Source organism: Peromyscus eremicus, chromosome 8a, assembly GCF_949786415.1.
Source record: "Peromyscus eremicus chromosome 8a, PerEre_H2_v1, whole genome shotgun sequence".
Lineage (NCBI taxonomy): Eukaryota > Metazoa > Chordata > Mammalia > Rodentia > Cricetidae > Peromyscus > Peromyscus eremicus.
This window is the reverse complement of record NC_081423.1, coordinates 18,556,387-18,687,699: the sequence shown is the minus strand read 5'-3', so window position 1 is coordinate 18,687,699 and position 131,313 is coordinate 18,556,387. Positions and strand designations below refer to the sequence as shown.

The 131,313-nt window shown below is 48.0% G+C and overlaps 10 protein-coding genes across 25 annotated transcripts in view; 6 read left to right on the top strand and 4 right to left on the bottom strand.

Annotated features, from left to right (window-relative positions):
- Window positions 1-29,022, top strand: part of LOC131916802 (meiosis-specific with OB domain-containing protein-like) — a 41,828-nt gene extending 12,806 nt beyond the window's left edge. For all 4 annotated transcript variants that reach the window (XM_059270347.1, XM_059270345.1, XM_059270344.1 and 1 more), the window contains 12 exons: window positions 2,556-2,613; window positions 4,231-4,362; window positions 5,794-5,866; window positions 8,989-9,184; window positions 11,013-11,113; window positions 12,301-12,353; window positions 12,443-12,538; window positions 15,584-15,682; window positions 17,473-17,626; window positions 23,524-23,707; window positions 25,859-25,945; window positions 28,691-29,022. In XM_059270347.1, the coding sequence (XP_059126330.1) occupies window positions 2,556-2,613; window positions 4,231-4,362; window positions 5,794-5,866; window positions 8,989-9,184; window positions 11,013-11,113; window positions 12,301-12,353; window positions 12,443-12,538; window positions 15,584-15,682; window positions 17,473-17,626; window positions 23,524-23,707; window positions 25,859-25,945; window positions 28,691-28,801 (1,344 nt within the window). In that variant the 3' untranslated portion in view covers window positions 28,802-29,022. The remainder of the gene's footprint in view (window positions 1-2,555; window positions 2,614-4,230; window positions 4,363-5,793; window positions 5,867-8,988; window positions 9,185-11,012; window positions 11,114-12,300; window positions 12,354-12,442; window positions 12,539-15,583; window positions 15,683-17,472; window positions 17,627-23,523; window positions 23,708-25,858; window positions 25,946-28,690) is intronic.
- A 10,399-nt stretch (window positions 29,023-39,421) lies between these two features.
- Window positions 39,422-40,898, bottom strand: Fahd1 (fumarylacetoacetate hydrolase domain containing 1). The gene has a single exon (XM_059270343.1). The coding sequence runs from the start codon at window positions 40,649-40,651 to the stop codon at window positions 39,986-39,988; it is 666 nt and encodes a 221-aa protein (XP_059126326.1). The 5' UTR covers window positions 40,652-40,898; the 3' UTR covers window positions 39,422-39,985.
- Window positions 40,761-55,110, top strand: Hagh (hydroxyacylglutathione hydrolase). 5 transcript variants are annotated; one of them, XM_059270341.1, is made up of 10 exons: window positions 41,364-41,824; window positions 42,019-42,279; window positions 43,744-43,919; window positions 44,416-44,480; window positions 46,757-46,874; window positions 47,831-47,939; window positions 51,197-51,300; window positions 51,643-51,744; window positions 54,356-54,435; window positions 54,853-55,110. In XM_059270341.1, exons 3-10 carry the CDS (start codon window positions 43,812-43,814, stop codon window positions 54,950-54,952), a joined length of 786 nt encoding a protein of 261 aa, XP_059126324.1. In that variant the 5' UTR covers window positions 41,364-41,824; window positions 42,019-42,279; window positions 43,744-43,811; the 3' UTR covers window positions 54,953-55,110. The 5 variants fall into 5 exon arrangements, with proteins under 5 accessions (XP_059126325.1, XP_059126321.1, XP_059126322.1 ...); XM_059270342.1 differs by lacking the exons at window positions 41,364-41,824; window positions 42,019-42,279 and adding an exon at window positions 40,761-40,888; XM_059270338.1 differs by lacking the exons at window positions 41,364-41,824; window positions 42,019-42,279 and adding an exon at window positions 41,049-41,219.
- An 11,710-nt stretch (window positions 55,111-66,820) lies between these two features.
- On the top strand, window positions 66,821-71,197 carry Igfals (insulin like growth factor binding protein acid labile subunit). Its single transcript, XM_059269893.1, is given in 4 exon segments — window positions 66,821-66,913; window positions 66,915-67,034; window positions 67,037-67,100; window positions 69,270-71,197. Coding segments are annotated over 4 exon segments (2,073 nt in total). The 3' UTR covers window positions 71,066-71,197.
- Window positions 71,198-72,478: 1,281 nt separating this feature from the next.
- Nubp2 (NUBP iron-sulfur cluster assembly factor 2, cytosolic) lies at window positions 72,479-76,207 on the bottom strand. Of its 3 annotated transcripts, none has more exons than XM_059270331.1 (7): window positions 75,800-76,207; window positions 75,249-75,367; window positions 74,947-75,145; window positions 73,934-74,088; window positions 73,451-73,561; window positions 73,159-73,228; window positions 72,479-72,661 (listed from the first exon to the last, which is right to left on the bottom strand). In XM_059270331.1, the coding sequence occupies exons 1-7, from the start codon at window positions 75,813-75,815 to the stop codon at window positions 72,516-72,518; spliced, it is 816 nt and encodes a 271-aa protein (XP_059126314.1). In that variant the 5' UTR covers window positions 75,816-76,207; the 3' UTR covers window positions 72,479-72,515. The 3 variants fall into 3 exon arrangements, with proteins under 3 accessions (XP_059126314.1, XP_059126315.1, XP_059126316.1); XM_059270332.1 differs by having other exon boundaries at window positions 76,007-76,205; XM_059270333.1 differs by lacking the exon at window positions 75,800-76,207 and adding an exon at window positions 75,452-75,558.
- Spsb3 (splA/ryanodine receptor domain and SOCS box containing 3) lies at window positions 76,167-82,139 on the top strand. Its single transcript, XM_059270330.1, is given in 8 exon segments — window positions 76,167-76,282; window positions 76,284-76,599; window positions 77,285-77,422; window positions 80,300-80,477; window positions 80,586-80,773; window positions 80,852-80,954; window positions 81,029-81,154; window positions 81,350-82,139. Coding segments are annotated over 8 exon segments (1,494 nt in total). The 5' UTR covers window positions 76,167-76,181; the 3' UTR covers window positions 81,694-82,139.
- Eme2 (essential meiotic structure-specific endonuclease subunit 2) lies at window positions 78,283-85,343 on the bottom strand. The gene is made up of 9 exons (XM_059270337.1): window positions 85,030-85,343; window positions 84,785-84,921; window positions 84,328-84,420; window positions 83,613-83,704; window positions 83,364-83,457; window positions 83,097-83,212; window positions 82,807-82,996; window positions 81,013-82,733; window positions 78,283-80,247 (listed from the first exon to the last, which is right to left on the bottom strand). The coding sequence occupies exons 1-8, from the start codon at window positions 85,274-85,276 to the stop codon at window positions 82,563-82,565; spliced, it is 1,140 nt and encodes a 379-aa protein (XP_059126320.1). The 5' UTR covers window positions 85,277-85,343; the 3' UTR covers window positions 78,283-80,247; window positions 81,013-82,562.
- A 20-nt stretch (window positions 85,344-85,363) lies between these two features.
- Mrps34 (mitochondrial ribosomal protein S34) lies at window positions 85,364-86,508 on the top strand. Its single transcript, XM_059270334.1, has 3 exons — window positions 85,364-85,714; window positions 85,890-85,932; window positions 86,015-86,508. Exons 1-3 carry the CDS (start codon window positions 85,394-85,396, stop codon window positions 86,305-86,307), a joined length of 657 nt encoding a protein of 218 aa, XP_059126317.1. The 5' UTR covers window positions 85,364-85,393; the 3' UTR covers window positions 86,308-86,508.
- A 100-nt stretch (window positions 86,509-86,608) lies between these two features.
- Nme3 (NME/NM23 nucleoside diphosphate kinase 3) lies at window positions 86,609-87,721 on the top strand. Its single transcript, XM_059270336.1, has 5 exons — window positions 86,609-86,768; window positions 86,844-86,974; window positions 87,067-87,168; window positions 87,243-87,355; window positions 87,425-87,721. The coding sequence occupies exons 1-5, from the start codon at window positions 86,723-86,725 to the stop codon at window positions 87,540-87,542; spliced, it is 510 nt and encodes a 169-aa protein (XP_059126319.1). The 5' UTR covers window positions 86,609-86,722; the 3' UTR covers window positions 87,543-87,721.
- Window positions 87,722-87,748: 27 nt separating this feature from the next.
- On the bottom strand, window positions 87,749-130,551 carry Mapk8ip3 (mitogen-activated protein kinase 8 interacting protein 3). 7 transcript variants are annotated; one of them, XM_059270322.1, is made up of 31 exons: window positions 130,084-130,551; window positions 120,009-120,129; window positions 116,385-116,455; window positions 116,059-116,150; window positions 111,866-111,889; window positions 108,503-108,647; window positions 104,878-105,124; window positions 103,840-103,942; window positions 103,181-103,299; window positions 97,899-97,956; window positions 97,356-97,508; window positions 96,698-96,779; window positions 95,697-95,827; window positions 95,436-95,492; window positions 95,178-95,348; window positions 94,399-94,525; window positions 93,719-93,814; window positions 93,427-93,585; window positions 92,730-92,895; window positions 91,956-92,138; window positions 91,689-91,878; window positions 91,463-91,582; window positions 91,289-91,369; window positions 91,139-91,206; window positions 90,801-90,949; window positions 90,463-90,634; window positions 90,114-90,227; window positions 89,948-89,986; window positions 89,648-89,827; window positions 89,397-89,546; window positions 87,749-89,324 (listed from the first exon to the last, which is right to left on the bottom strand). In XM_059270322.1, the coding sequence occupies exons 1-31, from the start codon at window positions 130,399-130,401 to the stop codon at window positions 89,203-89,205; spliced, it is 4,008 nt and encodes a 1,335-aa protein (XP_059126305.1). In that variant the 5' UTR covers window positions 130,402-130,551; the 3' UTR covers window positions 87,749-89,202. The 7 variants fall into 7 exon arrangements, with proteins under 7 accessions (XP_059126305.1, XP_059126307.1, XP_059126308.1 ...); XM_059270324.1 differs by having other exon boundaries at window positions 96,725-96,779; XM_059270325.1 differs by having other exon boundaries at window positions 108,596-108,647.
- Between the last annotated feature and the right edge of the window lie 762 nt (window positions 130,552-131,313).

The following is a 131,313-nucleotide window of genomic DNA, read 5'->3' as shown; positions in this document are numbered from 1 at the left end:
TAGCTAGCCTGGAACTCACTATGTACACCAGACTAGACTTACAGAGATCTGTTTGCCTCTGCTTCCAGAGTGCTGGGACTAAAGGTATGCACCACCACACCCAGCTGTTTTTATGACTTTTGATGTGGAATTTTGGAGTAAAGATTCCTAGCATACTGAGGCTTATTTAAATAAAATCTGGATTGATAAAATGAAGCATTATTATAAAATAAGTACAAAATTACCATATTCTTTGTCCCTGAGCAGTTGTGTGTGTGTGTGTGTTTCTGTCTCTGTCTCTGTCTCTCTCTCTCTCCTCTGTCTCTGTCTCTGTCTCTGTCTCTCTCTCTCTCTCTCTCTCTCTCTCTCTCTCTCTCTCTGTAGACCACCAGACTGACCTTAAAAAAAAAACTTTCCATTGTTCTTCCTGCCTCAACCTCTGTGAATGCTGGGATTACAGATGTGAACCATCAGGTCTGACCTCCAAGCAGTATGCTGTTCATCTGGCTTTTGCAAATCAGATTTCTTAAAATTAATAAACTTATATGTAACATTAACACTTTGCAATGCAAAGTTTATTGATGTAAAAAAAACCTTATAGTTTTCCTTGAAACAATTTGCTAATTGTTTTTTCAAAAAGTTAGAAAGTTTTTTAAACTTTTATTTATTTTTATGTGTACGGATATTTTGCCTGCATGTATGTCCGTGGACCACATGAGTTCCTGGTGCCTACAGATGCCAAAAGAGAACATTGGATATTTTGTAACTGGAATTACATACAAATGGTTGTAAAACACCATATGGGTGTTGGGAATTGAACTCAGGTCCTCTGGAAATATAGCCAATGCTCTTACCCACTGAGCCAACTCTCCAGCCCCAATTAGAAAGTTTTATTCAAGTTTTCTATTAGTGTGTTTCTCCAACAAAATTCAGTAAGATGTGCATGTATCTGGAATTTAAGAAATAATATCAATGTGTATAAATATGATAAGATGGCCAACTGTTCAGCTGGAATGTGATAATCTTTTTTTTTTTTTTTTTTTTTTTTTTTTTTTTTGGTTTTTCGAGACAGGGTTTCTCTGTGTAGCTTTGCGCCTTTCCTGGATCTCACTCTGTAGACCAGGCTGGCCTCGAACTCACAAAGATCCGCCTGCCTCTGCCTCCCGAGTGCTGGGATTAAAGGCATGCGCCACCACTGCCCGGCCAAGGAATGTGATAATCTTAAAGTCTGAGTGTATTTGACTTATTTTTATTTTATGCCTATGGGTGTTTTTGCTTGAATGTATGCCTGTGTACCACATGTATGCAGTGCCTGTGGAGGTCAGAAGAGGGGATCAGATCCTCTGGAACTGGAGTCACAGACAGTTGTTAGCCACCATGTGGGTGCTGTGAACGGAACATATCTTCTTCAAGAGCAGCATGTGCTCTTCATGGATGATTCTCTCTCCAGTCCCCCTGACTGTATTTTAAATATCACAAATTATTGCAACGTTGAAAACAGTTGCTAGGATTCTTCATTAAAGTTTAATTTTTTTCCCTTTCAGAAAGATACTTTTATTTATTTTTTGTTTTTCTAGGCTACTTTATTTCTTAAAGCATGTTTTTTAATATTTAATTTTTCTTTTCTTTTTTTTGTTTTGTTTTGTTTTTCAAGGCAAGGTTTGTTTGTGTAGACCAGGCTGGCCTCCAAGGCAGATTCACCTGCCTCTGTCTCCCAAGTGCTGAGATTAAAGGCATGCACCACTGCCACCCGGCAATATTTAATTTTTCTTTGGCATTCACTGAAGAGAACGTTGAAACTTTTGAGGAGACATTAGTATCTCCAAGATTTAAGGTCTAGAACTTTAAGATTTAAGTTAGTGGCAATATCTAAGTTTGTTACAGTCTATATTATTGCCCAACATATTTGGAATAAGAAGCTAAGCAGGCAGGTAGTGGTGGCCAATGCCTTTAATCCCAGCACTCAGGAGGCAGAGGAACGCAGATCTCTGTGAGTTTGAAGCCAGCCTGGTCTACATAGTGAGTTCCAGGACAGCCAGGGCTACACAGAAAAACTCTGTCTTGAAAAGAAAAACAAAAAGAAAAGAAAGGAAGGAAGGAAGGAAGGAAGGAAGGAAGGAAGGAAGGAAAGAAAGAAAGAAAGAAAGAAAGAAAGAAAGAAAGAAAGAAAGAAAGAAAGAAAAGAGAAGAAGCAGCAGCTAAGCAGTTTTATGTTAGAAAGCCCTATGCAAAGGAAAGCTTTAAAGACTATGGCAAATTAAATTGCATTATACATGTGTTTGGATGAATTCAGTAAAGATTGATAGCTCCCTCTAGTGATTGAAAATAAAGTAGAAACATATTAAGTAAATGATTATATTTGTAATAGCAGCTAACTGTCTCATTACTTTGTACTATTCCTTGGAGAATTGAATGTTTATGAAGATTGTTAGATGTTTGTCTGGGATAAATGCATTTAAATATTTCCTAGTCAAAAATGTTTGTTAGAGCTGGTAAAATATAACAAGTCCATGAAATTAAATTTACCATCTACATCTGTGTTTAATATTGGTCTTCTCTACTCTTTTGTTTTTCAGAAAATAATTGGTATAGTTATTGGGAAAACAGATGTCAAAGGCTTTCCAGACAGAAAAAGCTGAGTTCTATTTAACTCTTTCTTAATTTTTCATTAAGTACGGCTTACGACTGCTACAAAGTATGTTTAGCTGGCTATATTTTCTAGTGTGTTTAATACCTTAAGAACAATGGCCAGGCCTTCTACATGTATGGTCATACCAATTCAAGGCTGTGTATGTATAAAGACAGATAATATTTTCAATGATTTAATGTGATATTTTCCAACTATATTTTAAAGGCTTTAGAAATATAGTTAATTAAATTTACCAATTCATTAATTTATAGTTTCATATTACCAGATACAATGGTGTCTAAGAGTATGAACTTGGAACTAGATTTACTGGTCTTAGTCACTAAGTGATCTAAGATCTTTCCTACATTCACCCATGAAGAAGGAATCCAGCAGACACAAAAGTTAAATGATTCTTTTTTTATTCTGAGACACGGTCTCACATAGGTAGCCCTGGCTGTCCTGGAACTCACTCTGTAGACCAGGCTGGTCTCAAACTCATAGAGATCCTCCTGCCTCTGCCTTCCGGGTGCTGGGATTAAAGAAGTGTGCCACTACGCACCACCAATTCAGATGCTTTTAATGACACTGTGTACAGTGGACCTGTGGGTCATCTCCACATTGGGTAGAGATGGCAGAGGGACAAGGCTGAGAGGACAATGGTCACATGGAACAACAACAGGAGCACAAAAAACTTGGTCTTAGTGCCGAATGTCTGTAATCCCGGCACTTGGAAGGCAGCGGCAGATTTAGGTTTTATTTTGTTTTTAAATTTTTATTTGTTTTATGTGTTTGAGTGTTCTGTCTGCATGTGCCTGGTACCTGCAGAACCAGAAGAGGATGCCCAATGCCCTGGGACTGTAGTTACAGATGGTTATAAGTCCCAATGTAGGTCCTGGAAATTAAACCCAGGTGTCGGATCCCCTGGAGACTGAATTACAGGTAGTTGTGAGCTGCTAGATGTGGGTGTGGAGAACTGAGCCCTTAACTGCTGAGCCATCTCTCTAATCCCTCTTATATTACTTTTTAAATTACCAAAAGCAACAGAAAAAAATACCACTCTGTAAAAAAATGTACTTGCTGCCCTCTAGTGGTACTTTAGTTGCACACAAAATGTTTTGAAACAACTGTTTAGGTATGACTTATGACTTTGGTTAAAGCTTTTCCTAATCTTGTTGGGCCTCCCCTGTGAAATAATACTCAATTAGGGTTTTGTGACTATAATAGTTGAAAAACAGGAAATCTAAGCTAACATCTGGACCGTTCAGGTCTGCATGTCACTTTCTTTTGAATACACAGGTATGGGAAGAAAAAGGGCCATAGTGAGATCTAACTACCATGGCTGCTTATTACACTGTACTTGGAAATGCATGAAAGCATAGTGTAGTATAGAATGTACATTAGGGGATGATTAAGTAATTAAGAAGATCACCAAAAGTCCAAGACCAGTCTGCTCTACCCTGTCTCACAAACAAAAACTAAACTAAATAAAGCAGGGACTATATCTAGGAAATAACATTTTCTACCATTTTAAATATTTTATTACCATCATCATTATTTTGTTGGGTAATCATTTGTTCAAAGTCACATTTACCTGGAATATTAAAGCATTGGTTTTTCCTCAGATATTGGATTGGAAAGATACACTTTCAGTTTCACCATCCGTGACTCCCCAGACCATTTTGTGAATGTATCCTCCTGGGGCAGTGAAGATTATATCAGGCCACTGTCTGAGAGCTTTAAGGTTGGTGAGTGTGGTAAGTAGGCATTAGTTTTTGTTTGGTTGGGTTTTAAGAGAAAGTTTTTCTGTGCATGGTGGTACACATTTTAAATCTCAGCACTTGGGAGACAGAGGCAGGTGGATCTCTATGAGTTTGAGGCCAGCCTGGTCTACATAACAAGGTTCAAGCCAGCCACTGTTACACAATGAGACCCTCTCTCAAAAAACCAGCAGGGGTGGGAGAGGGGAGAGGAGGGGAGAGAGAGAGAGAATGAAGCTCCCTCGGTCACTTACTTTGAACAAGAGGCAGTTCTCTTGCCTCAGCCTCCCAGTGCTGAGATCACAGGCCTCTGCTACCATGCCCAGCAGCACTTTAAAAATATTCCTCTTACAGTATTATTCTTGCGGTAAGTTTGTGGCTGAGTGGAGTCACAGAAAAGTAAAATTCAGTTATTCTGATCCTTATCAGAAAAAGCCAGTGTTAGAAGGCATGCTTTCTGAATGTTTCCTGGTACATGGTAAGTGATACTTTTACTAGATGATATTTTGCCATCTTTTGATTATTTCACGTTCCAACTTGCCTCAACCCCGTAATTATTATTATAGTCACATATCTTTCTATAGACATATCCTGGGCCAATAGTTAGCTATACTGTAGCTTTGGGAACAAGATTTCGTTGGGTCTCACCCATGGAATAACACCCATTAGTTTGTTGGGAATGTTAAGGAAGGGGATGAGTATAAACTTCACCACTTGACAGATGACAACTCCAGCCCAGACGAGAAATAAGAAAGCCTGTGCTCCAGTCCTCCTGTTTGTCAGGAAAAGAGGAGGGAAGAGTGACACAGTAATCAAACCATCTTTTCCAGTGCTGCAGGACCAGACACACATTACACACATCAGTTAAGGGGTGCTGGACTCTATGCACTTAACCATGTGTGTTCCAGGGATATGGACAGTCTCTCCTGAGTTGAATAATGTTGTCGAATGTGTGAACTATGAAGACAGAAAACTTTGAAAACTTCATGGGCCTAGTTCAGTTATAATTCCTTGAATGAATAACACCCATGTCTAGAGAGAGGAATTTCCCTATTAAATGTTACAGGTTGACAGTTGTGAGGATAAATAAAATAAAGGATTGTTTGTGACGTTAGATGTGGAGTAAAGGTCAAGTAAACATTTGTTTTCTTGAAGGGCATGTTGTAACCAAATCAAATGTTGGATACAAGAAAATCAATAAAGTAATATTAGTATGGGTCATCTGTTGGGACTTAAGACACAAAGCCCTGGAAATGTTATGTGGGGCTGAATTGATGACTACATTCCAGGAACCCTTTTCTCCTAGTGACATGAGAAGATGCCTGTGGAGGATGGAACCACGGTGTGAGGGTCACTGTTGTGCCCACTTAGTTCTCATTAATCTTCTGATGATTTTGTGATGGTACCATACTTTGCCCTCTGTTTTAGTGATAATTGAAAATCCTCTGATCCAAAGAAAGGAGACAGAAAAAGAAGAAAAGTTCAGCCCTGCAACTCCTAGGTAATATCTTTCCAGTCCAGAGAGCAACAATCTTTGTGCTAGAATGATAATATTAATAATTTTGTGGAAAATTTACTTTTTCAGTTATTTAATATTAGTAATTTTGTAGAGAAGCAGAAATCTTCAGAAGTTACTCTATTTCAATTTGAAAAATGAGTTGAATTCTCACTTAGAATATTTATCCTTAAGATAAATGACATAATTTATAATTTTTATAATCACAAAAATTAATTTTATCTTGATCAAATCAAAAGTTCCTGAGGCTACCAAAATCCATGGGTGCTCAAGTCCCTTGCACACAGCTTAAATATATCCTCCTCTATAGCTGAAATCATCTCTACCTATAACACCTAATGTCCTTTAAGGGCTATGTGAGTAGTTGTACTGTATTTTTATTAGTTATAGTATTTTATTTTTCTGAAATATTTGATACATGATTGTGTGGGTCTGTGAATGCAGAATTTTCAGATATGGAGTATCGTGCTTAGATTTGTAAACACAAGACCCCAGTTACAATTTAAACTAAACAATTGGAGGGGCTCAGCACTTAAGAGCACTTGCTGCTCTTGCAGAGGACCTGCGTTCACATTAGGCAGCTCACAGCAGCCTGTACTTCTAGCTCTGGGGAAGCTGATGCCCTCTTCTGGCCTCTGTGGACACTACAAACACATAAATATACTCCCACAGACAAAAGCACATACATACAAATAAAAATAAATCTTTAAAAAAATCACTAAACAGGAGATGATAAATGCTGGAATATATATAATATCGTATCAGGTTCCCATTCTACTCACACGCCCTCCTTTATCTTAGGCCAGGTTTCCTGGAAGGAGAACTTGAGAGGAAGATTCTTTACAAGTGGCCTATTGAATCACGTGCAAATGACTGTTCTGAGGGTGGGGATGGGGTAAAGGGGAGTAGCAATTCAGTTCAAGTCCAGCTTCTGTGAGTGGGACTCACACAACTCCAGCCTTTGCCCCCAACTCCCAACTTTTAAACCAATAATTCAGCAATGTTAGTAAATTCATAAAGTATTTAACCATTAAAAAAACAAAAAAAACCCAAAACAACAACAAAACAAGTGGCCTATTGAGGGAGAACCCTGCAAGAATGGGGCTGGGTGGGGAGCTGCAGCTGGAACTCAGGAGAAAGCTCAGGAGTGTGCCTGTCCCCTCGGAGCAGGACCCTGAATTATCCATTACCTACAGTCCATCCCTCATCAGCCCTTCCAAATAATGCTGGGGTAGAGAGTCAGGAGGAGGCCTCACTCCAAGGTGATCCTGTGCCAGCTAACTCCATGCTGCTCTATAAATGGCTCTGGCTGAGTATGGCAGGCTATGGCACAGACACCTGCTCTTCTGACCTCCACTCACGCTTGTCTCTGCAGACACTGAGGATTTTCCTTTCCATGAACACCTGGACTCACTGCACCAAGATCTGCTCAGCTTTCTTGTCCCTCTGCAGAGAACATTCTCCTATCTACTTGAATATTTGCTTCTTTGGGTTACCAGTGTCTCAGCTGGAATGTTACCTCATTTGACCCTCTCATGCATAGAAGCCCTTTCAGTAACTCGCCAAGACTTTCCTCCCCACTCTTAGCATTGTAATCCAGATCACACTCTGAGATGGTTTGATTTGTTGTTCTTATGATCCCTGCTCACATATATGAGCTTCATGAGATTAAGTGAATCTTGTATACTGTTCTCCCCAGTCCTAGATTAGAGAAAGGCACATAATCGATTCTTAGTAAATATGTATGGGAGGTTGGAGGGACATGCTTGGCAGACCCAACAAATGTGAAACCTCCTGGCATTTTCCAGAATATCCAGAATAATTAACTTTTAGGTTGGGCAATAGGAAACTGCTGGCATTCAACACATTTTCACCTAAAATAGAAGTTTCATAGCTAATAATCTGGCATAGGTGGAATACAGAGTGGGTGAGGAAAGGGAGAAGCAGATATACTTCTCAGATGAAATTCACTTCTTAGGGATGAGCAGGAACAGAAAGTCTTTTATCTGGGGAATAATGTCCTATTCTGTAGTTTAGGAAGATCAATTTGACTGTAATGTGGAGGGTGAGTCACAGAGGAGATGAGTCAGGAGACAAGGGCAATGATTTGGAGAAGTGATAGTGTGAATGACTAAGGCAAAGTAGGAAGGAGGGACTGGACCAGAGTTCTGTGGAGGAGGGTTTGTCAAGACTTGTGAAAGGAACTTGATACAAGGAAATGGAAACCCCAGGTCCACTACACTGTGAGAGTTCTAAATCTACTTCACATATAGCACTACAGAAGTAAGCAAAACGGAATTCTTGACCCCAGGTAAAACAATTAGGTAAAACAATCAGAGTCATAAAAGAAATAATGATGGCTGGCCAGTTAGTTCAGTTGGTTAGAGCATGGCGTTAATTATACCCAGGTCGAGGTAGCTTCAAGTGTTGGGCAAGGTCCTACAACTAGTATGATTAGAACTCACAGAAAAAATTAATTCTTAATATATGTTCTTAATTAAAAGAACATTATTTCACTGAAGAAATATTTAAAGACTGATATAAAAATGCATTATACAGAAAAATATTTTATAGTATTATTTGATGTTTTTAAGAGTAAAAATCTAGGGGCTGGAGAGATGGCTCAGCTCTTTCTGAGGCTTCGAGTTCAATTCCCAGCACCCACATGGTGACTCACACCATCTGTAACTCCAGTCCCAAAGGATCTGACCTCTCTTCTGGACTCTACAGGCAATGCATGAACATAGTTCACAGACACAGATTTAGGTAAAACATTCTTACACATAAAATAAAAACCTCACAAAAATTTAATGGTAAAAATACAACTTTCTTAGAGCACTCTAAATTCTAACAGAAGTAACTGAATGTAGTTTTTGTTTTATTTTTTTAAAACAGGGTCTGCTTTTACAATTCAGGCTGGCCTGGAATTCCCTACCTATACCTTGGTGGCCTTGAACATGTGTTAGTCCTTCTGCAAATTAGACCTGCTTCCCAAGTGCTGGGATTACAAATGTGGGCTCCCACACCTAGCTATATAATTTAATGTGAACCAAAGTATTGTTTTAATTAACAATAATGTGCTGGCTTTTTGTGTTTTCCTCATTTAGCAACTGGAAACTATTGCTCAGTGAGAATCACTCAATGGTGAAAGTTTGTTCCCCTTATGAAGTGGATACCAAGTTACTTTCTTTGATACACTTGCCTGTTAAAGAATCTCGAGATTATTACTCCTTGGCTGACATTATTGCAAATGGACACAGTCTTGATGGGAGGATTATTAATATGCTTGCAGCTGTGAGATTGGTAAGTCAGAAAATCAGTAAGTTAAAACCTTAGCAAAGCTCCCTGCATTTTGGCAGGGCACTCTGTCACCTGATTTATGTTTAGAATTCGGTAAGCACCAGATGGGACAATTTTTTCTCTTTACCTTGGTAGTAAGTTGAATTAAGAAAATAACATTTCTCATTATAAGGAAATTAGCATTTTATCTGTGGATCACTAAAAAAATAAAATCATACTTGATTGCTAATTGCAACATGCACTATTATATTTATAAGTGATCCATTAGATATATGAAAGTTTTGTATACTGGGTTAAACAAAGACATAAATAAATAAAAAGGATAAACTTATTGACATGAACAGCCATAATGTTCTTCAAACAAGTCAAGGAATCACCTGTGTATGTGTGTTCTCAGAGTGGCTCAGCTGGAGGAGGGTGGGAGAAGACCTAGTAGACTGCAGTGGGAGCTGCTGTGGTAAGGTGCTGGTGAGAAGCAGAGCACAGTGCCCACACAAGTCAGGAGTTATCACAACTTCTGTCACGTCAGCATCTGTCTCAGTAACTGTGACAAGCTCTGAGTTTAGAGTTGAACAGACAGAGGCACTATAGAAAATTTAAAGGTGGACCTCAAAAGTATACTTTGAAGGGCTGGGAGTATGGCTCCGTGTACCCCCAATCCCCACCCCCCAAAAGTAAACCTTCACAAAAATATAGCACATGCAGAAAATTGTTGTTTAGGATAGAGAATCTGATACTCTATAGGACAATCTTGAAATTTAGGCAAAATCACTCTCTGGGCCATTTCAGACAACCATTAGTTGTTTCCTCGAAGTCCTTTAATAATGTTATCATTTGCATGTAAAACCTCGAAACAGCTCCCCTCACCCCCATGAGCATGGCACCCTCTTTTGTATGTCATATCACCCCTTTTATGCCTTTTAGTTCCCCATTTGACTTGTAAACCCCAACGTCAGTATTTTACTTACTCCCTTGTTATGGCTGACCTCTCCTATCCTCTGGCCTTATGTTTCTTCTGACCTTCTTTTGAAGATCCTGTTTCATGGAGCCTTTGCATTTTTCTTCAGATATTTCCCACAGTGCTCAGTCTAGCCCATAAGGGCAGCAGTGATAGTAGCTTAGAAGTGGGTCAAATGACTATTTTTGGGGCCTTCCCATGAGACCACCAGAGATACCTTCTCTCTCTCTCTCTCTCTCTCTCTCTCTCTCTCTCTCTCTCTCTCTCATTTATTCATTCATTTAGTTAGCTAGTTAGTTAGGGTTTTTTGTTTGTTTCTTTGTTTGGGTTTTTTTTGTTTTGTTTTGTTTTGTTTTTTTTAGACAGATTCTCTCTGTGTAGCCCTGGCTGTCCTGGAACTTGCTATGTAGATCAGGCTGGCCTTGAACTCACCGAGATCCACCTGTTTCTGTCTCTCCAGTGCAGGGAGTAAAGGTTTGCACTACTACACCCGGCTTTATGTGTTAGAATCAGTACCTTGCTATGTAGCTCAGGCTGGCCTTGAACTGAATGACAATCCTGCCTCAGTCTTCCAAGTGCTGGAATGATAGTTGTCCACCAATGCACCTGGCTCTCCTGGTATCTTGACCAATCATTTTATTCATCTACCTTTAAGCACAGACCTCTGTAGTCTCTCTTCAAAGTGTCCAAATTTACAAGGCTAGCTAAGTACACCTAGTTTAGGAAGAAAGTACATTCAGATAATCAGATATTTATTAATGATTCTTTCCTTGTTAATATTTAGAATTTCATGGTCAAAGAGAAACTATTTGATTATATTTAAGTACCTTCACATCTGTAGGAGAGGAACAATAATTTCCTTCAATTTCTAAGGTTGGAGAGCCAAAATACTTTACAACTTCAGACCGAAGAAAAGGCCAGAGGTGTGAAGTTAAACTCTTCGATGAAACAGAGCCTTCTTTCACAATGACATGGTAATCTCCCACATCTGTCACTAACTGCAACACCCTGTTCTTATCACTGAGACAGAAAACTTTCATTTTATAAAAAAAAGTTGTATCAAGAGGTATAATAATAAGAGATGAGCAACACTTTAAAAATCGAACTTCTTTCTTGAAGGCTGAGGTTTTTCTGTATGCAACTTTAGATGGCATAGATTCACTTAGAGGTACTCTACTGTGACAAGTTTTATTATTCTGATTCATAACAAATAGTGTTTTTTTATTGGGGTCTACTGATGAGGAGCAAGTCAAATTTTTTGAGATTCACTGGTACCCTGGAGAATAGGCTATACTCTATAAAGTCTTGAAGATTATGACTCCTGATGCCTCTGCCTGCAAGTGCCATTACCTATCAAGTCCTCTGAGCTATGTATCCATTTGGGAGACACAGCTATAATGGTTAGAAGACTTGACTTTGAAGATTTTTTTTTTTGTTTTTCGAGACAGGGTTTCTCTGTGTAGCTTTGCGCCTTTCCTGGAACTCACTTGGTAGCCCAGGCTGGCCTTGAACTCACAGAGATCCACCTGGCTCTGCCTCCCGAGTGCTGGGATTAAAGGCGTGCGCCGCCGCCGCCGCCGCCGCCGCCGCCGCCGCCGCCGCCGCCGCCGCCGCCACCACCACCACCACCACCACCACCCCGCGATTTTAAGCCTTGAATCATTCAATTCTAAGTAACCAAGTGCTGGGCAAATAAAGGACTTGTGGAGTAGATGTTAGAGATTAGTACATGCTGAAAACCACCTTCTTGCATAAGTGTTAAGTATGATGTCTTGGGCCTCGGGGATGACTTGGCCAGTAAAGACACTTTCCAAGCAAACCTGGCAACCCAAGTTTGATCCCCAGAATCCACATAAAGGTAGAAGGAGAAAACTGACTCCATGAAGCTGTCCTCTGACCTCCATGAATATGTTGTGGCTTGAGTGGGAAGATGTGAGCATGTGTGTGCACACATGTACACACAGTAGTAATAAATTAGAAAATTTAAAGTATGAAGTCTTAACCTCTTTGATTACCTGGAAATTGTTAACCCCAGTCACTAAGGCAGGTTTGTTTTGTTTTTTTCTGTTTTGGGGGTTCTTTTGAGGGGAGGTGTAAATACGTCACAGCCAGATTTTTCTAATGCATTCACTTTGTTTCACTTCTTTTTAAACAAATGCAGTTGGGATAATGAATCCATTCTACTTGCACAGAGCTGGATGCCAAGAGAAACAGGTCTTATAATTTTTATGATTGTGTTGAAAATATCTATCATTTATCATCCCTCATATATTAACTTTAAAAATGGCTTCTCCCCCAAACAGTAATATTTGCCTCAGATGTAAGGATAAATTTTAACAAATTTCAGAACTGCATGGCAGCAACAGTAATCTCAAAAACCATTATTACAACTAATCCAGGTAAAATGCTTTCTGTTTTTCATTCTTTTGGAAGTGGTCATGAACATAGCCAATATTTGTACAATGTATTTAAAAACCAAACTGCAGTTTACATTTTAAAAAGCTTTTCACTTAATGGTAGCTGAGGAGGGTTGAGGTAAGTGGGAAACTCATCCCTAATGATTTCCTCTAACCAGGCCCCGCCTCCTGATAGCCATTTAGCTAGGAGTCCATCAATAGATGCATGCATTTATGAGGTCAGGGCTCTTATGAACTAATCACCTCTCAATAATGTCGCCAGCCTGGGACTAATCATACAACAAATGAGGCTTTGGGGCCATTTTATATCCAAACCACGACGCAATATTCACCTTTGTGTGGTGAAATACAAAATACATTCTTAGTGCTCTTTAGGAATGCAGCCTGAGGCTCAGCAGTGAAGAGAATGTGCTGCTGAGTTTAGTTCCCAGCACCCACATTAGGCAGCTCACAACCACCTGCAACTTCCAGGGGATGTGATATTCTCTTCTGACCTCTGTGGGCACCTACACACATATGCTATACCCTGCACAGACACATATATGTGCATATAATTAAAAATCTTATTTTTTTGAGACAAGGTCTTCCTGTGTAGCACTCAATGGCCCGGAACTCACAAAGGTCTGCTGCCTCTGCCTCCCAAGTGCTGGCATTGAAGATGTGCACAAAGAAATCTTTCTTAAGAATTGAATGTAGCCTACTGTCCTATTATGTGATATTATTAGCTATAGACACTATGTTGTACAACACAGTTCTTGAATTTACATTGTCAAGGATGTAAATTTAGCAGGCTATTTATAAAGGTGTTTAAACTTGGCTGGTTGTTTTAAATCAGACATATTTTAATTTCCTGGGCCACACCTACTTACCTTGTAGAAATGGCTTAGGTATTTATCACAGATAACATGTTACCTTTTTCCTTGTGGTTTCCCTGCCTTGAGAGTATTCATTAGAGTGGGAGGGAATTCTGTCTTCCCTATGGACAGTCTGAGCCATGCTCTTTAAGGTGTCCATTGATTTGACTGCTGCAGCTCTCTTGGCAATTGCTCCCCTTCAATGTCTAGCAGTTCTAGTAGGACTTTAAAACATTCATTCATTTACCCATTAATTCACAAATACTCAAAGAATGCTTTTTATGCACCAACTATGTATATAACTTCAGTCTTTTTTAGAACAAGACAGGAGGCAGTGGAAGGTCAGATGGGTGTAAGGATAGTCATGGTGTTGGACATTGGTATACATGATGAAAGAGCACAACCCTTGTTCATGAGAAATATACCCTCAGTTTGAGAAAGAATAGTGGTAGGACATATGTAATGGGGCAGGAGGAAAAAAACTCCTACATCTGCCCGAGGGAGTTAGAGGAGTCTAGGCACTATCAGCACAATAGTGGAATGTTCAAGTGGGATTCTGCAACTAAAGAGTTGTGTTGGAGGCTGTGGTCTTGGGACTGATGGGCATTAGAATCCTGTGAAGACCTTTTCAAAGTGATTTTCTTGCCTTATGGCAGGCCACCTAACTACTCCTGAGAAAACTCATATTCTAATTTGAGGAACAAAGCTTTAAAATAACATTAAAGACATTTTTAAAGCTAGCCATGGAGCCAGGCCTGATGCTTCACACCTTTAATTCCAGCACTTGAGAGGCAGAGGCAGGCAGTTGTCTGAATTTGAAGCCACAAGTGAGACCCTGTCTTGAAAAAACAAAACAAAAAACACAAAACCAACAACAACAAAAATAAGCTAGCCATTATTGTGTGTGTCTATAATCCCAACACTTGGAAGTCTGACACATGAAGATTCTGAGTTTGGATCAGCCTGAGCTACCTGTATCTTTCCTCAACACAAACAAACAAATACATTTGTGGGTGGTTAAAACAGGGTTTCTTTGTGTAACCTTGACTGTCCTGGAACTCACTCTGTAGACCAGGCTGGCCTCAAACTCATAGAGCTCCACCTGCCTCTGCCTCCTGAGTGCTGGGATTAAAGATGTGCGTACCCACTGCCTGGCTAACAAATACAACTTTTAAAAGTAAATAAAAAAGAGAAAAGAAATGAATATAATATTCAGAAAATCTTGCTGGTCATGTCTGGTAGCCTGAGTTTATTCTTTGGAACCTGTGTAAAGTAGGAGAGGACTGACTCAGGAAAATTGTCCTCTAACTTCTACATGAACATAGTGGCATATGTGTCCCCCATCATGTCACACACACACACACACACACACACACACACACACACACACACACAAAATGATACCAACAAATTAATAAAATTATTTTTTAGATTTATTATTATTTTATATGTGAGTGCTTTGTCTGCATGTATGTATGTGTACCACATGTGCGTCTGTTGCCCTCAGATGCCAGATGATGGCATTGGATCCCCTGAGACTGGAGTTACAGGTAGTGTGAGCCACCACATGGGTTCCAGGAACCAAACCTGGGTCTCTGCAAGAGTAGTAAGTGCTCTTAACCACTGAGCCATCTATTGGGACCTTATAATTATTTTTTAATCAGGAAATGAATAAAATAATGAAAATGAAAAAGGAACATACAAATGACCTATAATTGTATCACCTAGAAATAATTTTGCATGTCTATTCCTCCAGATACTTTTATATATTCACATTTTTCAGTTTAAAAGAGTCTGGATGGTAGTGGTGGCACACATCTTTAATCCCAGCACTCAAAAGGCAGAGGCAGGCAGATCTCTGCGAGTTCAAAGCAGCCTGGTCTTCAGAGTGAGTGCCAGGACAGCCAGGGCTACACAGAGAAACCCTGTCTTGAAAAACCAAACAAAACAGAAAAGAGTCTTATAGCACATTTTCACTAGCAACAGCTGCAACATCTTTCCATATTGATTCACTTTGCCTCACAGTGTTAATGGCTTAATAATAAGTCTGTTGGATTATGATCTTATGTGGTATCGTGTTTTACACTTAAGATAATTTTAGATGCTAAATTTAAATTTGTAGTAATTTAAAAGATAATTATTTGGCTTTTTCCTTATGCATTTTCAATTTAAGATACACCAGAAGCCAATATCCTGCTGAATTATATAAGAGAAAATAAAGAAACAGATGTGGCTGATGAAACTGACAGTTACTTGAGAGAATCCATAAACTGTAAGTGACCTTCTAGATGAGAAAGAGAGATTGAGAGAGAGAGATTAGTTTTCATTGTTGGGGGTCAAACCAGGACCTCATGCATTCTAAGCAAATGTTGTTTCATTGCGTTGTATTCCTAGCTCCTCTTTTGATTTCTTTTGTTTTAATTTTTTTTCTGAGACAGGGTCTCTCTATGTAACCTTGGCTGGCCTGTAACTCACTACATATACCAGGTTGATAACTGTCTGCCTCTGCCTCCCTAGTGCTGGGATTAAAAGTGTGAGCCACCACACCTGGCTTTAAATTTTTTATTTATTTTATATGCGTAGCAATTTTATCTGCATGTATGTCTGTGTACCATGTATAGCCTCAGAAGCCACAAGAGGCTATTGAATCCTGGAGTTACAGATGGTTGTGAGCAACCATGTGGATAACCAAGAATTGAACCTAGGTCTTCTACAAAAGCAGGTAACACTCTTAACCACTGAATCATCTCTCTAGCCCTTAATTTTTTTAATGGAGGAGCTTATATTAATACTAGCCAATCTTGGGGCTGAAAAGATGGCTTAGTGGTTGAGAGAACTGATTGTTCTTCCAGAGGACCCGGGTTCAGTTCCCAGCACCCACATGGCAGCTGACAACTGTCTGTAACTCCAAGATCTGACCCCTCATACGGGCATACATGCAGGCAGAACACCAATGCAAATAAAATTTAAAAAATTAGCCAATCTGAGAGACCTAATGATTCTTTTCCTCAGGCAAGTACAATGCTCACAGAGTTTGGCAAATTGTATTCATGAGACCCTGAGTTCAAACCATATATGTATATATGTATATACATAATCCAGATGTTCTGGATGAGTCTCCATGCCCTACTCTTCTTAGCATTTTTTTTTTGAGACAGGACTCCTCTGTGTAACAGCCCTGGCTGTCCTGGAACTCACTTTGTAGACCAGGCTGGCCTCGAACTCACAGAGATACGCCTGCCTCTGCCTCCCCAGTGCTAGAATTAAAGGTGTGCACCACCACCGCCTGGCTTAGCTTTTTAAATTTTTTTCTGTCCCCCCCACCTTTCCTTCCCCCCAGATCGACTTCTCCTATGTTTTCTTTCAGAAAAGAGCAGGCTTCCCAGTGATATCAACTGAAAATGGCGTAACATGATGCAATAAGGCTAGGCACAAACCTTCATGTCATATCAAGGCTGGATGAGGCAATCTAGTAGGAGGAAAAGAGTCCCAAGAGAGGGCAAAAGAGTCAGACACTCCCACTCTCAGACTTAGGACTCCCACAAACACCCCAAGCAAAACAACCACAGCATGTATGCAAAGAACCTAGTACAGACCCATGCAGGCTTCAGTCTCTGTGAGCTCCTATGAGCCCTGCTTAGTTTATTCTGTGGGCCATGTTCTCCTGGTCTCCTCAACCCCTCTGGCTCCTACAGTCCTTGTTTCCTCTTCTGCAGGGCTCCCAGAGCTCTGCCTATGGTTTGGGTGGGGATACTGCATCTGCTCCCATCAGATGATGATTGGGCGAAACCACTAATCTAGAGTTCTCTTCTTATCTTTTTAATGCTATCACTTGATAATTAGAAACTCTTCATTCAATGAAGCCTTAATTTCTCATTCTTTTTCTTATTTTTTGATGTTCATATCTGCTATATAATCACATTTAAATAGCTAATAGAGTGTCATTCTGTTGTCTTAGCTACTTAAATGTCTTCCATTATTTCATTGTTTTCCTATTGGGACATAAGCCTTTGCCCTATCTGAGAACATATATAGACTTGTAATACTTGTTTTTATTTTTAGTAAACTCAGTAGTTGATATCTATACAGTGGAACAGTTGAAAGTAAAAGCTCTGAGAAACGAAGGAAAAGCTGATCCTTTCTATGGCATCCTCTATGCTTACATTTCTACATTGAACATTGATGATGAAACTACCAAAGTAGTTAGAAATAGATGGTAAGTAGACATTATTTTTTTAACAAATTCACATTTGTAAAAAATAACTATTGTTAACAAAGTTAAACTCTACAGTAGTTAAAGCTATTCTGTGCCTTAACGGTGGTTGTATGAAAGAAGTTTTTATATAAATAAAACACAATTAAAAGTTCCCATGACAAAATATATTCTACGTTGGATAGTTTTATGTCAGCTTGACACAACTGGAGTTATCTGAAAGAAGAGAGCCTCAGTTGAGAAAATGTCTTCATAAGACCAGGCTCACTTGTTCTCTCTCTCTCTCTCTCTCTCTCTCTCTCTCTCTCTCTCTCTCTCTCTCTCTTTGGAGACAGGGTCTCAATATGTAGCTCTAGCTGTCCTGGAACTCACTCTGTAGACCAGGCTGGCCTCAAACTCAAAGAGATCCACCTCAGGCATTTTCTTAATTAGTGATTAATGGGGCAGTGGGGGGAGCAGCCCATTGTGGATGATACCATCCCTGAGCTGGTGGTCCTGGGTTCTATAAGAAAACAGGATGAGCAAGCCATGGGGAGCAAGCCAGTAAGCAGTACTACTTCATGGCTTCTATATCAGTTTCTGCCTCCAGGTTCCTGCCCTGTCTGAGTTCCTGTTCTGGCTTCCTTCAATGAGAGACTACTGTAGTCAGACATTTCTCTGTCCTGACCTCCCACTCCCTGTCTCAGTAGTTTCTTCTAAATTACCACACAGAGACTTAGTATTATTTATAAATGCTCAGTGAATAGCTCAGGCTTGGTACTAGCTAGCTCTTACGTTTAAATTAACCCATATTTCTATCTATGCTTGCCACATGGCTTATGGCTTGTTACCTCATTTTCTACATGTCCTGTTTGCATGGTGGATGGCTGGTGTCTCTCCTGACTCTGTCCTTCCTCCTCCCAGAATCTTCTGTGTCTGGCTATCTGGCCTATACTTCCTGCCCAGCTACAGCCTGTCAGCTTTTTATTAACCAATGAGAGCAATACACATTCACAGTGTACAGAAGGATTATTCCACAGCATTTCCCCTTTTTGTCCAATTTAAAAGGTACATTTTTAGCATAGTAAAACTATATATATAACAGAACAATTATTAAGTAAGAATTATAGTTTAAATATCCAGTTGTTTGTATTTGAGAAAATATTATCTATCTTATCTTTGTGAGTCCAAAGTTTTGTACCTAATTTACCTTTTATCATAACTAAGGAAAACTATAACTATCACTATCTTCTCTTCAATTCCATCAAAGACCCCAGAAGGGTGAAATGTTACCTAACAACAGGGACATCTCGTTGCCTGGACAGTCACCCAAAGTTCCTCTGTGATGTTGGGCAGTTTCTTGCTCTAATGACTAGCTTATGCCATAAGGAAAGTAAGCTCCATATGGATTTTCTTCATTGTTCATCGTCTTCTCTGAAGTAGATTGGTGCTTCCAGGAGCAGAGGTGTCCCACTGTCATGAAAAGCCTTAGGTTATTAAACATATTAAATGCCTTATTCTGTAGGTCTTTGAAGTGTTTGAAGACCATCTATCTAAATATATCTGTGTATGACCTTGAAAACATACCTAATGTGACTATTAGTTTGTCTATTAGACTATTAATCTTTATTTCTTAATTATACATTACATTTTTAAATGAGATGCATAAGCACAATACCCCAAACAAAAGTAGAAATATACATTTTTTTTTTGGTTTTTCGAGACAGGGTTTCTCTGTGTAGCTTTGTGCCTTTCCTGGGACTCACTTGGTAGCCCAGGCTGGCCTCGAACTCACAGAGATCCGCCTGGCTCTGCCTCCCGAGTGCTGGGATTAAAGGTGGAAATATACATATTTTAATAACAAAATTAACTTTAAATTTGTATCAATAAACTAAAATACAAAATCCATACCAATGTAAAATATTTAAGATTAATAATTAAGTTGTTTTTTGGATTAAAGTAGATTCAATAATCTACCCTTTTATCCTATCATTCCTATATCCTATCCCCTTTTTTTCTTTTAGAAAGAGATCTTTAAATCTAACTCCTTTGGTTAGTTTTTTTTTCTTTTTACTATGACCAATAATAATTTGCAACCAACCCCCCTAAACAAAGACAAACATCTATAATCCATTTTATGGGAATGTGGGCATAGTTCTCTAGACTACTTCCTGTTGGTTGGGGGTGCTGGTAATCTTTGAGGGACCTTGAGAAAGTTCAAGATTATGGTCAAGTCCTGACTGTAGTATTTTGTAAGGCTGGATCATCTCAGTCAGCAGCCTTGAAGATGTTCTGGATGCTGGATCATCTAGGTCATCCAGTTTTTATTAGTGTCTGGTTTCCTTGCTCTGAAACTACACAGACTTTTAAAGGTAACATACATATCTGTATTAATACAAGTATAGATTGTGCATTGTACACAAGTCAGCCAAAGATGATTTTTTGTTATGTGTTTGAACAGGTAAAATATACATTATGTGTTTTGTGGGTTTTTTGTAGGTTTGTTTTTTATGTCTGTAGCCAGGATTTCAGGAGGTCCTCCTCGATCAAACCTGATTTTCCTTAACCTGGAATGAATCCATAGCCTCTCATTTCCTATGGAAACAAAAGCATAATCTCTCTCCCAAAGCGACATATCTTTTGACTTAAAATTTTGAAATCAAGATAATTTTAAAAAATATAGGTTGGTTTAATCTAGTAGTTTCCATAATTTTTTTTTTTTTTTTTTGGTTTTTCAAGACAGGATTTCTCTGTGTAGCTTTGCGCCTTTCCTGGAACTCACTTGGTAGCCCAGGCTGGCCTCGAACTCACAGAGATCCGCCTGGCTCTGCCTCCCGAATGCTGGGATTAAAGGCGTGCGCCGCCGCCGCTGCCGCCACCACCACCCGGCTAAAAAATTTTTTAGTTAAAACTATTCGTTTATTTCTTTCACCAGAAAAGAACAGTAAGAATTTAAACTTAAGCATCAGCAAAGAAAGAGAAAAAGTAGACACATACCCTTAATATATGAAAAATCTCATTTTGGAGAACAAACCCCAAAGATATGGAAACATAGTTCCCTTTTCAAAAATGCTTTCAAGGTTGCAGAAGATATAGGAGAATAAGAACAATGTAGAAACAGGAACAACCAAACGACCAGGAATTACAATTTATACCATAGTTGCAATTTTGAAAATATACAGTATGTTTACTAATAATGAAAAGAAAAATATCCTTTTCATAAACATTTACTTTAGCTTCTTATTTATTAGAATTGTGTAGTAGTTGACCCTGAAAAGACACTTAGGGATACTTCTAGAAAGAAATATCCACCTCCTTGCAAACAATCCCTGGAACATGTGTGGAATAGCCTTCATGCTTTTTCCCCCCTCCTCCCTCTTCCCACCCCCCAGCCTTCCCCCCGCCACTCCCCCCATTCTCACCTCCTCCAAGTCAAGGTTTCCCATGGGGAGTCAGCAGAGCCTGGTACATTCAGTTGAGGCAGGTATGTTTACTGCCAATTCTGGGAGCCATGTTTACTGTCCCAACTCAGGCTTGTTACTAGATAACTCTTACCCTTACATTAACCAATAATTCTTATTTGTGCTTAGTCACCTGGCTTGGTACCTTTCCTCAGTATAGTATTCTCATCTTGCTTCTCTGCGTTTGCCGGCAGCTCTCTGACTCTGCCCTTCCTCTTCCCAGAATTCTCCTAGTCTAATTCTCTCACTCAATCTCTTCCTGCCCAGCTATTGGCCAATCAGCTTTTTATTAGCCAATGAAAGTAATACATATTCACAGGGTACAAAAATATTGTTCCACAGCAGACTACAATGTAGATGTGTAAGCCAAATAAAATCCTCTCCTTCCCAACTTGCTCTTTGGTCATGGTGTTTTGTCACAGTAATAGAAACTCTAAGACAGATTCAATGATGATAACTGATGTTTAGGCCTGCAGTAGAGCTATCTGCATTAGTGCTTGCCTAGCACAAGCAAGGCCTTGAGTTCAATTTCCAGCACCACTAAAAAGAAAGAAAAAAAATCACCCTGGTTTTTAAAGTAAAATAGATCATATTTCTGCATCATAAAAGATAATATTGTTTGAACCTTTTTTTCTAGACAGAGTTTCTCTGTGTAGACCTGGCTATCCTGGAACTTCCTCTGTAGATCAGGCTGGCCTTGAACTCACAGAGATCCACCTGCCTCTGCCTCCTAGCACTGGGATTAAAGGCATGCACCACCACTGCCTGGCAGTTTGAAACTTTTTGTTTGTTTGTTTCTTTTGTTTTGTTTTTCAAGACAGGGTTTCTCTGTTTAGTTCTTGCTGTCCTGGAACTCACTTTGTAGATCAGGCTGGCCTTGAACTTAGAGATCCTCTTGCTTCTGCCTCCCAAGTACTGGGATTAAAGGCATGCACCACCATCACCTGGCTCAGTTTGAAACTTTTAATTGGGATGACTAAACTTGTTTTATGATTTGGCAGAAACAGTTTTGCTTGTCATATTTTATAGCAATATGGAGACAGTATTTAATTTTTTTTCAATGCATGACATATCTGACCTCCATCCTCAGTCATTTCCTTGCATAAAAAGTAAAGCCCAGCCAGGCGGTGGTGGCGCACGCCTTTGATCCCAGCACTCGGGAGGCAGAGCCAGGTGGATCTCTGTGAGTTCGAGGCCAACCTGGGCTACCAAGTGAGTTCCAGGTCAGGCTCCAAAGCTACACAGAGAAACCCTGTCTCAAAAAACCAAAAAAAAAAAAAAAAAAAAGTAAAGCCCAAAACATTTACTAATTTTAGTTAAACAATGGTTGGCAAGAAATATCTAAAATGTTATCATGAAAGTCTCTTTACAGATTTTTATGACTGAACTTTTTATTGAGATTAACTTGAGAGTCACACAAAGTTAAAAATATAGAGACACTCCTTCTTCTATTCCTATTATTCTTAGGTTTGGTCTTTTCATAGTGTCCCAGATTTACTGGATGTTTTGTGTTAGGAATTTTTTAGACTTAACATTTTCTTTGACTCATGAATCTATTTCCTTTAGTTCCTGTTTGTTTACCCAGATTTTCCATTCCCAGGATTCCTTTGGTTTGTATTTTCTTTATTGCTTCTATTTCCATTTTCAGGTCTTGAACAGTTTCCTTCATCTGTTTGTTTGTTTTCTTGGCTTTCTTCTAGGGATTTATTGATTTCTTCCAACTTTCTGTTTGTGTTTTCTTCAATTTCTTTCAAGGATTTTTTTCATAGCCTCTTTAAGGACCTCTATATAGTCATTTTAAGGTCATTTTCTTGTGCTTCAGCTGTGTTTGGATTGTTCAGATTTTGCTGTTATAGGGGCTGACCTGGGTACTCTGCATATTTATTACAGTTGTGTAGCTTGGGCCCCTTGCGGGACTCCTAATGGTGGGAACAGTGGCTGTCTCAGACATTTGTTGTGGTTGTTCTGTTTTGTTTTTTTGAGACAGGGTTTCTCTGTGTAGCTTTGGAGCCTGTCCTGGAACTTGTTCTGTAGACCAGGCTGGCCTCGAACTCACAGAGATCTGCCTGCCTCTGCCTCTTGAGTGCTGGGATTAAAGGCATGCGCCGCCGCCGCCGCCGCCGCCGCCGCCGCCGCCACCACCGCCACCGCCACCACCACCACCTGACTTGTCTCCAACTCCTTTACTGGCTTTTGGGACCCTACCCTTCATACTGGGTGGCCCCACCCAGTCTTAATACATGCGGAAGTGCTTAGTCTTACTGCAACTTGATTTGCCATGTTTTGTTAATACTCATGGGAGACCTGCCCTTTCCTGAACAGAAACAGAGGGGGAGTGAATTGGGGGATGGGAACAGAACATTTTATAAAGTTATTAGACTAAGACAGATATAATGCTACTAGAGATCGAATTTGACACTGAGGACCGTTATCTTTTGAATAACTTTTGTTTCTTTTCAGTTCCAGCTGTGGCTATATTGTAAATGAAGCCTCCAACACCTGTACAATTTGCAACAAAGATTCTTCCAGACTTAAGTCGTTTTTACTCAGTTTTGATGTGCTGGTTGATCTTACTGACCACACTGGAACCCTCCATTCCTGCAGTCTCACAGGAAGTATTGCGGAGGAAACTTTGGGGTGCACGGTAAATAGCAGGAAGGAAGAAATATATACAGATATTTCTAATATTCTTGAATATTCTTCCTTAAAACTATAGATTATTTTGTTGAACATTTGATAGAAACTAATTAATTAATAGAAATCTTAGGAAAAGCCATCTTGGTTTAAGCATGCGTATTTCTCACTTTGTCTTTTTAAATGTTGTATTTCATGTGTATTGGGTTTTGCCTGCATGTATATTTGTGTATCACATGCCTGCCTGGTGCCAATAGAGGCCAGAAGAAGGCATCTGACCTTCTGGAATTGGAATGAAAGATGGTTGTGAGCTGCCATGTGGGTGTTGGGAACTGATCCTGGGGTCCTCTGCAAGAGCAGCAAGTGCTTTTAATCACTGACTCATCTCTCCAGCCCTAAACATAATGTAATTTTAATGAATATATGATCTATTAACTAATTTTGACTATTATGAGTAATGACAGGCCTTCAGAAAAACAAAAGACTAAATATGACATTTTAGGACAGTGTCCTGCTATGTAGCTCAGACTGGTCTTTTTTTTTTTTTTTTTTTTTTTTTTTTTTTGGTTTTTCGAGACAGGGTTTCTCTGTGTAGCTTTGCGCCTTTCCTGGAACTCACTTGGTAGCCCAGGCTGGCCTCGAACTCACAGAGATCCGCCTGCCTCTGCCTCCCGAGTGCTGGGATTAAAGGCATGCACCACCACCGCCTGGCCTTTTTTTTTTTTTTTTTTTAAATGATGTTTCAAGACAGTTTCTCTGTGTTGCCCAGGCTGTCCTGGAACTCATTCTGTAGACCTGGCTGGCCTTGAACTCACAGATATCCGCCTGCCTCTGCCACCACCACCCAGCTTAAATATGATATTTTATATAGTCAATTATAATGGGTAAAACATATTGGAGTTATTGATCAGGAATGCATTTATTGGTGAAATTATTAAGGCCACTCCACGTAGTTAAAAGGGAGGTTTATTTTGTGGGGTAGCTTACAAGTGAAGGGATAGTTTACAGGGTCTGGGAAAGATGTGGCACAGTCCGGCGGTGTTCTCTGGAGAACTCTGCTCGGTCTACCTCCAGCGTCCAGGGTCCAGGAACCAAGAGAGCCGGCGCATCTGGATCTCGGGTCTTCAGGGTCCTCTCTTGGCCCCCGCCTTGTAGGCGTGACAGTTACCTAAGCCTCAATGGGGGTTGGAACTTCCAGATCAAAGCTGGAATGGCTACCCACTACATGCATTGGCTGTTCTGGGAATCTGTATTGGCCATCTCTCTCCTATCCATCTGTATAGCCAGTTCACATTTTGTCCCAGTCCTGCAGCTACAGAACAGCAGCAGATACATGGAGACTGGCACACATTTGTTAAAACCAGGTCACAGGCCAGGCGGTGGTGGCGCACGCCTTTAATCCCAGCACTCGGGAGGCAGAGGCAGGCGGATCTCTGTGAGTTCGAGGCCAGCCTGGGCTACCAAGTGAGTTCCAGGAAAGGCGCAAAGCTACACAGAGAAACCCTGTCTCGAAAAAACAAAAACAAACAAACAAAAAAAACCAGGTCACAGCTGAGCATAGTGGCACATATCTGTAATCCTAGCACTTGTGAGGTGGAGGCAAGGGGATCATGAGTTCAAGGCCATCCTTAGGTACACAGTGAGTCTGTAGGACAGACTGGGCTATATGAGATCCTATCCCAACAAACAAACAAAAAAATAAGAGAAGAGCCGGGCGGTGGTGGCGCACGCCTTTAATCCCAGCACTCGGGAGGCAGAGCCAGGCAGATCTCTGTGAGTTCGAGGCCAGCCTGGGCTACCAAGTGAGTCCCAGGAAAGGCGCAAAGCTACACAGAGAAACCCTGTCTCGAAAAACCAAAAAAAAAAAAAAAATAAGAGAAGAAAAAGAAAACAAAACAAAGACATCATAAAACTAACCATTAAATTTTGACTCAGAATTCTAAGTCAATTTATTGGGAGGAATTTTCCCTGCTGAACTCTTGACCAGCTTCAGTGATTCTGGTGATAGTTTTCCATGCTTTATCTTCCCTATCAAAGGAACTGAGCTGTAATGCTGTGAGTCAAATTCCATTTCTAGTGGGCAAGTGTGCTTCACAGTGTTGTCAAATGAGTTATCCATGTCTGCTTCAGAAACACCTATTTGATCTCTCTTTTTCACCAGGTAAATGAGTTTCTTGCGATGACAAGTGAACAGAAAACAAAACTGAAGTGGCAATTTCTTTTGGAAAGAAGCAAAATTTATGTAAAAGTGAGTGTATTTTAAAGTAGTGTTATAAATTCAAGCAGTAAAACAATCTTCATGGGAGATTTTTCTTCATGAAGATTTTTTTCAGAGCTGAGGATAAAACCAAGGGCCTTTCATATGCTAAGCAAGTGCCCCATCAAGTAGTGCCCCAGCTCAGGAGTGTGTTGCCATTAATAGTTCTCAATTCTAGATGTGCAGAAGGTTTTGGCTGTCATGGAAACAGTGGAAATAGTCATAGACTAAAGGGAGTTACCAATAACACTAAATAGGCCAGCGAAGAAATGCCCTTTAATGGTACCGTCAAGACAAGGCGACAGACACCACAGCGCCTGCCTGTGTGCACTGCCCTTTGATGAGTGAGGCTTGTAAAACAGCAGTTCAGCGTCCTGCATCTGGGCTGACAGAGACGTGGTGTGAACTCCAGTGTCGCCTCTCCTCAGCCCTGCAGTCCCCGGATGTGAGTTCACTCCACTCAGCCTGTGTAGTTCTGTGATCCTACAACTGTGAGAGGCCAGCACTGACTCCTGAGACACTCTAGAGAGAGGACAACAGCCAGGGCTCCTTCCTTCCTGCTATGTTTTTCTGTGTTTTCTCCTGTAATCCTAAGTTGCTGAGCTCCAGTTTGTATTTGCTGATATCTATTCTATTAGAATTTAGTATTGAGGAAATGGACAAACGTGTTCATGAGCACACATGCCCTTAGTGGTCAGAGCAATGATGTCCTCTCATCTGTACAACCTCTGCAAATGGCAGAGAATGGGGGTAGAAATGCCAGCAAAGGGGCTGTACTATTTCCAGATAGTCTCTTTCTAGTAGCCTCAAGCTTAATCTGAATACATTGCAGACATGGAGTCGGCAATGGCCTCACCAATATTTCTAGAACCTGGGTTTCAAGTTGTAGTAACCATGGGTCCCAGGCCCAGGAGAGAAGTTAGTCATAGGCTGCATCTCCCCACATTCATATGAACCCACAAAATGTTCTGTTCTATCATCATAAGAACAGACATAATCTTGCTAGTGACTTTGATCACTTAAACCATTTATTTATATTTACTTTATGTGTATGGGTGTTCTGCCTACATGTCTGTATGTAGCATGTGTGTACAGCGCTTGTGGAGACCAGAAAAAGGTATCTGACCCCGTGGACCTGGAATTACAGATGGTTGTTAGGCACCATGTGGGTGCTGGGTAGTGAACAGAGCATCAAGGGCTTCTAGCTCTGTTTGATCACTTTAAATTCATGGAAACATTTATAAAGTTTTCCAGATTTGATTCGTGTACAACAAATTGTCCTCAAGTAAAAGGATATTGGATCTTTCCAAAACATATGTTTAAAAGATTGTATTTGGAGCTGGGCAGTGGTGACACCCAGCACCCACATGGGGCTCACAACAGTCTTTAACTCCAGTTGCAGGGGATCCAGTATCCTCTTCCGGCCTCAGAGAGCACTAGACATGCAAGTGATGTACAGACCTGTGTACAGTACACATAAAATGTATTTTTGTTGCTGGGCAGTGGTGGCACACGCCTTTAATCCCAGCACTCAGGAGGCAGAGGCAGGCGGATATCTGTGAGTTTGAGGCCAGCCTGGGCTACAGAGTTCCAGGACAGGTTCCAAAGCTACACAGAGAAACCCTGTCTTGAAAAACCAAAAAAAAAAAAAATGTATTTTTGTTTTGTTTCTTTTGAGATAGGGTTTCCCTCTGAGCTTGGACCTCACTATTGACTGGTTTCAAATTCAAGGCTATTCTCCTGCCTCAGTCTTTCAAGTACTGGGATTACAAACATGAACTTTTGTGTGTGTGGATTAGTGATGGAACCCCATAGTTAAGACTCTACCAGCAAGCCATATACCTAGACCCTAGAAGACTTTTAAATCGGACTCATGAAAGATCTTGGGCAGATATAATTATAGCACACAAAAATATACAATAGAGACCAGAGCCTGTGAGCCAGGAGCAATGGCGTCAGCCTCTATCTACTTCAGAAGGTAAGGCAGGAAAACTGTTTGAGGTCAGGAGTTAGAGGCCAGCACGTGTAATAGCAAATCACAAAACCCTATCTCAAACAAGCAAAAATATAAATGTAAGAATTATTATTTGACAAATTTGATCAAATATGCCAGCTAGGTAACCTGAGTACCTGGGTAGTGGAGGCAAAAATACCAGAAGTTGCCGGGAGGTGGTGGCGCACGCCTTTAATCCCAGCACTCGGGAGGCAGAGCCAGGAGGATCTCTGTGAGTTCGAGGCCAGCCTGGGCTACCAAGTGAGTTTCAGGAGAGGCACAAAGCTACACAGAGAAACCCTGTCTCAAAAAAAAAAAACAAAAAAAAAAAAAACAAAAAAAAAAAACAAAAAACAGAAGTTCCAGTTCATTCTCAATTGTATAGGGAGTTTGATGTCATCCTGGGCTATATGAGACTCTGCCTTAAATCCAAAATAAAACTCTGCCTATAAAGATGAAATATTTTCTACAATTCTCATATTTCAATTAAAAATTGTTGCCACTTAAAGTGATTCCAAACTGGGGCTGGCAGTGTACACTTGTAATTCCAGCAATCATGACATCGAAGTAGGAAGATCATGAGTTTGAAGCCAGCCAGAGCTACACAGCAAAACCTTGTTTCAGAAAAGCACAAAACCAAACAACAACAATAAACCTTGGAGTTCTTCCTTTGTGGTATTGGTTTTCAACTTTGTGTACAAGGTAGTGTTTAAATCCAACCCTCTGTCTCTTTTCCTCCTCAGCTGATTTTATCACACAGAGCAAGGGGTGGATTGAAAGTTAGCATACTCTCCTGTAAGCTTGCGGATCCCACTGAAGCAAGCAGGAACCTGGCTTGTCAAGAACACACTTAAAACCATGTTTTGTTCCAAAATCTGGAAAAGTATAGGAATTTAACTCTTTAAAGTGGCATGTTTGAGAATTATGCGTAAAATTACATTTGGCCTAAATGTAGTGAAACTATTTCCTAGGTTGTCACTGTTTCCTTCTGGAGTTGGCTCAGCTACTTGGGAGACCAATAGCTTTGCCTGTCTTCTCTCACACTGGAAAATATTTGCTTATGTACAGTAATAAACATGCTTGATCTTCCTCCCGGGTGTGAATGGTTTCTTTGTCTTCCCTGTGGTGTGGTGGCACACTTGACAGGACACAGTGAAAGGCTCTGATGGTGGAGAGGAGGGTGACTGTGCAGGGGCTGGCCCTGGCTTTGGTGATGACGCTCTGGAGCTACCTGGTGCACGCAAAGGCTTGCTAATGCAAGCTTGGCACTCATGAGTCACTGGGGAGGAGACCAGCTTCAGGAGCTGCAGGAGTGATGTCTGAACTAGGAACTTTGAAGAGGATATTTTCTCAATACACAAGAGTGGCAGCTGCTTTTCATCCTACTCTTCTCTGAAGCAGCACAGGGCACAGTGCTCAGCCCCACACGATCGGAGCTACTTGTTTCAGGAACCGGTCCCTCTGTAAGACCCACCCTAGCTCGGCACCGACTGCAAACTTCAAATCTGACCCATTGTCCTGCACAGGACTGAACACAGACAGAAAAGTGAGTACATGAACTCTCTTGTGAAGCTGGTGTTGGAAGGTCCGTGTGCCTTTTCTAATGTTGTCTGTGGTTTTTACTATATGCAGTCATGTGGAGGGTTGCCAGATGTCCTAATAAATGAGGTAGTGAAGGACTTGATCGACACAGGCAAGAGGAACTGATCAAGTGCTTTCTCCCGTTCTCTTTGAGGAGGGAGATGTGGATCGTGTAAGTTGGGGAGTCATCAGGGTGACAAGAAGGAAGGATGAAGAGTTGGAGCAGTCTGGCTGGGAGGAGAGAAGTGAGGGTGCCCTAGCAGGATTCACATCTGCTATTGCTGCCAGTGGGCATGGGCTTGTTAGTCAGCTTTTGTTGCTATAATAAAATTCCAAAAAATACACTTAAAGGAGGAGAGATTTACTTTGGTTTATAAACCAGACATTAGCCCTTGGCCCATTGCTTTCACTTGAGGTTGAATGTTATGATTGGCAGCATGTGGCAGAGCAAAGCTGCTCTCCTTATAGAGACTGGGAAGCAGAGAGAGGATAAGGGTCCTAAGAACATGCCCCAAGGATCCCTTCCTTCTGCTGAGTCCCATCTCCTAGTTCCTCTCTTTCTCTGTATTCTTCAACAGGGTTTTCCTATGTGGCAGGCTGGCCTTGAACTTACAATCCTTTTGTGTCAGCCTCCTGAGTACTGAGATTATAGGAATGGTGTTGAACTTACTATGTACTGAAGGTTCCTTGATGCTCCTGTCTCTACCTCCCAGGTGCTAGGATTAGAAAAGTGCATCACCATGCCTTGCTGTGGCCTCAGTTTCACATGCCTCCCAACAGACCCAGAATGGAGTAATCCACTGATGATGTCAGAGCTCTCTTGATCCAGTCACTTCCCAGAAGTCCAGTAGGGGCAACCAAACATTTTTGACCCAAACCACAATGGTGCCCCCTCCCTGGATCCCACTCAGAGGCTTTTGGGCCAGGGCAGGTCTGTAAGCACCTGTCTGGTTCCTGTGCCAATGGTCCTCAGCTATCCTGGCTGTCTCACCACTAGTTTACACCACATAATAGAGACAGTCTCCTGGTGGGTGCCCTGGCAATGCTGTTCCCTGGGACAGTTGAGTACCAGTGAGGCCAGCAGAGGACTCTAAATTACCTGCTCACAACCAAGGTGACCTTATCTCTCAGTCTTGGTTCTGAACTGTCACCTAGGTGCAGGTCTTTGCTGGTGGTATGGGAATCTGCTGGGCCTAATGACAAGCCACACCAAATCAAAGGTATGTCTTAGGTTTAACTTACACATTTATGTGATTAAGTTTATAAAATCAGTCAGAAATTGCCTTTTAACTAAGATCAAAAGCAAATTCAACCAATATCTGAAATTTCATTTGTAGACTGGCCAAAATGCAGGCATGCAAAGAAGTCGAAGTACTCCCACCTCAACACCAAACACCCGTGGTCTCCCCATGCCTCCTGTCTGCTTCCCCAGACACCCATGGTCTCCCCATGCCTCCCGTCTGCTTCCCGCCTGCTTCCCCAGACACCCGTGGTCTCCCCATGCCTCCCGCCTGCTTCCCCAGACACCCGTGGTCTCCCCATGCCTCCCGCCTGCTTCCCCAGACACCCGTGGTCTCCCCATGCCTCCCGTCTGCTTCCCCAGACACCCGTGGTCTCCCCATGCCTCCCGTCTGCTTCCCCAGACACCCGTGGTCTCCCCATGCCTCCCGCCTGCTTCCCCAGACACCCGTGGTCTCCCCATGCCTCCCGTCTGCTTCCCCAGACACCCGTGGTCTCCCCATGCCTCCCGCCTGCTTCCCCAGACACCCGTGGTCTCCCCATGCCTCCCGTCTGCTTCCCCAGACACCCGTGGTCTCCCCATGCCTCCCGCCTGCTTCCCCAGACACCCGTGGTCTCCCCATGCCTCCCGTCTGCTTCTCCAGACACCCGTGGTCTCCTCATGCCTCCCGTCTGCTTCCCCAAACATGCGTGGTCTCCCCATGCTTCCCATCTGTACTCCCATGAACTGCTTTCCTGGGATTGGTTTCTGCCAAGCTATAGGGTTCACACTAGGTAATTAGACAACTTTTCCTTTGTAGATTATGCTGTGTTGAGTTTATTTGTTCCGTTCACAATACATGGCAGAAATACTATCTATGTATGTGTGCATTCCTTATCCTGAGGAACCCTGGGCTATTTCACAACTATTTTTTTAATCAAGTTTTATATTTTTCATAGAAAATAATAGATAATAGAACAGGATGACTATAATCTCTCACAGTTTTTAGTTTGTGAATCATGTTTTAAAATGTATTTTTGTTTTATATTCTGATAAAACATATATAGCATAAAATTCATAATCTTAACTTTTTTTTTCCGAGACAGGGTTTCTCTGTGTAGCTTTGGAGCCTGTGCTGGAACTCATTCTGAAAACCAGGCTGGCTTTGAACTCACAGAGATTCATCTGCCTCTGCCTCCTGAGTGTTGGGATTAAAGGCATGTGCCACCACCACCTGGCTATCTTAACCATTTTTACATATACCATTTAGTGTCATTAGTATGTTTATAATGTTGTATGCTCACTACCCTTCCAGAATTGTTTACTTCCTTCCATACTGCAACTTCATCCATTAGACAGTCCACCCTTATCCCCTCCCTAGAGCTCAGGTAACTGATTTACATCTCATCCCTGTGAATTAGGCTGGTCTGGGCACCTCCCTGGCGTGGGTCCCACAGGATTTGTCAGTGTGACTGGCTGCTCTCACTTAGTGTAACGATTTCAGGTTCACCCATGCTGTAACGTGTGTCATTCTTCCGTAGAGCTGAGAAACATTCCTTTAGCTGGACTTTCTTATCTCTTCATCTGCTGGTGACATTTGAGTTTCTTTAACCTTTGGGCTGTTAGGAACTTTGCTTCTCTGAACATGCCTGTGCTGACAAATAACACTTTTGTATGTCTTTCCTGCATACTGTCTTCTATCTTTCCATCCATATTAAATAGAGTATATCATTTATAAATTATAATATTATAACTATAAACATATAATTTTTTGGAGATATGCCTGTTTCTTTTTCCCCAGTCTTGACACTGAAGGCATGTACCCCACATCCCTATTAGAAATCATCTTAAGTGTGCAATGGTATTAGATTGATTATACTCACTGTCCTATACTCATATAATGAAATATAACCATTGAGAATATAAGGCTTGGTCCTCTTGTGGGACTCTCGGCAGACAGAGCGGGGACTGTCTCTGACTCTGTTGCCTGCTCTTGGGACCCTTTCCTCCTGATGGGTTGCCTCATCCAGCCTTAACAGCAGAGGAGGTGCCTAGTCTTCCTGCAACTTGACGTGCCATGACTGGCTGATATACATGGGAGGGCTGCACTTTTCTGAAGGGAAGGGAGAGAGAGAGTGGATGAGGGGGGAGCTGAAGGGAGGGACTGGGAGGAGAGGAGGGAGGGGAAACTGTGATTGGGCTGGGAAAAATGAATTAATTGATCAATTAATAAAACATGTATTGTTCAGTCTTCAAAAATAAATGTTTGTGAATATTTAGTGACTTAAGAAAATGTTTATTATAAATTAAGTGTCCCTAAAATAAATTAAGTGTGAAGCACATTATAGTGTGACCTATTTGTAAAGTGTGTGCTTATTAGTGGGGTGTGATAGTGCAAACCTTCAATCCCAGCACTTGGGAGGCAGAGGCCAGAGGATTTCTGTGCGTTTGAGGTCAGCCTGGTCTCATAATTGAGTTTAGGACAGCCAAAGCTGCACAGAAAGACCTTATCTCAAAACAAAACAACAAAAGAGTTGTTTTCTACTTAATGTTATAAAGAACAGTGAAACATTTATACATGTACTTAATCATTGCCTTGAGATACATTTCTAGGTATTAAATTGCTACTGTGTGTGTGTGTGTGTGTGAGTGTGTGTGTGTGCACTTATGTATTTTGTTGCTGTTTTGTAGATCAAGCTGGCTTCAAATTCACTATTTGTCTTAGGCTGGCCTTGAACTTCTGATCCTCCTGCCTCCACTTCCCATGTACTAGAGCTATAAGCATGCCCAGTTCATAAATTGCTATATTTTTTTATTTTTAATATTTTATTGTTTATGGGTATGAGTGTTTTACCAGCACGTATGTCTGTGTCCCACATGCCTGGTGCCTGCAGAGGGCAGAAGAGGGTATCAGATCCCCTGGAACTGGAGTTACAGACAGTTGTGGGCTGACATATGGGTGCTGGGAACTGAACTTTGTCTTCTGCCTGAGCAGCCCATGCTGTTAACCACTGCGCCATCTCTCCAGCCCCATAAATTGCTATAATATTAACAGCTACCTAACATTACTGAATCTTTTTTTCCTTCAAGACAGGGTTTCTCTGTGTAGTCCTGGCTACCCTAGAACTTGCTCTGTAGACCTGGCTGGCCTCAAATGCACAGAGAACCACCTGCCTCTGCCTCTCCAGTGCTGGGATCAAAAGCATGCACCACCACCACCTGACTCTGAATCTTTCTTATATAATTTAGGAATAGCATTTTACTGGTATCATCTTATATGTATGAGGGGAATTATTTTGCCCATTTCCCAGATGGGACATAAAAGCTCAGACAGAGGTAGCTGAGTGGGCAGGCTCTGTGGCTGTAGGTTCTAGCTCCATCTGCTGTTCCCAGGCCTCCTGTTCTAAGCTTCTTGTTCTGTGATTCTTAATTACAAATTCTCATGGCAATTGGGAAAACTCAGGTTAATTCTTGCAAAATACATATCCTTGTGTGCTTAGTCTTTGAACAAAAAATACAATTATTGTTGATTCCTTATCACGGTAATATTTTTGTTGTATGAATTTTTCCTAATATATTTTGACACATAATTACTTTTTTGGGATTTTTGTTTTGTTTTGTTTTGTTTTGTTGAGACAGGGTTTCTCTATGTAGATTTAGTGCATGTCCTGGATATCGCTCCGTAGACCAGGCTGGCCTCAAACTCACAGAGATCTGCCTGTCTCTGCCTCCCGAGTGCTGGGATTAAAGGCGTGTACTGCTGCCGCTGCCGCCGCCACCACCTGGCTTTATAATCTCTTTTAAAAATAGGTATATAATATTTTATTGAGCTGAGCGGTAGTGCATGCCTTTAATCTCAGCACTTGGGAGGCAGAGCCAGGCAGATCTCTGTGGGTTCAAGGCCAGCCTGGTCTACAAAGTAAGTTCCAGGATGGGAACCAAAGCTACACAGAGGAACCTTGTCTCAAAAAACAAACAAACAAACAAACAAACAAAAAAACAGACAAAAGTTTTGCATATTTGATTGGTGTTCATACTGAAAGGAAACAGAAAACCAACCTGATAATGCAGCTGCTACAGTATCATTTATACAGTTGTAGCAGATAGCTGTTTAAAGAGATGCAAATTATCACCTAGCCATGGAACTTGGCCTTGGCTAGAGTTTGTAGGGTTGGGAGAGGCATTCTGAAACTTTCATGCTGTGTTACACTACTCAAACATCTACTCACCCCAGACAGGGAACTGATGGCAGACCAAAACAGAGATCCTACCAAAGTCCAACTTGATGAGCCAATGAGTTTTATGGGGTTACTTGTAGGAGTGTAGGTGTGAGATCACTTAGTGGAGCAGAAATGAGCCAGACAGCTGCATCACCAAAGCTCACTCGTGAGGCTGCACGAAAGCGGGAATCCCGCAGTTCACTGGAGAACTGCAGATATTTTGACAGGCTGGAGAGTCTGAGCCTCTTCCAGGCAGGGCCTCCTTTAGGACCTTCTCAAGCAGCACTGCCCTGCCCTGCCCTGCCCCCCAGGAAGCTAAAAGATCCCTTCAAAGTTGGAACTACTGGGGCCAGAGGGGTCTCTGTCTCTTCCAGGTAAGTTGGTTGTTCTCTGCCCCTTCCAGAAAGTTCAGCTGGTCTGAGACTCTTCTAAGCAGCTCATCATGTCTAAGAATATCTCACAGCAGTCCTTACTGTTTATATAAGCTTCAGGAGGGTCTAGACATCTGGTCAGTTTCAGGGACTTCCTGAAACTACTGATTGTTTATTTCCTGAGATTTTTAACTAGCTTCTCTGAAGAACGGGATTTTTACACTTCACTTTAGAACATTAAGTGGCAGCCAGGCGGTGGTGGCACACACCTTTAATCCCAGCACTCGGGAGGCAGAGCCAGGCGGATCTCTGTGAGTTCGAGGCCAGCCTGGGCTACCAAGTGAGTTCCAGGAAAGGCGCAAAGCTACACAGAGAAACCCTGTCTTGAAAAACCAAAAAAAAAAAAAAAAAAAAAAAAAAGAACATTAAGGGGCTTCCATAAAGATGGAGTGTTTTTTTATCTTGGAGGAAATTGTTACATAACACTTGTCAAGTACAAATTTGTACGTTCTTTTTGACAAAATGTACCTAAAACTTTAAGTGTAAACCAGCTAATCAGTTTCATAGCCTTGTTTTCCCCTGAAGAATAAGAGTTCAATGTTGTGTTTGAAAACTAGTCCTTGTCTTGTTGTGTCTAACAGTTTAAGTATCAGAAACTAAACCTGTGGAGAATGTTGCCCCACACCTGCCTCCCATTAATTCCAAGTTTGCAGAGATCTCCTAGGTTCTGTGAGGAGCAGTGATGCCTGATGAGGCCCTGAAGGAGGCAGAGTGCACTAGGACCCTGCAGACTACTTTAGTGCTCTCTCCAATGGGAGTCATCTGCCCCGGGTTTCATTCCAGTTCTCTCCCACCTGCTTCATAGGTGCTGCTCTCTGCCCTTTCTAGTTCCTTCACTGTCCTCCTGAGAGTACCCCTTGAAAAAGTTACCTGGACAACAATCCCCATCTTATGCTCTGCTTCTGGGAAACATGCTCGAAGAAGATACACCAATTAAAAATAATCCCCTCCAGTACTGGGGATGGAACCTAGAGTTTTCTACATGATGGTGATAGGCAAGTACTATATCTATCTATCTATCTATCTATCTATCTATCTATCTATCTATCTATCAATATATATATATAGATAGATAGATATATATCTATCTATCTATCTATATATATATATATATATATATATTCTCTTTTTTGTGACGCGGGGTCTCATGTTGTCTGGCCTTGAATTTGATATGAAGTTAAGGATGAGCTTGAACTCCTGATCCTCCTGCCTCCACTTCCTGAGTGCTAGGCATGCTCTGTTTATATGATGCTGGGATCAAACCCATGACCTCATGAATACTAGGCAAACACCTCATCACTAAGTACATCCCCATCAGCCTTCTTCCCCACTTTCCACTGTTTCTATTTCTTTTTTTCTTTTTACTTTGTATTTTGAGACAGTCTCACTAAGTTGCACTGGCTAGCTGTATACTCACTGTATAGCTCAGATAGATCTTGAACTTGCTATCCTCATGAGTAGCTGGAATTACAGGCCTGTGAAACTGAGCCTGGCCTAATGCTCACTTTTTATAGATATCCAATGAAATTTTTATTATTTTTTGAGACAGGGTCTTACTATGTAGCTCTGGATGGCCTGGAACTCCCTAAGTAGACCAGGCTGGATTTGAACTCACCGAGATTTACCTGCCTCTTGAGTGCTAGAATTAAAGGCATGTGCTTCAATACATTAAAAAAATAAAAATCACTTGTAACAGATGTCAAGACATCTGCATAGACTAACATTGCAGAATTACTTTCTTATGTGTGACTAGCAAATGACAATTCTTTGGTTTTTGTTTTGAGACAATCTATGTATTCTTGGCTGTCCTGAAACACACTGTGTAGACCACACTGCCTCCCAAGTGCTGGAATTAAAGGCATGCACCACTAAGAATGGCCAACGATTTTGTGTTGTTTTATTTTTGTTTTATGTGTGTGGGTGTTTTGCCTGCCTGTATGTCTGTGCACCATGTGCACGCAGTACCCAAGGAGATCACAGGGTATCAGATTCTCTTAGACTGGAGTTACAGATAGGTGTGAGCAGCCATGTGGATGCTGGGGGTCAAATTTGGATCTTCTGGAAGAACAGACAGTGCTCTTAACCTCTGATTCATCTCTCCACCTCTGAAAATTATAGTTGTTGAATCTACTGAAGGGTAATTTGACTTCGTTGGATGAATCCTTCAACCTTTTCATAGATTATTTAAAATAAGTTGAAGGAATATGTATCTTCTGGGTGTGAGGGTTATTGTGATTTTAACAGCTCAGGAATTGAGGGAATTGGATCCAGTTTTTGATTCTTGCATCCAAGGACTTTGTGTGCTACACCTGTAATGCTGATGTCAGATGTTTGTGACAAAACTCATTCTGTTGCTTGGTGGACATCGACCCCAAGGGCACTGTACATTCGGAGCACTAGCTTGTGCCTGCAGCTTGCTTAATTGGTCTGTCAACTTGGTAGGCGTTTCTCAGCTGGACCTTGTACTCACTAGCTAGATTAACAGTCCACTTTCAATATGGGCAGATATACCCTTTGAGCTCAATGTTTGACTTTGGGAACCCAGCCACAGGAATCAGGGACTAACAATGTGCTGATTCCACCAGCAAATCCTAACGTCTAAAACCAGAGGACTGACCTAGAGTCTTTCGTAGTCAATGAGAACCATATTGCAGAGGGTGCTGACTGAAGTGGAAGTCACAATAGGCAGTGTAAAAACCAGGCTAGAAATTGTGTGGTGGTGGCACATACCTGTTATTTCAGCAGCACTCAGGAGACTAAGGAAAGAGGACTATGAGGTATGCCTGAGTTACATAGTGAGACCCTGCCTTTAAAAAATAAGTAGTTCAGGCAATAGTGCCTCCCAGCAGTTGGGAGGCAGAAGTAGGCAGATCTCTGTGAGTTTGAGGCCAGCCTGGTCTACAAAGCAAGTTACAGAATAACCAGGACTGTTACACAGAGAAACCCTATTTCAAAAAAAAAAAAAAAGTATGTGGAAGCAAATTCCACTTATAATAATATCCACATACAGATTTGGAAGAATTTATACCAAATGTTTAACTTTGGCACTCTCTGGGTAGATGAACCTTAAGGTGTTTTGTTCCTTTTTCTTATCTAAAACTCCTAACTCATCTGTATTAATTGACTGCTAAGTAATTAAATCAACTACTAAAGGATAAAATAATGGAAAACTTAGGTCAGGTGGATCATGAATTCAAGGTCATCCTGAGCTACAAAAATGAGACTCTGTTAAAAAAATCATATTTATTAAACAAATATAATAAATCATAATTAGGCCTTGGGCTCAGAGAATAAATGTTCAAATTTTCTTATATATCTACTTATATGTCACTACTTATATATAACCTACACTGTGGTTAATCCCAACACGCCTTTAATCCCAGCACTCAGGAGACAGAGGCAGGCTGATCTCTGTGAGTTTGAGGCCAGCCTGGTCTACAAAGTGAGTTCCAGGACAGGCTCCAAAAGCTACACAGAGAAACCCTGTCTCGGGGAAAAACAAACAAACAAACAAAACAACAACAACAACAAAAAACTTCAGGTTCTGAGTTTGTGACAATTTCTTTACAACTTGGCCCTAGCCTCTAAGTCTACATTGTCATCAGGATGACACATAACATTACCAATCTCACAGCTTTGCTAAAAAACACAAAATGCACAGGAATATGGAATGAACTATGGTTGGCATAATGCCTAGCAGTGCTGATAAATTACTAGAGATATAACAGACCTCCTGAAAGGGGCCAGCAGACTATGTATCCTCTGCTTAATTCTACAAGACTCCACTGGGCTCTGAAAGCTGTGCTGTGAATCCTGACAGGCTTTTTAATCAGGGAAGGGTGCAGGCAAGACCAAAGGCAGCATTTCCAGCCTGTCAGTTTCCTAGGGCCTCTTCCTTTGATTGATATGGAGGTACTGGTTCACTCTGTTAATAAGTTAAAGCTCGGTGCTCAGGAGCCGGAGGTCAAAGTCTGAAGCCCCAGAGGAAGAAGCGCCCCTCCCCCACTGGGAAAGAAAGTACACTTTTCGGTCACACAAGAAATAAGTGTTTATTTGGAAAACAGTTTCAAAATTAACTCCCAAATTCAGAAGCCACAGCCCAACATATATAACCAAAGTAAATGAGGCAGGACTTCACCAATTGCTCGATTAACAAAACTTTTATCTGATTCTGGGACGAAGTGCCTTCCCTCATAAGAATCAACTGGAGTGCTCTGTATAAACAGCATTCTAAAGGTTAGTATCATTAATGAATTACTTTCCTTTGCAGTTTTCAAGTCTTTTCGCTATAGACTTCAGAATGGTTTACAGAAAAGTCTATTCAGTTCAGTTTTAGAGACAAAAACTACAGCCTCAGAGTTTAGTTTAACACATCTCTTGGGAAGCATCACATATCTTTTGCCTTGGTTATTCCCATTTCTAATCCCATGCCAGTCCTTTTAGATCACGTTGTTTGTTTTTAAGGATCCACCTTCTTTGATATAGACCTAGCAATCTCATCATATAATTGTTAGATTTTCATTAAGATTGTCATTTAGTTACCTCCACTTGCTTCTGTCTCCCTCTTTTGACACTCTTTAAGAACATTCAGTATTCTGACCTTTCCACCTTGAACCTCATACTAACCACCCCGTCTATTCCAGCCTCGATCTCATCATTTTCTTTAACTGGCCCAACTCCCTTTGGAGTCCCGGTCAAGATAAGGTCTCCTTCTTCCAAGGTTATTATTTTAGAAACGTAGCTGATGATGTAGGGGATGGAAAAGATCATAGACGATGTTTTGCCCTCCTGCCTGAGCTCACCGTTGACCTTGAGCCACAGTCTTAGGGCATGAGGGTCAGGGATCTTCTCCTTGGGCACGAAGGCGCTGACAGGGCAGGAGCCCGTGAAGCTCTTGGCCAGGGTCCAGGGCAGCCCCTTCTTCTTGCACTCTTCCTGCACATCTCTGGCAGTCATGTCCAGGCACAAGGCGTAGCCGGCCACATAGTCCATGGCGGCGGCCTCGGGGACGGCTTGACCACGTCTGCCCAGGAGCACTCCCAACTCCACCTCGTGGTGCAGGTTCCGGCTGTAAGCGGGCATTAACACCGGTGAGCCCTCGGGAGCGTACGCGGTGGACGGCTTCAGGAACAGCACAGGCTCGCTTAGCACCGCGCTGCGCATCTCCTTGACGTGGTCTGCGTAGTTCCTCCCCACGCACACGATATTCTTGCCCCATTCCCAGAAGCGAGACAGTGGCTTGGAGGAAGCCATGGTACAACCTTGCGTCACGTGACCGTTGACTCCCCGGTCTACGGCGGCCTCGAGGGGACAGCTGCCTTAGGACGCTGTTCGACCCTTGCTTGCGCAGCAGCTGGACGCTGAGGTCAGCTAAAGGTCTCTGCGCGAGGGCAACGGCCCGGAAGAGACCAGGAGGCGTACGCTCGGCCTCCCTTCACCGTCTACACCTACTTCCAGACCCGGTCTCCCGGCCAAGGCTGCCAGGGCACGGTGGGGAACATTTGGGGCAGGAGCTGCTGATTGGCTGGGGGCGGCACGGCGGCGCGAGACAGCCCCTGGTTGGCTGTGCGCTCTATGGGCGGGCACGGTTGGAGTGAGGGCGCGGCGTTTAGGTAAAGTGCAGGAGCTGGTTGGTCGGGAGCAATGCGAGGAGGACACTGATTGGTTGCAGTCGCCAACGCCAGTGTTGATGCCCACGACGCTGGTGTTGCGGACTCCGCGACCCGGCTGTGCACCCGGTGGGTCATGGTGCTGGGTCTCGGGCCGCGGTGCGTCCAGAGCCTGTCAGCGCTGGGAGCCGCCTGCGCGCGCCGCGGTCTGGGTAAGTGTGTCTGGGCGCTGACGCGGCGCGGCCCGGTGCTGGCAGGCCGGACGTCGGTTGGGCGAGCCTTCGCCGTCTCCAGGCGCAGGTGCTGAGCGCTGCCGGGCGGTCTAGAAGCGGGGCCCGGCGTGTTGAGGGCCGTCGCGTAGGCGGCTGGCATAGACGAGTGGCGCTGGCAAGGGCCGGGGCAGAGGGCGAGCATCTGCTCCTACTCGGCCGGAGTAGGACTCCAGTTCTGGGGTCGACCTCAGTTTCTAAGCCAGCTGCTTTTCCTCTTGGTGTCCAGCCGATGTGGCGACAGTGGGTTGCCAGCACCCCGGAGCTTGCCATCCCGAGTCCAGCTAGCCGGGAACTTGGAAGCAATTGTGATTCAAAGTGCTTGGTCCATCTTTACTAAGAAAGAAGTCCGCTCGTTGAGAACCCCAGAAGTACAGGTCTCTCCAGTTAAGGAATTCATACCCCTTAGTGACGCTGCTGAACGCAGCGCTAGACGAGGATACAGTTCCTGCTGGGCAGCGCCGCTTATGGGAGTCCGCAGCTCAGCGTTAGGTGCTGCAGAAGCTCGCCCGGTGAGAAGAGGCAACTAACTCTCTGAAAGTCTTGAGGTTTTTTTTGTTGTTGTTGTTGTTGTTTTTGTTTTTGTTTTTCGAGACAGGGTTTCTCTGTGTAGCTTTGCGCCTTTCCTGGAACTCACTTGGTAGCCCAGGCTGGCCTCGAACTCACAGAGATCCGCCTGGCTCTGCCTCCCGAGTGCTGGGATTAAAGGCGTGAGCCACCACCGCCCGGCGAAAGTCTTGAGTTTTAAAGAATGTTATGAGCAAAACAAAACGTGTCCTTGGATTTGATCTCGAACACAGGCTGCAGAGCTCTGACCTCAATTCAAGCAAAATGTCCCTAGTTTTAGTGAACTAAGGAGCTGAGAGCATCTTCTGGGCAGTGTCAGGCTAGGTGCGGTTAGGAGAGAGGTTGCTGGAGGTGCCCTCGGTGGGTGAATTCCTTCTTCAGGAGTTATCGAATCTTCTCCAGGTTACCATCAGGCTCTTTTGGGACCTAGAGTGGGGTGAGCACTAATAACAATATTATTTAGCCATACAGTGTTTGCAATGTTCTGCCAGGAAACACATAAACGGGCTCATATCACCTGTTTCCATCCTTCTGCCCCCCATGGGTTTAGACAGTGCCAGGGCTTAGGGAGTTCAGAGATTACAGAAACCTGATCTTACAGAGACCTTTATTCTGCTGAACATGAGGAGAAGGGTCTGGAAAATGCCCAGCTGTTGTGCCAAAAAGGAGAGATGGAGTTGAATGCAGTGACAGAGCACTTCCCTAGTGTGCGTAAAGTCCCGGGGCCCCCGGGGCACCACAAAACAAACAGTACCATTGGATTAGTTTTGCTGGCCGTGGTTATTAGAGTTGGTAGTATTGTCTATCACAGGGTCAAAGCTGTTGTTTTCTGGGTTCCTGAGAGTCAGAATGTCGTTGTCTTCTACCACCTTGTGCGGTTCCCCCTCTTTAAAGCCAAGACAGAAAACGTTTCTGGAGGCCCCGTGTGTTTTCAGGTTGAATGAGAGTTTTACCGCTGAGAATATTTGGCATCTGTCGACTGGGTGGAGTCGAGTGTACCTTTGTCCCTCAGTCCCTCAACCTCCTCGGTGCACCCCAGGACAGTCCTTGCTTGAATAATCGTTCTGTGTCCTTCACGCTGGAGTCTCAGCCAGTTTCTTATTTTCAGGAGCTGGCACTACGTGTTTTCCATTATGTTGGCCATTTAGTATAAGATCCTGTTTTCTCATCTGGGAGAGGCCTGAGAACGGTTGGAAGTCCAGAGGACTGAACTCTTGTTAGTGCCAAAGCTGTGACTGGAGGGTGAGCAGCTCTGCTCTGGGCCTCATTCTGCCTTCCTTAGGTTTGAGTCACACCACAGGCAGGTAGGAAGGCCTGTAAGACCTCTTGAAAAGAAATAGCAGGATTCCAAGTCTAGCTTGAAGTGTAGCTCACTTGCCTTGCGTGTGTGAACTCCTGGGATTCTGTCCCTTCCACTGCCAAAAAAAAGAAAAGAGTCTGAGACAGAAGGATTGCTGAATTTAAGGCTAGCCTGGACTACACAGTGAGTTTGGGGCTATACAGGGATATAGAGGGAGAACTATTTAAAAAAAAAAAAAAGCAAGCAACCAAACAAAACCTAAAAAACACCTCTCTCAAAAAACCCAAAATAATAATTTCGTATCTGCGACGGGCTGACTTACTTAGCCTCTGCTTTCCTGGAGGATGTGGTGAAATGGCATATTCCCTCACAGGAGCTTGGAAAAGGCAGCTGTCAAAGCCCTGGGTGGAAGGGGTATGGTACCCTGAAGTCTCGGGAAGCTGTCCTTGCAGAACACTGAGCTTCCTCCTGTGTGTTTTGTTGTTGTTGTTTTGTTTTGTTTTTTGGAGCTGAGGACCAAACCCAGGGCCTTACGCTTGCTAGGCAAGCGCTCTACTACTGAGCTAAATCCCCAACCCCTTCTCCTGTGTGTTTATTCAGGTCAGGCCCTGCTGGGAATCTTACTGTATCACACAGATTTCAGAAAGAGTCTGACTGTGGAGCAAGACATGATGAAGGTTGAGCTACTGCCTGCCCTGACTGACAACTACATGTACCTGGTCATTGATGAGGACACCCAGGAGGCTGCCGTTGTAGACCCAGTGCAACCCCAGAAGGTGTGTGTGGCTCCTGTTGGCTCCCTGTGCCTTGTCAGCCAGCACCCTGCCTTCGTCCACGTGGGTTACAGCCACAGGGACTTTACAGCTTTGTGGAAGCTGGGTGGAAATTAGTTCACTCAAAACAAAGTTGTGTCCAGATGCTTGTAGAGGGGGCAGTGAGAAGGGTCGGAGAGACCACAGGCCTCTGCGGCAAGCCTGACACACACTTTTAAACCTCTGTGCCTGGACGGGTGTGAATCCTGAGAGCCTACTCATCTGCCATGCTTCTGCTCCAGTGCTGTGAATGACCTCAGTCAGAGGTGCCCGGGCTCAGGGAGGTTGTGGGTGGGACAGAACAGTTAGGTTGATGGAGAGAAACGAAATGCTTCTGCGCCTGTTGTCTGGAATGTGGTCAGTCATCGGGGTGGGACGAGGCTGGGCACCCCTCTGCAGGCAGGTGAACCAGGACCAGAAGTGTGACTGAGTCTTTACTTTGCCTCCCCTGTGCCCGTAGGTTATAGAAACTGTGAAAAAGCACCGTGTAAAGCTGACCACAGTGCTCACCACTCACCACCACTGGTAAGTGCCAGGCTGTGCATGTACCTGTGGGTGGGACCTGCTGTTCACCGGGAAGTCACTGTACACAGAAGGGGCAGACCCTTGAGCAGGGAAGGATTCTAAAAACACAGCAAGGCTCCTTCCTTCTTCCTCTTGGGCCTGACCTCTGGGTTCCGCTAATGCAGCAACTTCCAGGTAAGGTATTGTGACGTGTGACGAGGAACAGAGGCTAGGGACAGACCCTCAGGCCCAAGTGTCCGCTGCTGTCCCTTTAAGGCTAGGCTTCCCTGGTCACAGGAGGACCCCCGGTGGCTGCCTTTCACATATCTTAGGCTCATAAGAAGTGGTGTTGGCATCCATCCATGTCAGAGAAAAGAAGACTAGGTAGGCATCAGTATTTCTTAAACAAACAAATAAAACCAAAAAAACCCAACAAAATGGAGGGATGGAGGAGGTAGGGGCTCTGTGAGTTTAGTGCTCACCAGTCTATAGTGAGCTCCAGGCTGTGAGACCCCGACTTTTTTGGGGGGAAAAGGCTGTGTTTCCAGAAGTATCGATTGGCTTTTGTTGTATGGTTGGTTTTGGTGTTTTGAGATGGGATTTCACTCTGTGACGCAGGCTGCCCTCGAATTTGGGGCTTTGGGATAGTGTTGCCCAAAGTCTCGTTCCTGACTTGTGTTATTCTTTTGTTTTTTATTTTTGAGCCAGGGTCTCTGGCCGGCCTAGAAGTTGCTTTTTGGATCTTTTAAGGCTCCTTAAAGGTAGAAGAAATGTTTGTTAGGCTCTCAATTTTCTTTTCTAAACGACTCCATGAAGAAAGCCAGAGCCTTTTTCTTTGACCCTGTCTTGGGCACGTCAGAGCCGGGAGCTCCCACTGACTCCCCTGATGTAAGCAAAGCTTGGAGCTGTGCCTCTCAGTCACTGTCTTTGTGGCTGGTTCAGCCAGGCCTGAGGTCCTGAGTGAGGCTTCAGCACCGGGACAGGGAGTTTACCTTAGCCTTGGCCTGTGCTGCACATTACAGCTGCTCTGTTTCCTGAGGCTCCTTCCCTGGGCTCCCAGCTGCTGACACTTCCACCTTTGGGGACCTGGTGGCATCTGCCGTGCAGCCAACAAACACTTTCCACACTCGGTGTTTTCTCTTCCACCTCAGTAACTACTACTTCAGATGCCTCTTTCCTGAAAATGTGGAGGATTCTGGCTTTTTCTATCACCTCCTCATGTTTATGTCATCGTCAAGCCCAAGGCTGAGCCACAGGTTTGGCCTGCGGCTCAAAGGACGATCAAGTTGTGTTATTGCTTATTGGTAGTGACATTTGAAAAGGTAGGTGAGGAGGCGATGGGCCTCCCTGGCCTGTGTCTGACCCCTGACCCCTGGCCTGGAGGCCGTGGAGCAGAGCCGGGGCACTTGCTCCTCCCTGTTATCTCACAGCCCTGCGGTTCCACGGGTTGTTTGACTCTGGAGCAAAGTATCCAAGGGACTGACAGGGGACAGGTGTTTCCCATGCCCATCTTGGAGCTGAGGGGGACCCACAGTGTGGGGATACTCCTATCTGTGCCTGTACCATGGCCCTGTCCTCTACAAAAGGACTCCCTGGGGAACTGTGGGAATCCCCGGTCCTAGGAGGTGCCACCACCCTGGCTGTCCTGTGGTGGCAAATTCCCTCAGGTGGGCAGTATCATGGTTCTAGAAGTTCCCAGAATAGCTCAGTTGTGTTGGCCGAAACTGGGATGCACATTTGGATTACCTGGGAGAACTTTCCAACCCCCGCCCCCTCCTTGGTGCCCAATCCCTCACCTCAGGAGGTGTGGTAAGAGTGAGGCTTCAGGGCTGGAGAGATGACTCAGTGGTTAAGAGCACTGGCTGCTCTTCCAGAGGTCCTGAGTTCAATTCCCAGCAACCACATGGTGGCTCACAACCACCTGTAATGAGGTCTGGTGCCCTCTTCTGGCCTACAAGGACACATGCAGACAGAACACTGTATGTATAATAAATAAATAAATCTTTAAAAAAAAAAATGAGGCTTCTGTTCAAGTGGGACCTCTCCAGGTTCCATGGAACCATGCTTGGGACTCTCTAGCCGTACATGGTCAGCTTTCTCTGTTCAGGGGTGTGCTGGACACCTGGAAAAGTTGTTTTCAGTGTTGCCAAATGGCAGGTAAAAAGTGGTTCCTGGTTGCCTGTTTCTACTGAAAAACGTATAGGCAAAGTGAAAATTCCATTTGGTCAGGGGTTAAAGGCAAGCGAGCAGCCCCTCCATCTCATCAGGTGACCCCAGGCCTCCTGTTTGACTTCTAGGGACCATGCTGGTGGGAATGAGAAGCTGGTGAAGCTGCAGCCTGGACTGAAGGTTTATGGAGGTGATGACCGCATTGGGGCCTTGACGCACAAAGTCACACACCTTTCCACACTGCAGGTACATAGTGAGCCACAGGGAGAGCTAGGGAGGCCCTGCCAGGACGATAGGTCCTCAGCCATCGTTTGGAAAGAGGGCTGATGAGGCAAGGGCTCCCCAGGCCTGTCTCAGCATTGCTTGAACAGTCCTCTCTTTATGAGCATAGTGAAGTCAGGCGGTGGTGGTGCACACCTTTAATCCCAGCACTCAGGAGGCAGGGACAGGCGGATCTCTTGTGAGTTCGAGGCCAGCCTGGTCTACAGAGCGAGTTCCAGGACAGCCAGAGCTACACAAAGAAACCCTGTCTCAAAAAAAAAAAACCAAACAAACAAAAACCCCAGAGCATAGTGAGAAAATCAACTGCAAAGTGTGACTGGACATTGGGAAGACTACAGAGTGGGTCTCTGAGTCGACTGGAGAATTTCAATCAGGCCTCTGGGATCCTTTGGACTTCTTGGATGTGATAGTGGAGTTGTGTGGAGATATCCGCCTTTGTTAGGACATGCAGCAGTTAGGACATTTGGGAAAACTGGTCAGAATGTGAGCAACTTGAGCAGAGAGAGGCTGTGCAGATGTGGAAAGAGTGTCGACCTTGCTGACTGTGTCTGAGGGATGTCTGCATTGCTGGGTCAGCTTTAGGTTTGAACACTTGATGTGAAGAGCTGGGGAGGTGGTCAGAAAAGAAGTATCTGTTCTGAGAAAATGTCTGGTTTAGATTTGGCTCAGTTCTGGAGGCAAAAACAAAATTAGCCTCTTTGAGTTTTATCCTTGAACAGACACATCAGACCTGAGCCCCACCTTAGCAGAGATCCTTTGGCCCCTCCCTGTCCATATCCTGGGATGCTCTTCGGGTGTGTAGAATGTCTGGACTAAGTGTATTCAGGTGATCAGGAAGGGGAGTCATAGCAGCGCTGCCACTTGTGATGTTCTAGAAAGGCTACTGGTGGTCGAGGCTCATGCTGGCACCTCTGTTTCAGGTGGGGTCTCTCACTGTCAAATGCCTGTCAACACCCTGCCATACTTCGGGACACATCTGTTACTTTGTGAGCAAGCCAGGTAGCTCAGGGCCTTCTGCTGTGTTCACAGGTGAGTCGGAGAGGGGGGGTGGGGGTGGGGGTCATGTGAAGACTGTCTTTGGCATTGGCTGTGTGAGGAAACGCTCCTGGGAGAGAAGCAGAGACTGCACCTTCTCCAGCCCTCCATGGAAGGAAGCCACAGCCTCCAGGATGGAGCCTGGGGTTTGTTCAGATACAGAGTGCAGGGGTGCTCTGTGAGCTGAGTCTGGGCTGCTGCTGTGCACCCGGCTGCTGCATCAGGTGTTTGAGGGAGGCAGCCTCCATTTGCGAGGTTCACCACCCTGCAGCCTCAACCCTCATCCTCTAGCAGCCAACAAATGGACATGGGTTGGAGGGGGGCTGGCTGAGGAAGGCCCCAGGGGTTCCAAGTATCCGTCCTGCAGCCTTGTAGAGAGCCCTGTGATCTGGGTTAGGCCAGCACAAGGCAGTACCTCAGTCCTGGCCTGGGTGACATGCACCCAGGGACCCTGCAGAGCCAGAAGCCTGACTCAGAAGTGGGTGGTCCACATGCTGGGGCCTTGTGTGCGGTTCACATTCAGGCAAGTAGGTGTTGTCCAGAAATCAGAGGAATTTCCCCCTTGTGAAGTGAAAAACAAAACCGTGCAGGTGCTGATTGGGAGCCTGGGAAGCAGAACAGCCTTTCAACAACATCACTCAAATGGTCTGGGTGGGCTGGGGGCTGGGAGCCAAGTGTGTCACAGAGGGCCCGGCTCCTGCCTCTCAGAGTTGTGATGTAGTGTGTGAGGATGTGCTACTGTCCCGTGACAGCCACTGGGGGTTCAGAGCCTGGCTGGGGGACATGCCGGCATGTCCTAATGAGGTCACAGCACCCTTTCAGATGGGAGAAACCCTGGAGAAATAAATACTGAGGGGGAATTGGGTGAAGACTTGGAGCTCTGTTCTGTAAACATGAAATTGCCCAGGAATCTGAGCTTGTTTTTAAACATGTTGCAGAATACTGGTGAGGGGTGGGGGAGGAGGGGGGTGGGATACCTTGTTTTGTTTTCAGACGGGGTCTCTGTTGCCCAGGCTGGTCTGGAACTTGTGGCAGTCCTCCTGCCTTAGCCTCCTGAGTGTGGGGATTACAGGTGTGAGCCAGCACACCTGACCTGAATTTGTCTTCCTCATGGCAGTGTGTGGGTCGTGCTCAGGCCTTGGGCCCTTTTTGTGTTAAGGCACAGCCTGCCCCAACTGTAGCATGAACACAGCATCTCTGCTGTGCGTCCATGCTCTCCCTGGGATTGGTGGCTTCGGTAGGGCTTTTCTGAACTGCAGTACTGCTGTGGTAAGATGCTGATAATTATATGGTCCTCAGCTTATGACTGTCCAGGTTGAGGTGGAGCTGGCCCTCCCCTGTTGGCATGGCTGTGTGCCCTGCGTAAGTCTGTGTCAGTGTCTGTAAGAGCAGATGAGAGGGAGAGGGAGAGGGAGGGTGTCATCCCCCAGGTACAGCTGTGCTGGTTAATTTTTTGTCAACTTGACACAAATTAGAGTTCTGGGAAGAGAAAATGTCAGTTGAGAAAAACGCCTTCATCAGATTGGCAAGTCTGTAGGGCATTTTCCTGATTAGTAATTATGGGAGGGCCCAGTCTCCTGTGGGCAGTGCTACCCCTGGGCAGGGGTGTCCTGGGTGCTTTACGAAAGCAGGCTGAGCAAGCCAGTGAGCAGCATTCCTCCATGGCCTCTGCTTCAGCTCCTGCCTCCAGGTTCCTGCCCGACTTCCCTTCATGGCAGTCAGATGAAGTACACTCTTTCCTCTCTAAGTTGGCTTTGGCTTTCACAGCAACAGAAAAGCAGACCAGGACAACACTTCCTCCTCTTCGCAGCCTAGAACTTGGCCGAGTAGGCGGCCTGGATTTTTACATGAGTTCTGGGGATCGGGCTCAGGTCCTGATGCTTGTAAGGCAAGCATTTACCAACTAACCTGTCTCCTCAGCCCCATTCTATTTGAGCGTGCTGTGGATAGAACCCAAGGCCTTGTGTATGTTAGGCAGATGCCATTCCACTGAGCCCAGCTGAGCCTGAGGCTGGGGCTCTGACTCTGTCCTGGGAGGTAGAAGGTACCGAGTGTCATGGATGTAGACCCCACCATGTCCTGCACTTTCTGTGACTGTTGGTGGGCAGCACCTGGCATGTTGGGTGAGGTTTCTTCAGTCATTTTATGACTGTACAGTATGCTCTGGGACAAGGGAGAGCTCTGGCATCACCAGTGAGGCCCAGTGATGAAAATGGACTGTTGGGAGCTCAGGAAATGGACTGTTGGGTGCCACTCCAGCTGATCTGAGGGGGACAGGAGGAGGGAGGGGAGACGGGGATGGCTGAGAGGGTGTGGTGGGAGGGCCAGGCATCTTCCGCAGCTGTAGTGTGGGATAAGGCCTGTTTCGGCTGAGATAGGCAGGCTGGGCACAGACTGGGCAGAAAGTGTTCAGGACTTCAGGTTTGGGATCCCTCCTCAAGGCAGTCGGGGAGGCCCAGGAGCAGAGCCAGGTACCCTGGGAGGGGCAGTCGAGGTGTACAGTCGCACCATGAGTAGAAAATGGCAGCCGGGCGGTGGTGGCGCACGCCTTCAATCCCAGCACTCGGGAGGCAGAGCCAGGCGGATCTCTGTGAGTTCGAGGCCAGCCTGGGCTACCAAGTGAGTTCCAGGAAAGGCGCAAAGCTACACAGAGAAACCCTGTCTCAAAAAAACAAAACAAAAACAAAAAAAAAAAGAAAAAAAAAAAAGAAAAAAGAAAATGGCCACAGTAGAAAATCCAGGGTGTGTAGGGAACAGAAGCAGCCAGGTTGTCCTACTGATGCTAGGGTGAGGCCAAGAGCAATGCTAGTCTGGGGACCAGGGAGGGGGTGCCTCAGGTATCCCAGCAACAAAGGGAAAGAGTATCAGGAACATGGATGCCAGGAGAAAGGGGACATCCCGAGATCCCAGAAGGGCCCAGGAGGGCTGCTAAGAGGTGGGAAGTGGACTAGGTTTGTGATGATTTCAGCTGTGGGGGGACTAGGGCCCTGAGAGTGGGTCAGGGTGCCTTGGGTTTCAGGCCCAAACAGTGAGTTAATGGCTGTGGTTGAACCTGGAGGCCGGCCAAATGGAGAGCTGTGGATGGCCTTGTGCCATGTTGGGTGAAGATGCCTAATGGTGGTGGTGGTGGTGGTGGTGGTGGTGGTTGGCTTTGGGTTATGTTCTGGTGCCTGTTCATAAGCTTGGGGTTAGCACCAGGTGCAGAAGGCCAGGGTGTGAGCTAGCCCTGAAGGACTGCCATTGTTTTTCAGGTGACACATTGTTTGTTGCTGGCTGTGGGAAGTTCTATGAAGGAACTGCAGACGAGATGTACAAGGCGCTGCTCGAAGTCTTGGGTCGGCTCCCTCCAGACACAGTAGGCCATGCTTCCCTTTTCCAAAGGCCCCACATGCTCCAGGAAGCAGCTCTGTCTTAGGCTGAACCCACTCTTCAGGCCCAGGAACTGTCCCTGCTTTCACAGTTGGTCTGTATGTGGTGGATCCCTTGCTGGCCTCACCTCTGAGCTGAGGGGGAAGCAGGCAAAGCCATCACCTAGCAGTTTTTATTAGTTCTTAATCTGTGTGTGGCCCTGTGGTATCCTCTAGTTGCGCCCTGTACGGGGTGCCACGTCAGGCTGAGACATGACATGGCCCTGAGCCCTCAGGGTTCCCAAGGGTGGATTAATCACTCAGAGCTCAGGTGTTGGCTCTTTCTTCAGAAAGTCTACTGTGGCCATGAGTACACCATAAACAACCTCAAGTTTGCGCGCCACGTGGAACCCAGCAATGCTGCCATCCAGGAGAAACTGGCCTGGGCCAAGGTGAGTGGGACCCAATCCTGGAGCGCGTCCTCAGGGCCCATCATGGTGCAGTGCCTTCCCGAGGGCTGGATGCAGACACAGCACTATCTGCAGAGGAGGTGGCAGCTGGGTGTCACCCACTCAGTGCTGGTCATGCAGTAAGTCCATCTGGAGGGCCCAGTGCGGCCTGTGGACACTACATGTTAGCATCAGAGCTCTGGCCTCAGGGTCCAGCTGTATTCCCCACATACTAAGCAGTGAGTCAGTTGGACCCTCTGTGAGGAACCTGCTTCTGCAGTCACCTGGACAGTGGGGGATCTTAACCTGAAGGGGTTGTCTCCAGGGCAGCACCCGTGAGCTACCACGGCACAGCCCAAGGCAGTGGGCTGAGGGCTGTGTTAGACACCAGGGCTCTGCTTCCCTGTCACTCACTGTAAATGTCGTTAGTGAGAGCTGGGCATACTTGGGAGGTTCCGGTGCGGCTCCTTCTGCTGCCAAGTTTAGAAAGTGGTGCTTCATTGTCTAAGTCCGTTGTGTTGTGGTTTAAGATAAATACCTGTCCAGCATCCTTTCTAACTCAGGAAGGGATTTACAAAGTCGTACTAGAAAATCCAGCATACCGTAATCCCAGCACTCGGGAGGGAGACAGGAGAACTACAAGTTTGAGGCCAGAGGCTACATAAACATTCTGAGTACCATACCAGCCAGGACTACGTAGTGAGACCCTGTCTCAAAAACACAAACAAAACCAAAAAATTCAACCTGGGACGGTGACATATCTTAGTACTTAGGAGGCTAAGTGAGGCAAAAGAGTCAGGAGTTCAAGGCCAGTCTCAGCCACAGTGTGTGTTCTTAGCTAGCCTGGGCCACATGAGACTATCTCAAAACAACAAATTCAAATGCTCAGTCAGGTGTGGTGGCACATATCTAATCCTACTTAAGAGGCTGAAGTAGAGTGTTGCAAGTTCAAGACCTGCCTGGGCAGCATATCAAAACCATCACCCCCCCCTTATATTCATACCTGATTCTTAGAGTATGCATTTAATATTCACATAAAGATCACACTGTATGCCCACTGTCCATACCATAATACCACTCTGCAACTTATTTTGTTTCCTTATTTCCCCTGGGGATCAAACCCAGAGCCTCACAGTGCCAGACAAACTGAACTTTAAGGGTAATTTGCATGCCTGAGAATGCCCTGAATGGAATCTGTAGTCAGATGAACTTTGACAATGCACATCTACATAATCCCTGCCCTAGTCAAGCTAGAGAACACTGCTGCTCTTCTCTGCAAGGCACTTTTTAAAGGTTTATTTTGATTATTTTTTTTTTGTATATGAGTGTTTTACCTGCATGTACCTATGTGTATCACATGCATGCAGTGCCCTTGGAGGCCAGAAGAGGACATCAGAAGCCCTGGACTCGGAGTTACAGGTGGTTACAAGTTCCCATGTGGGTGCTGGGAACTGAACCTAGGTCCTTTGCAAGAGCAGCAACTACTGAGCCATCTCGCTAGCCCCATCAATTGCCCTTATCTAGAGGCTTCTAAAGCAGAATCATATGATCTCCCTCAGTTCTCCCTGCTCTTGCTCAGCCTCATTTTGAGGCCTGTCCCTGCTGGTTTTGTTTCTGAGTACATCCCGTATTACGTGGCTCACTACAGGAGTTCGTCCATTGTCTGTGGGTGAACTCTCTGTGTGCTTTTCTGTGTTTTTAGGGTTATGAATAAAGGTGTTGTGAATGCTTGTGTGCATCCTTTTGTTCATGCTTTTTTTTTCTTTTCTGCTCTTGGGTATATGTTTAAAAGTGGAATTGCTGAATTGCATAGCCAAATGTTATGTTTAACTCTTAAACTGATTTTCAAAACTTGAAAATTTGACCCCCTGTTTTAAGTTCCCCTGTGAACCCTTGTAGTCCCTGACACTTTGCATGCTAGCCAACCGTCAGTGCTACTGGTCCCTTTCATAACCCTGGGCTGTGTGTGTCCTGGTGTGGAGGGAGGCAGGGAGGGTTCATGTGGGGTCTGCAGCTGCTGTTCCACTCTGTCCCTGAGGCCTCCATGTTAGCCGGGCAATAGTTGGGCAAGAGCTTCTGGAGACCTCCTAGCTTGGAAACTCAGATTTCCCTCAGCTCTGTTAGCATTGTCTCTGCCATGGGCTGTGGCACTCAGGAGCAAGGCTACCCAGGCAAGGTGGTGGCCAGTGCCCCCCAGCACTCTACTGCTTGGCCATTCTCCAGGGACTTTGTGGGAGCTCCTGGCAGGGGGGTGAGCCCTGCACACTCCGTGCTGAGAGCCCAAGTCAATCACGGCTCCTCATGCTAGTTTTCTTGTGGGGAGGGGGCTTGCCATCTTTGCATTGTGCTTTTATTGTGTGAAACATAAAGCTCACCGTAGGAAGACAGGATTGCCCTTCCCTTCAGAGACAGCACAGGCAGGAGCAACATACTGGCGGCAGCAGTTACTCTTGGGGACATAGCTGGAGACAACTGCTAGTCCCTCCCGTGAGCCCAGCCTGTCTGCACTGACAGTTCTCGCTCTGCTTTCTAAGACAGACTTGAGTTTAAAGATCACTGCGGTATTGAAAGGTGAGACGTGTTGATCCCTGTTTGACAGTGGCGTCTTTTACAGGAGAAGTATGCCATCGGGGAGCCCACGGTGCCATCCACCCTGGCAGAGGAGTTCACCTATAACCCCTTCATGAGAGTGAAGTAAGATGGTGTGGCAGGGCCCTCTCTTGGCCTTCCCTTCCTGTGGTAGCTCATGGCTTTATGATTTTGTCCAAGTTCACCCCCAGCAAAGAGATGAACTAGGGCTAAACCAGCCTGAAGTGAATGGGCCTGACCCTCACACCCCAACTTTATTAAGTGTACCCAAGAGGCAGGCTTTGTTCCATAAATGTGAAGATGCGCTTTTCTTGACATCTTGGCAAGGATGTGGGGGACTCATGACCCATGAGGGGTGGCTTTTGGAGAGCTTCTTTAAGGATCCGTGAAGCTCTGGGACTCTGGGCTGGGTGGGCATTTGCATATTGCCGGCAGGACCTGTTGGGCCTAGCCCGGGCTGTTTTTCTGCATGAGGCTGTCCCAGGCTCTCTTCCAGCCCGTTCTTATCCCTTGCCTACGCAGGGAGAAGTCTGTGCAGCAGCATGCTGGTGAGACGGACCCTGTGACTACCATGAGGGCCATCCGCAGGGAGAAGGACCAGTTCAAGGTGCCACGGGACTGAGACACACAGGGACGGGGACTTTTAAGTGACTGTCCTGCTGCTCGTGCAGGATCTAGTCTGCTTTTATTTTAAGTTAATCCAGAGTCCCTAGCTTGTGTTATCAAATGTTCTAATGCATATTTATAAGAGAAAAAGGTTAAAAGTATTTATTCCCATAACCCCTGCTTATGGACTCTACATTGTCTCTGTGGTCACCTGACATCGGTTTGCACTAGCTTCTTAGAGTGGGCTGAGGCTGGGCATCCCACCCTGGCTTCCTGCCTCTTCAGGGAGAAAGTGAGCTAGCACTCTGCTTGGCTTTTCCTCCCTCCTCCTCTAGCCTCTGTGGCCCATCCAGTCCCCAGGCTCTGGGTGCTCAGGTCACACGGCAGCTCAAGTAGTTTAGGTCTGAGTGGGTAGAATGGAGAGAGCAGACCCAGATGCCCCATGACACCGAGGTCCCTGAGAAGGTGGAGGAAGGATTTGAGACTGGGGTGCCTGCTCTAAACCCCCAGGGGACGGTTGATCTGAGTGAGGGCAGCGTCCTTCAAGCCTGTCACGGCATGTGTATCCTGCCCTGCTGTCCGCATTTCTGTCCGCATTGCTGGCCGAGCCCCCAGGCTGTAGTTCACCTTACCCTTGGCTCTGCTGGGGCCTGTTTCCTTCAGCCGCCTCAAACTCTATCCTGCTAGGGATCAGGACACAGGTGTTTTAACCTGAATCCCTGCCACACGGTTCCTCTTTAGAGACATGTGGGGTGGAGCTGTTAATTCTGCCAGTGTTCTCTCCCCGGAGGTGGCATGGAATGGAACTTGCAGATTGTCCCCCATGATGGCGTGTGCGATAAGTGTTAAACCATGTGTGCTTGGCCAATCCTGCCATAGCTCTAAGGCACCATGATTCCCACCAGCCTCCAAATAAATGCGGTATCCTTCTGTGAGCCTCAGTGTGCAGATCTCAGAGCCCAGATGTCTTCTCCAGAATGTGTATACGGCCATGCTGCTGCGCTATGCCCAGTGTGTTTAAATGTTCTGCACCACCCAGCACCGTGTGGCCAGCCCAGGGGACATTTGGCATGCCCCCTCTGAAACATCAAGTCCTAAATAAGATGGTTTGCATGTCCAGCTTCTGTCCCTCTCTGCTCACCCCAGCCACTCACTCTGGTGACCTGGGCACCTGACCTGAGGGGTAACAGACGCTGAGATCTTAGCAGGTAGTTGACACAAGCCTTACTGTCCAGGGACAAGGAAGAGTGACAGCAGGCAGTGGGGCCAGGGCTTCAGAGAGACAGGAGATGTGCAGCACATGCTCACTGTGACCTTCTAGATCTGCGGGCTGGGGAGGCCTCACCCAAGAGGTAGTGTTTGTGTGAAAGTGTGGGAAGCGGCTTACAGGAGGGAGGTGAAACAGGCTTGAGTGAGAGGAATCAGAACGCGTATACATCTGGGGGGTGGTGCATGGCAGTAGAGCCGGTGTTTCTCTGAGTTCAAGGCCAGCCTGGTCCACATAAAGAGACTATCTCAAAACAAAACCAAATTACTTTTAATTGAGGTGAAAGTCACACAAGTAGCCATTTAAACTGCATTGGGGCCCTGGCTCCGTTTCCACCCCACCCCACCCACCCCCACACACAGTTGGTACTCAGTGTTCTGTGTTCCCACCCCTCATGAGCTGAACTTGTAGTTGGTGTCTGTCCAGGGGAGAGGCAGGCTTCTCCTGGCCTGTCCACCACTGTGGGGGGTGTCTTCAGGGCTAACAAAGGCCAGGGCAAGAGTAAAGAACTGGGCCTGGGTGGTGGTGGCGCACACCTTTGATCCCAGCACTTGGAGGCAGAGGCAAGAGGATTTCTGTGAGTTCAAGGCCAGCCTGGTCTACAGAGTGAGTTTCAAGACAGGTACCAAAGCTACACAGAGAAACCCTGTCTCGAAAAACAACAACAACCAAAAAGAAAGAATAAAGAAGTGGATGGGGCGGCAGCGGGGTGGGGTGCGGCTCTAGCACCTTACCTAGACTCAGGGCTGGCTGGCTCTCTCTGTCCATCCCTCAGTGTCAGCATCAGAGGCAGGGGAGCACCGCTGTCTCTGATTTCTAGTCTAGCTGATAGTCAGACTGGTGTGTGTATGGAGGGAGACACGACATCTTAAGGCCACGGAGCCCAGCCGCTGTCGGTGACCCTGGCTGCACAGGCTCTGCGGCCTTGTGTGGCCATGTCCGGCCTTGTGCGGCCTTGTCATCTGTCCCAGTCGTGGTTTCCTGAGTCCTCAGGACTATAGTGAACGGGCAGAAAACAGTTCCTGGGCTCCAAGACTGACTCGTCCACGGTAACTGGAGATGTTGGTGTTATTCACGTCTTAGATGGTGTTGATCACTTAGATGTCCATGAACAGTCTCTGGGACAGCTCATGTCTCAGACCATATGCCAGCTCACAGAGGCTGAAGTATATAATGTGTTCTGTGTTCTCTAACCAAGGACAACCCAATAAACATTTCTAAATACTAAATGAGTCAGGAAGTGAAACTGGAACATGTACTAAAGTGACGCATGGGGGGGAGGGGGACCCAGGATCTCAAACGTGGCAGGCAAATATTCTACCCTTGAGCTCTATCCTTAGTCCTAACAAGTTTATAGCTTTAAACACCTGTTTGAGAAAATAAAAGGTCTCAAAAATGCAGGTTTTACCTTAAACAAGAAAACAAGCGAGACCCAAAGGATCAGAGGAGAAGCTGGAGACAGAACACTTCCTGAGCACATGCAGTGCCCCGTCCATCCCCAGAGTGAGTCAGACATTAAAGTCAACAAGATGGCTCATGCCTAACCTCATTTAAAAGGCTGCCACAGGCTGGGCGGTGGTGGCTCACGCCTTTAGTCCCAGCACTCAGGAGGCAGAGTCAGGTGGATCTCTGAGTTCAAGGCCAGCCTGGTCTACACAGCGAGATCCAGGACAGGCACCAAAACCACATACAAAAACCCTGTCTCAAAAAAAAAAAAAAAAAAAAAAAGGCTGCCACAGAAGCATTGTTTGGGTTTGAGGCCAGCCTGGGGTACAGAGCAAATTCAAGGACAGACTGAGCTACAGAGTGAGACTTGCCTCAAAAGTACACCTACCCCTCAAAAAAGAGTGGAGATTGGTAAAACAGAAAATCAAAAGTGCTTTGAAGAGAAACCAAACATTCTTACACTGATCAAAATTAAAGATTTTTAAATTTTTAAAATTATTTTTAATTTAAAATTTTTAAAAATCATCAAGGAGGAAATTACTCTTGCTTCTATGGAAGTTACCAGGGTTTATGAAGGGGTACTAGGAGAAAACTAAAATGAAATGGACAAATCCCTGGACAGACACAAGTCACCTCAACTGGCCGAGGAATAATTAGCTGGGGTGGCATGTGCCTGTCAGCTACTTGGGAGGCTGTGAATTGTTTGAGGCCATCTTGGGCAACATAGCTAGACGTGTGTGGCGCAGGGGTGGGTAGGGGGTTGTTTCACTGACACTGGGTCTCTCTCTAGCTGAGACTGGTCTCAAACTCAGGATCCTCTTGCATCAGCCTGAGAGGGAGAGTCTCTTGGAGGTGGCTTGTGAATTGAAGTCACACAGACAGCAGAGGCCACATGGCTTCACAGTTGTGTGCTGTCAGTAACATCAAACACACGAAGATGTTTTCAGAACACAGGGGTGCTCCCAACTCAGTTACCAGACTAATGTTTCTCTAATACCAAAGCCCAAGAAAGGTATCACACATATAAAAACATCCTTAATATTGCCAACCCAGGTTCAAATTCAACATTATATACCATGACCATGTGGTATCGACCTCAGGAAATGTAAGGTTAAGCATTAGCCGATGTAGCAGGCCATTGAATAGAGAACAAGGCCTATAGGATCATCTCAGAAGAGTGTTCGGCAAAGTCCCACATTAATTCAAAAATCTCTCTTCAAACCCTGGAGCTTTTGTGGCCTGAAAGAATGCCCGTGTGCGGGGGCTGGAGAGATGGCTCAGAGGTTAAGAGCACTGGCTGCTCTTCCAGAGGTCCTGAGTTCAATTCCCAGCACTCACATGGTGGCTCATAACCCATCTGTAATGAGATCTGGCGCCCTCTTCTGTATACATAATAAATAAATAAATCTTTAAAAAAAAAAAAAAAAGAATGCCCATGTGCACTTTAACCTGTTGCTATGAGAGAGCCACGCCCTAGTGACATCACACCACACAAGTGTACCATCTTACAGTTTGGAGGTTGGAAGTTGACATGACCCATCAGGTGTCATCAGAGCTGGACTCTTGAAGGCTCTAGAAATGTGTCCTTGGTTTGTCCAGCTTCTAGAAGCCACCTCTGTCTCCAGCTCACAGCTCCTTTCTTTCCCTGCAAAGCTGGAGACAGTGGTTGATCCGCCTGACTTGGCCTCCCACATCATCTTCCAAATCCAGGACCCTGTGTTTCCTTGAGCTTCAACCGGGACCACAGTAAGGTCAAGTCCTCTGTCACGCAATGGTCACAGATTCCAGGATCAGGACACGGGCATCTCTGGCAAACATTATACTGCCTCTCAGGATCTGTGAGAATCATCCAGCCAGATCACAGTTAACGGAGGGCACATGGCTTAATTCTCCCTACATGGGGCAAGGCAAAGTCATCCACTCACAGGGCACTGCAGTGAATCAGTAAATAACAACATGGAGAAGGTAAATGAATGACACAGCCCTACACTGCAAGTCCCAAGGAATACTGCTTCACACTGGAATTAATGAGCAGAGTCCCTGGGTTGTAAGATAAGAATCCACTCATTGTATCTCTACATAGTAATAGTCCAAAAGTGAAATAAAAGCAGTTCATTCTCAGTAGTATCAGAACTAATAAAAAACATTTTATTGTAAAGTTTACACGGAAAATGGCAAAATGTTTCTAAGAGAAATGAATGAACTAAACCAATGGGCAGGTGGCCATGCTCACCAGTGAGACAAATGCTGCTAAGATAATGGCTTTCCATAAACTCCTCTGCAGATTAAAGTGCAGCCCCCTCCTCCACTGTTGGTGGGAGTGCAAATTTGTACAGCCACTCTGGAAAGCAGTATGGCGGTTTCTCAGAAGACTGGGAATAAGTCTTCCTCAAGCTATACTACTCTTAGGCATATACCCAAGGAATGCTCAATCTTACCACAAGGACACTTGCTCAACAATGTTCATATCAGCATTATTCGTAATAGCAGGAACCTGGAAACAACCTAGATGCCCCTCAACTGAAGAATGGATAAAGAAAATGTGGCACATATACACAATGGAGTGCTGCTCAGCAGAGAAAAACAATGATATCATGAGGTTTGCAGGCAAATGGATGGATCTAGAAAAAATCATCTTGAGTGAGGTAACCCAGACTCAGAAGGACAAACATAGTATTCATTCACTCATAAGTGGATACTAAATGTGAGGGAAGGGATGGCCAGACTGCAACCCACAACTCCAGAGAGGTTAGCTAACAGGGAAAGACCCTAGGAGGGACACATGGATGACCCCGTGAAGGAGAAGTGGATGAGATCTACATGAGTGGACTTGTGGGGGGGATGGCAGAGGGCGAGGAGTGGGGGATGAGAACATAGGGAAATGGGAGGGTCAAGCTGGAGCAGGGACAGAGTGGGAGGGCAGGGAGGGAGATACCATGATAGATGAGGACATCATGGGAATAGGAAGAGGCAGGGTGCTGGGGAGGCTCTCAGGAATCCACAAGGTTGACCCCACCTTGGATTGCTGGCAGTGGTCCAGAGGGTGCCTGGACCGGTCTACTCTGGTGACCAGCCTAACAAATAACCTAGCTGTCATCATAGAGCCTTTGTCCAGTGACTGATGGAGGCAGATGCTGAGATCCACGGCCAGGCACCAGGCTGAGCTCCGGAAATCCAATCCATGAGAGAGAGGAGGAATTCTGCAGGCGGAAGACGTGAAGATCATGATGGGAAGACATGCAGAGATGACCAGCCATACTAGTGGAAGCCCATGAACTGTAGAATAGTGGCTGTGGAGCCCCGGTGGGACTGGACTAGGCCCTCTGGATACGGAAGACGGTTGTTTGGCTCAAACTGTTTGGGGGGCACCCAGGCAGGGGAATCGGGATCCGTCCCTGGTGCATGGGCAGGCTTTTGGGAATCCAGTGCCTGTGGTGTGACGCCTTGCCCAGCCTTGGTGCAGTGGAAGGGGCTTGGACCTGGCTAGGCTCAGTGTGCTGGGCTCTGCTGACTCCCCATGGGAGACCTTGATTTGGGGGATGTGGGGATGTTGGGTGGCTTGGGAGGGAGGGCTGGGGAGTGGAAGGAGGAGGTGGGATCTGTGGGTGGTATGTAGAGTGAGTAGAAAATTTCTTAATAAAGAAAAATGAAAAAAGTGTAGCCCCAGCAAGATCCTAGCATATGTTTGAGAAAATAACAAGCAAGTTTTAAAATTATACAGTGATTCAAAGAAGCCAGAACAACTTTGAAAAAGAGCAAGGTTTTGGGACCTCAGACTACCTGAAATAGCAAGCCACAACGACGGCAGGGTGGTGCAAGGGCAAGGCTGGGCACCAGGCGGTGACCAGAATCAAGGATCAACCGTTATGCTTGTGGCCATTTGACCTTTGTTGGGTGCCAAGAACAGTCTTCTCAACAGACGGGCTGGGCGACTCGGACTTTCGCAGGGGAAATGAACTCATATAACATGTGTAAATTAACTCAGATTGCATCAGAGAACCAAAGAGCTTTTAGACTCTGAAATTTAGAGGAAGGAGTAGTAGAAAATACAGGATTATGGGTTAGACAAGGTTCTTAGATATGACACACAAGTCTTGAGTCAGAAGAGAAACAGATTGATATTCTTCATTTAAATCAGAAACTTGCAATAAAAAGACATTCTAAACAATCGACATGTTACAGACGGGAAATTTCCAAATCTTATATCTGGTAACATGTGATGCCTAGTCTCGAGTTCACAGTGGAGTCTTAGAAAACAACATCACGCAGAGGCTGGAGAGGTGGCCCTGCGGTTAAGAGCACTGCTGCTGTCCAGTTCCCAGCCTCCACACGGTGCCTCACAACTGTCTCGGCCTCCAGTTCCAGGTGATCTAATGCCATATTTTGGCCTCTGCAGGCACCAAGTCTGCATGCAGTACATACACATACATGCAGGCAAACACTCATAAAATAATATTTTCAAAACAAAAAGGGCAAAAGGACTATTACGTTTTCACAGTAATGAAAGAACGGCTAATCAAACACATGAAGGGAGACAGCACAGCAAGTCCTTGCTCTGAAAAACAAATGGATGCGTGTGAAGACCCCTCACCCACGTAAAGGCTGGTGTGGCAGTGCACATCTATAACACCAGCACAGTAACATGATGGCAGAGACACATCAGTCTCTTGGGCTTTCTGGTCAGCCCAGTCTAGCCAGTACCAGGGAGCTCCAGGTTCAGTTTGAGTCCTTGCCTCACGAAAAGTCGGAAAAGTGACCAAGGGACACTTGATGTTGTCCTCTGGCCCCCACACGTATGCATACACACACCACACAAAGCTAAAACACTAACATCCTGATTTTAAGTTATAGTACCGAGCAATAACAACATCAGCATGATACTGGAATAAAAACAGACATACTGATCAAGAGAAGAGGTCTGAAGACCTAGACATAAGTCCACACAGCTATGCTCACCTGATTTTTTAAATAAATTTATTTATTTTACATCCAGGTCCCAGTTTCCCCTCCTCCCAGTCTCCCCCCCCCCCACCATGCCCCCTCTGTTCCCACCCCCAATCCACTCCTCCTCCATTTCTGTTTAGGAAAGGGTAGGTCTCCCCTGAGTGTCAACAAAACATGGCATATCAAGCTGCAGTAAGACTAAGCACCTCTCCATGTGTTAAGGCTGGGCAGATGACCAAGTATGAGGAGTAGGGTCCCAAAAGAGTCAGAGACAGCCCCTGTTCCTACTGTTAGGAGTCCCACCAGAGGACCAAGCTACACCACTGTAACATACATGCAGAGGGCCTAGGTCAGTCCCACGAAGGCTCCCTGGTTGTCGGTTCAGTCACTGTGCGCCCCTCTGAGACCAGGTTAGTTGATTCTGTGAGTTTTCTTGTGTCCTTGACCCCGCTGACTCCTACAGTCTGGCTCCGCCCCCTCTGCTACAGGGTTCCCTGAGCTCCACTGATGTTTGCCCGTGTGGGTCTGCGCCTAGAGATTGAAGGAGTGGCCTAAAACCCATCCAGGAGAGTAAGCCCACCCCATACTGCCTGGAGCATCAGGATCCACAAGCTGGATGACCCAGAGACCTAGGATAGAACCAAACATGACTGGAGAGGAAAAAAATGTCCATGTAATGGTGCCTAATGATATTCTGTTATACACACAGATTGGTGCCTAGCCCTGATTTTTTTTTTAAACAGAGGCCAAAAATACACACTTGAAAAAGACAGGGGGTTGGGGATTTAGCTCAGTGGTAGAGCACTTGCCTAGCAAGCGCAAGGCCCTGGGTTCGGTCCTCAGCTCTGGAAAAAAAAAAAAAAAAAAAGACAGCATCATCAACAACAGTGATGGTTGAATTGGATAGTTACATGAAACTTGAGTCTTACCTTTTATCCTGTACAAAACTCAACTCTGAATGGACCAAGGACCTCAACATAAGAGCAATTTCCCAAATCAGGGAATCCACTTCAACGTGCAGGCACAGCAAAGGGTCTTTAGAACAGGACCCTGGGGGCACAGGCGTTAAGACCAACAACAGACAAATAGGAACACATGAAACTAAAAAGCTTCTGTACAGAAAAAGACACTGTCATACTGGGCAGTGGTGGACCACATCTTTAATCCAGGCACTCAGGAGGCAGAGGCAGGCAGATCTCTGTGAGTTCAAGTCCAGCCTGGTCTGCAAAGTGAGTTCCAGGACAGCCAGGGCTACACAAAGAAACTCTGTCTTGAAAAAAAAAAAAGACACCATCATTTGTGTAAAGAGACACACTACAGAATAGAAAAAGATCTTTACCAGCTATACATCTGACAGAGAGTATCTAGAATATAATATACAAAGAACTAAACACAAAACAAAACAAAACTCTGAACATCAAGAAAACAAGCAACCCTATTTAAAATGGGGCATAGAACCAAACAGTTCTCAAAATATGAAATACATATAACTGAGAAAGTAAAAACAAAACAAAACACAAACTAAATCAAGAAATTCACAGGCAAATGGACGGAATTAGAAATATTCTGACCTCTAACAGCTAGCCATGGGCCACAACTCCAAAACAAACAAAAATCATTCTGAATGGGGAAACCCAAATTCAGAAAGACACATGTCACATGTTTTCTTCATTTGTGGATGTTAGCTTTGAATCTTCAGATGTGCGTTGCGTCTGGAAATAGCCACAGAGGTCAGGAAGTTACTAAAGGGCCTTGGAGGGGATTTCAACTTTTGGAGGAGACAAAAGGTACACAAAGCTCAAGGAAAATAATGGAACAGGAAGAGATAAACTGGAGTGAGGGTGGGGGGCAGGTAGAGAAGACATTATAGGGAGGGATAACTAATACTAAAGGCCTCTTGAGAAAGCCCTATTGGAGGAGGGGGGCTGGAGAGATGGCTCAGAGGTTAAGAGCACTGGCTGCTCTTCCAGGGGTCCTGAGTTCAATTCCCAGCAACCACATTATGGCTCACGACCATCTATAATGAGATCTGGCGCCCTCTTCTGGCCTGCAGGGATATGTGCAGGCAGAACACTGTATACATAATAAATAAATAAACCTTAAAAAAAAAAGAAAAAGAAAAAACCATATAGAGACCTCCTAGAACATATACACACATAAAGGGTGACGGAGAAGTGGCTCAGCCGTCAGAGCACAGGCTTCTCCCCTGAGTTTGATTCCCAGTATCCACATGGCGTTCCAAAATCACCTCTTAACTCCAGTTCTAGGGGATCAGATGCCATTTTCTGCCCTACAAAGGCACCACACATAAATTTTACAAATTAGCTTTAATGGAGCTGTCTTATAACAAGGGCACACTATCCCAACAAGACCCCACTTGCTAGCAAATAGAAACCTCGTCCCAGGGATGGGTTCCCTCTTTGCAGGTTATTGACCAATAAGATCCCATAGACAGCACTTGGGAGGCAGATGCAGAGGCAGGTAGATTTAGGACAGCCAGAGCTACATAGAGAGACCTTGTATCAAAAAACAAAACAAAACAAAACAAAAAAACAAAATCCCCACAGACCTCCCCTCCAGGCCATTACAGGCCATTGCCAATACTCTTGGCTACCCTCCAGGACTGACTTAGACCCTGTTGCTGAAGATACCATATGGACATACCATGGACTCAGAACATGGAGAAACCAAGCTGTTTACTCACTTGGAATCTTCACCCTGCCACCCGGATGTCAGAAGGTATGGCAAAGCCTGTTGAAATGGCAGCTGCCCAGGAGACCGTGGAGGTCCTGGCTGGGAGGACTCAGACAGGAGGAGCAGTGATGGCAGTGTCTAATTCTGAGGATGAAATGGTCATTTCCCGATAGCAAGACAAAGACACAAGGTGAGCTGTCAATGGCAAGACAACAGATTATAGAGGTGACTCTGAGGGGCCTAGAGGGTACAAACGCAAACAGGACTCGAAATTCTAGTCTGATAAATCAAACTTCATAAAACATTATGAAGGATTAGCTGGGCTTGGTGGTGCGTTTCTATAAGTCTGGCACTCCAGAGGCTGAGGCAAGAGGGTCATTGTGAATTTGCGCGCCAGTCTGGACTACACAGTAAGGTCTTGTTGCAGAAATGTAAAATAAGCCTCGGCATGGTGGCTTAATTCCAGCTGTAATCCCAGCTCTTGGGAGGTGGAGGCAGGAGACCCAGGAGTCTAAAGCCACATCTGCTACATATCAACTTCAAGGCCAGCTTGGGCTACCTGAGACCTTGTCTCAGAAAAAAAAAAAAAAAAAATTAAACCATGAAATTACTGACTCTGGCTGGGGGAGTAAGGTGTGCCGGAGCTTTGCACACGGGTCCTGGCTCCTATGTTGGCACTGTGTGCGTGAACACACAGAACTGAGTGGGAACACAGGAATGAAAAGCCTAAAGCTACGGACCGGACTTGTATCTGGATTTCTGGATTTCAGAAATCTCAGACTGATAGATGACCTGACAGAAACCGGCAAGAGGCTAAAACACAGATGTGCCAAAACCTCTGGGTCTCGTGTTTGGACAGTTTTAGGCTGCTCAGCCTAACCAGAGATCTAGAAAACACAGAACAGCAGCACAGCCATACACCAGTAGGCAGTTTAGGGAAGGCACACTGCCGTGTGGACCCTCCAGTCCTGCCCCCACAGAAACACCCACATCCCTTCAGGCCTCACAGTGAGTGGTCCTGGAGGGAGGACTGAGTGTCCCAGCTAGGACGGCAGCATCTCCCTTGGATGGTGTCTGAAGGAGCAGGCCCGGTGTGCTCTGCATCTGTTGGCATATTCGGGGCTAGACACAGGCCCAGGTCCCATGGGCTTCAAGCACGGCCCCTGTAGGTAAAACTGGACAGAATAGCTGGGCTGTTGGGGAGTAGGGAACTCTTCAGGTGCTGACTTGGGTCTAACCCAGCTGTCAAGAGCCTGCTAAGGCTTCCACACCACATCAAGCGGTGCTTGCAGTGGCCAGGAGGAGATCCTAGGCCAGAGTAAAGCAGGGACCCACAGGGACTCCTGGCCACTGCTGCCTGGCTCCTTTTCCCAACAGAGCCTGAGGCTGGCCACTGGCCCCACAGCCCCGCTGAGGTCGCACTTTTACTGTGTAAACTGCTCTGTGGCTCTGGGCGGAGCCTTCCCCCCTGCCGATCTATAATTTCCCAGAAAAAAAAAAAGGCTTTGGAATAACCTGGAAAATGCCCTAGAGATGGGGCAGCACAGTGGAAGCCACAGCCCCCTGCCCCTCCCAGACCTGTCCACTTCCTCCGTCTGCTTCGAGATAGGGCCTAACAGCCCACAACCTCCCTGAGAAGCTGCCCCTCCTGAACCCCAGCACTGCCTTTCCTGGCCCCTCCCGTGTGCATTCCCACCACCCCAGGCAGGGCAAAGGGACAGAGCTCAAGGCAGGGTTTGCTGAGCTTCGGAGTGTCCACCAGGTCACAGCTCTCAGGCCCTGGAGAAGGAAGCTGAGATGTGGTTCCGGCAGGGTGAGTGGAGCCAGGGCCAGGTTGAGGGCCCCACGAGCAGCCCCCGAAACCTCCCCCGGGGGCAGCGTGTTTCCTGGGGTCTCTGTACACAAGGAAGTAGTGGGTATTTAGGCCCTCCTTGCTGCTGAGGACAGCAAGGAGCCTGTGGAAGCTGGCTGGCTCTGGCCCTTCAGGCCTGGGTGCCCCACTGCCTTCCTGCCAGCCTTGCCCAGGAGGGTTGTGTTGGGGAAAGCAAACATGAGGTAGCTGGTGGCCCTGCCAGGTGTTCCTAGAAGAGGCCCTGGGGGAGGGGCAGTGGCCAGACACCAGCTGACCTAGAGGTCACAGGAGGGCTGAGACTGGGCCCTGGACAAACCCCTGGACTGGGAAGCACAAATGGCGGAAGCCACTCAGGCTGTTAAGAAACCCCAGCTCAAGCCAGGCTGCGGTGGCGCACACCTTTAATCCCAGCCCTCGGGAGGCAGAGGCAGGCGGATCTCTGTTGTGAGTTCAAGGCCAGCCTGGTCTACAGAGCGAGTTCTAGGACAGCCAAGACTACACAGAGAAACCCTGTCTCATAAAAACAAAAATACAAAAAAAAAAAGAAAAGAAAAGAAACCCCAGCTCAGACAACGTGCTCGAAACATGGGCGGGGCTGTAAGAAACAGGCATCTGCTGCTTAACCTGACACAGCCATCTGCTCAGTACGGGGGTGAGTCGGGGACTCCCCAGGACCCGAGAGCTCCCCTAGTGTACCCTCCTCTTGGCTGAACCTACTTGGAGCGAGGGCCGTCTACCTTGAGCACCAAATCCTGTAAGGCTACTCCAACAAGCCTCTCTCCCTTCAACCCTACAGGGGCAGCCTTCAGAGGCCCCTCCTCTTCCCTGAGGGAGACTTTCTTCCCTGCATCTCTGCACCCAGGACACTTGCTGTTAGACTAACTACCCAGCACGAGAGGGTTAAAGGAGACAGCAGTGTGGGGCAGGGCCAGCTTAAGGCTGCCAGCTACTGGCCGTGAGGAAATCCAGAGGGCAGCAGTCTGCACTTAGACGGCCCTCGTTCACTGCCTGCCTGCAGCCAGTTCTGTACAAGGCACAATGGCCCCGAGGACAGGTGAGGAACCCGAATCCCCTGCCATTTGCTCTGAGGGTAGCTGGCCCTGGACCCGCTGGTGGGAATTCTGGGTTGGGTCGTGGATACTACTAATCCTGACCGCAGAGGGTCTCTGTTACGCTTCCCCTTGGTGGTGGCACCGAAGGCAGGGCAGGCAGGAGTAAGTACCTAACCCGAGTATGACAAGGTGCAGAAACCAGGACTCCGCGCTCCTCACAGTCCTAGCTCATAGCTTGCCAGGATGGTTGGTGTACCAGCCACAGCCTGCGATCTTTCTAGCTATAGTTCCTTTGGCGTGCTACCATGATGCCGGCCGGGGCTGTCCCGCCAGTCTTGCCCCAAAACCACCATTATGCAGTCACACCAGACGCATACCGTGTAGGTGCGGAACAGCGCTGTCCTGCCTAACCTAAGCTGGAGTTCTCAGCATACCCCTGAGGTAGATTTAGAGTTGAGGTGCTGGCCGAGTCCGAGTCCGTGTGGGTTGATGTAGACGGTCAGGGTTTTCTAGACCCCATTCTTCTGCCAACAGAATATACAGCCTGCATTTACTGGGGAGCAAAATAGGATGTGCGTCCCCCATCTGGGGGCCTAACGGGCAGGGAGTGCCCAGCTTGCTGTCTAGTCATTGAGGACCACAAATGAATATGCTGCCTGGGTCTATTCCAGAATATTCTGGAACAGCCAGGTCTAGGCCAGCAGCTCGGTTCTGGTTTTCAGCCTGACTGTTGTGTATACCCCAGAGGATACAGACTGCCACATGGCCTAGTGGCCGGGGCCCGGGTTGCCTGTGAAGCCAGGGTGAAATGAAGAGCCAAGTCCTTGGTGTCCCTGCAGAGAGATGGGGACCACCACTTGCTGGTTCCAGGAGTTGGAAAGGTGAAGTGCCTTCAAAGCCTAGGACCTGGCTACCCTATCGCTGTCTGCTTGGTATCAAAGTGGGTTGACCAAATGTCTTAGTGTACAAACAACATCCTTCCCTTACAATGGCCGAGGTCTAGGGAAGCCCAGGGTTTGGCTCACATCCTGGGCCACAGTCCTCTGGGCACCTCCTTGCCAAGCCCTTCTCCCCACAGGAGGCCCAGCACTGGTGGTGCTTCTGGCTTTCTGGGTGGCACTAGGCCCCTGTGACCTGCAGGGGACAGATCCTGGAGCATCAGCAGATGCCGAGGGCCCTCAGTGCCCCGTCGTCTGTACCTGCAGCTATGACGACTACACAGATGAGCTCAGCGTCTTCTGCAGTTCGAGAAACCTCACGCAGCTGCCTGAGGGCATACCAGTGGGCACCAGGGTCCTGTGGCTTGACGGCAATAACTTCTCCTCCATTCCCTCAGCGGCTTTCCAAAACCTGTCCAGCCTGGACTTCCTCAACCTGCAGGCCAGCTGGCTGAGCAGCCTGGAGCCCCAGGCACTGCTGGGCCTGCAGAAGCTCTACCACTTGCACCTGGAGCGGAACCTGCTCCGGGGCCTACCTGCTGGCTTGTTCACGCACACACCCCGCCTGGCTTCCCTCAGCCTGGCCAACAACCTCCTGGGCCGGCTGGAAGAGGGGCTGTTCCAGGGCCTCGGTCACCTTTGGGCCCTCAACCTGGGTTGGAACAGCCTCGTGGTACTGCCTGACACGGTGTTCCAGGGCCTGGGTAACCTCCGGGAGCTGGTGCTGGCCGGCAACAAACTGGCTTACCTGCAGCCTTCGCTCTTCTGCGGCTTGGGTGAGCTGCGCGAGCTGGATCTGAGCAGGAATGCACTGCGCAGCATCAAGGCCAACGTCTTCATACACCTGCCCAGGCTGCAGAAGCTGTACCTGGGCCACAACTTGGTCACAGCTGTGGCCCCTGGTGCCTTCCTGGGCATGAAGGCATTGCGTTGGCTGGACCTGTCCCATAACCGCGTGGCAGGGCTCCTGGAGGACACCTTCCCGGGCCTGCTGGGTCTGCATGTCCTGCGCTTGGCACACAATGCCATCACTAGCTTGCGGCCGCGGACTTTCAAAGATCTACACTTCCTGGAGGAGCTGCAGCTTGGTCACAATCGCATCCGGCAGCTAGGTGAGAAGACATTTGAGGGCCTGGGCCAGCTAGAGGTGCTGACACTCAATGACAATCAGATCCACGAGGTCAAGGTGGGTGCCTTCTTTGGCCTCTTCAATATGGCTGTTATGAATCTCTCTGGCAACTGTCTCAGGAGCCTCCCGGAGCGGGTGTTCCAGGGGCTGGGCAAGTTGCACAGCCTGCATCTGGAGCACAGCTGCCTGGGCCGCATCCGCCTGCACGCTTTCGCCGGCCTTTCGGGGCTGCGCAGGCTCTTCCTCAGGGGCAACAGCATCTCCAGCATGGAAGAACAGAGCCTGGCGGGGCTCTCCGAGCTGCTGGAGCTCGACCTTACCGCCAACCAGCTCACACATCTGCCCCGCCGGCTTTTCCAGGGCCTTGGCCAGCTCGAGTACCTGCTCCTCTCATACAACCAGCTGTCGGTGCTGTCTGTGGATGGCCTGAGACCCCTGCAGCGGGTCTTCTGGCTGGACGTCTCACACAACCGCCTGGAGGCACTGTCTGAAGGCCTTTTCTCACCCCTGGGGCGGCTGCGCTACCTCAGCCTCAGGAATAACTCTTTGCAGACCTTTTCGCCACAGCATGGCCTGGAGCGCCTGTGGCTTGATGACAACCCCTGGGACTGCAGCTGTCCCCTCAAGGCACTGCGTGACTTTGCCCTGCAGAACCCCAGCATTGTCCCCCGCTTTGTTCAGACTGTCTGTGAGGGGGATGACTGCCAGCCGGTGTATACCTTCAACAACATCACCTGTGCCGGCCCTGCCAACGTCTCAGGCCTCGACCTACGAGACATCAGCGAAACTCACTTTGTGCACTGCTGACCCCGGCTACTACTGGCCTGGGTTGGCCTAATGCTGCCTTGTGGTCAGGACAGTCTCTCACTGTTACCAGAATAAGCTGGCTCTCAAAGCCAGTGGGGGAAGGGAAAATACCTGCCCATCTCTAGGGGCCAGGCCTGGGCTGCTCACTTCCTGGAAGCAGAGCAGTACTGGCAGCTATGAGGCTGGGTGCCCGAGGGCCCAACCAGGAGGCAAGTGCTCAGCAGCACTCCCTGCTGGCAACAATTAAATCAACCTTGAGTGTGAACTTGGGAAAAGGTGATCTGTGGTCTCCATGTTCTTTGTCCCCACGCCTTCTGTCTTGTCCTAGCTCTGCCGAGCCCAGTCTGTGCCTTGCTGGTGTTGGGAACATGTGTCCCACTTCATCCTGCTGTGTCCATATGGGTCCTCTAGGGCTTCTTAGGACCCTGTCCTCCAACCCAAGGAACTGCAGGCACTCAAGTCTCCCCAAATGCTGGCACTGCATCCCTCCCTCAGGGCACTGCACTGGAGCCAGGTGGGGTTCTCACAGCTGTCCAGATCCCAGGTGTGGAGGTCACCACACTGCCCACCGCTGGGCAGTAACAGTAGGAGTTGAGGACAGCGCCTTCCCATCTGACTGCAGGAACCATCCCCTGCAAGGCGCCCCAGACCCCCAGACTCCCCTGAAACCTCAGCTTTGCCCCAGGAAGACAACAGATCACCATCTGCTTTCCTTTCTGACCTTTCCAGAAGGAGGAGAGGGCCTCTGGGCCTCAGCTCACACCTGAACGCTCATCCTATGGCCTGCAGCTGCCCCAGGCCTTCACTAATGTGCCTAGCAGACCCCACGGGTTTCTGAAAACACAACATGCCCACACCCATCCCCCAAAACAAGACACACATCCTCACCACATCTTCAGGCCCCTTTATATCTTTACTAATACTGCTTGTTCCAGCCTTAGAATGTATCAAAAGCCATCTCACTGAGGACAGAAGGGTCTGGATGCTAAGCTCTTCACAAGGTGGGGTGATATGTTTAATGGCAGATTCCTGTAAGTTAACCAGATGTAGCTGTAAACCACACAGTGTACCACAGAAGGCTCCATAGCACAGCCCTTGTGGGCACTCAGGGTATTGGCCAGCTCATGTATGGTGTGACTGTCGGAGCAGCCTGTGGATCTGGGGCAGAAGGGACCAGGGCTCGACAAAGCCCATAGGTTGGAGGTTAAGGCTGTGACTATCTTAAGAAACTAGGATCCAAGCCATCCCCTCAGCTGCTGATGGTAAGTAAACTCTACCCAAACACTACTGGGAAATGTCACTCCACTGCATGGAGATAATCACACAGACCAGCCATTGCTCAGGTCAGCAAAGGCAGGTCCCAAGACAGTCCTGAGGACCTCCGCTCCCAGAGTTCCTGTAGTCTGTGACCAGAGCACACAGTGACAGGAGGCGGCTATGAGACTATCCGTCAGGAGAGCAGAGCGGGCATCCTGTGCAGAACTTTCTGGGCTATGGAAGTGAGCGCAGAGTATGCAGGGCTCTTGGGAAACTCCTGGATGAAGTCACGGCCCTCTTCCAGGCTCCTGGTGAGCTGGGGATCGAGGGGAACAGAGCCTGCAACAACAAAAGCCAGGAAAGGGCGACAAGATGGCTCAGTGGGTAAAGGAGCTTGCTGCCAAGCCTGACGACCTGAGTTCAATACCCAGGACTCACATGGTGGAAGGCGGTAAGTGACCCCCACAAACTGTTATGTGACCTCCCCACGTACACTGTGGCATATGCACACCCACAACCCCCTCCCCAGTGAACAAATAAAAACAAGAGGGGGCCTAACATAAGACGGCAGCAGGTGAGAATGCCAACCTACCACTCACTTACCAGGAGCTCAAGCTGCTGGCCCCCGTGACCTCCCACTTAAACAATGGGGGACAAGTGGCAGGAACCTGGTATCCCTGACACATGCATTCCCAGAACACAGCTGGGCGGTGGGCAGCCCACATAAACCTCAAATGGGACACATACGGAAGAGAGGCCCAACACTTCAGTCAGACCCACTCAGAAGCCTGGGAGGTGGGATTTGGGGCCCCAGCTGGCTTGCTCTTGACACTTACCTAAAAAGGGAACTCCGGCCAGCTGGGCCAGCTCCTCCCCACCGCCCCTGGAGAAGACATTGGTGCACTCCTAGAAAACAAGGGCTGTGAGGGTCCAGTTTGCAGACCCACGGCCAGGGTGAGACCTCCATCTGGGCCAGGGAGAATGCCCGGGTAGTACCAGTGTCCTCTCTAGCCAGGAAGTCACTTACCTGAACTGATGGACAGGGACCTACTTACTCAAAGTCCCTGACTGAATGCCCTGTTTTGTACTCCCTCAGACCCTGAAATAGCCTCACTTTCCAAGACTTACAGCGCAGTGTGGGCAGGCGAAGCCGCTCATGTTCTCTATGACTCCTATGACCTGCAGCCCAGTCTTCCTACAGAAAGTCAGCTCCCGCCTCACATCCCCAACAGACACTGCCTGTAGATCAAAGTGAGGGGCTAGTCAGTCACAAGGCAGCCAAGAACCAAGTAACCAGCTGGGAACATGGCCCACCACTGCCCAGCCCAATCAGAACAAAGACACACAGACAGACAGACAGACACAGACACACACACACCCCAGGTGAGATTCAAGGAGATGCCACACACAGACAGACAGACAGACAGACACATACCCCAGGTGAGATTGGAGGAGATGCCACACACAGACAACACACACACACACACACACACACACACACACACACACACACACACACCCCAGGTGAGATTGGAGGAGATGCCACACATAGACAGACAGACACACACACACACACACCCCAGGTGAGGTTGGAGGAGATGCCAGTGGTACCTGTGGTGTGGTGACCACGAGGGCCCCCAGGGGCCTATAGGGGCGCAGGGCTTCCACAGTGGCCATGTGCTCATCAGAAGTCCCTGGTGGCGTGTCCACAACCAGATAGTCCAGCTCCCCCCAGGCCACGTCAGACACAAACTGCTTTATCAGTGCTGCGGAGACCCAGAGACCAGCGGTGACCTGAGAAAGGGCTAGGCAGGGGGAGGCCCATCTTCTCCAGCTCTAGGATCTACCAGTTGCTCCTGGGCAGCTCCCAGGGGACAATGGGAACACCTGCCACACAAGGCAGCAAGGGTCCTTGGTCTGCGAGGTAACTGGGGAGGCAGAGCTCCAAGGCCCCCACAGGCACTCCTTTCCAACAGCTGTACCACCTGCTAGCCCTGAACTGTCTCCATACACTCCACCCTACAGGGCTGTAGCCGGCTTCCATGAAGGCCCCAGGTGAGGATGGAACCTTGAGTCTCCTAAGGGCCTCTGCGCCCTCAAGCCCAGAGAAAACGGCCTGTCCTGAAGCACCTTGCTGGCACATCCAGGAGTAACAAGCCATTCACCCTAAGCGTGCTATTCCTCCAGGCAGCCTCTCACTGAAGCTAGGACGGTTTAGCGTTCCCTCCTTGAAGCTCGGCACTTGGGCCACTGCACACCGTGGGGCCTTACACCTGCGTGTGCTGAGTGAGGGCGAGGCTCTCCGAAGACCTCCCTTCCTAACTGAACTCGGAGTGGCTGGTGGTTTAACAACAAATGCCAAACACAGCTTCTCCCTTGATCTTGGTCTCACGGCACTCCCTCCATCCAGAGGCTGTGAGAGGCTTCTCAGAGGCACAGGAGTGTGCATATTCTGCTGGGTGGGCATGCGTGAGCACTCCAGTGGGACAAAGTCTCCACTACCAAGAGGCCAGGGCTGGATTCTGACTTTACCCAAAGGCAGCAGCCACGATAAGAGGAAAAGTAGGCACAATAAAGAGATACTGAAGAGTCAGCTGGGGGACTTCCCCTCACCGAGTTCTCACCATGTTTCTTGGGACCCCTCCACACCACGGCCTCATCAGGGTTTTCCAGCAGGAAGCCCACAGACATGAGGGAGATGCTCTGCTCCTGATCCACAAAGACAGGCACCCAGCCACTGTCACACTGGTGCACTGCCTTGCCTTGCGCACGGAGCATGTGTGGGATGCTGGGACCGCACAGGTCTACATCTAGGATCCCCACCTGAAAGAAGGCGGATGCTGAGGGGTGGGGAGAAGCCTTCCAGGCTTGCTGGGAGCTAGAGACTAGTAAGTGCAGCAGCTGTCGACCCTGGTTGGGGCCTCACCTTCTTGCCCTGGTGGCGTAGCGCCAGGGCCAACTCCGTGGAGATGGTACTTTTCCCAACGCCCCCCTTTCCAGAGAGGACAAGGATAATGTTTCGGACGCCGGCCAGGTTCCCGGGCTCTGGTGAGAAACAGGAGTTGGGGTATCCGGGAGAGCGACAAAGACAAAGGCACCCAGGTAGAAGGCTTTCTAGAAGTCCCACACCTGTCTCGATCTCACTTCTATATGAAGTGGAGCAACTGAAGGCATGTATGTGCACACGGGATAAATCCTCAAACTGCCAGCTAATTTCAACAGACACAGAGGAAACTAACAGGATAGTTTATCACGGCTAGGCGGCACTTGTGCACGAACGCATAGATTCCACATTAGAATCTGCAGAGGGCTTCCCGCTCTCTGCGAGGAGTACAGCTGAGGACCCATCCGCGTCACCCGGATGCTCAGTAAACAAGGGGACATGGCGCACATTGGCGTCTCGGGCTTTCGACCGCTGCATTCGGTCCGCCTTCAGACTTCCCCGACCCCTCACGCTCGGCCAACCCGCACGCTCACCGGCTACCGCCTCCATCCCGCCACCAGCCGCTCCTCGCGGCTCCTTCCGCTTCCTCTCCTAACTCTCCGAGCCTTTGAACCAATGACGACCAGGGTCCGCCCCTGACTCATTTTGAGAGGCCGGGCCACGCACTCTTCAGCCAATCAGATCACCTAAAGCGTTCCCGATCCTGGCAACTGATGATGACGCCACGGACACAGACCCACTTCCGCAAGCTTGTCCAATGGTGATGCGAGACTCTTTCCGACAGCTCTAGCGAGGACCAGTAGGCACTTTGGCTCAGGATTGACAGGTCGTACAAGCCTCTCGACAGCAGTCCTGTCTCGCGAGACCCGCCCCCGCGCGAAGCCGCGGGAGGGCCCGCCTTCGGCGGCCGGGCCAATGCAGTGCGGGGGCGGGGATTGTTTGCGTCGCGGCCGGAACGGAAAGTGGGTCAGCGCCCGCGGAGCGCGTTGGCCGCAGGTGAGCCGCGCCGGCCCGGCCAGGCCCGGCGGGCGGCGCGCTGACCTTGCAGGCGGTCAGACCGGCCACCTTTTGTTCCCCGGCGGTGGCGCTCGGCTTTCTGGGCGGGGACCTCGGAGCCAGGCGCCAGCAGCATCGCCGTAGCGAGATCCGCGAGCCTCGGGCGAGGGAAGCAACCTCCGGCCCCGCGGAGGCCGGGCGCGGCCGCGTCCCGGGACGTCTCGGGTTCATTCATTGGGTTCCTTCTGTGTGCTCCTGGACGGCGCTCAGTCAGCCCAACTGCTGTGGAGTGCTGGGCGCGGCCGCGCTCGGCCCCTTTGTGGGTGACCGGGGCGAGGTAGGGTAGTGCAGTGGGTCTGCAGGGGACGGGAGGCAACTAGGACAGAGCCGACTATTAGACCCAGACAGTCCACTCGGGAGAGGAGATCCAGCCCTCCCAGAGCCTTGCATTTTGTCAAGGCCGGAGTAGAGTTTAAGGATGTTACCAAAGACGGAACTGGGTTTGTAGTGTGGAGCGGGATGGGTAAGAGGGAGTTGTGTGGTGCAGGAAGCAGTGGGTCTCCAGCGACAAGGAGGAACCACTTCAGGTGTGTTGGAAGAAGGGGTGTCAGGAGTGGATGACAGCTGTGTTTCTGGCATGAGGAACTGGATGCTGGGGATGCCATTTGCCAAAGTGGACAGCGGAGGAGGAGCAAGTTAAGTGTCATATGCCTGAGGGGCAGCAGCTCCTGAACGGAATGCAAAGATGGGCTGGGGCATGTCCAGAGTCATGGGTGTCTGGGTTGCGTTTCACACCGTCGCCCTGGGCTTGATTGAGGTGCTCAGATACTGGAGCCAGGTATGAGCTTGTGGGAGTTCCTGGAGTCCCCATCTTTTGGTGGGTCTATGGCCTGGCCTGCCAGGTGGCCCAGAAATGCCAGGGGACAGAGTTGTGGGGTGTGGGTATGGTCCTTGTTTGGGTATTCTGGCACATATGTGTTTTTAAGGCTTACAATTATGTTTTGTTTTGTTTTTTCTTCCAGGTCCTCTCCACTATGGCCCGGCGTCCTCGGAGTAGCAGGGCATGGCACTTTGTTCTGAGTGCAGCCCGCCGAGACACAGATGCCCGAACCGTGGCTTTGGCAGGCACCACTAACTGGGGCTATGACTCTGATGGGCAGGTAGGTCCCAGTGGCAAGGTGGTGATGACCAGTGTATGGATAGTGAGTGAAAAAGACGCTGAGGCAGGTGACTGGACTGTCTCCGGGTATATCGTGCTTAGAAGGAAGGCTCTTTGGCCTGGTAAATAACATTTAGCCTGAGTGTGACAAAGACTCAAGACTGACAGAGATCCTTGCCCAGGGAATGTAAATCCTGGACAGTGCTGGTCAGTGTACAACAGATGCCTGCTCATCAGCTCTGCCAACTTGGTACCCACCTTCTCGATATTTTTGTTTGTTTATTATTGTGTACCAGTTAATGGGTAGATTATCAGGAGACTTTTTTTTTCCTTTGTGGGGTTTGTTCTCTTCTTTCCACCTTTATTTGGGATCTGTGGATTAAACTTAAGGTTGTCCCTGATGTGCAGTAGCAAGCATACACATGCTGAACCATCTTGATGACCCTGGATGTTTCTTTTGCTACACAAATGTTCACTTTATATTCATGTGTGTAAATACCTCCATCTGTTGTGTATAAAAGGATCTGTGAAATTTTTTCCCTTTTTGAGTCAGGGTCTCTGTGTAGCCCTGGCTAACCTGGAACTAGACCAAGCTAGCCTTGAATTCAGAGATCCACCTGCCTCTGCTTCCCAAGTGCTGAGATCTAAGGCATGTGCCACCATGCCCAGCTTTTTTATTTTAAAAATAGTCTCACACTGTAACACAGGCTGGCCTTGGACTTGAGGCAGTTTATTTATTGTGTGTGGGCACATGTGTGCTATGACGAACATGTGGAAGTCAGGACAACTTGCAGGACTTCGTTCTCTCCTTCTACTCTGTGGTAAACTCAGGTCATCAACAAACACCTTTTTATTTTTATTAATTTTTAAATCTGTAGGTTCAAATTTCTAAGAGTTGCTTTGCTGTAGATTCTGAGCACAGGGAGGCCCAGGAATGTAGGACACAGGGTAGATGCCGGCTTAAGGCTCCTGACTAGGATCTTGGGGGTGGCTCTTGATTTGTCTTGCTATACTGGACTGGTATTCTGGCTCTGCCCTGTATTGCCTCTGCTCTGATGTCATAGCTCCCTACAACATAGAGTCCCTTCTAGAAGCCCATGGGATCACCAGGTTGTGAGGAAAACTTGGAAGCCGCAGATTTACTGACTGGGTCAGCAGTGTCCCTGCTGTTCTTGGAGGCCTCTGAGCTTGAGGGGTCAGCCCAAATTTTCAGCTACACCCAATGACAGGGTACTCTGGAACAGCCTGTGTGCCTGTTCCTGCCTCACAGTCATCACTGAGGGGTGGAAGCAGCGGTACTCATGCCTGTGATGGGATGAGTTTGCCGTGCCATGTAGTCAGATGGCGGTGAGTTCCTGGTGTCCCTGGTCCCTCCCTCCTGGCCTAGATTGACCTTAAACCCTGACTCCTGATTCAGTGGATTTGCCTTGGCCTTAGAGGATGCCATCTTTGCCAGTGGATACAAGGTCTGCTCTATCTGGGGCATAAGCCTTTCCTTCAGGCAGGATAGCTGTTCAGGTTGTCTTCTGAGGAGCCTAAGTTAACCTTGGTTGACAAAACATCTTGTGTCTGGCTCCTTGTAGAATTACTACTCCCCTATTCCAGCACACAGGGCCTGGAGTTGGAGGTCAGTTTCCAGTCTCCCCTCAGCTGTCTGTTGCTGGCCCCTTCCTCACCTGCTCATGATACTGTACAACCACCATGATGGTTCTTGGGACTTGGTGTGCGATTTGGGGCCCTCCCCAAGGAGCTGGTGATAACTGCAAGAGAAGCAGAGAGCAGGACAGTGGAGAGCCTGAATATTGTGAAAAGAATATGGGGTGAAAGGTCTGGTCTGAGCACCTCTTACTGGCTGAGTGCTCCTCCCATCTAGAGAATGCAGTGATCACCTGGTGCTCTGCTCATAAGAGGTGGGCTGTGTGTCCATATAGATGGTAGAACTGATGTGGTGGTCTGCTCATAAGAGGTGGGCTGTGTGTCCATATAGACGGTAGAACTGATGTGGTGGTGCTCTGCTCATAAGAGGTGGGCTGTGTGTCCATATAGATGGTAGAACTGATGTGGTGGTGCTCTGCTCATAAGAGGTGGGCTGTGTGTCCATATAGACGGTAGAGCTGATGTGGTGGTGCTCTGCTGAGGTTGTAGAAGGGTCATGGACTGTGTGGGGTATGGCAGAGCCAGACAGCTCAAGGAGGCAGAGGCCAAAGCTTCAGGACTGCCAGTCAGCTAGCCTAGCACCCAAACAGGGATCCGAGGGCCTGCAGAGGACTGAACAGGAATAGTGTCAGTAGCTGGAACCTGACCAGCCCAGCTTTATCTACACCTCCACCAGGCTCCGAAGACTCAGCTCAAGCCACAGGACTGCACCTTAGGAGGGGTGTGCTGCAGCTGGGACTTGAAGCAGCTCCATTAGCCCATTAGGATTCATTAAGTACCCGGCATGGAGTGGGAGCACACATCCTAAGGCTTAGATCTTAGGCTGTGAGGAGCCGGATGCTACACCTTGCTGACAGTACCAGCCCCATGATTTAGGAGACCTTGTGCTACCTGGAGAAGGCAGGAGGTGGGTGCTAGAGGGGCCCATCTCAATGGGCTGTGGCAGTCGGGGCTGAGGGCTGTGCAGATTGAGTTTCAGAGATCCATTAAGAAGCCAAGTGAGAAGCTGTCCTCCACCCCCCCCTCACACCCCCAGGCCACCGCCTCATTTCACTGTACTGTTGCAGGCTTAGAAGTCCAGCTTTAGCACTGAGGTTGCTTATGCTGTACACTGGAGAACCACAGGTGTCTAGATTCTTCTCTGGTGGCTATGAGAAGGGGTCAGGTAGCCTGGCAATGGGAAAACTGCCATAAGTAGAATAATCTACCCCTTTCCTCCCAGCACAGCGACTCAGACTCTGACCCTGAGTACTCTTCCCTGCCACCATCCATCCCCAGTGCCGTGCCTGTGACAGGAGAGTCCTTCTGTGACTGTGAGGGCCAGAATGAGGCTGCCTTCTGCAACAGCCTCCATACAACACACCGTGGCAAGGACTGCCGTTGTGGTGAGGAGGATGAGGGTGAGTACTGTCACCAGCGCCTGTGTGGAGCGCTGGGGAGGTTCTCTGGGACCACAAGGTACCCCACTTTGCTCCAGCCCTGCCTAGTTTGGGCCCTCTGTCTTACAGATTTTGATTGGGTCTGGGATGACCTGAACAAGTCCTCGGCCACCTTGCTGAGCTGTGATAACCGCAAGGTCAGCTTTCACATGGAGTATAGCTGTGGCACTGCAGCCATCCGGGGCACTAAGGAGCTAGGGGATGGCCAACATTTCTGGGAAATCAAGATGACCTCTCCTGTGTATGGCACTGACATGGTAAATGGCCAGGCAAAAGGGTAGCTGCCATGGGCCCTGCCCCTAGGCACCTAACTAGCCCAGCCCCACTGTTTGCAGATGGTGGGCATTGGGACATCAGATGTAGACCTGGACAAGTACCACCACACATTCTGCAGCCTGCTTGGCAGGGATGAGGACAGCTGGGGCCTCTCCTACACTGGTGGGTGTTGCCTGGGTTGTGGGTGGGGCTAGCAGTGGCACAGACCTCCCAGGCTTACCCATCTACTGCTCCAGGACTCCTCCACCACAAAGGGGACAAGACGAGCTTCTCGTCACGCTTCGGCCAGGGCTCTATTATTGGCGTACACTTGGACACCTGGCATGGGACGCTGACCTTCTTCAAGAACAGGAAGTGCATAGGTGAGAGTCCTTCCTGACCAGGTCTCAGCCTGACCCTGGAGACCAGAGTTGGGAGCCTAGAGGGTGGGGTTAGCAGGCCAGAGGTGAGTCTGTCTTCTGTGTTCAGAGTGGCATGAGCTGTTCACCATGGTGCATTATGGGAGGAGCTTCCTGGTTCCTGCTCTACCTGGCACTCAGGCTGAGCCTCCCTTCCAGGAGTGGCTGCCACTCGGCTGCAGAACAGGAGGTTCTACCCGATGGTCTGCTCCACAGCTGCCAAGAGCAGCATGAAAGTCATCCGCTCCTGCGCCAGCTCCACCTCCCTGCAATACCTGTGCTGCTATCGCCTGCGCCAGCTGCGGCCAAACTCGGGGGATACCCTGGAGGGCCTGCCCTTGCCACCTGGACTCAAGCAAGTGCTGCACAACAAGCTGGGCTGGGTCCTGAGCATGAACTGCAACCGCTGGAAGTCCCCTGTACCTGCTTCGGGCACAGCCACAGCTGGTGCCGAGAGCCCCGAGACCAGGCCCTGTCAGAGGAAACGCTGCAGAAGAAGCTGACTTCTCCAGCTGGATGCAACTACCTTATTCTGTCCCTTCCAGCGCAGCAGGAGAGGGAAGAGCTGAGGTCTGTCTAGGCTTGTCCCCATCTCCCTGAAGCCAGGACAGTCTCTGTTGGCCAGGAGTGTGGAGGCCATCCTACTGCATGTGCTGGTGGTGGGGAAGCAGCTCTGTCTGTGCTTTGAGTTGCCATGTATCTTGGGAACAGCGGCTCGAACACTTCTGGACCTAGAGTACAAGCCTGGGATACTTGCTGACTCAGAGAGGAACACTGACAGCCCAGGGAGAAGGAGACGGGCTGTCCCGACCCACAGGGCCATGGGGTTTTCCTGACTTGCAATTGCATGCTGTCAGCTCCTGCCCGTTACAAAAGATGTCAGCGGGTGCCCTGTGAAGGGTTTTGTCTCATTCCCATAGGCTATAACATTAAAGAGTCCTCAATAAGGCCTGAGCTGCCTGTGCCTGTGGTTTCCCTTCCACTGTGTCTGTCTGTCCAGCAGTTTGGATCTCTTCTCCTGAGGGTGTACCCTAAGCTTCGAGATAGCATTGGAATTGGGAATTGCCCAACTGGGCACTCAGCCCTGCAACCAGGTGTCCAGGTCGAAGGCACGGTGAAGCCCCAGTCACTTCAGGGCCCTTGCTGCCTACTACCTTCCAGACTCTGCTCTTCACCCCAGCTTCCCTTACCCCCTCACCTCCCACGATGCTTCCATTTGACCAGGGAACAATAGTCTACCCCAGACTGAAAAAAGTATGGTGGCTGGGCCTAAGCCTTGCCTGCCTCTCAGAGTGACTTAGTCAGGCTCTTGGGCAGGCTTGTCCTAGTCTGCGGATGGTCAGGAGGCAGCCCAGGGATGTCACAGGTGTGGTCAAGAGCTCAGGTCCAGCAGGAGGTCGGGGTTGGTGGTAGTCAAGAAGATGCAGATTCGGCGTGAGATGTCAGGTCCCACCCTGCGGGGCTGCCTGCCTCTCTGGACCTTCACAGGGAGGTCAGCTAGGAGACTCAGGCGCTCCTGCTCCGTGCTGCAGTCCAGTAGAGCCTAGAGGGGGTACAGGTGTGAGTAGGTGGGCCGTAGGTCCTAGTCCTGGGAGGGGGAGACTTGGGGAACTCACCTGTTGCAGAAGGCGGGGGGAGGGGAAGGCAGTGACAACAGCATCAGCCACAGCTGGGCTGACCCGGTTGAACTGCCTGATTTGCCGCCACCACACTCCTCGGAGCCCAGAGCCATCTTTGGTCACTTGCTGGCCTGAGGCCCAGTGCCCTGCTGTGCAGAAGGAAAAGGCCCAGGAGTCCCGGTACTGCCTGAAATGAGAGGGGAACCAAGACACAAGCCTTGAGAACTCTTCATCTGTGTGCCTCCGGCCCTGTTCCACCTCCACACAGTCCCTGCAGGGGTACATACTTGGAGGGGCGCTGGGAGAGGGCCTTGGTGAAGGCACACACGTACTGACTCAGCTCCCGCCACGAGGCCACCAGCAGCACATCCAGGTTTGCGTGGAGCTGAAGCAGCACCAGGGCCTGGGTAGCGTGAGAGTGGGTATGGGCTAGATGGCCTCTAAGGAATGCCAACCCAGTTGTGCTAGGAACTGAGCCCAGCTCCGACAGGCCGAAGTTAGCAGCCCAAGTGCAGAGACCAAGGCCAGCCATTAACAACTCGGGCAGCCCTCACCTCCTCCACCTCGGGCCAACTGTTGGCCACCTCGGCACGGGCTTCCTTTGACTTCTGTAGCTGCCATGTCTTCTGAGAACTGGGCTGGTGAGACCTGAACAGAGGGGACCTTTGGGCTGCCAAGTCTCCTGCTTCTGCAGGGCCCACCCAGGGCAAGTGGGGCCAGCTGTGACACAGTAGCCCCTAGGGGCAATCCCATTTTTCTGGAATCCCATTCAAGCCAACCCTACTGGTTAGGGAGAGTGGTACCACAGGTATGCATCCAGTCCAATGACAGCCAGGCGGGGGTGGATGGGGCTGTTGGGAGAAAGCCAGGGCATGGAGCAAGGTGGGCCTGTGATCTGGAAGCAAGAACAGCCACACGTCACTTCACAGGAGTACTGTGGCAGCAGGCCCACAGCCACCAGTATGGCCCCTTTCCAGAGGGAAGAGGAGCTGGGTGAAGCTGAGAGGTCCTATCTGTTCTCTGGGGACTGGCTCTGCTTCCTTAGGGCCCAGCAGTACACAGGCACACTCCAGGTTTTGGTGTAGAAGTGAGCCGGCCCCTTGCGTCTGGTCCACTTCTATGCCCAGCAGATGCTCGACAAATGTTGGCCCTTGGACACCAGCACCCACAAAGAGTTTAGCAGAATTGTGCTCCAGGCAAATATCAGGCATTGTTTCCCCTTGAGTCCAGGGAGCATGAGCAGCCAAGTGAGGGATTATCAGCCACTGTAGGCAGATCCCACACCCAGCTCATATGGACACTACCAGCCAGAGTTCTAGGTTCTTCCTTTACCCCCGGACCAGTCTGTAGCCCAGATCACAATTCTCAGTTCTCCCAAAGGACCTTCCATGCTCTTGTGTCTAGAGCACTCAGCAGATTTCCTCATATGACCCTCAACACAGCTCTACGGTAGCTCCAGCCCATCCCAGACTGGGGAACCAGTCATACAAGTCAAATGATAGGTCTTTTCCCAAGTACCTGGGTCAGCTGCATAGCACTCTGAAGAAACTCCTGGGGTTCTAGCAGCAGCAACTGTTCCTGCTCATTCTCAGCCCACGCCTCCAGAGGCACCTGTAGGGGACATCACCGGCCCTGCTAACCGCCTGTGTGGACCCAAGGCTTTTTCCCCTGCTGCCCAGCCACCAAACACTGTCAATAACTCTCCAGCTTTCCACACAGTGAAGTTCTGGCCTGCCAGGACTGCTCCCTAGAAGTCTCAGAGTACGAAACTACCCCGACCCCATCCTCATTGCCAACAGGAGGTTCTGGCAGCAGTTGAGTTCAGGTTTCTTGTGTTAAGAAATGCGACTTGAGCATCCTTCAGCTTTTAGGTTACTCCTGTGCAAGGTAAGAAAGATGAATGCAGCTACTTCGCTAGCCAAAAGTGAAACCTGAAATAAGACTGGCACTAGGCTGGTGATAGGGAGACACTCACACGGCTGGGGGCTGGATCGGGCCTCACAACGCTCCACTGCAGGCTGCGGGACTGGTGCTGCGGCTCGATGCGGCATTCACAGCCTAGCTTGCCCAGCGCCTCCATCAGGATGTCGGAGCCTGCATATTCCAGGACAGCTGGGCCCGGCAGGCGACAGCTCGGTCATTCCACCCTCTCCCGTGAGAGCTTGTGGGTGACGGGTGGCCAGCCCCAAGTTCCCAGCCTTCCCGCCCCTAGCCCCGCACCTGGATCCACGCACACCGCCAGACGACTCAGGACCTGATCCGCCCGTAACGCCTTGGCCGCCGCCCTGTGCTCTCTTACTGTACTCGAGGTTTGCGTGCCGACTTCCCTGGAGGCGGCCCCTTCGCCGTCTGAGTCGGAGATCTCCCAGGTTTGAGGTCGCCGCTGACCCAGGCCCCGGCCCCGACCCCGACCCCGGCCTCGGCCGCGACGCGGGCTCTTGGCTCTCCTAGGTTCTACGTCTGCCATAGCCTACTCTTCCTACAGCTTCCGGGTGTAGCCGGATGCTTTTGTACAGGACACCGGCCGCTTCCGGATCGGGAGAGCTCTAGAAGCGTAGGTTTCCGGTGGTGTAAGGACACAGGCATGGCGCGCAAGAAAGTGAGACCCCGGCTAATCGCCGAGCTGGCCCGCCGCGTGCGCGCCTTGCGCGAGCAGCGGAACCAGCCGCGAGACTCGCAGCTCTACGCCCTAGACTACGAGACTCTGACCCGGCCACATTCGGGTCGCCGGCTGCCGGTGCGCGCCTGGGCCGACGTGCGCCGTGAGAGCCGCCTCCTACAGCTGCTCGCCTGCCTCCCGTTGTTCGGCGTGGGCCGTCTGGTCACCCGCAAGTCCTGGCTGTGGCAGCACGACGAGCCGTGCTACTGGCGCCTCACGCGTGTGAGGCCCGACTACACGGCGCAGGTGCGCTCTCTCCCCGTGCTGCCCGTTCTTGCCTGCACTTTCTTCATCTTGCCCACCCAGGACCATACCGGCTGGTTCTACCCACCCTGAACCACCTGGGCCTGTATGTCTCCCTTACCCAAGTAACTTAGTCTCAAAGGGCTCTATGTTGACAGTTCCCCCTCTTGTTCTGCAGAACTTGGACCACGGGAGGGCCTGGGGCATCCTGACCTTCAAAGGTAAGGCTGGGTGCTTGTTGGAGCCGATGATGGTTCGCAGATTATCCAGCCAGCAGCCAGTCAGCTTGTCTTCTTTCCCCAGGGAAAAGTGAGGATAAGGCTCGGGAAATCGAGCAAGTCATGTACCACGACTGGCGGTTGGTACCCAAGCACGAAGAGGAGGCCTTCACTGCATTCACTGCGAAACCAGAGGACGGATTGAACCCTGTCCCCTACCCACCTCTGCTGCGGGCCATGATCCTCGCTGAACGACAGAAAAACGGGGATACCAGCGTCCAGGAGCCGCTCCTGAACCTGGAGAGGACTCGGGTGCATCCCTGGGACTACCCTGCAAAACAGGAGACCAAAGGGAAGGCCAAGGGCACCCCAGTCTAACTGCCAAAACGGGCAGAGAAGTCATGTGAGTCATTTGATGGACAAGTGTCTTTGACTGTGCCAGACCTCCCTTTTGGTGGACAGTTCGACCCTACAGTCCTGACACACCTGCCAATGAATCGATGGGGCAGATGACAGGCTGTCATTTTCAGGCGGCCTCTTGCTCATACCTCCGTCTGGAAATAAACGCACGAAGTGGCCTGTGTTGTGTTTTCATTACGTGGGTACCGTAGTACGGGGGAGGGAAGGCGGCGGTCCGCAGTAGGGCGCCCGGTGCTCCAGTACACTCCAGCAGGTCTTAGGCCCTGTGGCTGCGCCCTAGGCTCAAATGTGCTGGGACTGCGGAGCCCGCGCCCGGAAGGTCCTTTAAGGGAGGCCCCGCCCCCTCGCCGCCTGGTCCGCCCCGTCCGCCGCCATGATCTGCCTGGTGCTGACCATCTTCGCCAATCTCTTCCCCGTAGGTGAGCTCCAGGGCGGGCTGGGCCCCGGGCTGGGGGCAGCGCGGTGGGGCATGCCTTAAGCCAGTACTCCCGCAGCCTACAGCGGCGTGAACGAGCGCACGTTCTTGGCAGTGAAGCCCGATGGCGTGCAGCGGCGGCTGGTGGGTGAGATCGTGCGTCGCTTTGAGAGGAAGGGCTTCAAGCTGGTGGCACTAAAGCTAGTGCAGGTATGGGTGCGCAAATGAGCTGGTGGGTCCAGGAAGAGAATCGGGCGGGTCTAGGGTTGGGGCCCTGGTACTGGTAGCTATCCCTCCCCTAGGCCTCCGAGGAGCTGCTGCGGGAGCATTATGCGGAGCTTAGCGAGAGACCCTTCTACAGCCGACTAGTTAAATACATGAGCTCTGGTCCTGTGGTGGCCATGGTGAGTTTCCCATGACCTGCAAGGGGAGGGTGAGGCCTTGGGAGCTCTTTTCGCGCTGACAGTAGCCCCTGCAGGTGTGGCAAGGACTGGACGTCGTACGTGCTTCGCGGGCCCTCATAGGGGCCACTGACCCAGGGGACGCCATGCCTGGCACCATCCGTGGGGATTTCTGCGTGGAGGTTGGCAAGTAAGTCCTACCAAACTCCCTGGCCACCCTTCACCCCTCCTCTGCTGCTCACTCGCCATTTCCACACAGGAATGTGATTCATGGCAGTGACTCGGTGGAAAGTGCTCACAGAGAGATTGCGCTTTGGTTCGGTGAGGATGAGCTTCTGTGCTGGGAGGACAGCGCCGGGCACTGGCTATATGAGTAGATGCTACTGAACTCAGCATTACCAACCTGGAGGTTGTTGGTCTTCTGCAGTCCTCACAGAGCTCAGCAGCAGTGATAGTGCTTGCTGTGGGTGCAGGTCCACCCGACCCAGTCTGTCCAGGGACAGCCACTCCCACATCCCTCCCTTTTGTTTTCATAATAAACTGCAGAAAACCCTTGTGCACTGGTGTAGTTTCAAGACAAAAGTAGTGTTAAGACATTTATTACATACAGAGCAGATATGTGAGTTCACTTGCAAGGCCAAAGCCTGAGGAGAGTTGCACTGGCCCCTTCCTCCAGCTGCACCCACCCAGCTAACCCCAGTCACTTCACACTCCTGTGGGAACAGACAAGGGACATACATCACAGTGGAGAGGTGGCAGGATGGTAGGGAGAAGCCTGCAGCTGCACATTGCTGCAGCTTGTCGTGGCCAGATGGGTTCAGGGGCAATGCCCCTGGATCTGTGCTTCTCTGGTGGGGAAAGGGCAGTAGAGGCCAGCTGACTCTGATCAATGCCCCTGGAAGAGTAAGACCAGGGCCAGGGCAGCACCTGCCTCCACACACTTGTTTCTAACTGTGCCCATCCTGGCCATTCCTCAGCTTTTCTGGCCTCTGCCTGGCAGCCTCTTGTTAGTTGCTCTCCAAGGGAGCAGGCCACAGCTGGCAACCCTAGGCACTTAGTACGTGTCCGGGAGCTGGGCTCCTTGGAGCCCTGTGCAGGAGGCAGGCCCTGGGAGCACACCATCTTCCATTAACCTGAGGCTGAGCCTGCATCCTAGGACTAACTCTGGGGACACCAGGGACACCCTTCTTCCTGAGGCCTGTGCCTGCCCTGGCAGCCTGAGAAATTCTACCCTTGGGACTTCTGGGATGGGCAGGGCACTAGGGTCTTGCTCCTCCAAGGTGAATCTTGTGCCTAGGAAGAGCCTAGAGGACACTGGTCCATTAGGGGCTGGACAATCTTGGGATCCCTCGGGTTAATGGGTATTTGTCATCTTTGAAGCAGCTGCCCCAGGGAGGCCGGCCCTGAGCTCTCATGCCAGGTTCCCAGGTAAGACCCAGGCTAGGGGCCAAGGGAATTTAAGTTTGGAGATGGGGGAAAGCCCAGAGAAGGCTGGCTGAGGTCCAGGAATCTAGACAATCCTAGCCTTGCTTCCGGGCAGAGGACAGTGGCCAGCCCTGGGTCCCTCAGGGAGAGCAAGGGTTTGGGACTCAGGAACCCCTTCCTCAGGGCTGCATGCAAAGCAAGTAGACTTGGGGAAGACTCGGCAGTATGAGGCTCTTGCTCCTGCCAGGACTAATGAGGCCTGAGTGGAGCTAGGGCCACCTGTAGGGGCTGCCCATAGCAATCTTGGTCCTGACTTGCCCTGAGGGGCCCCTGGGACTTACTTCATTTGGGCTGGGTGTTGGCCAGGGCCAGGAGCTGCTGGAGAGAGGGTGTCCCAGAGGCTCTCTCCTCCCTGATGGGAAAGACATCTGCTCCTGCCTCACTCCCCATAACTCGCTTTACCCCTCTCTAACAGCTGGGGGCTGGACCTCAGGCAAAAGCTGCAAGTTGAGAGGTTAAAAGGGGATGGACGAACCTGACTGCCCCAGGGAACAGGCGAGGGAGCAGGCAGGTAGGGTCCTATGTACAGTTGGCATCAGGCAGGGCAGGCTCTCACTCAGGGGTGTAGGACACCTGCCACACAATGATGTGGCTGCGCTCAGCCTTGGACAACACGGGCTTCACCTGGTTCACATCCCCGGCACCTTCCTCGGTTTCATCATCCTCGCCGTCCCCTGGAGAATTGGCAGCCGTGAGGACTCCCACATGCCCACACCGGGCCCTACCTCTAGTTTGTGCCTACTTACCAATTCGGAAGTCAATGTAACCTTCACCACCACTCAGCACCAGTGCATTCTTCAACTTCTGGCCCTCAGAATCTGCAGCAGGCGCAGCAGGCGCAGGGCCCTCTGATGGGCTGTCTAGCACACTGCCATTGAGAGTGGCCAGCACATTTCCTGTCATGGGCAGAGGAATCTCAGGGCTGTAACCTCCTGAAAAGGTCACAGCTGTGCTACTGGAGCACAGTGGGCAAAGTGGGTTCAGATCATCTGTGTACCTGGCACAGAGACAAAGAATTTGACAGCATCGCGGTGCCCATGGAAGCAGAGCTGAGCCTGAGCCATGGAGCAGTAGGGGATGAAGCTACTGGCTGCCTTGTCACTGCTGTCGTCCCCATACACATGGATGATGCCCCCTGGGCGGGTCCCCTCCCCAGATGTTGGAGATGTCTTGTTGGCTGGGAAAACAGGGACAGGAGAATAGGACTACCTTATTTTCAGCAGGAAGCTGGAGACAGTGAGTGCAGGGAGCATAGCAAATGCCCTAGACCACAAGGGGGTAAATGCTGAGGACTTACCTCGGAGCCCCAAAAGCTGGCCTCGATGCAGGACCACAGCTGGGGAGGAGAGAGAAAGGAAGGCTGAGCTTGGCCAGAAAGGTGGCTCCCCAGCCCACCTACTCGGCGAACTCTTTAGCGCAGCTGCTGCTTCCTTGATAGGTGTCCTCTAGGGCTGGGAACTTACTCTCAGTCAGGGGGATGGAGATGACGACCCCGTTGCCAGTGCCCACCCACAGACGGTTGCCTGCAATGAGTAGGGCTGTGATGCGCACGAAGGAGAAGCCCAGCTTGCCAGTACCTGAGTGGGAACAAGAAGAGGGGTCAGTGCAGCCAGTGGTGGGTCCCAGGTGCTATGCCTGGCACATCCCCTAATATAGCATTTTTATTTGATTTATATTGAGGCAGGCTCTCATGTAGCCCAAGATGGCCTCCAACTTGACTATGTAGCTAAAGATGACCTTGAACTTCTGATCCTCCTGCTTCAACCCCCAAGTGCTGGGATTATTGGCATGTGCCCACCATGCCTGGCTCACCCAGCATCTTGCTAACATAGGGCTCAATGTCCACATCCTGCAGGTGCTGATGGGTGTGAGCATGGTAGAGTCGAAGGGTGGAATCCAAGCGAATAGAAACCCATACTCCGTCACCGATCCAGGCCAGCTGTCGCACCTGGCTTTCCCGCCTTGGATGGGCATCAAATGACTTCTGTTGGTTAATGGCAGCCAGTCAACAGGGGTGGGTAGTGGAGAGGTAAGGGATGTGGGCTTGCTGTGACATGATGCAGGGCCCACATTAATGACACACAGCCTGTCCCAACCTCCAATCTGGCAGAAGCCTCTCCCAACTCTGGAGGCCATTAGCAAACACTTGCCTCAATCTGCATTGTCTTGGGCTGGATGACGTGCACCTTGTTCTTATAGCCACACCAGACTCGGTCGTCCACAACAGCCATGCAACGGATGGAGTGATGTGGGTGGCCCAGGTCCATCAGATGGTAGTTGCTCAGGTCCCACTGGCCATCTAGAAAGAGCCCAGAACATTTGCTCAGGTCTGGCTAGGGTCTATCTCTGCTCACAGGGTTGGTGTGGAGGATCTATTGCCAGGCTCAGGATGAACCGATGGACCGACAGACCAATGGACCAATGGACCCAGGAACTCAGGAACCCAGGAATCCCTAGGCCTGCCTCTGCAAGAGCCACTAGGCCTTACCCTCGCCACGATGGAAGATAGCCAGGGTCCCATCTGCAAGAGCTACCAGCACTCGGCCTTTGACATGCCTGGAATGGTAAGTCAGTGAGGTAGGCTGAGGCTGCTGGGCCCTTGGGTCCCTGACCCCACCCCTTAGTGGGGGCCACATACACCAGGCTCAGCACTGAGTCTTTTAGCTTGATGGAGTGCAGACACTTCTTCCAGTTGGCTACTGCTGAATGCACGTAGAGCCTGCAGGGTAAGGCAGGTGGGCAGAGCTTACATGGTTCATTGAGCCCTCCCACCCCACCATGTCCCATGTCTTGTGTCTTTGGCTTTGCCTACCAGCCATTCTGGGCTCCTAGCCACATGGTGGGTGCAGCACTACTGGTGGTTGCTGAGGGCTCCCCACTGGGCTCCACCTGAGGCTGTACAATGCTGCCTTCGGGCTCTGGCCCATTCTCACTGCAAGAAGAATGGCAGCTGTAGCTACAGTGTGGGTCACAGCGGCATGTGCTTGCTCCCTGCCAGCCTCTGCCAGCCTCCCTTCCACTCATCTGATGCAACCTACCTGACAGGTTGGGTGCTGGAGGGCGGGGTAGGTGCCAAGTCAGTGAAGACATGCTCTGTGAGGGGCCCGGGCCGAACTGTGGTTGCTTCTGGCTCACTGGGACCAGGGTCTGGAACCTCTGTGGCTTCTGTGGCTTCTTCTGTGGATTGGGATGGGTTTACTTTCCCATTGGCAGTGGCTGCCACATCCCCTGTGGAAAGAGAAGTAAGCTTGGCAAGGCAGAGAAAGAGAAATTTGGGGATAGGGAGAAGACCATCTGGGACTCACCCTGCCCCTTGTCCAGTACTGGAGTGTCTCCTCGGGAGGAACAGTTGCTTCGAGGTACGTTGCAGCGGGTAGCACACCCCACCAGAGTGATGCCAGCCAGCACACCATCAGCACCTGAGTCTTCAGGGTTCACATCACTGTCTAGGAACATCTCCCCAGGGGGATAGTCACTGTCGCTGGCCGCTGGGGGGAAATTTCCAGCCCGTCAGTCCAATATCACAAAGTCGCCCCAGAGCTCCATCTCAGTGGAGGCAGGGAAGATAAGAACTGTCTGCTTGGCTGGCTCTGCTCTCAGTTAGCCTAGTCTACACACACGGCAACACCTGGCCCTCTACTCTCAGGCCTAGGGTCAAGCCTATAGGTTGAAAGGAATTAACTGAGAAATAATGTTCTGCTCCATTGTACGAAAGATCCAGAAGAACTCCAAGGAGTAGAGGCCATCTCAGCAAATAGGTAAGGTTTCAAAGCAAAGACCTGCGGAGCCCCCAGCACTATCCTGGGGCTGGGCTAAGGGGTCGTGGGGCTGCTGCTGAGGGGTGAAGCTAGGACCTTCGCCTGTACTCTGGAGAGCTTCCTCCTGGACACATGGAGAAAGATGACTTGACACACTATCTATGCACATTCCTAGGTCTCTAATTCCTATTTACTCAGTATCCCAGTCCTACCTGGCTGAAAAGGAAGAGCCACTGCCTCAAGCACCAGCTTTGCAGGGCAGTCCATAGGCAGCAAGTGCCTGCTGTTAGAGAGCACCTGGCAGTGGAAGCCCCAACTCACCAGGAATGCTGGAGATACACAGGACGTGGGCATTGCAGACTGTGAATTGATCCACAACAGTGCCTGGTTGGTTGGCATCAATGATCACCACTTTACTGGTGGTCAGGGTGCTGGTGAGTATCCATACCCGACTGGAGGTAGCATCCGCCTCAGAGACCTCCTTTGCCTGTTCCAGAACACAACGAAGGGAGATCAAAGCTGGTGCCTGAACTTGGTGTTAAGTCAGGGAATCTCTGGGACTTCCTACAATCTAGCCTTGAATATGGAAATCAATGGATACAGTTATCTTCCCTACAGCCTACAGAACCCTATCTTGATGGTTCATTTCCAAGAAGCTATGAACTTGGAGAGGCTACTCTTGTGGCCCCTAAGTCAAGCTGTGACTGTGCTCTGGCTTCATGACAAATTACTGGGCCTCTCCTGTGAGCAGACCCTCCTGCTACCTACTTCTCTGTATGACACAAGATATGCCTGGCTCTCCCAAGCCTGACCTCTGTGGACCAAGGGCAGCAGACAGTCCTATTGCTCCATAGGCCGGAAGGCAACCTGGACTACAGAGAGGCAACAGTGGTATCTTGGATGCTGGTAGCACCTGCTTCCTCTCCCAGACTTGTCAACAAGGTGTGGTCACTTTTCAGCCAGAACTATCTAGAGACTTTATGTAGAGTAAAACCACATTCTTAACCAACATACTGACCTTCTTCTTCTCAGGTGATGGGTGGCTGCTCTTGGGCTCCCCTTCTACTTCCCGGTCACAAGTCAGAGGGTCTCTCCCTGGTATGGGCTTGGCTCCATTGCTAGAGTCCTCTTCATTTGGTTTCCACCCACTCAGGTTGACACCAGCAGCACACCAAAGCTGCAAGGGCAGGGCTGTGGGTCTAGGCATACCACCGGCTCCTCTGCTGGCCCCTCAGGGGGGCTCTAGCAATGGAGACTATCCTTTGCCCATGGCTCCTTAGGGGCCTCTGAGCAGGGTCCTTAGTGCTCACCTTCATTGTGGGGTCCTTCTCCACCAGAGGGCGGCAATACACAGGGACAGGCACATTTTTCATCCGGTTGTCCTCCTGGCCTCCATTGGGGCTCAGCTGCAACAGAGCAGGAGGTTCTGTAGTATGCAGCCAAGGGAGACACATTGGTCTGCAGAAGCCTGAGTCAGCTGCTGTTGGTGTCTGGTGGACAATGCATTGGGTCTGGCTCTCCTGCCTTCTGTGCTAGTTAGATTCTGTCAACCTGACACAAGCTAGAATCACCAGGGAAAAGGGAACCTCAGACCCCATCAGATTGGTTGGTAGGCATGTATATAGGAGGTGCCACCCTGGGCAGGTGGTCCTGAGCTGTATAAGAAAACAAGTTGAGTATGCAATGGAAAACAAGCCAGTAAACAATGTTCCTCCTCCGTGATTTCTGCTTCAGTTTTCTTTGATGATGAAGTATAAGTCAAATAAACCCATTCTTCACCCAAGCTGGTCTGGACAGTATTTTATCATAGCAAAAGAAAGCAAACTAGAATACTCTCAGAGTTACAGATCCACCAATGTCAGGTAGGAGGGGGGTACCCTCCTGGCTTCTCATGTACATTGTGCCTCCTGGTACTGCACCACCACTGTGCTGGGCCTTGGTGATGCCACTCCCACAACACCCTCTGGACAAGACCCTTTGCCCCAAGTACCTGCTTGTACTTGGCAGGCAGGCTCCACCCACAGGCCTGCAGCCTCCCATCATCATTGCGCACGTGTTCTCGAACCTGGCGATACTGCTCCCGCTTCTGCTCCCGCCGGGCAGAAGAGGTGCAGTCACTGGGTGAGAGGAAAAATGTGAGCAGTCTGTGTGAGGCTGGGGCACCCATTGTCCCACTAATCTTCCTGGTAGTGTGCCATGTCTCAGAGCCCACCTGAATCTGTCCTTGCCTTTCCTGGGATAGGGGTACTCATCTGACATAGGGTAACTTTCCCCACTATGGGGTGTGACCCTGGGCTTAAGAGGCCATTTCCAACCGTTTCTGGGGCCTGTTCTCTGCTGGGCACTGGGGTTCAGATGGCAGTGTAACCTAGGTGAGATTACCAGTGGTTACTCACAAAGGTGACCTGCTACAGCTCCTTGTGACAGCAAGATGCACAACCAAGTGTCAGCGGCAGTATTCCGACCCTAAGGCTACAAAGAGGAGGCAGGGGTACTGTGGGACTCTTAGTCTTCAGAGACTAAGAGAATGGTCCCTAAGAACTGCAGTTCCTGCCAAAAGGGATTCAGACAGTACCTGAGCACTAGTTCTTGCTGGGGGTAGTGGGCCTAGATAGAAGCTGTCATCTTTCCTGCTCTTGATAATGCCTGTTCCACAGTCAGCAAATTAAAGGTCTGCTCTCCAACTTCAAGCATGGAGTGGAATGGGCTTAGGACACCTGGCCCCCTCCCCTTAGTAGGCTGAAGAAGCAGGCGGCTGAGGACACCCACTCATCAGGGAAGAACTCCAGGGGTCGGCTGCCAGCTGAGATCTGGCACATGGCATGGCTGCGACGCTGGCTGAAGCCGGCTGCAGTGGGTGACTTGTAGTGAATGTTCACAGATGGGTAGGACCGTTTGGCCGGAGGAGGGCTGGATGAGGAGCTGAAGAGGCGGCTGAAGCTGCCATGGAGACACAGAGAGTTGAGCCATGTGTGGAGTAACGGCAGGCCAGCAGAAGCCTCTCCCTCCCTAGAGCACCATACTCACAACTGCCAGATAGTGGACTTCTTCTTTTCCTGGACAGACGGGTGTTCCCTAGATGCTCTGTAAGGAAGGGTAAAGGAGGAGCTGAACCAGCTGACTCTGGGGCCCTCCAGACTGTTCCAACCCTCTAGGGAAAGGGAATGTGTTGGAAAGCAGCCAACCCCAGAGCCTGCCATAATTCTACAACTCCAGCTCAGGAACCATAGATCCAACCCGAGCCAAGAACTGGTTCAAGAACTGTCAGAGGAAATGCAGGGGGCACACCTAATCATTTCAGTCCACCGCACAGCCTCCTGCAGCTCCATCAGCCGTTCCTTGTACTGGTTTCGCTCCATGAGCACTCGGGCCATCTCCACCCTTGTGAAGCGTCGGCGCTGGGCCATGGGGATTTTGTCCTGCAGAGGGGAGAACATGGTTCCACCAATGAGGGACAGCAGGACAGTCAAGCGCATATGGCTTCCTTCTGAGATGTCTACCACCCAGATGGGGGTACAGTTAGGAAGATCTAAGTGGAGACAAGTGATGGTGGGGTGACAAGGGCATGGGGAGAGGGTCAGGGCAGCCTGAATGGGGTTTGCTACTCTTCTCCCCAAAGTTGCACCCTGAGCTTGAGCAGGATGAACTTGAGGGAGTTGGGAGAAAGTGCACAGAAGGCAGGTCCTCCCTGCACATGGCCCCACCCACTCGGAATCTGCTTTGGTCAGTGTAAGAAAGAGGGCCGAGGTCTGAACTAGACACTCTTTCGTATTCAAATGTCCACAATCCACGTTCTCAGCCTCTCCTAGATTATCCTAAAATAAAAACTCTATAGCAGGGGGAGAGAGTATCCCATGCCCCAAATGACTGAGCAGATAAATGACTGGTGATGGGGTGTTGCTGTTATAAGGAACCCAGCCTGTTCTCCTAAAGGTGTTGTGATAAGGAGGGCAAACTATGATAGCCCGGACCTAACTTGGGGAGGGGGAGGAGGTGCAGGCTCAGGGCTTGGGTGCACTCTGCAGATGCTTACTATGCATCTGCAGCCTCTTTGGTAACAGAAAAAACTGTTGGGACTGCAGAAAACATCAATGAGAAAGGGTAAAAAGGCGACCCTGCCTCACTCTAGGGAGGGTCTGATGCCATCAAGTTACTCAATGGAGTAGGAAGACATGAACTGGGTTCAGAGGTCACAAGTGGGAGGTTAGGAGGGCCCAGAAGAACCAGCAAGATTAGGAAGCACTGCCATTCCCAGCCCACCCGTGCCCACAGGTTAATAGTGGATATACCAATTCTGTACAGAGATAGCTGCTTACATCCTCCACCTCTTCTCTGGGCTCACGGCGCGCGATTACTGCCTCTGACTTGACTCTATAGGATGTGGGAAGAAGCAGGCAGGGTAAGAGCTCTGCTAAATGTGCTCCACAGCCCAGACATTTGGCTGCTCTAACCAAAAGGAGGGTGAACCCAAGCCCAAGAGGGAGTAAATCAAGGTATCCTGGTGGCCAGGCAAGTCCAGAGCAGGTAATTCCCACAGGCCCTCCCTACACTGTCCTTCCCATCTCAGAGGGGCTAGAACCAGGGTGCAAGATTTACAAAGACAATGTGGATTTGACCTTGGCTGATGAGAGGGCTGTAGAGGAGAGGTGTGGGTGCCTGATCAGCCCCTCATGCCTGAGGATAGGGTGAGAGCTGTAGCTAAGGATGGCACCACCATTCCCAGAAGGGTACATGAAGCAGGACTCTGTACCTGGTGAGGGCACAGAGGACTTGAGAGGAGACAAGGGGGTAGGCAGACAATGGACCTACCTAGTGGCTGGACCTTGAGCAGAGAGCACACAAAGCTACTAGGGTAGCAGGGGCTCTGAGATCTCAGAAGTGGAGGCTGCCTTTATTAAGGACATAGAGAGGTGGCAGCTTGGAAACCTAAGTCTCTGGTGTTCTCACCGTTTCAGCTCTTCTTCAAGCTCTTTGATTCTGTTTTCCAGCTTGACTTTGGCTTGTTTGGCAGCTTCCAGCTCACCCTTCAGCACCTCCTGCTCTCCTGACAGTTGGTCAACCTTGGCAATGAGATCATTCTTCACCACATTCAAAGCATTTCTTTAAAGGGCAGAGAGATGAGGGCTTAATGAGAGCACGCGTGCACACTTTTGTGACAAGGACTGCTATTTGTTTTATTTTGAGACAGAACCTTGCTATGTAGCTCAGGCTAGCTTCAAACTCATACTCTTCCTGTGTCTGCCTCTGGAATATCAGGAGTATAGGCCTTTGACACATCCTAGCAGGCACATCCTGATCTAGAATGGGAATATCTGTTTGACCTGGGCATTGAATGTAGCAGTCATCCTCACTAAAGGCTCCTTACATTAGCTTTCTCAAGGAACCACTCAAGAGTCCTATGGGTTGTTCCCACTAGAGGCGATGCTAACAGTCACGTTTCAGGGCCCATCCAGGCCTGGGTCGGACCCGGCTGGTATAGAAGATTCTTACTTTGTCTCCAGAAGCTGTGAGTTCTCCAGCAGCAGGTTCCCCACTTCTTTGCCCATCCCTGAAATGAAAGGTGGTGAGGTTTCCCTTGAGCCTCTCCAAGTGGACTTTGTTCCAGTGCACCTGCCTCTGCCCCAGACAACAACTGTCCTGGCCCTGGGCCTTCAGGTGGAAAGGGATGAGGGCTTGACATTCCAACCTGCAGAGTAGCTGAGCTGCAAAAGGAGGGGCAATCAGACCTGGACAGATCCCTGGCCTCTTCTATAGCCAGTACAAAGCCCTGCTTTTCCCTGAGTTCACACTGAGCTAGATATTCCTTCTAGCTAGCTCCCAGGAGAAATTCACTCTTGTAGCAGGCCCTGGAGTAGCCCCTGTGATGCCACTTCATTCCCTGCCTTAGCTATGCCCCTATTCCAGCTCTATGGTTTACCCACAATGAACCAAGGCCTTTCAATGCCACCCACTGGTAAATAAATGTTGGCATTGTGACAAAGGACAGAGATGACAGCACAGTACTGAGAGAGCCTTTGCCCCAAGGATGATGGCTTACTGCAGTTGCAGGCCACCATGAGGTTACATGTAGGTCTGGTAGGACCTGGCCCTTAGCAGTGGGGTCAGGAAGCATGGTGAGGGAGTGAATGTGAGAACAGGACCTTTTTGTGGGAAACTGACCCAGCCCTTCTGCCAACAGATTGAGTTCTCTGAATATATATCCTATAATGGCCAAAGAACAAATTTAATTCTCAGGTTAGCCTTTCCCCATATTGTCTGAAACAGCAAGGGCACAGTGAAGTGCTGGAGATAGGTCAGCCTGATGTCCATTCTGACCTCCTTTGCTTCAAACCAGGGCCTGTTTTCCCCTGGCAGCCTAAGAGAGCACACCAGGCACAAGGTCTGTCCTGGGCCTATGGAGCCTCTCAGAGACTGACAGTGATTTATCCATGGTGACCAGCAGCTTGGAGGGAGGGCCACCTCCCACCCCAGCTCAAACAGAATGGAAAGATGGCACCTCGCCCCAGGCCTGAGGTACCTGGAAACCCTGAAGCCCCACTCACTGCCATTGGCCCACCATGAAGAACAAAGCAAATGGCTCATGAAGCATGAGAAGATGTCGGATAGAGAGAGGAGGCCAGAAAGAGGAAAAACAGACACTTAAGCAGGGCCTTGGCCTTACCAAAAAAATCATCGCGCACTACGGGAGCATCCCAGTCCCACAGGAGACGGGCAACAGGGCGGGAGGAGGGAGAGAAAAGAAGCGCGTTAAGCCTATGTAGACAGCAAGGTGGGAGGTGTTAGGGGCCACTTCTGGCTGGGTTAGAGTTGGCAGCAGAGGGAACAAGAGGGCAGGAGGCTGGATGAAGCCAGGGACTCCTGTGGAACTTTACCTGTGGGCAACAGAGCAGACAGCCAGAGGAAATCACACAATAAGAAGGGGTTTGGCTGCCATTGAACACACTAAAGGGCCACTATTATAGGGGTATGTGGGCCTCAGGGACTCCTGTGCACAGCAGTTCAGCCTGGCTACCCAGGTGGACTATACTTGACAGGGGCCTCATGGCACCCTAACTTCTGGGGTGTACTGTCTTATGTTCCTAGTGGCTCTGTAGATCCCTCAGAAATGGCCCTAAGCCCTTCAGGCCTTTTCTGGCTTGAAGATGGGGTCATATATTAAATCTGTCTGTAGTCAGTGGAGCAACCCATCTGGGCATTTTGGGCAGTAGCAGGCTGGGAGCAAAGCGCATGGCTATAGGGGCTAAGTGGCCTGGAGCAGCCAGACAGAAATAAGAGGTCAGTGTGCACAGCCCTTGGTGATAGTCAGCAGCAGGGGAGAGTCCCACGTGTATGCCCCACCCCCTGCTCCAGCTGCTCTCCACAATGGAAAGAGGGGACCACACGGAGACAGATGGGAGAGATACACACCTGAGAACTCCCCTGGGCCACGTCCAGTGAAGCAGAGAGACAGGGAAGGAAGCAACAAAGATCAATTGGTAACTAGAACCAACAAATAAAAAAAAAAAAGCAACAATGATTCAGCCATTCCTATGTTGATGGGCATGAAAAATAAAACACTTCAGCAGGTCCAGGTCAACACATCGCATGGATACAGAAATGCTAAAGAGAGAGACCAAAATGGACATCCCTCCCTCTCCAAGGGACCTAGAATAACCCAGTTCTTGTTCATCTCTGCCAGAAATCTGTAGCCCACCCAGCGGTAGGCTAGAACCCAGCAGACCTCAACAATTAATGGCCTGTAAAGAGAAGGATGTGTGTGTGGTGAGCAAAGGATACCAGGGAAGCCCTCCAGAGGGAACAAGTCATGCTACCTACCGGTGCACATGAGGAGGCCCTGACATATCACAGATATGCACCTGGAGCTGAATTCAGGGGTCTCCTGTTCAGCCCAGTACTTACAGGAGTAGAGGGAGGGAGAACATGACCTTGAGTGAGGGACAGGAAGAGGGTAAGGGAGAAATTACCTTACTGTGAGGAGAAAATAAACCAAAGAGTAGTGGGGGGCTGGAGAGCATCGAGTGCTTTGAACAGACCTCACTGGGTACAGCCCACTTCAGTATGGACTGCTAGGAAAAAAATGGGACTAAAGTAGGGAAACACTTATTTTTCCCCAATAAATTTAAGGAAAAAATTCTGTTCTGCTTGTGTACTTCCCAGGGAAGAAAAGCAGCATGAAAACCCACTTGAATTAAAGAACAAAACAATGTTTGCCACAGAAATCTAATAAAGTAGAGTACCAGTTCAGAAGGGGCATCCCTTTCCTCACCCTCTCTAGACAAGCATCCCACGCTATCCATTCTCCGAGGCAGGCAGTGTGGTAGCAGGGACTCTAAGCACTTTGGGTGTTTTGCATCACTACTTATCACTATCTTCCCCTGTCATACAAAAGGCATTCATTATTCTGCATGACTGTCCAGGACACACTGCTACAGATCACCAGAGAACTGTGGCCCATCTACCTGTTGTTCCGCAGGTACTGGTTTACACCTCTTGCGGCCCTCCATACAGAGATCAAGGCAGCACCAGCTCCCTGCCAATGCTCTACAAGTCTCTTGATTAATTTTTACTTTCATTTTTCATTAATCCTGAAGCTGAGTTGTTTTTATATCACCTGCACTTTTCTAATTTATCCTTCACTAATTTTCTATTGTATTTGATTTGCTTCAATGGCAAAGAAAACACACACACACACACACACACACACACACACACACACACACACAGACTTCCTTGTCCTTTTCTTTTTTCTGAGTGCTGGAGATCAAATTGGCTCTTGCTAAACATATGTTCACTGAATGGCACCCTGAATACACACACATACTCTTATCACAGTCACACGTGTTGACATTTTCTTTGTTGGTTTTGGTAATGTACAGACCCGGCTTATGGAAGTACTCTCCAATATCCTTTCTTAGCTTTACTGCCCTTGTATTTTTGTTTAAATATCTGAACTAGAATTATCTGACCTAGAATTAATTTGTTTTATGGTGTAAGATCAGACAACCATTTTATTACCATACGGAGTGGAGTTCACTCATGTCAGTCCAAACAGCTCTGACCCCATTCTCTTACACAAGTTTGTCTACTTCTCAAGGATAGCTGTTTCCAGACATCCAGGACTGGTTACTACATGGGCAGTCTGCTATAGAAGGAATGAGTCTAACCACTGTACACCAGAATGACATAGGTTGGGTCTGCATGTCACAATTCAGATTCCTATAAGGGATGCAGGGGAATTGCTTGGCTTCTCTGAGCATCAGTTTCCTTATTTGTACATGGAAACATAATCCCCTTATAGTGCATGATGTGAAGTTCCCAGCAGACAGTGCAGGCAGAAGTTGGCATGATACTTCCTACTCCTGAAACATCCATTCTGTAATGTGTTTTCCTCGGCATTTCTGAGGCCTCGCGTGTGTGCATGTAGAGCTTTAAACAATAACTGGCATGTTATAGTTTAATTTGCAGCTTTCTTTTTTTTAACCGAGCTTCTTAAAATAGTGTATGTTACAACTTACGTTTAATAGATACAGTGTGTGCCAGGCAGATACCTTTTACTATCTTCGCTGCTGATACATGGAGCTGAAAGCCAGGACTCCTGGGCAAAGAGCTTACCACTGTTATCCCAGCTGATGATCCAAAGCAGCATTTACCTAGTGACTTAAGGCTGTGTTTGTGAGAATATAGCATCTCTCCCTCTCCTGCCTTACAGATGCTCAAAGAGCAGCCACATACGTTGCTCAGGTATGCTTACTCACTGTATCCTGCTATCTGTGCCAGACCAATCTTTAAAACCACATGAGTGGCTGTGGCTACAAGCCAGAAGGGCCCTTGGGTGGATACCTAAGTAGATGAGACAGACCTCAGCACATTCCTCCAGAACTTGGTCACCATAGAAAGTCATTTGGCCCTGTACTCACAGATTGTACAGTAGTGAGTACTGCCTGAGCTCCTTATGACCCATCTGACTTCCACATTCCCACATAAAAAGGATCTAAAACATACTACCAAGAGTGGGTCTCATGGCAACCTTAGCTCAGGGTGGCCACTGTCCCACAGAAATGACAGCAGAGTGAGAGATGTACGGCAACACACAGGGAAGGATATGTCTTTGTTGCAGCAGAACAGGACTCTGATGCCCACTTCCCCAGAACAAATACCATCACCCTGACTGTGTGGCCACAGTGCCAGCTACATAAGCTCATAACCTGGCCACGGGTACCTCAAAGACCATTCCCTGTGTCCCACGTATCTGAACTTCCACCCTTCACTACCTGACTGTGAGGTGGCAGCCCTAGCCAGAGCTGCTGCTCCCTGTGGAGCAATGAGCAGCAGCAGCAGCAGCAAGGTCCTATTCTGCTTGGAGGTGGATGTGGAGGCCTATGTGAGAAGCCTGTCCCTTTCCCCAGCACATAGAGGGGTGGCTCTGGAGCATCCAGGAATGGCTGCTATGGGTGTGTGCTACAACTGCAGCCCAACATCTCGAGCATTTCCCAGAGTGTGGGCCCTACTCCTAGCACTCGGCTGCCTACAAGACATTCCGGGGAACCAAATGCCAGCAGTATAACTCTGGATAAACTTAAAACTATAAACTGGAGACTTTAGGGGACATTCATACAATGAAAAATTTACCTTAGTAAGATTATAAAATAAAAGTCCTCAACCCAAAGGAGGAAAAAAAAAAACAACTTTCCCTTCATCATAAATTAAAAAACAAAACAAAAAACCAACAGAGCCCAAGTGTCAAAGAGTCTTAGGTGATAGGCTGTGTTTACCTAGGAGGTCAGCTCCCTCATCCACATCTCCGATGACCTCAGACCCTGCTGTAGATAGTTCATGATACAGGGAGTCAGTGTTGATGCCAAAAGCTTTGTTTACGATTCCCTGGGTGGGGCTATTGGGATACATACAGAAAGAACAGTTAGGAACAGCACTGCCGCACCACCTGACAGCAACCCTAAAAGCTTGTGTTAGGGTCTGCAACTGAAATGTCTCCCAAAGCTCAGATATAAAAGCCTATGGTGCAACCTTAGGAAGTGGGGCTTAGTGGGAAGAAAGGAGATTACAGAGGGTCTGCATTTCAAGGTACTAGTAGGACCTTATCCCTTCCTCCATGTCATAGGCTCCTCTTACCACATGCTTCCTTCATCAATACTGAGTTACCACAGGCCTGAAGGCTAAAGCCCTGAAACTTTTGAAGCTGTGAGTCAAAATCAATCTTTTTTTTTTTTTCCCCAGGAAAGAGTTCCTCTGTGGAGCAGCCCTGCCTGTCCTGAACTCACTGTTTTGTCACAGGGATAGGAAGCTGACCAGTATACCTGTTCAATGACAACCCTGCACTGTGGGTACAGACATGACTGGAATATGATGATACCTCATTCCCACCCCCAAAGGCACACTGAATCCCTCATCCAGGGCCTAGTTGAGTGAGCACCTGCTTCCTGTGCGGTCCAGACGAGTTTCCGGACACACATCCAGCTCTGGGGTGGAGTCGATAATGTCCTGAACATCAGACCACTCATCACTGCTACCCATACCTAGTACAGAACATAGGAAATCTGGTGTCAGGGGACAGCCTGAAACTTCTGCCCTATTCATAAAGGCTACCTAGGCCTGCATCTATAGAATTCACACTAGTTTCCACTAGACATGACAGTCAAAAAAGGGTTCTCCTCATACTGGCCAGGTAGATGAAGATTCCAGTACTATAGGAGTCTACGGAAGGTGGCCCATAACAAAGAGACATGCACTGCTGAGGGTAGACCCCACTCCCTGCCCTGTGTGACAGCATTTAGAAACTGGGTCTTTTTTTGTTTTGTTTTTCCAGACAAGGTTTCTCTGTGTAGCCCTGGCCATCCTTGAACTCAAGAGATTCACCTGCCTCTCCTGAGTGCTGGGATCAAAGGAGTGCACCACCACCATCCAGTAGAAACTGGGTCTTTTAATATTTATTTATTTAATTTTATTTTTGAGAAAGAGTCTCATGTACCCTAGGCTGGTTTTGAACTCCTGATCCTCCTACCTCCACCTCCCAAGAGCTGGGATTACAGGTGTGGACCACCATGCTCAGCCTGGAGTCTGGTCTTAAAAGAAGTGATCATAGTAAAAGGAGGCCATATGGCTCACCTCACTCAATTGGGGTCCCTATGAGATCAAAGCACAGACCTCATGAGGACACAGGGAGGTGGCCCTTTGTAAGCCCAGGAAGAAGGACCTCTGGAGACACTAGACCTGCCTGTGTCTTCCTGGTCATCCTACTTCTAACTTCTAGGACAGCTATTTCAAATGTCTACCTGTGGTACTTGCTATAGAAGCCTTAGCTATTATATTTCTTCAAGCTAAAACCCAAAGAGGAAGAAACACCTCCCAGGTGTGGGCAGCAAAGAAGGTAGTGAGCAGCAGGTATGTGACCTTCCCCCAGGGATGGGATGTCTGGTGGTGCACTCAACAGGCAGTGCACTGGACTACATACCGATGCTGACATTCCGCATCTCCTGGGTCACCTGGACCTCCATGTTACGGCTGTTGCGCTTCTCTCGGGCCCGCTTGTTGTTCTTTGTGACACTGCCATAGTCCCCCAGGGGCTGTAGGCTCTCATTGAGAGGTGTGACTGCTGCTGAGGGCACGGAGGATGTGGGTGTATTGGATTTGGTACCTGTGGTACTGGGTGTCGCAGCTGCTGAGGACTGGCCTGACTCAGACATCTCATCATTTGGACACTAGAGCCAAACAGAGGAAGGAGGAAGAACATCACAGTAGGCCATGGTGTTGTGGATAGGGTGGCTGCTGAGACCCCATGGCTCTGCTTCTCTGTTACATGGCTACAACCAAACAATACTGTGCCCACCTGCAGAGGCAGGGGTCTCCTTTTGACCTAGTTACTCCTGAACAATGATGCTCACCCACAGCTGCCTCGATTTTCCAGAAGCAGCCACAACCTCACAGGATAGAACTTTCAGCTGACATCTGCCATAGGACAGCCCAGCACAATCGTAAGTGATGATGTGACGCTACACAGAGGACACGGTGGAAGACAGAGTGGGTGACCTTTGCAGTTGTGGGCTCGTCAGAAACCAATGGCTAACTAGCATGGGGCAAAAAGATCTACCTAGGGATAAGAAAGTTGCTACCTGGCACTGGGTGGTGCTGTCCACTAAGCTACTTCACTACTACTGCCTATTACTACTTCTAGGACAGGAATGCTCAGCCCTGGCTGAGGACAGTGGTAGAGAGGGCCACACTGTTTCTGTGACTCTGTGGCTGGGACTTCCACTAAGTAGATCATGAGTGCTTCTCTCACACATCAGCTGAACCCAAGTTTAGCCTTGAACAGCAATGCTGTTCTAGAGGAAATTTAGGCTCTAACAGAAGCCAGCTGCTAACCTTACAAATCTTGTGAGGGAAAAAAAGACACTTAACTCAAGTGCAAAGGCACTTCAACTGAAACAAAAAACATTTTTTTCCTATGCTCCTGATGAAAATATTACACAATTTCAATAAAAATCGTCCCCAAACATTCCTCTATTAACTAACATCGATGAATGTATATGACATGGGGCTGAGTAGGTGCCCTGGTCATTCCAGGAAGCAGCTGGCCTTCAGATCTCTTTGTTTCTCTGTTGGGAAGGCCAAGGATGATGACTAAACATCTCAGGTATGCACTGTACTGGGTTCTAGAGTCTTGCCTTCCAGAGAGAGGGCATGTCTTCAGAAGAGTGCTCTGTCGGGGAGATGTTCACCAGTGTGCAGTGAGGAAAGGAGTATATATATGGCTCTGTACAGAGCTGGGTAAATGCAGAGGTATGAACTAACCAGTGTACATACACCTGGGTCTTACAGGTCAGAGCTGGTTCTGTGGGTGCCTTTGCTCAACTCACTAGGTCACTGCCAGGCCCTAGCATGAGTCTCTCAGTACTGGATACAGTCACGTCTGCAAAGGACAAGGTTCTGGCTTTATCTACCAAGCTCCTTTATTTCTATACAAGCAATTGTGTAGGGATGCTTGGCAAAGGACTGCTCTCTTGTCAGAGTTCATTGGTGCTCCCAGCATCAAGTTAGTGAAGGCCAAGGATGCTGCTCTGTATCCTACAAGGGCCAGGATGGCCCACAGCCAAACACAATTCAGTCCTAGCAAGCAATGCTGAGGCGAGGACCCTAACCAGCATGTAGTCTAGTCACCTTGGAAATGGCTTTGTAACAAAATTCTAGCTCTGTATCTGGATCCAGCTTCTGCCCAATATGACAAGGGAGAAACATTTTTCTTCTTTACATCCTTGTGAGTGCCAAAAAAGGTGAGCATGGTTCACATGGAGCCTTTGAGATGTAGCTCTCAAAAGATTTGTGCCTGCCCCTCTTCAGAGTCATCCAGGTGCCGTCCAGATGTAGACCTCTGCTGCTGCCACCAAACAAAGGGCAAAAAACCAGACTCCAAGCAGGCCAGGAAGAAGCTAGGGTATGAGTCCCACTCATTTCCAGACCTCCTTCCTCAATGTCCATTTCTGCCTACTGTAAAAATGGGGGCATTTTGCCCTTGGGCTATGCCTCCCCAGTGCCCCCACTCTGTTATCCTACAGGGCCACACTTACCCAGGGGATACACCCCCCTGGCCACCACTTACCTAGGGCAAACCTCTCAACCTCCTAAACATCAACGGGGAGCAGTGACCTCCAAATGTATTGCAAAGAACCCACACTCTTAGCGGTCATTCCTCACCATGAGTAGCCACAACTGTTTGGTTAAAACACTACAGTATATAAAAACAAAAAACAAAACAAAAAACAAACAAAAATTAAGAAATTAGAAAAACCTTAAAATCTGGAGCATGAAATAAAAAGAACTTAATGTAATTATTAATAAGAAAAATCAAATAAAACATACAACAAACTAAAACATAAAACATTATGGTTTAAGAGAGAAAAACAAAATAGTACAGACAGAAAAGACAAGGTAAGAAGAAAAGCTGGTAAAGCATGGCTCTGAGTGGGTGCCTGGAGCCAGGATGGGTCAGGCATAAGCTTCCATGGCCTTCTTGTAGCTTCTGCAAATGCTTAAGGGGAAGCCTTCCCACAGGGAGAGTGAGTGAGCAAGTGACTGAGCATGAAAAGCTGGCATAATGGCAAGGCCATGAGATAGCAAGAGTTCTTATGGGTCTTGCTGTCTTCTTCTCAGGGCACACACACTGACAGGACAGTGAGACATGGCACCAGCACCTCTGTCTCGAAGATCTACTCATTGCCTAAAACAAGAGTAGAAGCAGTGGGTCACTTCTGACAGCCAGCAGCACACAACAGCCCTTGCAGGCAAGCTGGACACAGGCAGAAGAATAGTCAGCCAAGAACAACAGCAGGAAATTTCAGAAGTTCTGGACTCCACATCCACTACATTCAGAGGCCCAAGAGTATATGTCACCCAGTTCCCTCTGTGGGGATCTTTAACACCAGACCCAGGGCCACCTCCTCCACCCCAGGAAGGCAGTCTCCCTTACCTGGCAATGTTGTAGCTACCTTCCAGGTAGTCTAAGCACACAGACCCCTTGTACAGAAAACGACCTGGGGCCCTGATGAATAACCTGGCCTTTTCTGGGCTCCATGTTTGGGGTACATACCTGCAGGTGATAGTATCTGCCTTCTCAACTTGTGGCTGAGGAACTATGACCAGAGACAAGTAGAAAACAGCCCAGGCCAAAAGCTATCTCCTATTTATGCCTCCTCTGAGCAGACGCTTCCCACTCTAAGATACTGAATGCCTGTAAAGTCTCTGGAGTGCCATGCATCCTGGCTAGACATCTAGTCAGAGAAAGGCATGTATTTGGGGGTACATTCTGTTGTAGCTAAGTTCAACCTTAATAGACATGGGTTCCTTGGCTGCAGAATGGCCTGAGAAACTAAGGGGACTAGCCTGGACTCACAGGTGATAGTGTGAGGTCAAACAGAGCAGGAAGCTCATGCCTCCTGACACTCCAGCTCTGCTTCTCTGTCCTTGTCTTATGTCAGGGGATGATGGACTAACTCAGGAAAAATAGCAAAGACTGAAGTCCCCTGAATGGACATAGGATACCAGTAGTTTGGGAACCCTCACTACACCCACGGCTACAAAACCTGGTAGCTGGAGCTGGACTGCAGCTGGCCGAGGTCACTCAGGTGCCAGTGGTCCCCCGCAGGCACGAGCTTGCCCCCCATCTGTGCACGTACCATGCCGTCAGCCAGGGGGAAGACATTCAGAGAGGTGGGACGCTCCTTCCTGCTGCAGTAGGAGGGAGATAAGTACAGGAGTGGATGGTTAGATGGCGCTATGAGAGAACCAAAGTCCATTTCTTGGCACAGAGATACTGTCTGATGGATGGCAATGCTTAAAGTGGCATCCCAAAACTCAAAACTCAGGCACTAAGTATCATTTCCATACATTTGAAAACTGTTCGTTAATTAGGACTCATGTATTTTTTTTTTTTTTAAGATTTATTTATTTATTATGTATACAGTGTCAGAACATTTATTCCTACAGGTCAGAAGAGGGAGCCAGATCTCATTACAGATGGTTGTGAGCCACCATGTGGGTGCTGGGAATTGAACTCAGGACCTCTGGAAGAACAGCCAGTGTTCTTAACCTCTGAGCCATCTCTCCAGCCCCAGGACTCATGTATTTTTCCCTTCCATCACACTCTTTTTTTTTTTTTCTTTGGTTTTTCAAGACAGGGTTTCTTCTCTATGTGGCACTGGAGCCTGTCCTGGAACTCAATGTGTAGACCAGGCTGACCTCGAATTCACAAAGATCTGCCTGCCTCTGCCTCTCGAATGCTGGGATTAAAAGTGTACACCACCACCACCTGGCTATACTCTAACATTTTTTTATTTAGTTTAATTTAAATTTTTTTTTAAATTATTTTGCTGGGCAGTGGTGGCGCTCGCCTTTAATCCCAGCACTTGGGAGGCAGAGGCAGGCAGATCTCTGTAAGTTCGAGGCCAGCCTGGTCTACACAGAAAGTTCCAGGACAGGCTCCAAAGCTACACAGAGAAACTCTGTCTCAAAAAACCAAACATTATGTGTATGGTTGTTTTTGCCTGCATGTACATCTGCGGACATGCATACCTAGTGCAATGGATGCCAGAAGAAGGCATTGGACTTCATGGAACTAGATTTATAGATGGTTGTGAGCTACCATGTGGATGCTGGGAATCAAACCCACATCCTCTAGAAGATCAGACAGTGCTCTTAACCCATCAGCCATCTCTCCAGATCCCCTATTTAAATTTTAAATAGAAAAGTGTCAGAGCTAACAATCCTAAAGCAATACCAATAAGAGCTTTTCCAATATTTATTATTTTAAAATTCTGTATATATTTGTGTAATGTGTGGGTATGTGCATGTGAGTCCAGGTGTCAGCTGAGTCCTGAAGGGAGTGTCAGACTCCCTATACCTAAAGGTATAGGCTGTTATGAGCTGCCTGATGCATGTGCTGGGAACTGAACTCAGATCCTTTAGAAGAGCAGTGAGTGCTATTAACTGCTGAGCCATCTCTGCAGCCCCAAGACCGTTATTCTCCCTTCATCAACCAGTTCTCTGGGACGTCATAGGGCTTTTGTGTATAGGTCTCCACCTTTAAATTTTTTTTTAAATTTATTTTTATTTTATTTTTTTGCCTGTTATGTATGTCTGTGTGAGGGTGTTGGATCCTGGAATTGCAGTTGTGAGCTACCATGTGGATCCTGGGAATTGCTGCCACATGGGTGCTTCTGGAACCCGGGTCTTCTGGAAGAAAAGTCAGTGCTCTTAACTGCTGAGCCATCTCTCCAGCCCTCCTACCTTGTCACTGGCTAGCGTAGCTGGCCAGCAAGCTTTGGGGATCTGAGCCCCCATTGAACTATCTCCTCGTAGTCCCTTCACAGGGCTTCTCATTGTAAAGTGCCTTAACAGGACATGGTTTCTATGTGCAGATCTACCCAGCCATCATAGCTCACAGAAGGCAGGTCCAGATCCAGAAAATCTGGTAAACTAAAGGTGAAGAGCAAAGCTTGATGCTCATCCCCAAGATTCTCCATGAGCCGTAAATAGTAAACAATAGTGGGGAGAGAGTCCAAAGCCATCCTGTCAGAGACTGCCAATTAAGCAGGTTTGGCCACACACAGGTCTAGGCAACACCACACTCCCAGGGCTGTCTAAACCGTTCAAAGCTATTCAGGTCAAGCATTAGTCTGCTCATGCCATAGCTTCTGACACTGAGTGTTCAGTACCTAGAGACATGAGAGGAGAGGTATCTTCCTTTGGGGTCTCAAGGAGCCATGTCCAGAGGCTAGCAACACACACTCTGAAGGCAGAAAATGTGTGTCTTCTCCTTACTGCATGAAGAATGCCAGGGATGAAGAGGAGGGCTGAGGGCAGTAGCACACTCACGAACTGCCAGTGGCTGGCTGTTTAGCTTGAGAGTGTTGAGTCGGGGCAGGGGTCTCTTGGTAGAGACTGGGGAGTTCTGTCTGTCCTGCCCCAAACAACACTGTCTTCTGCAGTAAGGAGACCCCTAGCACTTGCTAGAACTTGACTTTGCTGTCTTTCTGGCTTGTCATGGAAAGGATAGAACCAAAGAGGCTGAGTGTTGCATGTGGGGACTATGAGTCGGGGTAGTGGAGGAATGCTCAGGGCTAAGGCCTCGGAAGGCACTCTCCAATGTTTGGCTTGCATGATTCCTTTACACAGGGCATGCTGGGCTTATTAGCACTAAGTGGAAAGAATTCAGATGCTGAGCCCCAAGTGAGTTGGAGAGTTTATCTACTTGAACCTCCCTAGCTCAGCCCACAAGTGTGTGACAACATCCCACAAGTGCCAAGCCTCTGGGCCACTGAGAAAGCCAGAAAAGCCAGGAACCAGAGCAGGAGCTCATTAGCCCTGCCTGTTCCAGTAGTCTCCCAATCTCCCTAACCATGTTGTGCCCCGCATGGGGAATACTCTTGGGCCTCGCTCTGACCCCATTAAGTACTCTTACTCATGATCCTGGGTGAGAACATACTGTGTTCCTAGTTCCAGGATGAGAACAGGGGAGGTGGCTCTTGTCTTAAAGGGCGGAATAACACATACACTGCAGATGATTAAATCCACAGCTTGAGATGTTTCTACTGGCCTACCATCTCCCAAGTCAGGGCAAGTTGAAACTTCAGCCACATACTGCTCTCAGAGGCAGGAGTCAATGGCATGATTTCATCTGTGATAAGGGCAGACATTTCTTGAGTGTGGGGTAGAACCTAAAACCTCAGAAACTCAGGGAAATCCTGCTCTGCCAACTACTGTGTGGCTATGCTGAGGTATCCATCAAGTTTGTACTTCCTCAATCTTGTGAATATACAGCTGAAGAAGTTCATCAAAAAACCCTGTGATTTCAATCAAAGTAATCACTGTCCTAATTCTTCCTCCAGACAACCCCAACCTCATAGTGACCCTAGCACTGCAGTGGACAAAGACCAGCAGGCTTTTACCTTTTCCTCCACGACTGGCGAGGACTGCAAGCAGCAACAGACAGAATGGCCAGCACACAGCAGCGACAGCACAGAGGGCAGGACAAGAAGACCACATTAGAGAATAAAGGTCAAACTGGCAATATCTATGCATGTGTTCACAGGGAAATCACATGCATGATGATGGTGAGATGTCTGGACCCAGGTGTTACCCTCAATACAAACAGCTATACACATTATCTATAGGAACAGACACATGGGGTACGGATCTTTGTGGTTTTGACAAAAGACCCTAGGATGTGACCTACTGAACAGGTAGCAGCAGATGGATGAGCACAGGGCTTATCACAAATATCTAGCACACATGTGCACATAGGATGAGAAGAGACACATAGGCTCCCACCCACATCTGCAGCAATGGCTCAAAAACAGCAAGTGTTTGAGATTCCATTGAGTTCATTCCACACATACAGACTCTGAAAACCATGCCAGGAGTGCAGGAAAAGGCCACATGTATCACAAGTAGCCAGCAACTCAAACTCAGGAGGCTCTATAAAGTCCCTGTGGGGAACTGGAAGAGTCTGAGCTCAGAGGGGAGTAAGTTAAACATCTGACCCAAAGGACACAAAGCATCCTTCCACCTCAGCCCAAGGACAGAGCTTTGGCAATGCTGAAGCATAGTTCCCTGCTGTGATAGTGCACACAATTGGGATGGAGGAAGGGTTCTTTCTCTACCTCAACTAGCCCACTACTCTAGGTCAAGATAGTTGCTGTCCATGCCTGGGGCTCTGTGCTACCTTATTCCTGACTGAGGTTTAGATCATGGGAGACAGATTAGTTTAACTACTTTCTAATGACAGGTAGAATGGAGTCGATGGGTTGAGGAACTTTTAGTGGCACTTTAATGGTCAGGATGGTGGGAAGAGCCCAGAGGTGAACATTAGCGCACCCCACCCACCCACCCACCCTCTCCACAAACCTGGTAACAAGCACCATTCTCCTATTCTGTGGAGACTAGTATGGAAGGCTAGCAATGGGTTCAGGAGACAAAGGCAACAGGGTTGCTTGTACCTTGGCCTTGGGGAGCTCAATGGGCAGATCAGACCAAGCACCTAAGGATTTGACCTCAGTGAGCAAGACAGCCCATACTCTTCCTGGTCAGGTTGGAGAATCCCATTTGTCAAACAACAGAAAAGGCCATGAAGGCTTCTTGGGTTTCTAGAAGGCATGAACAAAGCCTTCTCCTAGGCAGCCACCCATTATGCTTGTTAGTCTTATTCTTGGCACCAAAGGTCCTGTGCTGCCCAGAGAACACAAGATGGCCACAGACAGAGGAAATTCACAGATCCCCTTCTCATAAAGCATGTCAAGGGCATGCTAGTTCTTTTAGGGAAAAAAGGACAGGAAGCAGCACCAGCCCAAGGGTGCTAAACTCCTCTCAGGTAGGAAACATGCTTCCCACAGCCTGGTTGCCAGAGCTGGAGACAAAATCTGATTATGAGGGAGAAGCCAGGGGTAGAAGTAAAGGCTCTGGATACCCAGCTAATATAGACTACTCAAAGCTATGGGTCCACAGAATACCTTGGTAGCAAGTTCCTTTACCAAGTAGATACACGTAGCAAAGCCCAACCTGCCTGAAGCTGTGGTGTCTCTTTTCTAAAGGAAAACCAGGTAACCTGACCTGGCCCATAGTGATGATCGCAGTTCTTAGAGGTCAGCTTTGCCGCCTACATGGCTTTCAACACAGCCCAGCTTTGGTTTTGGCTGAGCTCACAGGATCTATTTCTACAGAGCCACAGGATCTGGAGTACCCACCTGTGACATAAGATGCTGGGTACACGCAGTCTGCAATCCTGGGTCTAAGTCATGTTGCCCAGCTTCCTGTGATACATTGGGCATGATTCCCCCACATTTTCAATCATAAAGCTGCCAAGCAATTCTCTTTTTGTTTTTTAAGACAGTGTTTTACTCTGTGGCCTAAGCTACCCAGGAACTTAGTATATAATCCTAGCTGGCCTTTAACACGGGATTTCCTCCTGCCTCAACTGCAAAGTGATCAGAATATAGACTTGAGCAATCATGCCTGGCTCCAAGGTGTTCTCTTGAAGGACATGCTGGCAAGAAGGTTCTGGAATGCTACAGCCAGAAACAAACATGTCAAACCTCCCAAACCCTCCACCAAACTCAGATACCATATCTGTTCCCTTAAAGATCACTGATTATAAGGTCAGCCTGGTAAACTGGAAATTTTCTGAGGGCACAATGTGAAAGTATCATAGTTTGCAAGGAAGGAGTTTTCCTGGGCCAGCAACTGATAGTATGAAGTTTAATACTTCCACTTTTCATCCAGTAATAACAAACTGCCAGGGTTATATATCACCAAAATTTCATCCATACTGTCTCACTAATTCTTTTTTTTTTTTTTAAAGATTTATTTATTACGTATACAGAAGAGGGTACCAAATCTCATTACAGATGGTTGTGAGCCACCATGTGGGTGTTGGGAATTGAACTCAGGACCTCTGGAAGAGCAGTCGGTGCTCTTAACCTCTGAGCCATCTCTCCAGCCCAATACAATTCCTATCACAATCCCCATGGTTGGTTGGTTGTTGTTTGTCGTCGTCGTCCCCCCCCCCCCCCCCCCCCCGGAGCTGAGGACCAAACCCAGGGCCTTATGTTTGCTAGGCAAGCACTCTACCACTGAGCTAAATCCCCAACCTGTCTCACTAATTCTTAGTGCTTGGGGTCTATTCAAACTGCTTGTACCCTGTCTATAGACCAGAACTGACTGTAAATATTGCAGACTCTACTTCCTGCTGGAAGTAGCAGCACCATGTCAGAGAACACACACCCAGCCCCTCCCTACCTTCTTCAGGTCTACAAGATCTGATTAAGTGCATTCTTATTTTCACGTCAAAGATTCTGGCATGCTGAAGAGGACAGCTTTGCCAGTCACTCAGAAAGTAGTTGATGAAGCCCAGAGCTCTATATCTTGAACCTTCTCATTTGTAGATATAATACATGCAGGCAAGCAAGAGGAAAATGCAGCCTTATTGTGAAGTGACTAGAGGCTTTCTCTGGTCTGGACTTGGCTTCAAAAGGTTCAGCTGCAGGAACTTGGGACAACAGAGCAATAGGGTAATGCCTGGTTCAATGTGTGGTTCTGGCTCCTGCCCCTCCCACACTTGACTAATGTCATCTCTAATCACTCAACTCTCAAACTGGGGATGCCCTGGATGAGAACTCTGATACTTGCTCTCTAGATCTCCTGACTCAGACACAGAAAGTGTAAAGAATCCATGCTTTGCACCAAATCCTGAACTTGGGCCTAACAGGGACCTGGGGGAAGGAGGTCTATGGACACCATCCTACCCTACATGAGGTGCAGGGACAGGGGCTGAGCAAAGTGGCCCATCATTCTTCTCCTAAAAAAGTTGATTAATAATAGTATATTCTACAGCAGTGGTATCAACCTTTTTGACATTACTATATGATGTTGTCATCTACAAATGTGTTGGGCTGCATTCACAGCTATCTTAGGACCCATGTGGTCTATGGGCCAGGCTAGACATGCCTGTTTTAGAGCACAGATGAAGAACACTAAGCTACTGCCCCAAGGGGAATATGTACATATTTTATGTAGATCTTAAGTTTTAGATCCCACAACTCATCTGGATTGACTCTACCAGATGATACTTATACATTTAGGATAAATAAGAAAATAAGGTAAAAAGTGTTAGGTGACTGTTTCAAAGCCCTCATTGCTTCAAAGCCACACTATCAGGTCAAGGCCTCTCTGTACTTCTGAAAGGAAGCTGTACAGATCCTCCCAGTCCCTCCCACTAGCATCTATATAGGGGTTCAGATGGGAGAGTAGAGCACCACTGAGTTAAATCTTGGTCAAGAGCCCATCCTTTGGCTCAAACCCCACACCCCACAGTATGCAAATAGCTATGAAAGCAATGTGAGCACTGATTGGCAAGTTTTCAAATATATTTTAATAAGTAGGAAAATTTGCAAAATCAGATTCCATAAAGAGCAAGGACAGACTGTATACAATCTTCCTGAGCTTCAGGCACAGCCCTGGGACTCAGCAGAAGGCAAACCCTACAGTTACAGCGGAAACCATGTCCACCTTTATGCACATTCCTGCCCACTAGGCCCTGCCACGCCCTCTTCCTGCCCACTAGGCCCTGCCCACTCAGCCCACCTACCTCCGCCCTGGCAGGCTGCTTTCTGTCTGGCCGCTACTCCCAACTTGCTGCATCTTGGATCTTTCAATGTGTTCCACGTAGGTCTGGATCATCTGTCAAGAGGGGATCCCTGTTAGTGTCACCCACTGAACTCCCAATGCTATAGTTCAGAAGTGCTGTGCTTGAATAAAACAACTCATTTAGGGAACAAGAATCTAAGGAACATGAGTAGACAGCTTTCTATCAAGGCTTTAGAAGAAGTGACAAAAGATTAGTAGCCAATGCTAAGTGCAGCTTTAGCAGTTAATACCTACTCTCATCCCAGAAGGGTGTCCACTAGCACCTACCTCTGTGTGCCGCTGGTGTAGAGCATTGTACTCCTTCTTCATCTCTGATTCCCGTTCCTCCAATCGGGAAACTGGAAAATACAACCACTGTGTCAGCTGCAGTCCACTCGATATAGCTTAGTATATGTCCTCTGGACTGTAACCAAACCCTGGCACATGGTACAGCAGGGCAGCACTTTGTGCTCAGAAACGGTGCTTTGCTCTTAGTAAGAGTCCTAGATGTAGAATATGATTGGCTGGTCAAGGTAAGTGGCATGTAGTATGTGCTGCACATGTGAGAACGCTCAATCCTACTGTAAAGGAAACCTGGATGGGTAGAACTTACAAAAAGCATCTTCTTAGGATAGTCAGAAGTTTCCAAAACATAGGCAAAACTCACAGCATGTGCCAAGAGTAGATGGAAGTGAGAACTCAGTGGTAGACTACTTGCCTAGTATGATGAACAAAGCCCTGGGTTCCATCCCCAATACCCCTAAAACAAATGAATACATAAATAAGTCTTTTTTAAAACAAAAGAAGTGAGAAGCTCATGAAAAGAGACAAAACTCAAGTGAATAATCTGAATCATGTTAAAGACTGACAGAACTCAGAAGTGTATGATGAAAAGAACAGCAGCATTCCTTACACACATCAATGCTGAACTTGTTTTCTTTTTTTTTTTTAAGAAGATATTAGAGCTCTTTTTTTTCTAAAAAATTTTATTTATTTATCATATATACAGTGAATGTTCAGCCTGCAGGACAGAAGAGGGCACCATATCTCATTGTAGATGGTTGTGAGCCACCATGTGGTTGCTGGGAATTGAACTCAGGACCTCTGGAAGAACAGCCAGTGCTCTTAACCTCTGAGCCATCTCTCCAGCCCATGAACTTGTTTTCTAAGTTGCTAACAAAAACTGGTGACAACCTGAATGGTCCCCTCTTCCATGGCATGTACCTGTCTAAAAAATACAACTGACTAATAAGATAACTGGCAATACTGGCCAGGAAACCTGTCCCTGGGTCTTCCTGGTGTAGTCAACATGCCACTATCCCTGTGTGCCTTGCTCTGTACTTCTGTCTCTGTAGCCCACTAAGTGATGAAGATGGATAAAACAAAGCAGGACATGTGAAACTTGTGTGTCCTGGACCTTAGGTGGTATGGTCCCTCACCGGCTTCCATCATCACTTTCTCCTGGCCTCCTGATGTCTTTTCTTTTCTTTTTTTTTTTTTTTTTTTTTGGTTTTTCAAGACAGGGTTTCTCTGTGTAGCTTTGCACCTTTCCTGGAACTCGCTTTGTAGACCAGGCTAGCCTCGAACTCACAGAGATCCGCCTGCCTCTGCCTCCCGAGTGCTGGGATTAAAGGCGTGCGCCACTACCGCCCGGCTTGATGTCTTTTCTAAATTGACTTAACAAATTACATGGCTCCACATCTCATTTCAGACTATGCTGCGTTCTGTGACCTGGGAATGAGCTGCCAGGTAGTACTGTGGAGGCTACTGCTGCTCATCCTGCATCTGTAAATCAATAGTAGTGTGGGGACCTCTTTCTGAAGTTCAGCATAGGTATCAGCTCAAGGCAAAGTCAGCTCCATTTTTTCTTGAAAGGAGTCCAAATCATGGACACCAGCACCCAATAACAAATAGGATCTAGGACCCAACACACACTAGACCCATAGACAATAGCACCCAGGGACACCAGTACACACCACACATGAAGCCCAATGCATATGGGGCCCAGGGACATCAGAACCCAACACATATGACCTAGGGACACCAGCATCCAACATAGACACCAATATCCAAAGCCCATAACTTAGAAGAGTCTAGTACCTAGCATTGCACATGTAACTTATAGATACCAGTACCCAACCTACACATGACTTTTACACTGGCACAGAACACATGTGACTGATATACATGACTTACAGACACTGGCAAGTTATTATACTAACTAAAACAGCATACACTTAAGCGGCTGCCCAAGAAGCAAAAGGTCTACCCATGTCAGGCTGTGTTCAAACTCAGCCTGTCTCTGTCTCTGTCTGTCTATATGTTTCTGGAAGGAACCGGTATTAGACCCCAAGACCTTCCCGTGGGCCCTTGCTTGGATGTCTGTGCAGCTACTGTCTGGTTGACAGGTTCCATTTTGCCCTCAGGCCTCATGTGGGCCTGGAGAATCACTACCTACTAATCTCAGTTGGTATTTTTTCCTTTCTAAGAAAAGAGCCAGTAAGTTTTCACTGTGAAACACTCCAATCAAAAGGAAAGTCACAGTACCTGTATAAATATGAGGTTTATTGTACGTGACCAAAACAGGCCTTTAGGTTTACTTGCTGTTTGCAAATATTAGCATGTACAGAAGCAGCTTGCCCACTGCTCACACTCAGACTCTGATCCCTAGCAGGGTGTTAGTCTAGTACAGTAACCTTGAAGTCTCAGCCTTGGAATAGGTCAAACCCAACCTATTAAGCCAGTTTTTTTCTCTCCCCCAATCCAATTTTATTTTCACAGAGAAATGAAGGTAGCTGTTTCTCAAAGTAACCAAATAAAGTGGCAAATGTGTTTTAATCATTGAAATATTGAATTATAAAAAATATTGAAAAAAAAATATTGAAGCCGGGTGTGATGACACACACCTTTAATCCCAGCACTCAGGAGGCAGAGGCAGGCAGATCTCTGTGAGTTTGAGGTCGGCCTGATCTACAGAGTGAGTTCTAGGACAGCCAGGGCTATGCAGAGAAACTCTGTCTCTAAGAAAACAAAAAACACTTAATGGATAGCTGTAATAACAACACTATAGTTTAAGTAAAGTTGTAAGGATTTACTTTTATTATTTTAAATCATGTACATGTAGGAGTGGGGTGGGAGGGTTGTGCACATTAGTGCAGGTGCCTGAGGAGGCTAGGAACATCCAAACCTCCTTGAACTTGAGTTACAGGCCGTTGTAAGTTGCCTAATGTGGGTGCTGGGAACCAAATCAGGTTCTCTGGTAGAGCAGTATACAATCTTAATAATTAATCTCCAGTCCCTTAAATGCAGCTTTAGAAGTTAAAATAATTGTTTTTATAGTTTTTAATTTTTAAAAGCACCCTTTCACCTTTCCTGTAGATACTTTTGACCAGAATTTGGGAAAGGGGAAAACCCTGGCTTAACAGTTGATCCTGACCTACTATGAGACTGAGGCTTAGAGGCTATTGTGCTGAGGATCAAGGTTTGAGAAGAGCAGCAGGCAAGTGGCTACTATTTGCAAACAGAAAGCAAACCTACCTACCCTTAGGAACTGTCACTAAAACAGTGGTTCTATCAGTACAGTAATCTTTAGCTTTACAAAGACCAGCCAGGGCTCAAGGCCATAGTGCTTGGTTCCCCAGAACCACAGGAGAACTGAGGGTATAAGTGTTGAGATTACATAGTAAAGCAAAAGTGTGCTGTGCCACAAAGACTATTTCCACAAAGGACTTGAGGCTGATTATGGAAATACATGTGTGCGAGAGACAGAAGCAACAGTTGAGAATCAGGGTGAAATGCAAACAAGTCCACCTTAGGCACCCACCCCCTTTAATCAACACTTGTGGATTCTATCCAAGGTCAGTTTTAAAATATACATGCAGTCCCAACTCAAGGTTCCTGCTAGTCACTTACTCTGATCTGCATAGTTTTTGGCCTTTAGCTCCAGCTGACGTGTCTGAAACTCATAATGTTCTACCTGGATCTGGAGTTCTTTCTTCTCTTGCTCCAAGGCATCTTCAAATTCAATGAATTTCTATGCATGGGAAAGACAAAAGGTCAGAAGGTGACAACAGTCTTTCACATGAAAAAGCACAAGTTCATGCCGGACAGTGGTGGAGCATGCCTTTAATCCCCGCACTCGAGAGGCGGAGGCAGGTGGATCTCTGTGAGTTTGAGGCCAGCCTGGGCTACAGAGCAAGTTCCAGGATAGCCAGGGCTACAAAGAGAAACCCTGTCTCAAAAAAACAACCAAACAAACAAACCAAACCAAACCAACAAACCCCCAACAACAACAACAAAACAAAACAAAAAAACAATCACCAAAACTTCTAAATGAAAGAAAGGCAATTTTTCTCCTCATCTCCATTTCATTATTTACCTCTTATTTTTATGAATATGTGTGTGTGTGTGTGTGTGTGTGTGTGTGTGCGTGTGTGTGTGCGCGTGGCTGTGTGAGCTTATGTGTCCCACATGCAGGTAGGATCCTAGAGCATCGGATCCCCCAGAACTGGAGTTACAGACAGTTGTGAGCTGACTTGGGTTTTGGGAATAGAACCTGGGTCCTCAGGAAGAGTAGCCAATGTTCTTAACCCCTGAACCTTCTCTCCAACCCCATTAATCTGCATTTCAATCATCCCTTAGCTCAGGATCAATCATTACTGAACTAAAAACAAGCATCACTCGTCTTTCAAAAAGCCCAGCCTGTGGAGTTTCTGATCACTGATCATCATCAAATCAAGTGAAAAGAAACCACTCTGCAAATGAAAGACACTCTAATCAGGTCCAAAGAGGAATCACACCCACGGTGCAGACCCTGGGTATGAACACTGTCTCAGCTGAGCGCCATTGTGATGGATACCTGGTGTGATTCCTACAGCAGTAAGGGTTGAAGAAGGAAGTGTGTTTAAGTACTGAACAAGAAACTGTAATGTGACCAAGAAATTCCATCTATAGGAAGCATAAATACCTGGTGGGCTTTAAAAGCATAAAAAAGCTTCTCAGAGGACATGAATATAAAGCTAACCTTGAACTTCAGGCCTCAGTTTCTGGCTAGGGCCATGCTTCATATAATAACCCACCTACGCTCCGTCCACAGCTGTCTGATCAGTCTGATGTCTCTCCTGCTGCAGCCTGTCCAAGGTCTTTGTGCTGGAGCACTGAGCTCCAGTGAAGGAAGAAAGGATGACTCATCCTGTATAGCCAGTGAGAGTGTAAAACCCCAGAAGAGGGGAGGAAGGAGCTGGGAGGGAAGAGATTGCAGCCAGAAGGAAGTCTACACAGGATTAAGGACACTGCACAAGTAAGCTGAAGGAAGAATACCCCATAGCCAGCAAAATGCAGGGGGGTCCTTTGTGTGTATATGCAGATATACAACAATGAAAACAAGTGATTGTGAATCAACTGGATACAATTACTATTTGAAGAATTCATATAATCAGCCTTTTTTTAAAAAAAGAATTGCATGAAATGAGATTGTTCTTCCCATTTTACATATAAAATATGAAGTGAAGAAGTCAACTTTATATCCCTGTCAAACATAAAAGGTGACAATAGAAGTCAGCATTCGGGACTCTCAGGATGCAGAGTGCTGGCTATGCAATCTCTTACAATGGGACTCATGTGGCTGTTACAGCTTTCCTAAACCAAGCATGCTTTACTGAGGTGAACCTCTTCTCTCTCACAGTTCTGTAGCCCAGAAACACCCATAGGAACTCATCTAGTGTGTTAGAAGTGAACGCAGAGGAATCAAAAATCAGGTTTGTTCACATTATGGATAGGGAGAAAGAAAGGGAATGAATTTCCAAAAGAAAAATGTGCCTTATGGGTCTCTTGTCTTAAGCAAGCAGACAGGCAAGGAGCTGGGGGCAACTTGGGCTTCTGAGCCTGTGCCATCACCTTTGGCTACATTCTGGTACCAGTAGGGGCATCTATATCCATCAAGTATTTATCCAGGGCTAGTTGGGACAGCAAACCCTAACATTAGATGTTTCTTTATGGCCAACTTTATATCTCCCATACTATAAAACTATCTAGGTCTGAAACTCAAGAGTTGGGAGGCTGGTGTTATAGACACTATCTTCAAGAACTACTAGGCAGCACAGGAAGAACAGGGATAGTTCTATATTCAAATATTAGATGTCAGTTAGTAGTATGGCCATAGTTCAGGAATATAGCAAGTGTTTCTCATATTCATGCTAAAAATCCATCCAGTATCCACCTGAAACACTGATTTAATGCACTCTGATTTTTAGGATAAACAATCAAAGAAACGAATAAAATCACAGCATGGAGGTGGTGGCACATGCCTTTAATCCCAGCACTCAAGAGGCAGAAGTAGGTAGATATCTAAGTTCAAGGCCAGCCTGGTCTACAGAGCGAGTTCCAGGACAGCCAGGGAAACACAGAGAAACCCTGTCTTGAAAAAACTGGGGCTGGGGGTGGGTGGGTGGGTTGGGTTAGGGGGAGAGAATATAACCTGGTGTTCAAGGCCAGCCTCAGCAAAATAGTAACCTTGAAACTAGCCTAGGCTACATGAGCCCTTGTCTCAGAGACTAGAGAGATGGCCCAGTGGTTAAGAGCACTGGCTGCTCTTGCACAGTATCTGGAGTTCAATTTCCAACACCAACATGGCTTACAACTATCTGTAACTCTAGTCTCAGGGGATTCTTTGCCCTCTTTTGGTCTTCTGGTTACCAGGTACATAGGCAGTTACACAGACACACATGCAGACGAAATACCAAGACATATAAAATGAATAAATTTAACAACAACAACAAAAAGGTGTGGCAGCTCATGCCTATTATCTAGAAGGCCAAGACAGTACTACTGCAAGTTCAAAGCCAGCCTAGGCTAGAGAATAAGACTGTCTTCAAAAACTGCAAAAGAGGGCTGAGTGTGGTGACTCATGCTTCTAATCTCAATACTTGAGAGGCAGAGGAAGGCAGATCTCTGTAAGTTCAAGGCAAACCACCTGGTCTACCTAATGAGTTCTAGGCCAGCCAGTGCATACTAACCAGCCAGGGCTGAACAATGAAACCCTGTCTCCAAAAACCAACCAAATTAACAACAACAAAACAGAAAGGAGGTGAGAAGGAGCAAGGGTGATACAAGGGAGGTAAGAAAAATGAAGATAAAACTGAACTCTAAGTGTCTTCCTTCATGAAAATCTTCCTGTGGTGGGAGTTGGGGAAGATGCCTTTTTCAGGAAATCTTCATCCTCTGTGGCCCTTTCCCTAGTTTGGGTTGGTTTCTTCCTTCCTAAAAAATATTTATTTTGTTTCATATAGTGAGTTGTGCATGCACTTATGAGTGCAGGTGCCCACAGTGTAGAAAGGGTATCAGATCCCCTGGAGCTAGAGTTATAGGTGATTGTAACCCATCCAATATGGGTGCTGGGAACCGAACTTGTTGGTCCTCAGCAAAAGCAGTACATGGTCTTAACTACTGAGCCATCTCTACAGCCCCTTCCTAATCTGGTCCAGCTTTACCCACATTTTGATGTGATAACCTACTAGGGAGATGTTCTAATGCCTCAGTTGACACAGGTCCTTGCTTTCAAGAAACAAGCATTTTAAGGCCAGGGAGATGGCTCCGTGGGTAAAAGCACTAGTCATACAAGTCTGACAACCAGCTGGGCAGTGGTGGCGCACGCCTTTAATCCCAGCACTTGGGAGGCAGAGGTAGGCGGATCTCTGTGAGTTCGAGGCCAGCCTGGTCTACAGAGTGAGTTCCAGGATAGCCAGGGCTGTTATACAGAGAAACCCTATTTCAACAAACAAGCAAACAAAAAAAAAAAAAAAAAAAAAAAAAAAAAAGATGAAGCCTGACAACCTGAATTGGATCCCTGTAACCCACAAATAAGCTGGACATTGTGGTGTTCATCTTAAGTGAGATGTGAGACAAAGACCGGAAAATCTCCTAGAAGCTTTTGGGCTAGCTGGCCTGAATATGCAAGACAGCAGCAGAAATAAGAGAGACCCTTCCTCAACAAGGCAGACAGTGAGAAGCATTGTCTCTGACCTCCACATGCATGCCTGTGGTATGTACTTGTTTACCTTCATACAAACCTCATATACATTCTCTCTCTCTCTCTCTCTCTCTCTCTCTCTCTCTCTCTCTCTCTCTCTCTCCTTAAAAAAATAGCAGCATTTTACATATGAGCCAGACAGAGCTATGACTAAGTGTGTGTCTGTAGGATTGTGTGCTTTTCTAGGTATTTGCTGAGAAGGAGGAAGAGTAAGAAAAAGGCTAGCTAAGACAAAATGGGACAAGAGCCCCAAATGAGGCAGAGAATAGAAGGAGTGACACTTCAAATCCATAGGAGACCTAAGAAGCTTAGTGAGAAAGGGTGCTCCAAACATTTTCATAATAGGCACAGCTTCGAATCTGTCCCTGTTGATTTCAGCAATCTTTCAGAGAAACATCACCAAATGGAAGGACATTCTTATAAAGATAGAGGCATGTCACATTTAACTTATTATCCCCCAAATATCTTATCTATAACAGGTATTCAATGTGTCACAGGCAACAACTTCAACAAATCTCAAAATCACGAAGCTCAGTGAAAAGGCAGACAACAGTACACTCTGTGTAAGTCCATTTAGTTAAAGTCCAACAAGATGAACATTAAAGAACGCAGGTAAACCATCAGCCGGGGTGAGGAGGCAGAGAAAAGTAGAGAACAAGACCTGGGAGAACTCTAGAACAGTAAGACTTCAGGGCCTTACATAAGTGTTCAAAGTCAAACTGGACACTAAGCGTACAGTCAGTGTGTGTCAATGAGACCTCAATAAGAGAGTTAACCTCTACCCCCCAAAAACAAAAGACTACAGGATGCAATAAAGCTCACAATCAAAGATTCCACCTTGTGTCCAATAGCACAGCTGATTTCCAGGCACTAGGGATTTCCCCAGCAGTCCTCCTCCCAGCCCAGTGAGAATTCATCACCTCCTGGGCTGTTTCCTAGACAGCTGGCACCCCCTCCCCCCGTCACACAGTAGTCTCTACCTGGTCTCCACACAACTGCTTAAGTAGATCTCAACTGGAAAATGTCCACTGAAAAATACAAACCCATGGGTTTGGGTTTTTGTTTTGTTTTGTTTTGTTTTGGGGGGGGTCTTGTTTTTTAGTTTTTTGAGACAGGGTTTCTCTGTGGAACAGTCTTGACTGTCCTGAGACTCAGTTTGTAGACCAGGCTGGCCTCTAACTCACAGAAATCCGCCCACCTCTGCCTCCCCAGTGCTGGGATCTGAGGCGTGTGCCACCATGCCTGGTACAAACCTGTTTTAAGCACTTTCCTTTCTTGTCTGATGCTAACTTAAAAATATTAGTCACCTGCTCTTATATGAAGTCAACTCAGTCAGACTGCTCACAGACAGATATACTGGTATGGTTGTCCTGGCCACATGTGTTTGTTTCAATTCAAGTTAAAAGGAATGAAAAGCAGAAGCTGAGCATGTGGCTCAATAGTAGAGAACTTGCCTACCATGCTTTGAGGTCTTGTTTTCCATTCCCAGCACTAGAAAAAGAAAAAGAAAAAACAAAGCCTACTTCCACAGTTCCAAGAGTCACAGTGAAAATGCTCAAAGGCCACTGCAGCCAGGGGTTACTGAACTGGATAGTATGAAACGGGCAGGCCCATTGTCACAGAAGTTTGTATGGCAGAATGGTTGCTCCAAAGAGACAGTCCTTAGGCCTCAGGAACTGAAGCATTAGTGCGGAGAGATGTGCACAGAAACAAGAAGCTGGCTTTCTTTCCCATCACACAGGGCTAGCATCTCTTTGAGGGTGCAGGTAGAAAAAAGAGAATAACTCCGGGGGCAGGGGAGTGGGGGGGAACAGACATAAGCCAAAAGATACTAAACTCTTCAGAGTTGGTGCATGATGGGGAATGTTCATGTTCTCTTCAGTACACTGTCAGATGCTAGAAGCTGGGGGGTAGGGGGCAGATTCGGCAGCGGCAGAAGTAGTCTGATAAACCTTTCCAGGGTAAAGCAATAGAAGCAGCACTCGGGAAGGTAGGAGGGCAAAGGCCAGGAGAAAAACAGGCCTCTTCCCACTTAAAGTAGGAATCTGAGAAAGGGGTGTCAGCCTGGGTCTTATTCCCCTTCAAGGCACCATCTTTCACATGACAAGGATGTCACAATCTCAGTAGCGCTAGCTTTCTTTCTAGAGGATGGATCTGGTTACCAGATCACATGAAAGCCAGACCAAGGCACCCCTTGAAAAGTGACAGACCTAAGTGGTCCTCATGTATCAAGGTTGCAAACAGCAGAAATGAGGAACTGTTTCAAATATAGGAGACTGCAGGGACACTGCAGGCATCTTGAAGAGGCCTTAGGAGGGTGACAGAGGAAAAAAAAAGTCAACATGGAATAAAGCTCACATTTGGGACTCTGGGTGAAGAGTATTATTTTTGCATGTTTTCTGTGTATTATTTAAAAACAAAGTTTTAAAAAGCATATTACTTCAATCTAGAATTTGGAAGAACTGACCTCTATTACAGGTCCTCAGCCCTGCTGTCTGTGCTGCCACAGTGGATTTCTGACACAGCAAGACATCACAATACGTAACAAAGCATCAGTCTAGGGGCTCAAGACTCCAGTTGGCCAGTCCTGTGTTCTCTCTGGCTGCATGCAGTTTCTGTACCTATTTCTATTTGCTTCCATCTTTTAGAATTTCTTGGAACAAGGGTGTCACTTAGGGGGATGAACACTTGCATACCATGTATGAGGAGGCTCTGGGCACAACACGGAGGAAACGACTCTGCTTTCCTCCTGGTGACTCCAGCATTGCTACACTGGAACAACTTGGGGAGGCAAAAGGAAAGACAGCTCTGACTACCACAGCCTAACAGCTTCTTCCATAGATCAATGTTAGGAGCCCGGGGTGTAGCTCAGCATTCAAGGGGACTTGGGTTTATTTTTTAGTACATTAGGAAACAATTGCTCTTAATGTGACTGAAGGAACCACAAGCTGGGGCTAGAGAGATGACTCAGTGGTTAAGAGCACTGACTGCCTTCCAGAGGACCTAGGTTCAAATCCCAGTATCCACATGGCAACTCACAACTGCCTGTAACTCCAGTTCCAGGAAATCTCACGCTGACATACATGCAGGCAAAACACCAATGCACATAAAAATAAATAAAATATTTTTTAAAAAGAGACCATATATTGTCCAAGCAGTGGTGAATTTACTATTTGTAACATGAAAATAAAAACATAAATTCCTGATTTAATGCATTAATTCACTTATGAAAGGTACTATTCATTGAGTAGGTTTGGTGTTCAAGTTACCCCTGCTCCCATTTAATCCCATGCAAATGTTTTTCTATGATCATGACTATTCTTGTTTAACTAGGAAAAAATAAATCTTGGATCAAACTCTTCCATTTGGAGTCTTTGTGTGGCAGCAAATGCCACATCATCAGTAAATATCCAAAGAACCTACTTGAGTTGCTTGAGATGAGCTAAAGAATGCTTCCTAGCACATTCTTTAGGGTAAAGAAGACTTAAAGGCAATAAAGACACTAATTCTCTGTCTCTCAAACATAATTTTTTGCTGGGCAATGGTAACGCACGCCTTTAATCCCAGTGCTTGGAACTCTCTGTCAGTTCAAGGCCAGCCTGATCAATACAGCAAGTTCCAGAACAGCCAAGGCTCATGTCTCAAACCCCCTGACCCCTGCCCAAAATAAAATGTAATTTTTCTTCCTATGATCTGAGTGCTTGTCTACTGCAAAGAAAAGGCTAGCACAGTTGACTGCCCCTTTCTAATCCTTTTCTCTTCCAGTGAGAAAGGACTTTGGGATAAAAAACACTTCCTATTAGAATCTTCCCAGTCAGTAACAACTCAACAGATCACAAGGCCTTAAGCCATGCCGTCTAAGGCTGACCTGAAACTGTTATTAGGGACTCTGCCCTCACTGCTAAATTCACCTTGCCACAATTTTCTTTCTGGGACACCAATGGCCTACAGTGATACTTGTAGTGGAACTGATTCATTACTTCTGGCAACCCACTCACTTTACGAGACAGCTACAACTGAAAGTCTGAGAGAAGCTGGGAAAGGTGTGTGGTCCCTGAGGGTAGGAAGGCCAGACTGTCATCTGCAAACTCTACAGCTGAGTCCCTCCTCCCAGGTCCTGAGTTCTAGAGAATGAAGCACTTGGTATCGGGTAAGAAGTGGAGGGCTAAGATGTTTTCTCTAAGAATTTTTAAAAGCCTGCAGGGCGGTGGCACACACTTTTAATCCCAGCACTCAGGAGGCAGAGGCAGGCAGATCTCTGTGAGTTAGAGGCCAGCCTGGTCTACAGAGTGAGTTATACGACAGCCAGGGCTACACAGAAACTCTGTCTTGAAAAACAAACAAACAAAAACCTTGAAGATTCTGTCTTCTCCAAAGGCTGCTAGCAGCTCAGGTTACCGACCTCTGACTAAGACTGAACAAGCAAGGTGCCTGGGACAGCACTCTTCTGCACCGTGACAAGTCTGCACCCAGTGATGCATAGCTCCTGGCACATCACACCCATCTGATCACAAGTCCCTGTCTAGAAAAAGAAGCTGGCCACTAGTGCACAGCTGTGTGTGGTGTTTTGTTTTGTTTCTACAGAACTGAAGATAACCACCTATTTCATTCCACAAAACAGCTAGAATGCCAACTGTTTACAGTGTTTAGGCACTCTTTAGTTTTAACCTCACTGGAGGTCCCTCCAAGGGCATAGTATGGGCATTTAACAGCAGCTTCCACCTGGTCTGCCCAGCATTTGTTTACTTCTTGCTTTGCTCAGCTTCTCTAAAGAGCTGGATCTTGGCAGTGCTACAGTCTGCAGGCCACATGGACACTCACTGCTTAGCCCAGCTTGTGATTCAACTGGAGGGCAGAGGCATCTTCCCTGGGAGCAGTGTCAACACCACAGAGAGTAGGTGCCTATTCCATGCAGAGCCCATTTTTAAATTATAAGGTTCCAACTCAGACTTACGGCTGTCCACCTTCATTTTCTCCTTTTCCTCCACATCCGTTATCTTGACTATGTAAGCACAGAGGCAAGGGGGAAAAAAAATACCCGAATTCTCTGTCAATGTACCAAAAGTCCCCCGAGAGTTCAAGACAATGGAGAGCGAGAGAAGGCACAAGTCACAGCTCCAGGGTTGGGCTACAAGGACCAAACACTGCAGACTTCTGGTGAACTGCCCCACTATGCAGCAATATGACCCCGAAGGAAAAGCTCGGGCTGGTGCCAAGGTCTACCCTAGATCTTGGCCTGTCCTTTCGAAAATGGTCAGTGTGTGACCTTGGTCTAGCCCAGACACTTTCTGAAGTCAGTTCCCTCCTCAGTAAAATGTCTGAGGTCACCCTGAGCCCTCCTCCTCACATCCTAAGAATGTTTGAAGCCCCTATGTTGAGAACTTGAGGAAGCCCGTCAAGTGGTGCCTGTGCACCTCAATTCAGAAACAGCATCTCCACAGTCAAAAGCAAAGCAAACCACAGTAAGTAGGAATGATTCAATATAAGATTTAAAAAAAAAAAAAAAAAAAAAAAAAAAAAAAGCTTTTATCCTAACCGGGACACGGGGCCACTAATTTAAGAAGCCAAAATATCAAAAAGGACTTTTAATTTCAATAATCGTCTCTAAGACTGTGTCAACTTCACTGAAATGGAATTTAACCTCATATAAGCCGCCACTTCCCATCACAAACAGAAGAGCATTTATTTCCAGAATAGTAGAAATTTCTGGGCTTTGCGATCATCTAGGGCAACTTGCTCAAAAGACCGAAGGAATAAAAATCCCGAGCCAGCAGGCGGCAGCCAAGGTCAGAGGAGAGCAGGACTGGGGGCCCACGTCTCCCCGACTCTGCACAGGCTGGGCTCTGGGTCCAGACTGGACGGAGAGAGCGGCCCTTCCAGCGGCAGACGCTGCCGGCCGGCCGGGCTGGCTGCACCACCTGCCCACCCCGTCCCCCTCCGCGGCGGCCGGGGCCCACGCACCTCCTCGGCCTGTTTGCGCAGCGCCTTCTCGCGCTCGTACTGCGTGAGCAGCTGCTCGTTGTCCTCGCGGAGGAGCTCCAGCTCCACCTCGTGCTCCTGGTTCTCGCTCAGCACCGAGTCCAGGTTCTCCAGCACGTTCACCACCAGCGGCATGAGCTCCTTGACCACCTCCTCGTCATAGCAGTGGATGAGGCGCTCGAACTCGCGGTAGATGGAGCCCGCCAGGCCCGACACACGCTCCGACATAACCGAGCCCGAGCAGTAGTCGTCTTGGTACACCACCACACCTCCGCCCTCGTCCATCTGGATCTCCATCATCGCGGCTATCGCCGCCGCCGCCAGCGCGGCTCGTTCCGGTGCCCGAGTCCTCGGGCCGCTATCACCTCAGGCAGCCGCCACCTTAGGATGCGCCGCCGCCCAGGCCGCGCCCGTCACTCCCTTGCCGGAAGTCCCGCCTGGCCGCGGGGGTGGAGCCCCGTTCTGCCCCGCCCTGGGTCGTGCGCCCTGACGCTAGAGGAAACGGGGCTGGGAAGTTTCCGGCCGCCTAGCTGGTTGTGTTTGACCGGCCAGCTCGTTGGGGCTGGAAAGACCTGGCTGATTCTGTGTCTCTGTCGGGTTTGTCTTCAGACTTTTGTAATGTGCTCTAGCCGACCTCGACGTGCACGCGACATGTGTCACGTGCCCCGTTTCTGGCTGTTTCACGCTCTGCTGGTTGCTTAGTTCCAAGCAGTGATTCATCTGCATCGCCCGATGGGGTTCTAGGGTCCTTATGAATGGTAGTCCTTTGAGGCCGGCATATACAGCGAATCGATCTATTAAGTGTCCTATTTGCTGCTGAGGACACCATGAGCCTGACTTTGCACTGTGGCGCCTCGTTATATACTGACTACTTTATGCTAACATGATTTCCCCCCTCCCGGAAAAGGTCATCTGAACTGGAGTTACAGTCCATTGTGAGCAGCCATGTGGATGGATGGCCAGAAAGTGAACAGAGGCCCTCCTCTGTAAAAGCATGTGCTGTCAACCGCTGAGCCAGCTCTCAGCTACCAGATCTTACTGTTAACCACACCAACCCAATGAGTCCAGAACACTTAAAACATGGCTCGCAGGCGTGTGTGTGTGTGTGTGTGTGTGTGTCTGTGTGTCTGTGTGTTGACAAAGTCTTACTGTGTAGCACTGGCTGACCTGGAACTTGCTATGCCTGGCCTCAAACTCTTATAGAATTGCCTG

What these genes read in the sequence shown, in the direction of transcription:
- Hagh (XM_059270338.1), top strand. Translation starts at nt 41,144, where the DNA reads ATGGTGCTGGGTCTCGGGCCGCGGTGCGTCCAGAGCCTGTCAGCGCTG. An exon ending in CTCACCACTCACCACCACTG is followed by an intron (nt 44,481 to 46,756) that starts GTAAGTGCCAGG and finishes TTTGACTTCTAG; the next exon opens with GGACCATGCTGGTGGGAATG. An exon ending in AGAAACTGGCCTGGGCCAAG is followed by an intron (nt 51,745 to 54,355) that starts GTGAGTGGGACC and finishes CGTCTTTTACAG; the next exon opens with GAGAAGTATGCCATCGGGGA.
- Nme3 (XM_059270336.1), top strand. Translation starts at nt 86,723, where the DNA reads ATGATCTGCCTGGTGCTGACCATCTTCGCCAATCTCTTCCCCGTAG. An exon ending in CGCCAATCTCTTCCCCGTAG is followed by an intron (nt 86,769 to 86,843) that starts GTGAGCTCCAGG and finishes GTACTCCCGCAG; the next exon opens with CCTACAGCGGCGTGAACGAG. An exon ending in TTCTGCGTGGAGGTTGGCAA is followed by an intron (nt 87,356 to 87,424) that starts GTAAGTCCTACC and finishes ATTTCCACACAG; the next exon opens with GAATGTGATTCATGGCAGTG.
- Nubp2 (XM_059270331.1), bottom strand. An exon ending in TACGCCACCAGGGCAAGAAG is followed by an intron (nt 75,146 to 75,248) that starts GTGAGGCCCCAA and finishes GCCTTCTTTCAG; the next exon opens with GTGGGGATCCTAGATGTAGA. An exon ending in TCGTGGTCACCACACCACAG is followed by an intron (nt 73,562 to 73,933) that starts GTACCACTGGCA and finishes TTTGATCTACAG; the next exon opens with GCAGTGTCTGTTGGGGATGT.
- Eme2 (XM_059270337.1), bottom strand. Translation starts at nt 85,276, where the DNA reads ATGGCAGACGTAGAACCTAGGAGAGCCAAGAGCCCGCGTCGCGGCCGA. An exon ending in CCGATCCAGCCCCCAGCCGT is followed by an intron (nt 84,421 to 84,784) that starts GTGAGTGTCTCC and finishes TGTCCCCTACAG; the next exon opens with GTGCCTCTGGAGGCGTGGGC. An exon ending in CTCTCCCAGCGCCCCTCCAA is followed by an intron (nt 82,997 to 83,096) that starts GTATGTACCCCT and finishes CTCTCATTTCAG; the next exon opens with GCAGTACCGGGACTCCTGGG.
- Mapk8ip3 (XM_059270322.1), bottom strand. Translation starts at nt 130,401, where the DNA reads ATGATGGAGATCCAGATGGACGAGGGCGGAGGTGTGGTGGTGTACCAA. An exon ending in TGCGCAAACAGGCCGAGGAG is followed by an intron (nt 120,130 to 130,083) that starts GTGCGTGGGCCC and finishes TCCCATGCATAG; the next exon opens with AAATTCATTGAATTTGAAGA. An exon ending in GACTCAGTGCTGAGCCTGGT is followed by an intron (nt 91,207 to 91,288) that starts GTATGTGGCCCC and finishes TTACCATTCCAG; the next exon opens with GCATGTCAAAGGCCGAGTGC.
- Mrps34 (XM_059270334.1), top strand. Translation starts at nt 85,394, where the DNA reads ATGGCGCGCAAGAAAGTGAGACCCCGGCTAATCGCCGAGCTGGCCCGC. An exon ending in GGCCCGACTACACGGCGCAG is followed by an intron (nt 85,715 to 85,889) that starts GTGCGCTCTCTC and finishes CTTGTTCTGCAG; the next exon opens with AACTTGGACCACGGGAGGGC. An exon ending in GGGCATCCTGACCTTCAAAG is followed by an intron (nt 85,933 to 86,014) that starts GTAAGGCTGGGT and finishes TTCTTTCCCCAG; the next exon opens with GGAAAAGTGAGGATAAGGCT.
- Fahd1 (XM_059270343.1), bottom strand. Translation starts at nt 40,651, where the DNA reads ATGGCTTCCTCCAAGCCACTGTCTCGCTTCTGGGAATGGGGCAAGAAT.